The sequence below is a fragment of the Anoplophora glabripennis genome, unplaced genomic scaffold, assembly GCF_000390285.2.
Source record: "Anoplophora glabripennis isolate ALB-LARVAE unplaced genomic scaffold, Agla_2.0 scaffold981, whole genome shotgun sequence".
NCBI classification, from domain to species: Eukaryota; Metazoa; Arthropoda; class Insecta; order Coleoptera; family Cerambycidae; genus Anoplophora; species Anoplophora glabripennis.
The window spans coordinates 23,725-150,820 of NW_019417055.1; the positions used below are offsets into that span (position 1 = coordinate 23,725).

Sequence of the window (127,096 nt, forward strand, 5' to 3'; positions counted from 1 at the left end):
ATCTTCAAATTATGGTCTAATATTTAGAGGAGCGATTCTGCTCATAAAAATAACAAAAACAAGTGCTTATGAGTCTACTATAGCTGAAACGGAGATACCTATCTCTTAGCGAGTATTTTAGAAATTATATACATATAAAATTTGAGTTTTTTTTGTGGGTAGAATAGTCTAAATATCGGAATGAAATTTTACACCCGTATATTATTATTAATCTAATGCCGAAGATTTTTGTGTTTTATTTATAGTTCAACTAGATATATAAACTTAACACAAAAAAACATAATTTTCATAAGGAAATTGTATATTATAATTTACCACAGATATTCGTATAAAAAGTTATGTTCAAAAAAAGAGGGTCCCCAAAACGTGACACCCAGTATATCATTTCTTTGTACATGTACCAGTAATATATTAGACTCAAATAAATAAAGATGTGTCAAGTAACAAGACTCTAACCCAACCATGTTAAATTACATGAAAAAACGTTTGCATATACAGGGTGTTTCAGAAAGACCTCCAGTAAATACAGCGGGTGATAGTACGACAAAAAATAAGAATTTTTTTCTCTTATGAACTATATGTCTATCTCCTCTTGTTTTCGAGATACAGATCGACAAAATAAAAATTTTTAAATATAATTTTTACGATAGTTTCCAAACGGTACGAAATATTTTTATGAAATTTGGTATTCCGGGGTTTTTAAGGACGCCAAATGATTGTTAGTGACTAGTTATTAATGACTAATTACAGTCACTAAAATTTTGATATGAAGTTAATTAGAGTTTAAAATATTACTAAGAATGTATGCGTTGTTTATGATAAATCCATCCATAAATTTCAATAAAGTCACTTATTTTATACACCGTAATATTGTAATAGTTCAATTAAAAGTAATTTTCCTTTTATACAAGTATGTTGTAGGCTTAGTTTAAATTAAAACAAATACTAATAATAACAGATAAATGGCTCGTTTTTCGAATAAAATAAAATACATGTTTTTTTCTTAGAAATGCCAACTAAAATTAATTTCAAAAATATCCATTGGCGTCGAAATTCTAGGGTTTTTAAGAACGGCGTTTCTTAGTTAACACATTTGTATACTAACTCAGCAAATTTTTGTCCATAATTAGTTAAAACTTATTTAAATAATGTATGTAATACATATATTTTTATTTCAGCACCCTGTATATCGAAAACGAAGCATATCCTAAACTTTTTTTTATTAAATTTGTGACGTAAAATTCATCATTAAAGCTATTATTTTATAATATTTTGTACGGATTATTTCATTAACACGATATAGACAAATATAGTAAATTTTAACGCTCTTTAACTAGGAAACTCATCCTCTCAATATACACTCTGTATATTAAGGACAAAAGCTGGTTGACTTTGGGCTAATTTTTTTCAAAAGCGATTTCAGCAATTTTATAGTTAAAATTGCTGAAAGCCCTTTTGTCTAGAATAAATTTCCACTTTGACACATGACATTCGCCATAAAAAACCTAACCTCAAAAAAGTCATAAAATGTCACTTAAAGTGTAGCAACAGCTTGACCTTATTCATCTTGTCTACGAGTTTTAGATGCGCAGTGGCAACGTTCTTTCTCTGTTTGATCGTCGAACAGTGAACATCGGTACAGTTTGATCTATGGACTTTTGTGTTATGTGCACAAAATCGTGAAAAACAAATTTATAACAGAAGAAGCACAAAATGGCACGTATGAATTTCTATAGGAAAAGTGCAAGAAAGAGTTGCCAAGATAGCTGACGTTCTGTATCTCAAAAACAAAAGACGATGGCACTCAGGAGCCCCATGAAAAAATCGCCTCACTTTTCATGTTCTGTCACATTTAATCATCGGTTGTTGGTTTCGATGAATGAGTGAAAGCATTAAAATTTTGGCACTTATTTCTTAGCCAGTCTCTATTTTTGAATCTCACAGAAGGACCAAGGCTACGCTTCCGATGTTCCACCCTGAGCCGTGGCGGTTTTTATCATTTGACTGTGAGAGCGGTGTTGGGTGACCGACGTGACCCGGGACGAATTGCGCCGGGCGCTATCTGCCCCATAAACTTTAAGTACCACGTAAAGCTCTTTGCCCGCTTGTAGAAGACTCGGTGTACACATTCGCGATATCTCAAACCTGAGTTATTATGTTCAATACCTAAATTGTGCGATGGCATTCCTCGCGTTCTCGCCCGGCGAGCTGTGCGCACTGGCTACGACTGGGCTTGCTTTGATCTTATCTGGACACTTCTGTTTTGAAATTAGATGTCGATAGGGGATTTATATTGGCGTGGTGGAAGTGATCGGGACACACAGCTAGTTCCCAAGAAGTGTACGTTGAGCACAGAGCGAGGATTCTTCTCTACCCGATGAATTCAAAGCTTACATTCGTTAGTTAGTTTGAACCAATAAAGTTCTCGCTCAATGATCTTGAAATCCAACTGACCTGAACTTGCATCGAAATAACGAAATGGAACAGAAGTATGTGATATAAGACTCAACAGGTTATACTCTAAGGGAAAGATCAGTTAATCCAAGCCTGAAGAGTTGAAGTGAAAATGCCACGTCATAATAATGTGTTAAATCTTGAATACGGGATATGGGTCTATATTCAAGCACAAGGAAATGATTCCTGTCTAGACAATTCAAGCCCAAACCGTACGGGACTGCCAGAGAATATTTCAGTTGATCAACAGACATTTTAGTGAAAATCCCCAACCAAATAATCGTTTATTAGCCATTGCTAACAACAAAAAATGTTTCAGTATTTAGAATACTTAAAAAAATCTGCGATTTTACATCAGAACGAAACTTATTGATAAGATAACTTTCTGTAGAAGTGAAATTTGCAGTTTGTTAGAGATAGAAAAAATTAAATTATTAATTATAATTAATATTCTCTTTACCGTTGCAGCTACTATTACTGATTGAGGAATTTTCAACTGGAGAAATATTCATTTTACTCTAAATCCACATATAATTAAAGATCAACCAGAGATATTTTCAACATTGAAAATGTTTAAAGAATCGGTAGTGGAACGTTAGATGTTTAGGAAAATATGTTCAAAATGTTCGGTTGGGACCGCTGGGCGCAGGGCTTGTCCGATCGGAGCGATTTTTATGTCGTTGTGTAGATTCAACCATGCTAGGTCAAATACAAGTGATCCGGTTCCTGTTGCTATGTCGATAAGTGTGTGCAGTTGGGCTATGTATAATAGTGTGATCACCAGCCGGTGATCACACTATTATTATTTTACTTAGAAAGTATATTACTGTTCCAAACAAAATTACTGGTCACCTGACTTGTAATCATTTATGAAGGCTCTTGTCTTGTCTTTTAACGAGTAAAATTCGATGATGAATTGTATTCTTATGCATATAATAGTAAATTTTGTAGAAAATTTCCATTGAAAAATTTGTAGTAACTTTGTTGTACATTATAGCAACCAAAAATTTATCGCTAAAATATGGTAATATAGTGATAATGAATATGGCAAAAAGTATAACCCTATCCTAATAAAAACATATTTACCAATTATAAAAAAAATATCCGATATGATAACAAGGTTTGTCCTGAAATGAACCTGTAATATTACAAATTGGAATCGCGATCAGCTGCTTTGTGGTACTTTTTTTGGTGATTGTGTCTTGTGTGTGTATATGGAGTTATAGTCTTTCCGATCTTAACTGAAGACCAAAGAGCTAGGCAATATGTACCAGGTTCGATCGTTATACAGCAACTCGGCATTGAAATATATGAAAAACTTGTTCCCATATTTACTTAGCCATACTCATATACAGGTCTGGTCGAGGTAAACGTGGAGGTGGTAGAAATGTAGACGCCCTGTTGAAGAATGCGCGTGCAGGTGAACGGCGCACAAACACAGGCGCACTGGGTGACCGGCCATAAATTTCAGTTGTTGACAAATTGCCTAGCAGTGCAGTGGAGCAATACGGGATTATTTTATTGTTGATTATTTTTATTTAATAACTTTTCTAACCTAAACTAACAATCTTTCCTCATCCTTTCCTGGCAAGGATATGTTCATACTTTCCCGTTGGTTCTTGACGAGCAGCATTATATTTTAATGAAAATGTAAATGTTTTCTGATATGTCATAACTAAAATATACCATCAATATAATAAAATTGTTTGAGGACTACAATCCTATACTAAAACGTAACAATTTTTGGATTAATCATATTTCATTAAACCAGCTGAAGCTCCGGAGTTTTTTTAAGTTTTTTCAATGCTATAAGAATATTCAGCGCTCGCTACATTGCATTTAAGACTTTTAATGAAAAAATTCCGCGGCGGTCTGCGAATTGGTCGACATAAAATTACTTTCTTATTACTCGGACATTACCGTCCGCATTTTTTATTTGCGTACATAATCACTTATAATTATTGGCGAATGAGGTCAAAAGGGTCCCTCGCTCTGCGGGCGCAGATGTCCCAACATAGAAACAACGTTTTCGCCGCGACTTATATATAAAAATTGAAGATTTTTATTAATTTCCAGAAAATTCTGAAAAAAAAATGATGTACAACAGATTGCGCTGTTTTTTTTTTATTTTCAATAAAATATCCAGTGGCTAAATCTCCATTTGCAAGATAAGTAGTTAATGTCCAAAGTTACAACTAAAATATATAAACAAACCAACAATAAAAGCAATAAAATTACAAAAAAATAACAATATGATGTATAAATAAACATAGGCATTACAATTAAATAAAATGTACCAGTCAAAAAAATAAGCAATAATATTAACAATGATCACAAAATGAGTTTTCATATCTTGTAGACCTCAAGAGATACGTCTAGAGTATGATCCAAACTAAAATAACTAGTAAGCGTTTTATATATAGGTGTCAAATGTCAGATAAAATTCCTTCTTATGACGAAGTAAAGAAAAGATACTTGCAAAGGGTGGCCACCACGATCGTCCGACTTAACGCCCCACGATTATTTTTTGATTCATTGAAATCGAGTTTATTCTTCTCCAGTAACCCAAAAGGAGAAGTCCATTGGATTTAAACCCGAACTAAGAGGTGGCCATGGTTTGCCGCTGCCTTGTCCATACCATCGGTTGGGAAAAACAGTGTTCAGATGATTCCGAACTTCGATAGGATAATGAGGTGGGCTCCATCATCTAAATACCACATGCCAGGACGAATATTTAGTGGTACAAGTTCAGATAATGTTCTGCGTTAGGATTGTCAGAAAGTTCAATCAAATGATCAACTATTCCAAAACAAATGTTCATTTTAAATTTATGCCGAAAATGTCGAATCCAAATTTCATTCGGGTTCTTAACCGATTTGTTATTTGCTTTCTCGTTTTCGTCGTATTTCGATTCTCTACAAATTGTCTCTTTATAGCATTCAGATTGCTTCGTTAATTTAGGTTTTGTAAGCAAAAAACTAAAAAAATGCGTTTGTTTGCATAAAAATGGTTATAAAAAATTAATTAATGGTAAATTGGAGTAGGAAACATATAAGCATATATCTCAGAATGTCTTTTATATGATGACACAGTCAATTTGCTACTAGTATTTTTGTTACAAAATCACTGATTTAAAGCTCTAGTGGCCTATTAACTATTACCTTAAGGTAAGTTGTGCTAGACCGACCCAGGAAACTGCTGTTCCAGTATGGCCCTTTCGTTATACTACATTTTGAATAATATTCATAAAATATTTCTGTTGGAAAAAGTCCCTTGACGATTTCAAACATTATGTCTAATAACACTTGTACGAAAATATGTAATTGTATATTACAATGTAGAATATTCCTACAAAGTATTTTTTCTTTGTGGAGAAAATTCTTGTCCGTTTATCGGACTAAAGCCTAACCCGGAGTCGCATTTCGACCCATTATAGAATAATAAGGCAATTTAAGTAATTTATAACATAATTTTTGCGATTACCCACGGACCATCGTAAACGGTTCCATTATATCGGCATGCATATAAAAGAAGAGATTGCCGACGAAATCGACATCGACGAATGTGCTGAAAAGTCCGCCACAATTTTACTTTATTTTTAAACGCATTGGTATTCAGCAAAGCGGATTTTTTATGGGCGAAATTTTATGTGTGAATGCAGACGTAGCTGTAAAGCCCGACAAATCTTCGGTTTACGAGATTGCCGAGTATATGTAAATAATTAATACTACGCTTCAATAAATTTGTAATTATTTGGTTTTAATTAAAATGCCTAGCAGCCCTAGAACCGGTTGTAAAACTAGCGGGCAATGGTTTAATTATTGCATTTTGAAAGAGATCTAGTCGTATTTAATGTATTAATTTATTTTGAAAATCATTTTCGTTTGATCATCGAAACTATTTTAATTTAATTAAAAAAATGGATTACAGAAAGCTGCGTCATCGTCAGTAATTCTGCTCTGTGTGAGGCAAACCCACATTTGATTCGCTATATTTAATACTACAAGGCGTAAATAAATAAATACGAAAAAATGAAGGAGGTGATTCCTTGTTGAAAATTAAGGAATTCTTCATTTAAAAAAATCTCTTCGACCCTCCCTGCGGTTTTATGGTCCTTCGAAAAGGGAAAGGGAAAAAAATTTAGTTGCCATATTTCCTTTAAATATAGAGAAAGTTGCAAAAATTAAGTTAATGCCGTCATTCCGTCATTTGTAGTCTAAGTAACTTGAAATACATGTACAAAATTTTGGCCAAACACCATTGAATTACATATATGATCGTTTTAACAAGCGTGATCGCAAATTTTTTATTTCTTAAATCTTTTTTTACATGTGGAGAGATCTCTCTCAGATAATTATTGTTGTTGCATTCACGAGGTATATAAATGCAATTCTTTGATTTTGAAAATCTAGGCACGTCCGTAAAGTATTAGTTGTCTGAAAAAAACTGTTCAAATGCTAAATTTGTTACTTTATCCTCCTTAATTTTTACAATAATATAAAATATATGGAAATTACATCCACAATCTGTCCCAAATTTTTTGCTCTTTACTTACAGCCTATACAGGGTGATTTACAGCTTATCCAAAAAAAAATCAAGAACAGATACGTCACGAAAATGGAGTCAATAACGTAAAAAAAATTTTGTAAGATCCTTATAGCTTCCGAGAAAAAAATTATTGAAGTTGTAGTCTTTTCAACCTTTACATCGCTGAACTCCGATTTTAGTATTATCGTTGTTGCGATAGTGTTTACATTAGTTTTTCAAGTGTCAAACATGGCTTATGTGTATAGCAACTCGAAGTTGATGGATATCGTTTTTAATTTGAAGCTAGACAACATTTGTATTAGTTCATAGAAACTGGGTAAGATTGGACCAAATGTGTTTACACATCTGTGGATAAAATTTTGAACAGTTGTTGTAACATCAGATATGTCAAATTATTTTATTAATTAAAGCCACAAATTAATTTTATTATTTAATAATAACGATAGCGACAAAGGCAGTTTAATTTGCTGATATAAAATAGGCGTTATAAAATTTTATTTATTTCTTTCCTTGGGACATAATTTTTTTGTTCTTTTTTATTACACTTTGCCGCCGTGTCGGTCGCCGTACAGTAGTGTATTTTTGAATCATCGAATTGCCCTTTTTGATTTTTTTTAACAAAATTGTATTTGTAAGAGTCCACTGTACAATCAAAAATTTAAATATAAAATAGTGAGTTAACAAATGTGATATTGCATTAAATGCATTCAAAAAATGAATCAGTTTAAGTATTTTTAGTAATTACTTAATAAGATCCAGATGTTTATTTAAAAGAAAAACTGAGATAACATTTATTTTTATTCATTTAAAAGTTCCAAGAACATCAAACATTTTTCCATTATTTCGAGAATAAGTCTCAGATTTTGTGACGCCTAGTCAAACACACCATGTGTATCTCATTAAAGCTAAAGATTGCCTTCAAATTTTGTATTATGTATTCTATATCCTTCACTGGATTAAGTCAAGGTCAAATATCTAACCACAAGGTTTTTTTTGGTCCAAGCCAAAGCCGTATCAATGCAATCGCGATTACAAAATCCCTTAATTTGACATGGTTGTAAACTTCTGCTTGACACACAAGCTTTAAACGTACGTCGATATTAATGGAGAAGAAATTTACAAAACTGGTTTAAGGAAGATCTCGATCTGAGTTCATATTCGTCTTGAGCTTCTGATCTCGTATTAATTTGACGTGTCAAAATATAACAAGTGAACAGATCAAAATTAATCACTATGCTCGTAAATAAATACCGACAGTACAAATTATACGCGTTGTGGTTAATACTAGTTAAAAACTACTATTAAAAAATACTTGACTATTCCAAATTTCGACATTCACCATTTGTTTCGCAACTGAAATAAAAGCTGAACCCCCAGGGCAGAATTTCATACCTTTATTTCCAGATATATCATTTCTAAATGTTACCAGTGTTCAGGCGTCTGTATTTCCGAAAACATACAAATTATGCGAGCAATTTAAATTATAAAAATGCAGAATGTATCATTTACTCAGTACTTCCTTCTTAATCGCATGACCTTAGGCCAAATATTTGTATCAATGCAATTTTATTTTAAGTTAAATATCGTCCAATTTAAGGTTAAAAATATAGTTCCTGAGTTCAGGCTGTAAATTGCGATAGACGCCCCAAGGCTGTGGTTAAAAACGCATAAATTATTTTAATTACGTCATTATAACTACAAGAATTTTTATAAATTAGTATACATTTACAGATGGCACGGCAATGGATATTTAGACCAATCCAAAGGCTAGACTATATTATATCCAGGTAAGGATCAAACGATGATCGGTGATAAATACAAAAAAGAAATAAGAAAAAATGCAATTGAAAACAATGTGCAGAGCAAAGCAAAAAGTTTTATAGTTTAATACACAAGCAAATACTTTTTAGGTTTATTTTATTCCACCAAACATTCCCTCAATGAAACATCATATATATTAAAAAACTGAGTACCAGCTCTTCTATATAATGTCAAATAAAAACTAAGTACCAATTGTTTTGAATGTATGCGTTCGAATGTACTTCTATAAGATTGTATCGAATTCCAGGGTCCGATTAAAGTTCTGTGATAACGATTTCCATCCCATTCAGTTGTTTTAGAACCCGAATAGGGCGCTAATACCGAAACAAGTTTCCCTGAGCCTTGCACGAGTTTACTTAACATAACACAAGCCTGGCAAGCTTTGAATTAATTGAATTATTGGACCGAAAAGAAATTAATCTTGTAATATGTAGGGGGATTGTGTAATAACTCCCTACAGCCGACCTGCTGTCGAACTGAGATGCGGGAGAAAGGGATATGAACCCGAAACTTGTAGGTAATGAACAGCGATTGGCATGTACATTTGTATATAACAGAATTTAAATGTTGATGATAATGAATACGGTGATGATGACAGATACAAAATTAGTTTTAAATAATTGAAGCTTTATTGTAAGCAGTTTTTTTTAACTTGTTGAAATAATTAATACAAGAAAAGCAGTAAATAGCAAAATCAACATTATAGATGTATTAGAACTATGAGCCAGCCATCAAAAATTGACATATTTTCGAAGGCTTTCATAGGTTTCCGGCACGACGAACGACAGCCAGAGACTGCTAGAAACAAATGAAATATCCGCAATTTTAGGATTCTCCATCCAACCCCTGAAGCGTTCGAGACATTGCACAAGACTGAGGTTAAATGAATTCATAGAGCAACATCGGTGACCAGCCACAGACCATGGACTCAAAACGTCAGAAGGACAAAATGTTCACCCATGTTTCGAGTTCAGCTGGTAATATCTAAAAGAGCAAAAGTGAATCGAAATACATTGAAAGAACACAAAAACTCACTTATTTTGACTTTTCAATTAACATTTGCAGGGTCAGACAATTATGATATGTAAATAATACAAATAGGAAAGTTGGTTAAAAGCTGCACCAAAAAGCTTATATGTAAAGCTTATGGGTGGATAGACCAAGTAATCAGGAGAGCATTAACAAGGAAAGTATATGAAGTACAGAAACAGATAAAAAACGGAGACAAACCAGAAAATAAATTGATATTGGAAGTTACTGAAGAAACTAATAGGAAAACGAAGGAAGAGGATGATGAAACACATTTTCTCTGATCTTTACAGAGAAGAAAGTAAAAATTTTACTACTGTTTCGAAGTAAAAACAAAATTGTTGCTAAATTTTCTTGGGGATTTATCAAATTATTCCAACATGTTAATTTCTGCCAAAGTTGCCCCAGTTTTAGATTTATACCTACATACTTGAACTATGAATGACTGACTGTAGTTAACGCACAGGATTCGAAAGATACGTGAAACTTGGCGGGGCGTCGGATAACATCGCCTTCGGCTATTTGGATTGCAGGCGAGTCTGAGCACCCACGCCGATCCTTGCGCTGTTGCTCTTAGGTGCAAGCCCCAGGGCGCTTGCTTAGGCCCTAAGCCCCGTCCCAACGCAAATTCAGTAAATGCGGCGACGCTAGCCGTGTTTTGGGGCATTCCGGTCTTTAAGCGGGTTAGAATCGCGCCGCCCGAGTTACTTATTCAAGGGGTGGGCCACGATTCTGAACATTTGCTTGAATTCATTACAATAGAGGCAGCAATCAGTAATAATAACAGAATAATTCACATAACTTTTATCCCCCTATCTCTACTCTGTCTGTTACTAAAAAAATTGTGAAGATCAAAGTTGCATGAAATTTTTTGCGATATCAAAGAAATATATATAGAAAAACAAGAGTCTGTTACATTTCGAAGAAATAAACCAGTCTTTTGTTTTTTAAATGGGACACTGTGTATATCGACATTGTGAAATTATTACCAACAAACTGTACATTTTCTCAAATTTTCAGACAATATTTTATGAAAGTTCGCTACAATTTGTCCTGTCGCAATATTAGAAACAATGATGAACTTCCATGACAGTGCTCTTGATGAGAACCTTCTGGGGAAACACTGATTTAATATTTACAATTGACTGAAAGAAACTCTCAAAGGCAGCAGTTGTGCTCGGTTAATTCTGATTCAGCGTCTGATTTACTGCCCAACGAATCGGAAAGGACGACTACCAGGCAAGTATCGATGTACCGATCGATGTACCGGCACAGAAAATGGGAACGATAAAGAGATTAAGCGATGGTATCGTCGCTATCGCGGTACCGAGCAAGAGTTCCCCAGGTATGACGCTTATTTATGCGGTGCGCAAGTCGACCACCACACACGATACCACCATTTAACCGGTCCCAGCTCGCACGATCACATGGCGAAAATTCAAACCATTTTGCGCGCATTACAATGACAATAAACAACTGCGGTGCCACTTAAAATTATCTCTTATCGAATCTGCACTGCGACTCGCTAAATAGGCCCCAGATAGCAGGTTTTTAGATTGCGCCAGTGTATAGAGATGTCCAGATGTACCGGTATGGCAATGCAGGTACAAATGGCGGGTACACGGGATGGAAGGAGGGAATCAGAAAACTTTACGCTGGCTTTTTTAAAATAGAAATCCCCAAAACATAATTATACTCCACTGCCAAAAATACTGAGGCAGTAGAGTCATAAATAAATCAATCAACAATTTTTACTATTTCTTAATCTGATGAAATAATTTTGTGTATTCTCTGCATGGAAATTGTAATGTTGTAATGTGTCGTGCCTTATGCGTAGTGTTCCGAACATATCAGCTTGTGTATGCTTAAAACTTTTTATTATTACAAGCGCTTATTTCTATCTTTGTCTATCGTGTATAAAAAGATAGACGATTGGGGCAGCATGGTTTGAGTTCTTGAAATCCCATGTTGTGTCAGTTTCCAGTGGAGGCATGTCGGTGGATGTCATAAACGCATAAGTGGGAAATAAGTGTTACTATTTTCACATTTTAGCAATTATAACAAGTTTTGTTAAAAATGTGGATAAACTGGCTAAAGACAAATTACAGGTTTAAGATGGAAGGATTCGAAAAATAAATGATTTAGAGGAAAAAATCGTAGCTTCCTCTCTCTAACTTTTTTCCAGGATAAGATCTTTCCGATTTATGCTGTAAATCATCTACAGCTATCTCTTTCCACTTCTCTATCGATTCCTATTGCTGTTTCTAGATGCATTACCATATCTACCATATATAATTTCAATTATTGAATTGGAGATTCAGATCAGTATGATCCATCCTCTTTCAATGTAATCCGCATTTTCTGTCTACTTCAATCTTGGTAGGAACATAAGAGAGTACATCGCAACATAAAGTTTTAAGAATAAATATTCCAAGAAGTAAGTAATCTGGAGAAAGAATTATATTCCTAAGGCCTCTTTCTCTTTCTTCCACATCCTATTTTGCTGTTTTGTATGTGTTCCAAATCTTCTATACCTAGCTATTTGCCAATTGTTTATCGATTTCTATTGATTTCTGATAATGTTCGTTGCAATTTTCCACATTATTTTAAGACGCATTGCCCAGTATTTCTTAACTAACTTCAATTGAATTGACTGAAATTCTGATCAATATCATTCTACTAATCTACTAATTCAATTTCTATTTCTTATTTACAAATTCTGTAGATATTCAGTAGAGAAATATATCGCATTTCCTTCCATTTTTTTCAATTCTTCTCATCATTATTTTTCTGTAATTCTTATTAGATCTGCTAGATTTTCCATATGCAATGACAGTACCAGCGCTTTCTGTGGATTCATATGTTCATTTGGATGTTTTTATGTAGACTTTGGACAACTAGTCCATATTCATTTGTGTGAGTATGAGGACTTTTTCGTCGAGCAAATTGGACCTTACAACCTTCACAATAGCTTGTTTTGTTCGAGTAGTGCAAATACTCACGACATTCCCAGAACCAACACCATTACTCAGCCAGTACGCCTATCGGCCGGCTTGTGCTCGTTATGGGAGTTAATCACGGTATCTGATAACCCTAGGCGTCGCGCCATATTCTTAAATCGAATAAATAATGAAGTTAAACAAAGACTGGGTGTCATATTTTTCGAAGCGACTCGCAACTCGGTAGCCGGGATAATTTTAAGTAGCCAGTAGCAACCGTTCCAGTAGACCACTTTATATTGTCCGCCCACCGTGCCAATTTATTTTTCGAGATGCATTCGTTGCCGGACGGCATAAATTGCCAACATTCCGCATCACGGGAGAATATTTATCGGTCTCCTAGCCTTTAACTCTGGATTTATTGTCAAAAAGATATTTCACTGTCATCAAGAGCTGTTTGCTTTTGTTAATCTGCAGAAGCGGTTTTTATTTTCTCAAATACCTACTGATCCCATCAAGAGAAATACCCGGTTTTAGTACGATAGTTCTGACTCAGCGCTGTTTCAAATAGCTACTTAATAGAAGCCGAAGTGGAACACGATCTTACTTCTTTATTATAACCCCAAGGCGTCCATTACCACTTTGGCGATATGTTCATATCATTGCCTCTATATGCTCTTGCATTGCTCTAACTGAACGTTTCATGAGCGATTGAAGTTAATGATTCACTATTGAAAGAAATCCAATCGAATGTAATTGAATCTGATGATGCTGGACAAAAGCATTTTCATGTATTGTGAAGCATTTAGTGATTTTTGGGGTATCTTTAACCTCTTTAAGGCGTACATTTTTGTATATTTTGAAGATCTGGAGAAATAAAAATGCAATCCTTTCCATATTAATATTGCTGCAACATATTAACAGTAACATCAGGAGTTCTGTAAATGGAGACATAAGGCCAGTATCTTCCGAGATATCAACGTGAAACAGCTCAACCTCAACAGGAATCTGCTGCTGGCTCCGGTCACGGGTAACTTTTTCGACAGCCCAGTTCAACACACTCTATTAAGGCCTGGTATCTACACATACGTCGATAAATGCCGGGAATGTTCTTGAAATCCAATTTTCAAATTAATTTACCCAACGTAAGAATAAATAATCGGGTTCCACCTGATGATTAATGTTTTCTTCACGTACCGTGACTGGCTCAATCGCGTACATCAAATGGTCTGTTAACATTAAGCACGGAAATTTTTATATCAGATCATTAGGTTATAATGAATCGCCATATCACAGCACTCGCCGTCGATAAGTACCGGGGGTAGCTCCGGCTGAAAGTGTGCTGGTTTTTTTTTCGATGATAAAAGATGGATTGCCCGATGTACAGGGTGGTTACAAGAAAATACCGCACCAATTAAAATTATGTTAAACTGTAAACAATTTTTTAAATGCGTAGAATACTACCAAGAATAAGACATGAAGTTCATATGAACATAATGTCCAAAAACGCTTCATTCTCGAGATAGAGGGTGTTAAAATAGTGGCCCGCAACATTTAAAGTACGATGGTTTTTCGGGTTATTATGCAGTGGACTATGAAACATTGACCGAGTCACCACTGAATATGTAAACAGTGGCGTATGGCGAACGTTTGGAATTATTGAAAGTGACAAATTACAGAAGCCATCGTGGAACGCCTCAGAGAGTCGCCAACCAACAAGAGTTGAAATGAAGGGCTTAGGGGTTCTGATAAATGGACTGCCCCCACAGAGCCTAACCCGTGAACAACAAAGGCAGATCGAATATTCATAGCTAAGGCATAACAACCAGAAAAAAATGCATTTGATATATCTTTCTAATGGGTTGCAAGCGCAAGCAGAACCATCTGACCAAAATATAGTCAAAAAAAACTCAGAAAAGAAAGGAAAATATCAAGAACTGGCAATAGAAATAGAACTAAAATACTAGAAACTAGAATAGAACTTTCAAGAATCAATTTAGATCAGAATATTTATACTTACAATTGCGCAAAATGTAATGTAACACGATATTTTTTAAACCAAAAATGAACTTTTGATGGACTTGGTTCATCAAGCGGATAAACAAGTGAAAGCTGTTAAAAAATTAAATTGACTTGAAAAAAAATGCTTTTAAATGTTTTCTCCAATGTAAATTCGACAAAATTACCTGTCTACAGGGTGTCCCCAAAAACATCAATTCCCCCCAAACTATTCAGGGTTAAGTCCTATCAAAATAATGTTTCGGATAAAAGTTGCAGGATATCAAGAACCCAATATGCTGGTGACATTGGAATTGCGTTTCAAAGTCACGTCAAGGTCAATTTCAGAATATTAACCCTATTTTTATAACAGCAATCGATAAGCGCCAATTTTACATCCGAAAATGATTTCAGAAAATTTTTCTTGTATGTCCTTACAGGTTATTTGGAAGTTAAATTAATTTTTCTCTATAATAAATCGACAAAAATGTTTCAAGAGATATTTGGAAGATTTTGAATGACAAATTAGATGTTACATTTGGATTTAACCTTCACCATAAGTTACAAGGTCAAACGAAGATCAACATAATATCAAATGGAATACGCTATTTTTATACCAGCAACAGATACAGCGTAAAATTTTAAGTCGGAATCTGGGATCATATAATTTTATTTAGTATGACCTTGCGGGTTATTTGAAGGCCAAACTTATTTTTCTTAGATAAGAATGGCTCTAAAAGTTTAGTAGGCATATCCAACTAAAACTAATATAATGGATTTTGATAACAATTTTGAAATGTAGCACATCGTTAGGTTAATAATTAAAATTTAGCAATAGGGTCATTCTGGCCGCTGACATATAATCAGCTTAGCTTTGGTCAAATTCAAGGTTGCCATTTAATTTATTTTTCAAAATCTTGCTTGAAACAGTAGACCTTTTTAGTAGAGACGTCACGTCACATACGCCAAATAATAGGCAACCCTATAGTCAAGAAGCATTTCTCAATATTTTTACTAGATCTATAATCTAAATCTAAATATTAAACATATTTAAGAGGTTTCAAACCCCAAGTGACAAACTAATAGAATTATAGAATTTATATATTTAAATTTATAGAACAATATTGACTTTTATAGTAACTAAAAAATATTTATGTTACTGAGCATACGCATTAGAGATAATTTTAAGTAAACGAAGTAGCCCTGAAGTTTGGTTATGGTTAAGAGCACTTGAAGGAAAAACACTCGCTAAACACACTGACATAGTACAACATAGAAAAAGCAATAAAAATACTTATTAGAACTAGAAAATAAAGGAAGAGAAACTGACATAATGACAACGATGACTTATCAACAAGATCTTACCTGCGTATGAGACTATTCTTCCAAGCAGTGCATTATGAATAACACGGCTAATATTACATTTTACTTTATTTAAATTTAGGAATACATTTTTATATTGTTTTTTGTATGTTTTAAGCACATTAATGTATCTATTTTACGAAACACGTGTTGGTTGTTTTAAAATACTTCTAAATCCTTGTAAAATAAATTAAGTTGAAGTTGTTCATTTTTATAGTATCTATGTAAATAGTACACAAGGGTTAGATTTGGTCTGTTCAATTTCAGCTATGACAATTTGTTGCGGGTTGCCTAAATATCTGACTTCACACTAAAAGGGTTTGATCTCCAGACGACTTGCAAAAATTGTCTGGCCACATATTCGGTCGTAAAATTTGGGGCTCTATCGATTGCTAGGTAAAAAATAGGTGTACCTTTTAATATTTTTATGTTGACCTGTAATAACATCTAGATGTGTTTCTCTATATCACATTTAAAAAGTTTAGACAGCAATTTACGTACATTAGTCAAAGTACCAATAATTATACACAACAACTGGGATGAACACAAATCAATTCTGCTTGCCGGTATTTTGATGTGCAAACTAGAAAACTCAAACCAATATGGGCGATTTATGATGACATGTCACTTTTGAAGAAAAATACACATTTACATTTCTCATTTACAATTTCCAAGCCCAGTAAATGAGAAATGTACAGAATATGCATATTTTACTTAAAAATTATATTTTAATTTTTTTTAGTGTATTCTCTAAACTATAACTGGTTCAAATATTAAATATTAAAGACATTTTATTGTAGAAAACTCTTTCACGATAATGAAAAACAAGAAAATGGAGAGTATCTTTCAATAAATTCTTAATTGCCTATCTGCGGAGCACCTAATAAACCGAGCAGCATGTGCAACAAGCGGTAATTACACAGCAATTAAACTCGCGGGTCAGACAAAGTGTGAAATACACCCGAGGAGCGAATCGCCTAAAAAACCGTTCGAATTAAGCAGGAAACAAAAGTCGATTATTAAGTCCTTCTCTGGAGCCGCTGGAATGACTTATGAACGCCACCTGTATCATTACCCACAATTTGCAATGACAACATAATGGTTTAATTGATACACATGGACCGGGATCGGACACGGAGGCGTACAGCGGAGTGGAATTGCTGGCCGGATCATCATCTCCTCCTCTCGACTAGAAAACGTACATAAATATTGGGAAGTTGTAGTGCAAACGTGAGTTATATGTAAAGGAGTACCGGTACCGAGGTCTGAATTCACTCGGAATGGTAAATTATCGGTTTTGGTACAAGGAAAGGGACATGAACGTCGTTAGTTCTATTCACGAAGAGTAACGGCTTGTCTATTTGACTGACAATTACAGAACACAAGTAAAATGAACGCATAAGTAATATGAATATAGCCTGCTGGATAAGATACCTTGAAAAATACACTGCGTATAATTAAAAAATGAAATTTTGATCCACCACAATTTAGTAGATCATTGGAAATGATTAATTTGTGAGGTTAGGTTCAGTTCAAGAAATTTACAAGAAATATTCGTTTTCGAATTTTGGAAGAAAGAAAATGCAGTTAAAAAACTTTTAATTTGTGAGACAAGGTTCAATTTTTTTGAGCATATATATGTCTACTACATGCAGGGTGATTTATTTCAATATTGCTTCTCAATTGTTCAAGATGAAACTCTTAGTAAATAGGTTTGAAAGTATATCTATTACGGTAAAGATTTTCGTATACGCGGGAGCATATATTGGCCTCGTTGCTTACGAATTATGTTTATGGTATTGTCGACTTCGCGGTAAAAGCCATTCATAGAACAGAACTCTACTCTTTTACGGTGGTTTTGAGATATTACGACTTGAGCTTGTTACAAGTGTTGATTTTCACCTTGAGGCGCCCAATTTTCAGTGCAAAGTGTCTGGTGTCATACTGCCGTGCCAAAATAGTACTCATAAATAAATCAATTCATAATTTTATATATTTTCTGCATAGAAATTGTAATGTGCCGTTCATTTCGCATAGTGTTCAGATACTATGTTGACCAAACGTGAGCATTTATATCTTTTATCGTGTACAGAAAAAGAAACGACTGATGCTGCATGCCTTGATTTCCTGAAATCCCGCTCTGTCTCGTTTTCAGCTGGGAGGTGTCAGTGTCAGTGCGTGTCATAACCGTACAAGTGGCAAAGCCGTGTTAGTATTTTCAAGTTTTATTTATTACAATAAACATTGTTGTAAGTGTCCTTATCAGCACTAAAAGTTGCGATCTTTTTATGGAAGAACCAACGAAGAGAAAAAGTAAACTTCGACGTATTGAAATTTTGGACATATGTTGATATGAACTTTCTTTCATAAAATAATTTAAAAAACTACTCACTAAACTATTTTAGATTACCTAGGAATAAAGAATATGTTTCAAAACTCTCTTGGCTTCAGGTTTAAGCGCTCTTTGATTTAATCTCGTTGATTTGAGAGATGATCGATTCAGTACATTTCAAGTTTCATTATATTTACGAGATATTTTAAGTCGTGTGCCACAGGGTTCAGTGCTGGGTCCTATTCTAACTGCGCATCTCTATCGCTTTTCCATGCCGCCGACTTGAAGCTCTTCACCTTCTTTGACTTTACCAAATGACCTTGATCTCGTTGATCGCACTTGGAATGGTTGCTACCCTTTGTGTGTATATGCTCAAAAACGGTCCTAAATTAAATTACATAATTGAAGGCCATAACCAAAATTCTGTATAATATAATGTCCTTGGTGTTGTCATTACAATCGTTGTGAAGTGCTCATGTATCCAAAATTGTAACCAATTCATTTATATATTATTCGTAGATCTTTTCAAGATCTTAACACGGTTACTTTTCTCAGGATTTACAATGGGTACATAAATTCGTCCGCATATTGAGTTTGCTGTAACTATATGGTTTCCTCTTCTAAAGCAAGACATTCTTCAATTAGAAGGTAATCAAAGATGCGCTACCAAACTTCTCATTGGATCTAAACGTCTTTCTTGCGAAACAAGTCTTACGGGATTAAATCTGTAGTGTTTGGAAGGTACAAGGACACCTGAGAGTTTCATAATGACATACCTACAGGGTTCTCCACTATAAAACCTACTGTCCAGATGATATCTTCGACCGTAACAAGGATGTGACATTAAGAGGTTATGATAAGGAACATTTTTTTCACATTGGTACAATACAGTGTTTCTCGTGTGTTTGACATAATATGGAAGTCACTACACCAAACTTGGACTCTAGCTACCAATGTAAAAATAGTAATAATACTTAGTATTACCAGTTTGAAAACCAAAATTATTAATTTTTGGTTTTTATGAAACCAATTTTTGCTCCTGTTTGTGCAACCGAGCAGTTTCAGCGAAGTTGTCCAAAGTGAATCGAGGAATGATTAAACAACAATTTGCAGATGGGCAAAAAATGGAATTATTTGAGGTACCGCCGTGAGCGGCGCACTTTTTCCCGCTAGGAAAGTAAACAAAAAGTAAATGAATTTTACGGTATTTTAGTTCTTTGAGCAGTTAACCGAGCGTCCCGCTGCACACTCCGACTAAGCCAAATCTCGGAATCGTGCTTAAAATATTTCTTTTATATTTCCCGTCCATAACACAATTTACTAAATCATCAATACGGTAAATAAGCGAGTGAAAAAGCGGTGGGTTCTCATTTCTGTCGGGATAAAATTATCTTTTTTTGTCGTCCCGAACACAAATCGATTGAACAAAGGAACAAAACGGTCGAGTATTCCAGCCAGTTTAATAAAAGCTGGCGTTCCGGAAAAAAAATTGTATACACTCTTAATTTATTTCATTTATTTAGGTTGGAGATATGTTCATGGTAAACAACGGAATCAATTTGAGGACTTTAAATGAGATTGAGGGTAAAAAAAAGGTACGATATTAATGTCGGGACAAAAACCGATGAGACATTAATCGATCTTTGGCTTCTGGTGGATTATTTACTTAGACCTGAGACGAATCGCCTCCGAATCGTTAATATCGACTAATATTTGTCTTTTTGTTCGTAGCTTATCGCAAGAAACCTAAACAATAGTAAATAGTAATAAATTGATGCTGTAATAAGAAAAACGCGAAGCGGATTTGGTGTTTTCTAAAACCATGGGAATTAGAGAAGGAGCTATTTTGATTGACTGAAACTAAAGATGAATAATAATTCTTTTTATGTAATATTTTTTATCTTGCTTTTTCTCGACATAAACTTAATTATTTGTTTCTTTTTTTTTTGACTTTCCATTCCATTTTATTCATGCATTTCTTCTTATCGACTTTTTTCATTTGTTTCTATTAACGTCTACAATTATTAATTTGCAGAAGCAGACAATTTTAGTTTAAACTTGGTTTATGTATTTTAACATTCCAGCTTTTTCCACTTCGCACATTTTTTTAAATAGTAAACTTTATTATTCTAATAGGAAAAGCCCAATTACAGGAATAATTAATTATAAATAAAACATTAAGTTAATAAGTTTCTTAAAGAAATATTTTACCCAATAAAATGGAGCAGTCGAATCGCTAACAAATTTCATAAAACATTTGTGTTAAACATTTTTTGATCGTGTGAAAGAAAAGAGTGTAAATGGAGATGGAATATTACGTGAGTGACCCCGTACATTGTGTCAATAAATTAACAACAAAATTTGGATATTTTCGACAAAAACGGCAAAATCCCCACGCAGATCAGCGTAACCCAGCACGCGCTAGTAGGTGATTTTTTTAGAATGGTTGTCGGAGGTATTATTTCTTGTTGGCGTTTTTCATGAGCGCAGCATTGTTAAGCCCGGACTAGATCCAGTGTGTAATTTACAATCTTATTGTTGGGATTAATTCGATGTCTCAAACTGGTTGTTTTTTGTGGTTTTATTAACGAGCCGAGGCGATTTAATACGCCATAATAACACGGTGCGATTGATTGGCCAGCTTTCGAAAATAATAATCGCCCGAAATTGATCGGGAATTTCTTTCGGGCATTGTGCTCAAAATTAGTTTCAAATCGGCTGAATTTATTCGGGCTCGGAGCCGTAACACCTTTTTGTATTCGTTGGAATAACAACTGTCTCTCCCAGATACCGTGCGATGTTTCTCTACACGCATATATTTATTTATAAATTTAAATCGTTTGCGATGCCCAAAACAAATATTCATGCTAAAATAATCGTGCTTTATTAGTTGTATAGTGACCCGAACTATTGTACAGGGTGTGTATAAACTTGGAGTGTAAATAAATCCATATACATATGATAACTCAATTGGCAGGAATATATTTTGCAAACAGATTTTTGTCAAGTAAGAACTGAGACCACAATAATTAATTAAATCCAAGGAATACAATGAATATGCGCCGTTTATAAAAAAGGTACTTGGATAAGAGAAATACAGTTGATATTATATGTGCTGATTTTCTTAAAGCGCTAGATCGACTTATTCGCAATTTGTTAACAAAAATTGGAATCATTTGGTCCCTCCCCCGCTCTGTTATCCTTGTCCATGTTTTCTTTCGTCAACATATACTTGTTTGTATAGTACCGTAGCTTCCACTCGGATAAATTTTATAAATCGACAGGGGTTCCCCAAGGGTCAATTTTAGGGCCACTCTTGTTTGTCATTGTTATTAATGATCTAACTGAAGGTCTCGATGTTAATCTTTGGAACTGCTGATTCCATTAATAGCTCGGCTTGCTCTGTTTGTGTTTATACAAATTGCTGTACATAAAGATAATAATGCTGCTATTAGAAAAAAATAACGAAAATTTCCTGAACATCGTTTACCAAGTCATCCAGTATTTGGACTGGCTTTATGTATCTGTGATAAAATAGCACATTTCCGAATTGTTCATTGCTGCAGAACCAATCCTTTAAGAATCCGGAAATCAATAACACATTCAACAATTCCACATAAAAAATGTAGAGATAGCTGCGATTCATTTTGAAAATCTATTGTAACTTTCAATAAATTCTGTTTTTTTTTTCTTTTGGTTTCCGAGTTCTTGTTTTGTGTAGTTTTAACTTCTTAATTATTTTGTTTTAGAGTTTTTTCCTTGTTGTATATACAAATTTGTTTTGTAAATTTAAATACATGCCTATGAGCAAATGTCTAAGTCTCACCGTTTTCACTGTACAGGGCCGTATTGGCCGATTTTTAAAATCATAGTATTTATTAAATTTTTGCTATGCTTATAACTAATTGATTCAAATTTGGTCTGGTCTGGTTTGGATTTACATAATATATGCATATTTTACTGTAAAATTTACAAATTTTTGTAGGTCAGTGACGTAAGAATGGGTAGTAGAGCGGGATTATCTTACCCCAATTTCTACGCCATTGACCTAATAATCATTTAGGATTCATTTTTAGATTCCGTCTCTGAGCGCATTTTTTTGTTGCGTTGCAGTGCAGCGGATAGCATGTTCAATGGCACCTTCTCTAAAATTTCATATGTTCATTGAACGATCCGTTTGTTTTAAACAGATATAATTCAAAATTACACCTACATATTAATTTTAAATCTGTGCTGTGCCTCCATTACAGTATACCATACACAATGATTGCCATGAATAAACAACTAAGCAATAATTGACTTATCTGCCATCAGGAACTGTCATTTTGTTCTTAAGATTTGAAATATTAGTTAGTGTTTGTAAAAAAATGGAAGAAAATACCGATTATCAACAAGTATACTTTTTTATGTAAAATTGTCCACGGAATCTAAAAATTAATCCCAAATGATTATTAGGTCATTGGCGTAGAATTTGGGGTAACAGAAATCCCGCTTTACTACCCATTCCTACGCCACTGACCTACAAAAATATGCAAATTTTACAGTAAATTATGCACATGTGTAAATGATAACACTACACCAAATTTGAATCAATTTGTTATAAGCATAGCAAAGATTACATAAATAATATGATTTTAAAAACTAACCAATACGGCCCTGTACAGTGAAAACGGTGAGACTTAGACCCTTGCTTTAGAATTATTTATTGAGTTCTATTTGTGGTTAAAGTTTGATTCACTCGAACTGAAACACCCTATATAAGGAAAATATTAGCAGTGTGACAAAAATGATAAACACATTGTTTCCTTACCCGTTTGTCTACTTTTAAAATTTTTACTTGCATGGTGAATTTTTTAATATAAACTTTTCTAATTGAATTTTTTAAGCGGTCCTGGAATCTCTGAATGTTTAAGAATGTCAGTTGAATGCCAGACAGCAAAAATTAGAAACTTTGAACATACCGTTCAAATATTGTTTTCGATATAATAATTGTTTGTCTAAGTCTACATATGACCCTGTATATTAATAAAGAAGGGAAGTAGATACTTTTTAGTGATCATTTGATATTCCCCTTGATGAACTCTATATATGGTAGAAATATGTAAAATACCTCGTGTATACTATTATAAACATCGCCTCCAAGACCTTTACAAAGTTTGGTACAATTGCTATAGGTCTATACAGGGTGTATCTAAATAACACCGAAAAAATTCAAGGGGCGATTCTCCGATGAAAATTAATAGGGGTCTTTGGTATAAAATTTTTTGAAAAAACCCTCCCCTGAAAAGTTACGCCCTTCCTAAATTACAAAAAAAAATTGTTTTTCTTTTTTATCTTCCCACGTACATCAAGCTAAAGAAACCAAACTTGGTGAACATTATCTGTCAATAAAACTACACTTTTTGAATTTTTTTCAACCCTGAACTATTTTTGTAAGGGGTTGAAATAATCAACCCCTATGACATTTTTTCTTATAATTTTTTTTTCGATAAAATTTTTTCCTTTTAAAAAATATGTCTAAAAAACCCCATTCATTTACTAACTTTTTGATCTCTTCAAGTTTCTTCGAAAAGTTAAGGATTTATGACAAAAAAAAAAAAATGTATTGTAATGTATTTTTAAAAAGATGAGCTGTTTAACGCGAGTGTATTTTGCCGAAAGATCTAGTGGCCTGTTCTTTACAATGGAATCCGTAGAAACAAATGTCAATGTCATTTATTGTTACTGTTTCTTACTATTTCACAAGTTTCATGATTTTGTGTAGAAAATATTAGTTAATAAACCGAAAATATGGTTAACTATTCGAATTTAGAAATGGCAGATATGCATTTTACATATGGGTATGCTAACGGTAATGCATTGGAAGCGCAAAGACTTTATGCTGAACAGTACCCAGAGCGTAGATTACCCCACCATACTACGTTCACAAATATTCACCAACGCTTGCGGGAACTTGGAAAATTTGAAAAGAGAAGTCATGACTGTGGCCGTAGCCGAGAAGTTAGAACTGAAGCTGTCGATGAAGCCGTACTTAATTTAATTGAGGAATCCCCAGAAACTAGTACCAGGAAAATAGCTCGTGTCCTAAATGTAAGCCATTCGGTAGTTTTTAGAATTTTAAAAGAACAACAGTTATATCCCTATCATCTCCAACGGGTGCAGTCGTTACTGATTCGAGATTTTTTACCACGTGTGGTTTTTTGTCAATGGCTTATTAATATGATCGGCCAAGCGCCGCAGTTCTTAAGAAATATTTTATTTACTGACGAGGCGAATTTCTCAAGAGACTGTATTAGAAATTTTCGTAACAATCATATTTGGGCTGAGGAAAATCCTCATGACTTTTTTGAAGGAAATCATCAGTATCAATTTTCATTAAATGTGTGGCTCGGAATTATCGACGATCATTTAATTGGTCCCTATTTTCTTCCACGACGATTAGATGGTGACTCATATTGTCATCTTCTCGAAGAATTACCTATTATTCTTGAAGAAGTTCCCATTCAAATTAGGCAACGTTTATGGTTTATGCACGACGGTGCACCAGCCCACTTTAGTATACGTGCAAGACGTCACTTGGATGAGGTGTATGCCAATCGATGGATAGGTCGAGGAGGATATGTAAATTGGCCAGCCCGCTCCCCTGACCTTAATCCTTTGGATTTTTGCATATGGGGATATCTGAAATCTTTGATCTACTCAAGGCCAGTTGAAGATATCAATGATTTGCGAAACCGCATTGTAGCAGGGTGTGAAACGATAAAAAATTCACCAGGAATATTTGAACGCATACGCAATTCTATGAGAACAAGAGTAGATGCTTGTATTGAAGCTGAAGGCAATCATTTTCAACATTTTTTGTAGATTGTATTGTCAATATCCGACAGATTTTTATTTTTTGTTACTGTTATAACATTATTCATCATTTGTTCACTTTTAGTCTAAGTTCCAAACTTCTTAGCCTAGTAGAATCATAGGTCAACTATTTGGTTGAGTGTTTTTTAATAAAATGTTATTTAATATGACAATAAATGACATTGACATTTGTTTCTACGGATTCCATTGTAAAGAACAGGCCACTAGATCTTTCGGCAAAATACACTCGCGTTAAACAGCTCATCTTTTTAAAAATACATTACAATACATTTATTTTTTTTTGTCATAAATCCTTAACTTTTCGAAGAAACTTGAAGAGATCAAAAAGTTAGTAAATGAATGGGGTTTTTTAGACATATTTTTTAAAAGGAAAAAATTTCATCAAAAAAAAATTATAAGAAAAAATGTTCAGGGTTGAAAGAAATTCAAAAAGTGTAGTTTTATTGACAGATAATGTTCACCAAGTTTGGTTTCTTTAGCTTGATGTACATGGAAGATAAAAAAGAAAAACTATTTTTTTTTGTAATTTTAGGAGGGGCGTAACTTTTCAGGGAAGGGTTTTTTTCAAAAAATTTTATACCAAAGACCCCTATTAATTTTCATCGGAGAATCGCCCCTTGAATTTTTTCGGTGTTATTTAGATACACCCTGTATAATTGATAATATTAGACTCATATCTATCATTAAAAGTGGAGTTGCAAAAATTGCAGGATAATCTTTCACCAAAATATTAGGAATTTGGTCATAGCCAGATGTCATTTGTTCTTTACCTTATTTATTCATGGTCTCAATAAATTTGGATAATTATTAACTTAAGCATGATTTTGCAGTTTCGACAAATCCTTTCCAAATTTGTAAATACTTCAATCTTCCGAACATGTTTGGAAGATGGCAAAAGGAATCTGCGTAGAGAAAAATATTATCTTGCATCAGAAATATGTACGTTTGACTTTTTTTGTCCCAAATCATCCCTTATTTCTCGCGAGTTTTCAGACTAAAACGCTGTGATTTTCCGTTCTTGCGTCTTTCGCTTGTGTTTCCATTATGCGCCAGTCGAATATATTGTTCTACATGTTCCGAAGGCCCTCGGTTTGGTCCAATAAAATTTTTATAATGATGAAGCCTATTCCCTGACATATTTAAAAACGTATTAAACCCGGACTGCATAATGGGAATTTTAAAAGTGGCAATAAATTACAATTTTAAGTATTAATATCGTAAATTTATGGATGCGCCAATAATACCGGGGACTGTCATCGTATTTTTAAATGCAGCACTGGCATTAAATGAGCAATGTTAATGTCGAATGCGCGGACGGATGCCCGTATAAAGAACAACGCTAATAGCGACATTGGCTGTAAAGTTTTAATGACTGCAGAGGGGCTCGTACTGTATACATTGTGTTGGGTTGTGCCCCGTTGTCGGCGGAAGGTTAGGTTTTGGGTCCGACAGCGCGTATTGCCAGTCTTATCCGTAATTACTCGTTTTACTGCAGACGGAACAAACTTTTATTTTTCAGCAATTAAGCGGATTGGGTGGTGGGCGACTTGGAGGTTTCCCTTGGCGTCTCGAAGAAGAACATACGACATCCAGGGGCATTTAAAACATTACTAATTGGCGATGATAACGTTCAATTAAAATAGTATTGGATTTTTGTAATGCTTTGCGAATTTTAATAAACGCCATAGAAGGAATGCACTTTATATCTGGAAAAGCTTTTGTACACTGAAAAAAAAAGATTAAAAACACTAAAAAAACACCTTTCCTTGGAAAATTTTCAATTTAAATCGATATTTACGTTGATGGTACAATATTAATAAGAGAATTTACATAAATATGTTTATGTACAACGCCCTAGAATTATGCTAGGTTTAATAAAAGACAATAAGAGTAAAGAAACGGAAATAAAATTCGTTTGTCGAGTAAAAGTGATAAAATTTTCAAAATATTTAGTGGTGTAGAATTTTTTGTATTTTTAGTGAAAACTACCGACATGCTGACTCTCATTTATATAATCTTTTCGGTTTACACTCAATCAAAGTTCTTTCTCTTAAAGTTTGTCGATGGTAATTAATTCACACTATGTATATAAAAATGCAATAAATTAGACTATTTTGAAACTGTAAAATTTCTTTTAAAGAAAATAATCACGCGCTTTATAAAATGTAAATTCTGCTATTGGCATGATGATGATATGTCCGACATTCGAAACTCACCCAAAAAATCAGCATCTTTGAAATATGCAAAGCAACCGAGTCGGCCACGCAAAAAAAAACAAATGATACACTATCGCGTCGTGAATTTAAATTCCAAGGCCTACTCTAATTCGACATGAACTATTCGCCTCACGCATGGCCTATTACTAGTTAATAGATCGCACAGAGGAATTCGCTACGCCCCTGTGTCCCGATATCTTATGCATGCAACAATCAGAAACGGCGAAATTATAAGCCACTTATGCAGTCTCGAAGTCAGGTGGTATACCAGAAAACGCTCCTCGCTCCTCGATCTGAATACGGCTAGCGTGGAACGTGAGCTGAGGCTATGCGAATTGTCACAATAATTGCACACACTGAAAGATATGGGCTTATTAAACTGTTTCTCTAGAATTATGTGTATTTTAGAACAAATGTACATTATAGGCTAGAAGCCTGATTCAAAATTCAGTACAAAGAATTTAGGGGCGTATTTTTGAGGTCAAAACAAGACTTTTTCTTCCTATACCAGAAAACGCTCCTCGCTCCTCGATCTGAATACGGCTAGCGTGGAACGTGAGCTGAGGCTATGCGAATTGTCACAATAATTGCACACACAGAAAGATATGGGCTTATTAAACTGTTTCTCTAGAATTATGTGTATTTTAGAACAAATGTACATTATAGGCTAGAAGCCTGATTCAAAATTCAGTACAAAGAATTTAGGGGCGTATTTTTGAGGTCAAAACAAGACTTTTTCTTCCTATGAACGTGGGTCCATAAATGCTTTGTTTTCGATATAGGATGTTAAAGTTTTTTATTTATTTTGATTTTTTAGGAATAATTTCCAAACAGATTTGAATGCTTGAATCCGCTTCGACGGAAAATTACCACGTGATGTAGCATAACCTTAAATATAGCGAAACGCACTACATACTTTTAGGTTAGATATCTCAAAAATCTGATGAAATTGAGCAATTCTGGGATGGATTCGGATTCAGCGGTTAAAGTATAAGTTTCTGGTTTAAAAGGTCAGACACATTCTGTCGGACTATGTTATAGACCGCATAATTTAAGTAAAAATGCATTAAAAATTTATGTTTACGTTTGTTTTTTATAATTCCCTTCTTCATTGATGTTGGATGTTTCAATGTCGTTTGTTTACAATTACAATAATTACAATTGCAAAGTAGTCACAGATGCATATTAAACGCAATTGTTTATAATTGGGACCTACAGACAACCTCCGTTTTTTATAGCTACAAAGTGTAATTTACCTAATAACAAAAACGTATAACGAATACACAGGGTGTTTATAAAAGTAAGGTTTTAGCGTATTAAAATTGTCATTATCAATTTCTATCGCAAAAACGTTAGATCTTATAAAAAACAGGTATTTTTTATTTACAATACCTAATAGTTTTAAATGATTGTTTTTTTGCCATTCCGCAAGGTTAAAAATATCCTGAACAAAGAATCATGATCGGAGTATCCAAATTCCGAACAAGATGTTGGCAATGTTCCTTGCTGGTGAATTGTTTCTGATGCGAGTTCAATTTTTTCACGTAATTCCTGCTCAACCATCTGGTTTGTACACCGAAGATTTCATATGCTCCCACAGGTAGAAATCGTATATTGAATCGATTATTTGAAAATCTATGTTAGAAATTCGACCGGATTCGGTTGGGATTCTTCATGGACCATTTGTTTTCTTGAAAGTTGTTTACTTTATCCTGTGTTGTGTTGCTTCGTCGATTACAATCACACATATAGTGAAATTTTCTCATAAAAACGAACCTTGGAAGGATGATCTTCTGATTGCAATGCTTGTAAACGAGGAGTGTTATATGGATGTACTTGGTATTAGTGTAGAATTTTCTATTTTTTTTTTAAATTAGTCAGACATAATTGTCTGCTCCTAGTCGTTGGTTGTTCCTTGACAGTGTCAATAATTTCTTCCTCAACTTGTGATACGTGATTTGGTCGAGCTCACCATTCATGTCTTCCATCTTGTGGCTGTCCATTATTACGAGCTCGCTGAACGAAGTAAGTAAAACTTTGTGGTCTGGAATGTATCCTATTAGGATACAGTTTCTGACCAATGATGTATAAGATGTATGGTCACACAGAGATTCGTTATTGTACACTCCTATGGGATTGCAACGTTATGGATAATGGGTTTACGGGGCTATGGGGTTAGAGGTAATGAACTTATGGGGTTGTGAGGTTAAGGAGTGAAATGAGACATGAATTTGAATGTATTTCCATTAACTGAGTACAAAGTTTGAAATCTGGAAAACCGCTTTCTAGAAGAGTGTCTTGATCTAAGGTCAAAAACGTACTGAACCGGCAATTCTAATTCAGCTGTTTAAAGTGCTATGGGATGCACTAGTTTGGCTCATGGCCCTGACAACTTTTCTTTGTGGCGCTCTGAAATTATATTAATAATTATAAAACTTTTACTATAGTAAGTTTTTGTTAAAATCATTATTTTGGCATCACCTGTAACAGCTAAAATTAAAATCCTACTTTAGAAAACCTACTGTGCAGTCGTTATATGTTTTTAGTTTTAGATACAATTACAGTTTTTCTGCGTCGATGAAAATGGATGTCCTATGACCTAATGATAAAAAAGATTCTCCTAAAATTAAAATTGCAACAAAAAAAAACAGAAATAATCTTATAGTGTGTGACAAAAATCTGTGTAAAAAATTTGAGAAATAGTGTACTTACCGTGATACTGGAACTTGTAACAGAAATACTAATCCGTTTTATTTAATTAATTTAATGAAATGAGAAATATATACTTTGGCCCATTTAAGTAAAAAAAATACGGTACATTTTAACTTTTAATTTTGTTTTAATTAAATAAAATCTAAATATTGTCATATTAATAGTATGTATTAGTTTTAATATATATTTTTTAATTTTGGTCATTCTATTTTCTTTTTTCAATACTGTTCATCAATCTTTGTCGATTTGTACCTGCCAACTTCTCTCATCGTAAATTGAAAATGTTGTACTATAATTAAAGAGTTTACTGAAGTTATTCATATTAGGCAGGACACATCGTGTTAGAAAAATATAATATTTTCTCGGTAAATTTTCCGGCGTTTCTTACTACGAGCGAGAACGGTGCAATACCGGAAAACTAACTGTCATACTAGAAAGGAAACAAACACAGAAGCAACTGAACTGCATGATCAGCGCTGGAATTAGTATCTGTTAGTTGGCGTGTGATTTGCAAGGGAGAACACTTCAGTCTGACATATAATATAGGAAATAAAAAGTGCCACCTACCTATTTTTTGCTTACTGTCCCCCTAGAAACAGAAAACCGTTTGCCAATCAAACTGAAAAAAGGAAAGGCCCACCCAATTTTCCAAATGAAACACGGGGATGTATACTTAATAATTTCGTTTATTTTCAATTTTGAACTGTTAACATGTACATCACACATAGTCCTTACCTAAATCTATACGTCACGTGAAATGACTTAATTGATTTTTTGGTGCACAGAAAATTTTGATATATCAGGCCGGTGGTCTGTACAATATGCGGGAATATATCAAAATTCTCACAACGTTACTTTATCATATAAATATTGAAGTTAAATTAACTAGTAGCTTTAAATAAACATCTACTCTAGACAACACTTGAAATAATGGCACATACTATTATGCTAAAATCAACCATCTGACAGAATACCAGATTTCCATCACTGAAACATGGATCAGTTCCTTGAGGTGTGCCCCTTCAGAAAAACTTTCTACTTCTTTCATTCTCTCCAGCTTATACGTCACACCAAACAAAATCAATTGTTGCGTCCGAGAACCACCTCGGAACAAACCTGGTTGTTCCGCGAACAATACAGGATTTGTTCCTAGGTTGTTCCTGGGCGGAAAAGACATAAGTGAACGATTCTTCCCCTTTGTGCTATCTATCTAAATAATTTTTGTTTAACAGTGACGTAAAACTAGGAAATAACTAAGAACAAATAAGTCGTAGACGATATTTGATACTGTCGCCTGCCTAACAATTAATTTAAATATTCACCTAGACGGTTAAACGATATATTTACATCTAGAAAAGCTAACTTATGAATTACAGCTAGATATCGATATGTGCACTTTATCGGGTGCTATAATACTTTATACAAATACAACGCGTGTGTCTTACCACAAAGAATTATACAAAAGTCGCTATCTATGTGCCAATTGAACATACTGAACGCACCAACTTTATACAGGAGCTTAGAGATCAAGGGCTCGCACTAAGAAACCGGCCCTTCCACCGCACACGCAGGGAAGATCGACCCGCGCCGCCCACACTAAGCTAGGCTAAAGAATTTACACTCAAGGCGTTTTGGAAACGGTATTTATACAACGGTGGCACCGGTCGACCTTCCCGCGCTGCTCTCGGCGGGATATTTACAAAGTTGGATCACGTGACCAAAGATCCTAACACTTCTGCGTGGCGGCTAGGTACATGTAATATTGGGCTAGCGACAGCAAGTACACCATGTTGCTATTTGTACCTTTTTCGTAGTTGATCTGCCGCTCCTGCTGCCTGGCGTTGTCGGCGGCGACCTTGAGCAGCCCCTGGATGTTCCTCAGAAGCGTCTCCGTGGAGGAGATGCTCGGGTCCTGGCTGGGGCCGTTCGCGGAGGCCACCGCGCTGGCCAGGGTCGAGTAGTTGAGGGCCGCCTGCTGGGAGTCGCTTCCCGGGGCAGCGGGCAGGGGCAGGTCGCCATCGTCCATGTCTGCAAGTAATAGAAAATCGTTAATTGTATCCGCTAGCACCGAAGTTGCATTGTTCAAGTTTCTCCAATGGCCGTTTCATTCGAAAACGACAAAGATACCATTTTTTGGCAGCAGAATGTAGGTATTATTGCTTCTGTACATCAATGAACATTTTTGATACGGTTGTTGTTAATATTGTGTTGGAAATTTTGTAAAATTATGATAACGAGTTATACATATAATTTTCTAAAATAGTCGAGTCACTGAAGCATTTTGGCTACCAATTTTTTCGGATGGAATGGATTGACGTGAAATTTGAATTGTAGCTAGAGAATAGTCCAAGAAACAAAAGTTATATAGTGCCGATGTGTGCTTTTCCCCAAGGGGTGGATGCCACCCCTGCTGGAGGGTGGAACTTTTTTATTAAAAATAACCTCACGATTCGATAGAAGGACGAATTATAAGCAAGAAATGATCTATAATAATTTTTTGTACAATCCATACTTTTTGAGTTATTTGCGCCTAAATATGTTCGTTTTTAGCCCAAAAATGCATGTTTTTGAGCCATTTTTCGCGAATGTCTCAAAAACTACAAGTTTTATAAAAAAATTAATCATAAGCAAAAATGAAGGTAATTAAATATCAAACAGATTGCTTCTTTTATTTTTGTAAGTGGTATAGAACCCGAGTTATGACTGCCAGAAGTTAAAGTCAATTTCGAACATAGCTATAATCGAAAAGTTCAACGTCCTGTAGCGGAAAAATTAAAGGTTTTTCGAGGAAAACTTATAACGAGCGTTCAAATAAAAACGTGGTCAAGTTGGTTCTGAAAATTTGGACGTAGGGCGTAGCGTATAGCAAATGAACTTAAACGTCATCTGTCAAAGCGCTATATCGCCGCTATCAATTTGAATATTTTCGTTTTAAAAAGCGTTTAAAATGGTGTTTTCTCAAGAACAAAAAGAGTTTATCATAGTGTCCTTCTTTAGAAATGGACGCAAGATTGATGGAATATGGAAGTATTCTATTGAGGGATGTTTCATAGAATTTCAAAATCAATTTCCCGGCGTTGTTGAGTACAAAATTTTTCAAAGTGCAGTTCAGCGTTGTGTTAATGTTTTTCGTGAAACGGGCAGTGTAACAAGAAAAGAAGGAAGCGGCCGACCTAAAAAGCGAACTGAAGAATTAAAAGAAAATGTCCAACAAATAATGGAAAAGAACTTCTGTACGTGTTTTATCACAAATGGTGGGAGTATCACTCGGTACCTGCCACACAGTGTTAAAAAAAGATTTGCGTTTGTTCTCCTATCGTTTAACTTGTCAGCAAGAACTTCATGAAGTTGATTTTCCGCGACGGGCTGTATTTTGTGAATGGTTTTTAAACAACTACGGTGAACTTCATAATATCACCTTTTTTTCTGATGAAGCCTGGTTTCATTTAAGTGGTTACGTAAACTCACAGAATATGAGAATGTGGTCTTCTGAAAAACCAGATAACTTTTTTGTCGAGGGCCCTCTACACGCTCAAAAAATTGGAGTTTGTGTGCTCTCAATCGAAGGAGGATTTATGGACCTATTTTTTTAATGGTACTCTTACTGCGCAAAGGTAAGTATAGAGAAGAAATTATCGCTCCTTTTATTAACCAGCTGGAAGAAAACGAAACTACAAACTTTTACATTCAACAAGATGGCGCAAGGGCACATACGGCAGGCGAGACGATGAATATGTTGAGGGAGGTTTTCCAAAATCGACTAATAAGTCTCAATGCTGAACATGAATTTCCACCGAGGTCATGTGATATTACGCCGTGTGATTTCTTTTTGTGGCCTTACCTTAAAAAACACTATTTTTGAACTGCCTATTCCTGATTTAAACCATCTGCAGGCTCGACTTATAGACAAGATTCGTGAAATTAACAATACCCCGAGCATCTTAGAAAATGTCTTTAATTCTTTGAGGAACAGGTGTGAAAAGTGCTTGGAATAAGGAGGGGGACACTTTCAGCAGCTGCTTTAATTTATTGTTATAACAAGCAGGGGGACACTTTTATTGTTATCACGATTATTCTTTAAAATAAAGTTATATAGTCATTAACGTTATTGAAACTGACAGCTGCTATACAGCTCGTTGAGAAATGAGTTGGTCGCTATAAGCTACTCCCTACGTCCAATGTGTCAGAGCCAACTTCGACCACGTTTTTATTTGAACGCTCGTTATATTATTTGCTCAAATTACTCTGTTGTATTGTTACTAAATTAAGCAATTATTTTTATAAACCATTACTTTTCTCGGTGTGTAATATGGATTGGAACAAACCGTAGAACGACAACCAAATAATTCAACCCCCCAAGCATGCGTGAAGGTGTTGCCATGTTAGCAACGGGTGGCAAAGTACCATACCATCTAATTCGTCAGACCGTGAAAAAAATTAAAAGAGGAAATGTTAATGTTACTCAAAGGCCGGCTAGAAGATATACGACCGACTGACATGCTCTTTTGACGTCTCTCTTCACTTTCCGCAGGCCTGGTAACGTTGGAGGAGATGCAGAACCTCCCGGGTAGCCTAATAGTGCAAACATTTCACGTAACGGATATTTATATAGGATCAGTAACCATACTGTTAAGTTAGTACTCCTATAATGGTTATTAATATTATTACAGAGTTGTATGCAGCCTCTAAGTACCACTTTGAACGGGTTATATCCACGAGATGTTCATGATCAGCGTAGGGAATCACTTAGAACCTCGCACCATAAACTTACGAACTATATGTGTTCTATTTATCCATTTTTTTCTTCCTCTTGCACAATCGGAGTGCAAGGAAGATCTTGCTAGCAAACTCACATTTTAAAATCAATTTGATGATCTACTATCGATTAAATATATCGCCGAGGAAATATTATATTATCAAGGTTTGAAATAAAATCCTTGGAAACAAATGAAAGACAATTGTAAAATTGTAACAAGTAGACATAATCAACAGAATCTGATGGAAACATCAATCAAGCAACAGTTTTTGCATACATTTTGATGAAGATTAGTAAAACGATATCTAGAAAATGGCATTTTCATCAAGAAGCTTTCAAGAAATTTGGGTTAATTGAATATCGAACGTTGAGCCTTATACAAAGTAACAACGCAGTAGTAGTTGCATATTAAAAACTAGGTTTTATTGGAAATAGTCTGTTACAACTTACTAATAACCAGTTTCCAACTATTCGAATCGGGATTTTAAGGCCAAAATCGTGCATATTTATTTATGAGATCCTTTGCAAATTCACTGCGATGTAAATCAAATCGTTACAAAACATTGACATCATGAACATTGCTTATGAAAAGAAGGTACCTTGAAACTAGCCAATTATCTTTAGACTTGTTTTGAAACACTTAAACTATCAGTTAAGGTATCGCGAATCAGGGCAAGTATATTTAAATTCTAAGTGTCAGTTTCGTGTTTAGAAAGGCGACCGATTATTGAAATAACTTATTATAGGAGAAAGAGTTCATTTTGTATCCTTCAAAGTGTTTAACCAAACATGGATGATAAAAATATATTACAATTTAGTGACACTAATGAACTGTTTAAAACAGAAAAAAAAAAGTTAAATTACAGGATATTAGGCAGCAGCTGCAAATGTAACAAGAAAAATGTAAATGTAACAAGTAAGACGTAAATGTAACAATTAATGTTAATATATTTATAGAAAACAAAACTAATTCCTCCCCATTACATTACAGAAATAAAGAATCTAGTTGTTCGGTAAAGCTTGTTTTAATTTACATCGTGATATATTCTCGACGAGCAATCAGAAAAATTCTCTGCGTTTTTTTAATTACCAGACTAATGTTCCCCAAAGGTCAGATGGGGCCTACGGATCATTAATAATTGATACCTGACACTTAGGAAGGAGCATCAGCGCTTTAATTTATGACCAGGTTACGGTTGAAAAGGGGAAATGGTCTCGATAAGTCTTCTGCTGTCCCGTGGAATTCGAATTACCACTCGATAAACAACAAAAATTAACGAGGCTACAGTTTTATTCTAATTATACTTTTACATCTTGAAAAACTAAATAAACGATTGAATAAATGAATTGCACTTTTCCAGTTTTCTATCAGTTAATTTTTTAAAAGTAATAGTATGTTCCCAATGATATTACAATGAAAATATTTTTATTATTTTTAACTGCACTTAAACTCTTGTCTACACCATCACTGGGCAATTCTTGAACTTTACCGTAAAAATGGATTCGTTCTGTATGACATTGCGACAGGTTACTTTAAAGTCATCATAATTTTTATGTTAATATGAAAGCATTACTATTTTCTAAAGTATGGTGTTTCGTTTGTGAATTTCAATGACATCTGACATTAATCTAGTATAAGTAAACTACATAATATCAATCCATCTGATGAGATACGACAATGGGGCGCTTTTCAAGCAAAAAACAAACTGCCAACGTTAATTCAGAGAAATGAGAATGACTGAATATGATGTGAAGCTAGTTCTGTATGAAAATATGTTTAATGCCATGCAATCTGCTTTGACTAATAGTTTCGCAGCAGCACGTGCGTGATCGTTGTTTTCAGGATTGAAATACGTCAGCCGGGAACGGAAACAAAAAAACAAACGGCCAACGTTAACTTGTAAAATGTGTTTCAAACCGTCAAAGGCAGCCTTGGATAAAATTAAACCAGATACTCTTTGTGGACAAAGTTAAGTTCTGTTCTTACCCTGATCCTTTTCGTCCTCCTCTTCAGGATCCGATATATTGTCGTCGTCCTCGTCTTCGGCAGCCGAGCGGGGGGACCTGGGGGACGGAGGTACGTCGGGCCCGTCCGCCTCGCTACCAGAATGGTCGCCGTCTCCAAGGGAGCCGGCGCTACCACCTCCGCTTTTGGACAGATTTAACACCGGACTGTGCTCTGTTGGCGAACCTGCAACAAGGAAAAAACAGTTGAGGATCGTCGCTGAAGGTAAACGTTGAAAAGCAGAAAAAATGAGATAAAGAAATGATGTAGGTCTTTCAAATTATTGGATACATTTTATCAATTTAACATAAAACGTGTTTATTCCAAATAAAACACTTTATTTGCTATAAAATGTGTAAAAACAACTTTCGAAGATAAAAATGTTTTTTTTTTAATTTTCAACCAGTTTTCCTTAAAATTATTTATGAGTTTGTTACCTATTCCTGTGGTCAGTATGATAAATGACTAATTGAAATAAATACCTATATTTTTTATATACAGGGGGTCTCAAAAAGGCTCAAACCCCCTGATAACTTTTCAGGAGCAAGTCCCATAAAAAAGTTTCAGATAAATGTTCTAGGAGATCAAGAAACCAATACGCTGGTTATCCTGAATTTGACCTTCACCTTAGTTTCAAGGTCAAATCAAGGTCAGCTTAAAAATTTTAAACGGAAATGCCTACTTTTTATAACAGAAATTGATAGAACGTCAAATTTTACGAACGAATGTGGGATTGGAATTTTTCTAGTATGCTTTTAGAGGTCATTGGGAGGTCAAACCCATTTTTCTCTGAATAACTCGACAAAAATCGGATTCCGACGTAAAATTTGATGCTATAAAAATAGAAATGTTTCAATTAATATTTTCAAGATGACCTTAGTTCGACCTTGAAACTTAAGGACAGGATCGAATCCCCAGCATATTAACTTCTCGTTATACTATAACTGTTATCTGAAAAATTTTTTGATAGGACAATCCTGGAAAGATACCAGGGGATGCAAGTCTTTTGAGAACATTCTACATAAACCAATTAAAAGAAATCTGAGTTTATATTTGTTAATATTGCTACTGTTACAATGTTCCAGCTGGTACTTGAGTTTTTTTATTTTGTAACATAACAAGATGCCATGGTACTATTAATATCTAATGAGAGATATATCTAGATACTACGTTTACTATATAATACAGTGACATCTATATGGAAAGGACTCCGCACAAACCTTATGGAAATCGATCCCCGTTGGATCTCTCTCAAATGTTGGGAATGAACTCTTTAGAACATCCTGATCAAAAGTTCATGGGCACAAAACCCGGAAACCGCTCCCAACACCCCAAAATCACCCCCAAAGGTCAGGGGCTCATTATACCACACCAAAAAAAAGTATCAAACCCACACATGCAATAAATGGTTTCCGGTGTATTTTTGAGCGCTGGATACGAATACGTCATCATTTTTGCTCTAGCACGTATCAGTCTTCAGCAAATCGCTGAAGAAGCTTCAGAAAACTGAAGATAGAACATGTGATTCACAGGCGATATGTGGTTACCGGTGTATTTTTGCACGCTGAGCACGAGGTTAATTACCTTAAGCCTTCAACTAATCGCTGAAGAAGCTTCAGTATACTGAAGAAAGAACACCGTGGTTCTTCAGTGGTGTGTACATATCGCATGTGAATTACATAACACAAAGTTCTTTCTTCAGTTTTTGAAGCTTCTTCAGTTATTAGTTGAAGACTTAAGGTAACTAAAGCACATTTGACATCACATTTGTGTCCAGCGCTCAAAAATACACGGGAAACCATATATTGCATGTGTTGGTCTGATACTTTTTTTGGTGGTGTGGTATAATTATCCCCTGACCTTTGGGGGGTTGGGAACGGTTTCCCGGTTTTGTGCCCATAAGAACTTTTGATCAGGATGCTCTGAAGAGTTCATTCCCAAAATTTGAGAGAGATCCACCGGGGATCCATTTCCATAAGGTTTGTGCGGGGTCATTTGGAACACTAGTAATGTTCCAAATTTCATTTTCTCAGCAGTTATTTGAAAAATAACCTTTTTGGGCCCTTTCTAGCGGCTAGAAACAACATAGTATAGAATCAAGTTTAGTTAAATCTGTTTATTTCGATAGAAGAAAATTTATGATAGTAAAATTTATATAATGTCTGCTTATTTTTCAATATGTAATTACACTGAATATCTCCTATCCCTTAATTGGAGTAAGTCTGGGTAGCGTATTCATCTAAATAAATAAATTAATTAATAATAAGAAAAATATGTCCAAAAGAGTGTGCTAATACCATGTCGAAACTTTCGAAATTGTTTCTCTAGGTACAGTTTTGAAGTTACAAAACATTTCCTACAACTTTGCTCCATATAATTTTTTTTTCCTTTTAAATACGGAAATATAAAATATGAGGGGCGAGGGTAGAATGTTACATAATATTCCGTAGATTGATTTTAATTGTTTTCAGATCTCATTAAGTACAAGACATCAATGAAACCTAAAATGAAGCCTGTTTTTGGGACCAACCGGTGTTCGCGGTTGTAAGCGAAACCGAAACTATGTCGTAAAGATCGCAAAAAAGCCTAATCAAACGAGTGTCGGCCAGTTAACCGAGCATAATAAAAAGGAAATAAAACAAGCGCCGGAATCGTCCCGCGGGGGTGAATTTACAGTAATATAAAAGCGAGTAATTGCCCGCCTGTTTTCGTCCACTTTCCCGCTAATAAATCCGGGAGGGTTCATCCAGATTGATGCGGTCGGGCATTCCGATTTATTTCCGAGACTTAGTCCGGTCTCCGTTTCTGCATATGCCGGTTTAAAAGCGGCGGCCCCCGCCGTCGGTGATTTATCGCCCGATAGATTGGTTCGCGTCGCGTCCGGCTCCGAATCCGCATTTACTGCCATTAATTAAATTCGTCGACACGATAGTTAACTTTTTATTTGGGCCGGAAGGGGGCGCAGCGTCGGTGTAATGAAATCGTCGACGTGGCACGCGGGACAACTATAAACCCGGCGGACGGTGCCATATTGGGCGGTAGTCATTGTTGCAGGTAGAATTCCTGCGATTGCATTCACAAATTGTGGTACCTACTAAATTTGAAAAATGTTGACAAGATCAGTGTAAGGGTTAGAAATACGCATAAGAAAAATATATGGTGGACGAAGATATTTCCATAAGCCCCATTGTTACAGTTGCAACAGATTTTTGGTGTTGAATTCGACAAATGTATTATTTTTCTTTTTACGGAGAGTTTCAAAAAGACCTCCGGTAAATACAGGGGGTGATAGTACGATAAAAAATAAGAATTTTTTGTCCTATGAACTATGTGTCGAAATACAGATACAGAGCGACAAATTAAAAATTTTTAAATAGAATTTTTACGAAAATTTCCAAACAGTGCGATATTTTTATATAATTTGGTATTCCGGGATTTTTCCAAATACATTGGTCTAATTATTTTTTGTATATTTCATAGAGGGCGCTATTTATGCTACATTCGTATTATATCTTAAGTCCTAATTTTTTCAAGGTTGGATTTTTTACCATTCGGGCTCCGATTTCTAATCTACAATTTTATTTTCTAAAAATAATGTACTCTAGATAAAACTTCCTAATGTGGACGGTTTTCGAGAAAAAAAGGCTTTAAGGATGTTCGATACATCTCTTTCGGGGCAGGCGGTGCGGGAGGGAAGCCTATGCTTATACACGGTAGTTTCGTTATAGTACCAACCTTACATAAATTAATTTGAGTGAACTAAATATAATATATACGAATGAAATTTATACAACACATATTAGCTTGCATATATTTTTCGTGTTTAATGCACGGCAACTAACTTTATATTTGAATAAAAGTGTCTATTTATTCATTAAGAGCTTGTAAAATGATGGATGAAATCTGGCAACATTGTTATGGCGTGGTGGTAAAAGTTGGGTCAACTGTCATTACTGTCAACTTTGCGCTTATTCCGTAAACATGAATGAACATCTAAAAAGGAAAAGTAATGACTGAAAAGTAATATAAAATGCGTATGAAACAGAATGTGGGTTGATGAGAAAAAAGTAAAATGTGCAAACCGAGAATCCATATGATAACTATCGAGAAGTTCAGTGAGACGTCGCCTTGTCAAATTGAAGATTATGACAGAACATCTATACTGTTCGTTTTGCAAAGAGATCCTTTCAATTTTTATTTCAAATTGCTATTATATTGCATTAGATCACGAAAAATGTATTTAATATTAATTATTACTACATATGTTTCGACTGGAATAATTTTATAGTCTATAATCGAGCTATTCAAATATAGTGCGTCAGTCAAAGCGTTAAATACAGCGTACAGTGTTGCCATATTTCCTTTCATTGGATCAAATGTTTGTTCAAATTTGTCAAAACGCTATATATTCATTCCCATTATCTCAATAATTACATTGTAAGTGCATATTTTTATTGTTTTAAAATGTTTAGTAATATTTAATTCTGTAATTACAATTTTATTTTCCCCATCCTAACCATTTTTAAGAGCAATATTCACGTTTGATTAAAGCTTTTGCCCCAACTCCCATAAGAGCCTGTGTATAAGAGCATAATTTTTAATATCATTTTTCAAAAAAACTACATTGGCAATCGATCTGATATTTTTACACGAGACAGTTTGCATATTTATTAACAGATTTCAATTGCTTTGAAAACTTTCTTACCATTTTTTTTTTCGGTATCGAACGTCCTTAAATTGAACTCTTACAATATTTCGGTATAAAATAAATGACTTTTCTCAAAGTAGGCTTATGTTAAAACTTATTGATGGATGTCTCATAAACAACGCATAGTGCATTCTTAGTAATATTTTAAACTCTGCTGAACAGTATCTAAGAAGTTACAAAAATTTTGACTGTGAAAGAAAACCGCACTGAAATTGTTCCATGAATTATAAGTACACATATAAGTAACTAGATACCATCTTCTTAACATTTATTTAAGTTGGACAGAAGACACTTCAAATTTCGAGCCCTGGGGATGGTGTAAAATAACACCGAAACGTTGGCAATGATTTAAAATATAGTGTTCTTTTATTTATTGATCTTTATCCCACTAAAACCTTGACTTGGATAACTAATCAAGATCGCAAAACAGTGGAAACGTAATTAAAAAAATTTATTTTGTCTCTCTGTATCTCAAAAACAAGAGGAGATAGACATATAGTTCATAAGACAAAAAATTCTTATTCTTTGTCGTACTATCACCCCCTGTACTTACGGGAGGTCTTCCTGAAACACCCTGTATATTTATGAAATAAACCCTTGCGTCAAAAGAATCAGAATATTCTATGGAAATAGTTTTGCCCAACCAAAAATCTCAGATTGAAAAAGCAAACAAATGCAAAATACAGAATATATCACTATACATCGCGTACTTCAAAAAGTTTTTGACATTTCGAAAATGTTTTCGTTTTCTGAACTTCAAAACTTCAAAAATAATTAAAAACGAAAAATCGTGTTCCCAATTGTATTTATAAATTTTGGTCCTGAAATTGAAACATTTTGAGGCCAGATGGGTTTGTAAGGGTTGGAATAAATTAAACAAAAAATACTTGACAGAAAAAGACATTTCTATTTAGTTACAGTTGAAACTGTATTTACCTATTTTGGTGATGATGATGAAAGTAGTAGTAAGGAGAGTATTAACTCAAAAAAACTTATTTATTTTATTATTCAGTCGAAATTTGCAGATTATATTCAGGAATTATGGTTTTCATTTTGAAAGGTATTTTGACTAAATTACTTTATATGACATAAAAACAAGAATAATTAAAAAAATATACATATCCATTCATTGTAGTCGCAATTGGAATTCTTATACTTGTATTGACATGTATACCAAATTGAAAAATTTTGCCACCGGATCAGTGTAACAGTTAGAAAGAAAAGTAAGCAAAATATTTAAATGAAGAGGATAGCAGTTTCTGCAATAGATGTTGGTATAGAATTTGAAAAATTGTGCTACCGGATAAGTTTGTAGGGATTGAAGAAGAGAATAAGCAAAATATTTGGATGAAACATTTATTATTCAATTGCAATTCCTGCTATTGTTTCCATGGATTATGGTACTAAATTTGAAAACAATTTCGACCAAATGATTTAGTTGTGCTATAGTAATTGATAAATTAAAATAAGTAGATACTAAACAAATCTTAAGAACGAATATGTTTCTGTACCTAAACCCCAAAAAATTAGATTCGCTAAAAGTCAAAAAAAAGTTTTGACAAAAATTAAGGATTTTTTTAGTAATATTGTCAATAAATTTGGCTTTCAGTAAAAAGAATGAGATGAGCGAACTACGACTGATTACAAAAACCACTGCAAATAAATCTTTTTCACGTCATTCCAGCAAACATCCAGTTACTAACCTTTACTAGCGCACCAACTCCACGCATTTTTGAAATTCTTAAATCTCCAATCTGCAAATTAATACAAAATTGCACATTTAGACGTTTTTCTCTAACAGTGGTCCGATATGAAGCGAAAAATCTGAGAAATGCCTACAAACATGCACATATTTTAATTGCCAGCGCTTTAATTTTTCCTTTTAACTTTATCAGAATTTAAGCTGAAATACTGACGCAAATACGCCGCGAGAGAATCAGAAGTGGGATAATTTGAACAGAAGGAAGTAAAATAAAACGTATAAGCATGTTTTCATGTAGTATTCTATAGAATGTTTATCTTACCGTTTCTAGGACTAAGGTCTCTAGGTTTCTGTTCTAAGGGAAGGGGTCTGTCGGGATCACATCTTTCTTCTCGTAACCTGAAACAAAAACAGCATAATTAGTATTGCGGTTGAGATCCAAGTTGTAGTTTAGTAATAAAAGATAAAAAATAACTTGAACTAGGAACACTTTCTATGTATAAATTTTAATTTAGTTATATTGAAATTTTATGGCGCCGCATCTAGACCGCGGAAGAAAATCCAACTAACTGGGGACGCAGGGGGAAAATCGCCAAGTTCATTAATAATTATTTAAGTTTCTTTAGCAAGTCGGCTAATGAAAGTAGGTAATGGAGAGGGAGATTCGGTTCCCAGTCATCAAATATCGCATTAACAGACGCAGAGGTTTAACTCAAGCCAGCAAGGCACCCCTACTGGGCTAAAACCTGGGGTACCACCCTCACGAAATCCGCCGATGCTCTAATTATAACAGATGTATTTTTCTAATTGTGGTCCTTAATGCGATGCAAATATAGTTCCTTTTTCATTTTTCATGGCATATTTGCATACATTTTTATAATAATAGTAATAATAATAAAATATTCTTTTGTCCCTATAAACAATAAGGTTAAAATATTACACAAGAGCAAAAGGTTCAGCGCCTTGACTTAGATAATATTACACATAAAAAATATGGTATAATAAAAACACATAGACAATTTTCATGACAGAAATTTTCATAAAAAAATAGAAAATTTTAATTTATGGCAATGTGACAATAAATGATGGTTTGGACAAGACAACTTTAAACCACATTTCGCTTTTTTGAATTATTTCAGTTTTAAAACTGTTTAAAATTAAGTCTAAACTCCCTTCCTCCTACAAATAGTGCAATTACTACCTATTTTAACTTCAAGTTTTAGTCCTACTTGAGTACGCAACTTTTCAAGTATCAAAACAGATAATTTTGTAGAATCTAAAACCGATGGTACACTTTAGATGAATGTCGGTTTCTACAAATTGAAACCCATCTGATAAATAAATAAGAATAAACGGAATATTATTCTCTAAAAATCCAATCAAATGTAAAATTGACAATAAAACTTCATGATTAATGGTATCGGATGCCCTTGGAAAATCTAATAACATTAAAGCCTTGGTCTCACCTCCATCAGAAACTCTAATTATACCAACTATTGCAAAGCTATAACCAGATCTAAATCCAGGTAGTTTCTCGTTTGAAAATGCATTATTCTTTCAAGCATTTTAGATAATAATGGTATAATTTTATAAGACACAACGTCTTTCTTTTTTTGGCAAAGATGTTACACAAGAAATTTTAAAAATGTTAGGAATTCTAGCAACAAGAGTATATGAATTTATGTTTGTAAAAAAATTGAAAATCCAAATAATGTATATCTATCAAAAGTAGTTTAGAAATGGTAAAAATATGCTTGTTAATAATACACATAATACTAGTGACATTAAAATTAGTTGTTTCTTGACTGCCAGTTTTGCGTGTTTCTTAGTGTTAAAATAGCTAATCGGGTCATACATATGGTGCATAGTGAAGAAAAAACAAGTAAATCTGCTTCATACGCAAAAAATCAGGATCTAATACAACAAAATCATTAAGATTGAAATTTACATGAATCAGTCTCTTTATATATTTTTACGTGAATAAAGGGTGTTAGGCCTTTGGGAGGTTTCCCTTACTCCTTGAAACGATAGAAAAAAAGTAGTTTATATGTCACGGATTTTCCAAAAAAATTGGCGAAAACCACATTTCGATATTAACTGAAGTAATACAAAGCTTTTTTCAATTCTGCTCATTTTCGATGATGCTCTATAACTTTTTTGTCTGTGATAATATGTGGTTTTTGAAATTATGTTTTTTACATAGAATTTTACGTAAAATCCAGCGGCGTACCCAATATTTTTCCATGACTTAAGGAAATTCCAAATTTAAACAGACATTTTTTTAAATTTTTTCCATAATATTTTATCTGTGGGGTTAGATATCTTTTGCATACATAAACATTTGGTACACTATAAAAAAATCGGTGTGAGTGAAAGCAATAAAGGTTCAGAGTGAATCTGTTGAGTGAAATTATTGAGTACATTTTCTGGCCTTGGCCAGCGGCGGCGGGTCTCAGCTAGCGGGTCTCAGCCAGGAAATGAATTAATTTCAAGACTGTATATCCTAATTAATCATGACTGAAACTTTATGAGTGACTTATTTTTCCACTCAATATTTAGTAAATTAAAAACCAAGTCAGAGTAAAAAATGACTCAATAGTTAAATTTAAATCATATTAGAGAAAAAGTCAACTCTAAATTGGTTTTATATACTCCTCAGAATAGAGTCAAAAGTCACTCAATTGATAGTTGGGAGTAACTCGGATTTGAGTAAAACTCACTCATTTCTGATCCAATAGTTTCACTCAGTTGTACTCATACTAATAGAGTGAAAATTTAACTTAATCGCGTGAGGACAGAAATTGATACATTATTGAGTAAAATTGAGTGAAATTTGAGTAAAAATTTTTTATAGTGTATCGAATAATATTGACTACATTTGATAAGATTTTTTGGAAAAAAGTTTTGAAATTAAATATTATTAAAATTGAGTAAAAAAGCTCTGTATATAGCAGAAAAAATACCCAGTTGGGAAAACGCTTGTTCTAACACCAAACTAAACGCGTATATTCGTAATTTGATGTATTTGAAGCGGCCGACGAGGCTCATCTGCTGATATAGCACCGCCGCCGCCGAATTTCCATTTTGGCGGAGATCAAATCGACAGATTGCATGTTTTCGTTCGGATGTAATGCATTTATAATGAAATTATAATGAAAATTGCTGTATCGCTCTCTTTATGAATATAATTGGGGCTGTTTGTTTGTCGAACGTCATTCGCTCTGTCCATCACATTTAGAGTGCGAGTTAATAAGCGACGCGAAGCGGGAGTTGGAGAGGAACTCGCGTGAATATACTCTGCGTTGCACATTTAGGCACCTCCAAGTAAAAGCCGACGTGAAATGCGCTTCAGGATAGTTTATTAAAATTATTTATAAGAAAATATAACGTTTTGGAAAGTACCTATAATGATAGGTACATTAATAAAAAAAATATATATTTGCCTAAGTCGAATAAAGAAAGATGTCAGAATCGATAATATTCCCAGTTTGAAATTAATTTTAGGCTTCAACCTGAAGGTTTTCACTAACACTTAAGGAGGTATATCGGATTTACTCAAAACAAGATGTACTTGAAATTTATATAGCGTATTAGCCCGTGCTTCCTCTGTGCGTCATATTTTTTTGAATTTTTTTTTGAGTCATAGATTTTGAGATATTGTTGTTGAAAGTTGTTCATTTTAACATAGGTTTATATGGCGAAGATGGACGGTGCGGCTCTTTTTTGCCCATAACTGAGAAAAAAATGTAGAAATTGCGAAACAAAGCTTTTCCATATATAGTATACAGTATTATCTTATTTTTAATGTAAAACTAATGTAAGTTTTGAACATAGTACAGCTGTATTAATTAGAAACAGAAACCAATAATTGCATTTCTGTCTGACTTGAGGATTAATGTGGCAACGTCGCAATCAGCTGACAGCAAGGAGGGAATCGGAGGGAATACATTTGAAAGACGATAAAAACGAAATTGATTTCAAACATATACATTTTTCCTAAATCCCATGTACATTGTTATCAACAATAAATTATCCACAACAAAAGATTTTTTGTAATGTTTTTAAAAAACTAGATTAATTAAAAATCCTAGGGTGCTGTGATATATTTATTGGAATAAAAAATACAGTTGATAAATCATTTTAATATATTTAATGGTCTATAAAAACATCGTAATTCGTACCCCTTACATAAAGTTTGCTTTACTTGATTAATATAATTAGTAATACTTGAGATAAAAGCATTTGTACGGAGTAGCAAAGGAACATAAATATTTCACAGCAAACTTTATATCTAAAAAATTAGTTATAGTTGCAAAACTTTTGTAACATTACTCAAATAGAGATTAAAAACACGAACAGTGAGTAATAATGTAATTTCTATCACAGAACCTTCAAAATTGCATCCAACATTTTCTTGGACTTGGACGAGAGATGGGCGCGAGTGTCATTTCATTTCTTTAGAACTAAATTAACATAATTCTCGTTGTTTTACCAGTTCACATGGTTTACGGATTTTAAATAAAGGATACAAATCTTCGCGAGGATAATACGATATATTTGCTATATATAATAATTATATTGTACATAGTTTACATACAATACATTTCTGAACGCGTACGCATCTTTACCCGAATTTGACGCGCAATATCTCCGATGTCCGAGGTCTGTAGGTTCGCAGTGTATACAACTGCAAGTCAATTGTTAGCGCTGTTGCCACATCTACATAGTCTTTATGTGTTTATTAAATATAATTTAAAACTACCTAAATATGATATTTTTATGTTGTTAATTAGTTAATATGTATGCTATGTGCATATGAGTAGATTTCTTTGCTATATAGATAATGTTTATCGCAAATAATTTCAATAGAATTTAATTTTTTCAAATTGGCCGCGGGTTTTGGTCCCATAAGAAAAGCATAGGACACCCCTGCGCTCCTCACTTCCCTCGGACCCCGATATACCTCCTTAAAAGGTAAAACATATTTAATCTTCTCACATAACTCCCATTTTTCGTTTTATTTAACATCGTTACTTATCATTTCACAATACAATCTCCAATCAGTGGCGATAAGTACGAATCCACTTAGATTTCCTTGCCGGAGAGCGGGGCGTACCTTACAAATCCGGATCTCATAAGTTAGAAGAGATATCGGGACTGTGTGGATCCTGGAATAAGCCGGGATCATCGCTAAACTCTGGCCGGTAGCCCGGGGCCATACTCGATCGAGAATGAAGGCTCTCTACATATCTCCCGTCTTGAAATATGAATAGGAAATGAACCAGTTTGCTGTGAATCGTTCTGCATTGATTAAGAGGTCCCTGTTTGATCGTATCGAACAAACTGCTTTTGATACGGAATTGTCTGTCGTTAAAGGTGTTAATCTTAATGTGAACAGGGCTCGACTAGCATAAGTGATGAATTAAAAACATTGATAATATTTCTACCTCATCATTCATATTTAAACTTTGTTCCATAAGTAGCACATCTCCAACTATGTATTATCAGACCTTAAATACTTATACGTCAGTATTTGTTACCAAATTTCCAAAACAAGCATTGGAACAGGAGCTGAGGTAGCAAGATTTAAGTCTAGATAATGACAAAGCTTTAACTTTTTAATTGTTCTGAAAACTGCAAAAAAAAGGTATTTCTAGAATAACTTGAAAAGTATTGAGAATTTCACAAACGTGCAAAAGATTTGTAGAGCATAAAATTCTCAACAAAAGAGGTGTCCATTGATTTTTTCGTACAGTACGTGATTTAGGAGATATTTATGTCCGTATTTATAGTCGGTACTTCGATCAAATTCAAACTTGAACAATACTTCGCCATAAGAAATTACATTGTGAGTCAGTGCTTAAGTTTGAGTGTGATCGAAGTACCGACTATAAATACGGACATTAGGGATTTAAATAAAATGACGATTCTTATGGAATCAGCCAGAAAAACACGTATGTATTTCAAAGCGAGGCTGTACTAAATGTGTGACTATTCTTTCGTTTATTGTGAAAATGTGTGGGCAATTCAATGTCACCCGTCATCAATTTTGACAATAAGACAGAAAATATATTGCGCAACTTATCAATTACTTGATACTGTAATGGATAAAGTTAAAACGTTAGAAGCGCAGAAGTCTGTGGAATAAGATTTAAATTTTAATATCTAGGTACTTATGTTTAATTATTGTTTTTCCATGAAAATGAGAGTGGTGACGGGATTTCGGATACAGAGCATCCTTATAGCCACGAAGAAGAGTTACTATACGTAGATCCCGGTACTTAATACAAAAAAGTCGAGTACAAATAGATGAGGCCAAAATAATATCAGTTCTTCATATAATTTTTTTTATACGGGCCTTCGTTAACAAGTTACGGTCCCTCAGCATGATGCAAATCTGATGATCCCTAACACATGTGTTCACCTTGATTTTGATGTTGTAAGTGAAACTTCATTATGTTTAGAACGCCAGGGGAGGACTATGCCCAATGGTTAACAACCCAGAATTGTTTCATAGATGACGATCGCTATCTGCCTGTATCAAAAATAAGTTAGAAGATAATACCCTCTTGACTCAACTCGGTAAAATTCAGAGTATAGGAAATATTTTATATTACAGTGCACAGCGAGCGACGTGCGCCTTCTCCATTTTTTGTTTTTAATTTTTTATTGAACATAATTACTATGTTAGAACCGTACAGGTTTTTAAAATAAGAGCTTAGAAAATCTTACTGTCTGCTAATGTAATTTACACTAACAAATTTTGACAAACACACTTTACCGTAACACAAAGTACAAAAAAAAACAAAAATAAGTTAAAGTTAAAAAAATTATTTAAAACTAGCAAAATACTTCCTAAGTCTACGAATGTTATTTGCTTGTACACGAAAAAGCATTTCTGGGGTATGTCTAATATGTCACAATGGAAATTAATTCTTTGTAGCAATTCATCCCTTGTCCCCTGTATTGAGGTTGAGTACACTAAAATTTTCTGGTATCCATACAGGAAGAAGTCGATGGGGTTAAAGTCTAGAGAACGTGGTGGCCATGAAATTGGGCCTCCTCTCCCAATTTATTTATTATTAAACACAATGGATGAATAATTTCGTACATCAATATTGAAATGCATGAATCAAATGTTTCTTCGGGTGTCTAATTGAACATCGTCTAATAGTGGCTGCAAATTATTTTGTAAAAACTCCAAATATCGATGTCCATTCAGACGTTCCTCAAAAACGTATGAACCTATTAAATCAATACCCATTATTCCTGTCCATACATTAATAATGGGTAATAATTTAATAGGTCTATACGTTTTTGGGAAACCTCTGAATGGACATCGATATTTGGAGTTGAATACTTACTTTAACTTATTCTTCTTTTATTTTCTTCTGTTTTGTATTATGTGTAAAATGCATTTGTCAAATTTTGTTAGTGAAAATTACATTAGCGGACAGTAAGATTTTCTAGGCTTTTATTTTAAAAATCTGTAGAGTTCTAACAGAGTAATTATGTCCAATAAAAAATTAAAAACAAAAAATGGTGGAGGCGCCGCTGTAACATAAAATCACAAATATTTCCTAAATTGTTAATTTTTCCGAGTTGAACCAAGAGGGTATTATCAAATTCTACATGGAACTTATTTTTGATGCAGGCAGATTGCGATCGTCATTTTAGCAAAAATTCTGGGTTGTTAACCATTGGACATGTGTTATCGATCATCAAATTTGGATCATGCTGAAGTTAATAGTTTAGAGACTGTAAATGAAAATAACTTTTTAATTTTCACCTTTGAGGGCCCGTAACTTGTTAACGAAGGCCCGTATAAAAAAATATATATGAAGAACTGATATTATTTCAACCTCATCTATTCGTATTCGGCTTTTTCGTATCAAGTACCGGGACAACCTGTATTTTGTGAATTATATTACAAAAATTCCAGAAAATAAAGTTGTACATTAGAAATTGGAGCCCGAATGGTAAAAAACCTAACCTTAAAAAAATTAGATCGTAAAATGTAATAGGGATGTAGCATATCTAGCGCCCTCTATGAAATATACAAAAAATAATTAGACCAGCGTATTTGGCATCCTTAAAAACCCCGCAATACCGAATTTCATACAAATATTTCGCACCGTTTGGAAATTTTCGTAAAAATTCTATTTAAAAAAATGTATTTTGCAGCTCTGTATCTCGAAAGCAAGAGGAGATAAACATATATTTCATAAGACAAAAAATTCTTAATTTTTGTCATGCTATCACTCCCTGTATTTACGGGAGGTCTTTCTGAAACACAATCAAACAGGCGTGCCTCAGAATTTGATACTTGCACTGTTTATTGTTATTTCCTTTCATGCATGGTTGTATCGATTGTCAAATTCATACTTTTATTTGTGTTTGTTTGTATTATTGGCCCTATACTGGGATTTCATTCCTGTTGGATGAACTAAAACAAAACAAAATTAAAAATTGAATAAACTAAAATTAAATTAAAGTAAATTAGTTATATCCAGAATTACTGTGAAAGTTTTACACGTCCAAATTCAACTTCTTTGATGAGACTTTGTTAAAAACGAGTGAATTGAGAGAAATATCAGCTGGTAACCCGTTGAGCAAATGTATTAAACGTTAAATAGGTAGTGGGAATTGACTACAGAACTTCAAAACTCTCTGAAGAAACAAGTAGCAGTGTTAAAAAATATTTTCTGCATTCTAGGTTAGTGTGTCGAATAGTTAGTTCCATGATCTTTTCCATTTCCTGTTTCTATTTTTCACCTTGATTTCAACATCTTTGGTTTCTTTATGGTTTAATTAAGATCGTTTTTATCCTTATATGCCCAATATTGATCCGGTCTTCACTACTTTCTGTGACTCCTTTTGTTGTTTTCAGTTGTTTCCACAAAAATGGATCTTGTGTATTATTTCGCTTCTTCGACTTTTTGTTGTGAATTAGTAGCAATATAAAGACTTCTTCATTTTGAAACTTCTTCATATTCGAATATCGATTCTTTTAGCAAGTACCATATGCTCTCATTTTTTAAATTTCAAATCCAACTCCTTAACTTTGCAGTTTACATAAAGCACATTCAATATGCGTATTCATTTTTTTTAAACTATAAAGCAACTATTTTTCCCGGGTCGCTAAAGAGTTTGTAACACCATAACTTAGTTGCGAACCCAACCATCTCGGGGGTTGCAGAATGCGGGAAGATAAAATTAATGTACACTCCAGCTTCTTCTCTAATACCAATTTCCTCTCCATTTAGTGAGGCAGTAAAGTATGCATAAAATAATAATATATAGAAGCCGGCGCTTAATTTTTTAATGGCCAAATGCTTTTAGAGACGTCCTAACTTGCCTTGAATATTTAAAAGTATCGCCGAGACCGGGAGGGCCGCTAAGAGGAGGCAATCGAGAACCTGGAAGGGCGTAAAGACAATGTGCGGCTGTAATTTCGCGGGGAGCACCGGGAATTGGTGGAGGTGGGAACAGGTGCGACTTGCACGGAATTTGATTCGCCCCACAAACGCAAAATAGTGCACGGAAGGGCGTCGGCGGTCGTAAAATTTGTACAGGGTCGGTGGCAGGAGGAAATTGTCGTACACAGAAAAAAAAACAATGAGCCTGATATTATTGACCACCAGTAAATGTAATATCATTAATAAGATATTTCACTAAAATAATGTAATAATGATATATTAGATGTGACGGTTTAATCAGTTTACTTGTTAATACAATAATTGTATGTACAGGGTGATTGTTTTATCATGGGAATGGGGTTTGTGACACAAACGGCTGAAGCAAATTGCGTATGGCTAAAAATTTTTTGTTTGGTCTGACTGGGACTTGAAATTAGGGAATAATTTTAGCATACCATTTTTATTACAGATATTGAAAAAGCTTTTAATTTTTTTGCATCTATCTATACAAAATTACAATCCACTTTTCGTGTAACTGGAATTTTCCACATTAATCTTTAATTTTATATGATCAGATGGGACTCAATAATAAAATTAACAAAGATAGCAAAAATATAAGTCGCATTCACAAATCCATTTTCAGAGTTTGTCGAGATATGCGCCATTGTTATATAAAACTAAATACAAATCTTAAACGTATTTTTTGGGTCTGGCAAATTATGAAACTGAATTATGACAATTTACTGGCTTTTGAAGCTCCTTGCATGAAGCTGTATTTTAAATTAAATAGTCCCTTTCCGTAAATGCGTTTCATGATGATTTTAAAAAATAATTGGAAATATTTTTCAGATTGTCCATCCATCGTAGCAGCTTCGGTTTTGACGTTTTTCTCGAAAGTGTGACTTTGATCTAAAAATGCTTTAAAGTTTCGGTAAAAACTATTACTACTAAAACCTTGGAAAAACAGAAGTTTGTTTATACTAATAGAACTGTCAGATTCGTTATAATTATTTAAATGATTTAAAATATGCAACAGATGAAAATGTAATTAGAGTTTTGTATTTTTTTGAACACACTAATGAAACCTTCTTAAGACAAACCTCAAGAAACATACGAAAAGTTTCTAAAACAAATAAATACCGCTGTTATAAATTCTACAAGCAAAGAACTTTCATCAAGATATTTTGAACAAAGAGAGGATTTTATTTTCCAATTTTTAGTAACTCCTAATTTATTATCTCACATTCTATGGACAGATGAAGTTATTTTATTAGCTACAGAGTACTAAATAAAAGAAAGAAAAATCCAATATTGATCAGTCGCCATCTGGTAAGGTATTTAGATTTCCTTCAGAATGAACTTCATCTGCACATACTTGAAGACTGCACGGATTCTTGAGGTTTCCTCTTAGTAGGCCAGACCTGACTCCATTATATTTTTACCTGGGGGAACTTTAAGGAATATTGTAAATAAAACAAACTTTAGTATCTTCGATCATTTATAACAAAGAATTGTTGAATAAAAAACGTAACATCATCTGAAATAAGACAGCATGACAATTTATGAGTAGATAATAATGGTACATCTATTAAAGCAGATTTATCAATTTTACTTAAGTTTCCTTAATTGAATTATACTGTCACAAGTTACCGCAGTTGTTTTCTTCAAAGACTACTTCATATAAATGAATGGGATTAAAATAAAAATTTTTTGTTGTTTTTGCAATTTCCATCTGATAAAATTAAAAATTGATCTGCCAGAGTAATAGGTAAGAACTCTTTTGTATCTATATTTACCTATTACAACCTACAACATGTGAAATTACAAAAAATATGGTTCACCAGGTATTGATGATAGCGACAACTATAAATAAGAAAAATTTGAAAATTGAAAGAAGCCATAATTCTCAATGGAAACCATAAAATATAATAAATATTGAAAATATCTCCCTCCCTATCATGGTACAAGCAGTAATCTACGTATTCAGTTAAAAATTCCAGGATGATTTGGATTTATCGTTAACCATTAATGTGGTTTCTTAATTCTGAATATCTTGCACATATATCATTTACATTAAAGTTTTTAAATATCCATTTATACAAAAATTTATTATAATTTAAATTAGGTTTTTGAGATGGCCAAATATGAGGTCCGTCATGGTCTATTCAACGAACCAAAACCTCTGACATCTAGAGCTACATCTTGAAAAAGTACCACAAGTACCTACTTCTTCGAGAGAGTGAGTATATGTACTCATCATAGGTGGTAAAAAAAAATTATGGGACAATTAAGTGGTCTTACAGAATGTCATTCCACACATTCAAAGAATACTGTTATTATACATTCTTTCGAAAAGTGGTTTCATTTATAAACAAAATCTTTGACAAAAATTGAAAATGTTGCTCAATTTTTCCATAATCAAATAAGAAATTGCGGAAAATTCTACAGTAAAAGAACCTAGACTAGTTATATGTAAAAGGAATATAAAAGTTGTTCCTTTAATACGACCTTTATCATGTTGTTGATATTTTACTGCAGAGGGATTTTTCTAGTACTGATGTGCCTTTCTTCTACAATCAAACTCAGTGCTGCTTTTTCCAAAGCCTGTGTTCCAAATTCCTGGTGATGTTCTCTTTTCTAGCAAGTTCCAATTTCACTTTGTTGCTGATGAAGGCGTGCATATAAGGTACGATGAGGGAGTAGTACGTTGCGGATAAAGAAGCCACCATCACCAGATCATGAACGAAATTTATACCTAAGTAATATGACTAACTAATAACAAACATGTATAATTTTTGTTCCTTTCTTTTCCATATGTTTTATTTATTAGTATAGCATTGCAATATGTCTCTTGAAAGATTTGAGGTACTCCTATAGGAAGTCCAGTAACGCATCTTTGTTCGTGACCTTGAGAATGATTTAAGTGTTGCATTAACGGGCCAGCCCGGCCCTGGACGGCGTTCCAGCGCGCGGAAGAAAAAATAACGAGGAATTATTACCAGCTATCCTCAAAGCCGTGTGATACACATTTAAGATGATATTTTATTAGATATTTAGACGAGTCCGCAGCTGGGAACTCGCTGTTAAAATTGAAAAAGATTGCGTGAGCAGGCGGAATATATGAAAAGTCATAAACACGGCCCGTTTGGCAGTCGGTGGGCGAGATCCGCGAGGAGGGGGCTGAACCTGGTGAGGATTTTTATTTCGGTAGTGCGGCGTTAAGGTATACGGTTTATGATCTGATAATTTATTACTTGTGTGTCTGTTCGGCTTGTTTTCACTTCTGAGGATCGTTGGGTGTGCGATTTTATTTCTGCGTGCGACATAGGGTTGTTGAATCACAGTAGCAGTTCCTTCAAACATCCTGCCAAATCCTTGCAGTAACATCTGTCACAATCTTTAAAAAGATTTTTATAATTTGCCCATTTTAATAAAGTTTGATGTAGGATGCTTATGGTACATATGCCGGTACTCAGAAATTGGTAATAATGGTCTGATTATTTCTATTATTTCTTCTTATTTCCCACGTCTTTTTGATATTTCTTCATGGGCTTGTTTTTCTTATACTGACCACGCAAATTCAATTTTAAATTTGAACAATTAACCCTTTATAGAAAAGTAGGTTAATGTTCTGAAGATGTATCAACAATAAACGACGAAACAATGACACACTTCAGCGTAGACTAGGTTATTCGGTAAGTAACATTATAAATTTATATCACGTAGGTTGGAAGCATCTAAAACAAGAACTCATTACCCGTGTTTGCACACAATTATAAGCGAATACAATAAATATTACATCCGAACAAATATTGAGGCGTGGAAAGGTGCAACGTTTAGCGGAAGGAAACTCCGTCGAACAAACGAAACTCGTTGTTGACTTAACATTACGGATGCATGAGTAGAACCGTGGGTCAGCCGGCAAATAACTGACATGTAACAGGCTCTTCTATGTAAATAATAATTTCGGTTAACAAACACATTCATACGCAGCCGTTGCGGAAAGTGCCCACTTTCCACTTACAGTTTTTCACGACCGTCGTAAAGCGTTACGGATCCTCGGACCTTTCGGAAAAGAGAAAAATAATTGGGAGCTTTGTGTGTTCTACGCTTCCTAGATCAAATAAGTATAAATGTGTTACACAAGTTTATGATAAAATCAATTTTAAAATTAAAACGGCGAAACTTTATTTCGAACTCTGTTCACTCTGTCATTTTATTCACTCTGTCATTAGATTATAAAGCCTCAAAGCTTCGTTCAGGACGTCACTTTAGTGATGACAGATATGCCAGATATGTTGGTTTAACAACTAACCGATACGTATTTTTATATCAAAAATTTAATTTAAAATGTGTATCTTACAGTAATGAAGTCCATATTGCACTATATTATTATTAATAAATTACAGGTTAAAGATATACGTTTTAAAAAATTTCTCGTTTAAATAGAGATGAAAACTTAAGCAATTGTCATTAATATTTTTCTTATGTAAGATAAAATTTGAAAAGAAAGTCTTCAAATGAAAGTTGTAGGTATTAAAAAAATTTTTTGCAAAAATGAAATTGTAGGTTTTTTTAATACCTACAACTTTCATTTGAAGACTTTTTCTCTATCTTGCCTCTGAAAAATTATATTTGAGAAAAACCTCATTTTGACTACTCTAACCATTCTTTATTCGGAGTGGGGGCAAAATTGGCTGTACTAATTTATGTATTTTTCATTAACTATCCCCTCCTAACAAGAACCCGTCGCCAGATTGCTGCTATCAATTCCCTATTGAAATCGCTCTTTTTCCCGTAGAATGACTGACCTAGTGACACCGACCAACTGCGACATCGTATTGCCGAAGTTTGTAATACGATTCGAGAGGAAGCGGCAATGTCGCAACGAGTGCGAGCGAATTGGATACGTCGCGCTGAAGCTTGTGTGCAAGCAAATGGTGGGTACATCGAACATCTATGAAAATCAGCAGTTCTCAAAAGGTGGCTCCTTGCAATGTTGAGGTAAGTCCGTGTATTTACCTCATTTTGAAAAAACGGCCATGTGGCAAAAATATTTGACATAAGTTCATTAACACCCTGTATATAAAATTATTTTATATACAACCAAATCACAGTTTTTACATAATTTCCCTTGAAAAAAATCGGCTTTTCTAAAAACCTGTGCAATAAAAGGTTATATTACACCTTTTCATTGCACGATTCCATTTAAAAGGTATTTTATTCATTTTTGCAATTAACACAATTTTCAATAAGAAGTCTAGGCAGCTCGCAACATCTCTATGTACCTACTGCATATCTGTAGCAATGACGGTATTGTTTGAGATCGCTTCTTTTAGATGGCTCTCTGCTCAAAATTTGATTTGCTTTGGCAATTTCGTTTTGAACTGATTCTACTACGCAAGGTTCTTCCCATCATTGATGACTTCTAGCCACCATGCCTCTTCAATTTTAAAACATCTCCTGCTGTATCTGCAAGCAAGTCTAAAACATAGACTCAAACTCCTGTGGTAATCCAAAATATCTACCAATTTCGCTTGGTATTTTTTCAAAACCATTAACATCCAGGGACTAAACAGAACCTCTTCCAATATCATCGTGTCACCAATATTTCAAAACACCAACGCTCAGTTTAAGAAACTGCATGCACCGGCATTGCCAAAAATCGCTACAACCTAAAATATCTATAATTAGTCATTACAACAGTTTATTTGACATATAGTTTCCTTAGTACCTATTATAATTTTTTAGCAACAGTGTATTGGTTCAGTCATAGGACTTGGATAATACTAGCAGCCAAAGCGACATTTAAAAAAATTCTGCACATACCTGCATTGAATATTTCTCACGAGACTTTGCACGATTGAAAATAAAATCATGTATTGCTATGAGAACTTGACTAAACCACTAGTAGTGACATCACTAAGCGATGACGTGTTAGGTGGGAGGCTTTGTGTGATGTAGCACTGACTCTAGACAAATCTCTAGCAAAATATCAGTCTGGTAAATAAATTAAAGGATAAAATGCGAAACATTTAGGTGAAATAGAGATGAAACCTGGGATTTACACAAGCGATTTTCTCCCGTTGCATCTCAACACAACATTTTAATTATCATCAACGCTCCCCGAACAGACATAACCCGGGCCTCCCAAGAACAATACCAGCTTCTTTCGCTAATTACCCCGGCATCTCCGAGTGTAGGTACGTCCGGAAATGAGATTTCGATGTATCCCCGAGGAACGCCGCCCCGCCCTTGCCTCCACCTGGATAAGGACCAAACTCCCTCGCCCGTTAACGAGGAATCTGCTAACTGAACACGGCACATCCCGAAATACAATTATAATATTAGATTAGCGGCGCAGATAAGATCGCGATTGCTCTTAGTTTGTATATGGAGAGCTGCTAAGTGAATTCTCGGCTAACTCGATCAAGATATCTTGATATTGTTTAATGCAATGGTGGCAGTCGCTACGATCTGGACTCCGATAGTGTCTGAGTTTACGTTTACGTGTCGGATTACGCCTTAATGAGAAGGGGGGCGGGGGGCGGCGGCGCGGCGAGAGGGGTCTTAAGGCTTTGAATGCATTAACTTCACATATCGTGAACTCTGGCTTCTACGTTTTATACCCTGATCGATATGGAGATATCGGGGAGGAGCAGCGTTATGAAAAGGTGCTTTAGTTGTTAATAAGCGGTAATTAAGATGGTCCGAGGAATGTGCTGGGTGGGCATCGAGGGGAAAACGAATGCTTTGAGATGAATTTGTTTGAGATGATTTTATTGTCTAAGGAAGTCTGGTTTTACACGAGCATACAGGATGAAGTTGTATTCCTCGAACATAGTTAGAATTTATTGTAACTATTGGCTTATCATTGCAAATTAAATTAATCATTTCGTCGAATCAAATAATAAAGATTGTTCTGGTTCTTTCAGCCTTGAACATATACCTGTCATTTATTTCGTAGATCAATAACTACATTCTTAGCAAGTTGTGGCGCTGACATCATTACCTTGAAGCGTTTTGGAGCAAAATTCGTGCATCGACATCAGTTATATACACTTAGAGGACAAAAATATTACTGTTGGCGACGTCAAACAAAGTAGCATTAGATGTAGTAGTAGATGGTAATGGTTCCAACTATTCCCCGCCACTGTAACTCTTCTATTGAACTACCCACCCAATAGTCCTGATTTGGCTCCGTCTGACTTCTTTTTATTCAGAAATTTAACATAAATCGTGTCCTATTTTTTAATTGTCACCACTTATTCATGCGACAGCACAAAACCTACAATTTTTAAGAAACAAAATAAAATAGTAATTAATAATTAGCATGTATAAAAAGTAGTTTCATATAATTCCATAAAAAAATTACTATTTTTATTGCAGTAAAATTTAATAATATTTGTTCTATTCTATAATATACAGGGTGTAAGAAGATTGACTGCCATTACATCAGCATGAGATAAAGTAATCATAAATAAACAAAAATGTTGTATATTACAGGGTCGTACAATTAACAGTTTTCAAATACAGCGAGTATTAATATTAGGGAGTTTCATCACAACGTGACAAGAGCGCTTAACTTAACGCCACACAGCTGATGCATACCACGTGTGCACGCGGCGGACTTGACCTACGGAAAAAATGTAAACAACTATTATTGTCAAACATTTAATAAATTTCAAGACAATTGTTTTCCAGTTTATAAATAAATAAAATGAAATGTATCCATTTTGTAGTACGAAGATAGTGTGCTTAAATTTTAGCTCGAATTTTGGTAATCTTTTAAAACAGGAACTTAAGTTTTAATCAAATTATAAATTTGAAAAATATGTAATTAAAGAACCACAGATACGTATTAAAAATAATTTAGGTACTTACTAAAGGCAAAATTCCGTAATTTTTAAACGCACAGGTACGAAACAAACTACAACATATGCTCAAAATGTCCACCACCATTTGCACGCACGACGCCTTCAAATCCAATTTTCGCGCACTCGCTGGAAAACGCCTCAAGAAAAGGAAATAGTGGTACGCAAAAAACACTCAAAACACGATCCAATTCCAGATACCAACTGAATTGCGTATTGCTGGCTGGATTGCTAGGTTAAATACTGTTTGTGTGACGAACACCCACTCAAAAAAACTAATGTGCGCCAAAGAGCATTGTTCATGCGCTGCGACTAGAGCGCGTCGTTATTTGAGGTTACACTAGCTTGTCCAGCGGCGGGGTACGAAAATTACTTAAAAAAGATAAAAAATAAATGTTTTTCGACGGAATTTGAAAAAATAAACTATTGATACGTGTTTCTAAAGGTCAAGCTTCTATATAAATATAACCCCTACCTAATCTTACACCCTGTATGTAATGATTAATGTAATTATTGTATTAATAAAACGCAAAATTTGTGGAATGTTTTTTTCCGTTCCACAAGGCACATTTCTCGAAAATTTGTTAACATTTCCAACAGTAGTTACAATATTTAGTAATTTTCTTAGAAAATTTATAGAATTTTGAGATTTTATTATTACTTATTTAACTTTCTCTAAACAAAATGGTGGTAAAGTTAAATAGAACATTTAAATTTAATTGAAATTTAAATTTAGTCGTATATTCTATATAAATTATAGTCAAAATGATATACCTATAGTCTGTTTGGAAATGAGAGAGAGAGTAATAAAACCCCGAGATAAGAACCGGCCATGGGCGTGGTAATATTTCGTTTCAGGTAATTATCGGGTAACACTAATGCTAGCAGAAATGATAGGGAATGGAAAATCGACTATCTACAGACTTTTAAAGGAAATAAAAAATGAACAAGATACTGTAAATCCCCCAAAATCATCTACAGGGAGGTCAAAAGTCGTTATAGATGATTTCTTCAAAAATGTCATTCGCAGAAAAGTACACTCATTTTATTTTAAAAAAGAAATACCAACGCTAAACAAAATTTTAAGTGAACTTTCAGAGGACAACGATTTGCCAAAAATCAGTAGAAGCAAATTATGGGCCGTCTTACGAGAGTTGAATTTTTGCTGGGAAAAGCAGAACAGGAAGTCAGTTCTTATCGATAAAGATGAAATTATTTGTTGGCGAAGATCCTACTTAAGATCAATTAGAAAATTCCGTGACGAAGGGAGGAATATTTATTATCTAGACGAAACTTGGGTCAACGAGGGATATACTGTAACAAAAGTATGGCAAGATAAAAATGTAAAAAGTTTTCGACAAGCATTTTTGGATGGACTTTCAACAGGGTTCAAGGCACCTTCAGGTAAAGGGCGAAGATTAATAGTGACACATATAGGTAGTGCCAGTGGTTTTGTAGATGGCGGTTTACTTTTATTTGAATCTAAAAATACAGGTGACTATCACGAAGACATGAACGCAGATGTTTTCGAAGAGTATTTTACACAGATGTTGGATCTTATTCCTCCGGGGTCTGTAATTGTCATGGATAATGCCAGTTACCATTCACGGCAGACCGAGCGGACGCCTACGACTGCTTGGAGGAAAGCCGATATAATTCAATGGTTATCCGGAAAAAACATTTCTTTTGAAACAAATATGGTGAAAAAGGAACTTTTGACACTTGTCAATCTTAATAAAGATCAGAAAAAATATGTTATCGATGAAATGGCAACAAATCGCCAAATAACGGTACTACGGTTACCACCTTATCACTGTGAACTTAACCCAATCGAATTAGTCTGGGCGCAGGTAAAAGGAGATGTAGCGCGAAATAATACGACGTTTAAATTAAGTGACGTGAAAATTTTGTTAAAAAATTCCTTGGAACGAGTAACTGCAGATAACTGGCAAAGATGTATACATCATGTACAAAAAGAAGAGGAGAAAATGTGGGAACTCGATAATTTAATTGACGTTACTGTGGAACCTATCGTTATCAATCTAGGAGACGAAGATAATTCATCAGAATATTCAGAGGATGAATTTTAATATACCTACTTTTTTATTTTCTTTATTGTACATTTATACAACACTACATTTACTCACCATAATTTGAATTTTCAAAATACATATATTTTTGTGTGGAATAAAAGTCTATTCATTAAATTTAAATAAATATTTTGATAATAATATTGAATAATTTTATTTGAATTACTAAAAACCCTCTTAACCCGGTTATGATGCTTAAAGTAGCCTCATGTTTTGAAATGCTGTTTTTATATTGTTTACTTATAAGAGAAATGGACCGAGAAATTGAAGCGGCATTGACAAAGACGGGGATTAATTTTTAGCTGCAACAATTTAGTACAGTCCGATCGCACAAAGTTTTTTTAAAAGTACACCTCATCCTATACCGATAATACATAATATAAAAATATTGAATATAAGCACCAGTACTACATTTATTTACGATTTGCATACATAATAAGCTTTTATTACTCTCTTCCATTTCTAAACAGACAACAATTGCGTAAATTTATAATATATGTATTTTTTTCCGTGTATGAAGAGTAATATTTTTTGTGATTCTGTACAATGGGTCAAGGTGTAAAAAACTTGACACTGAAATTAATTGTCAACAGGACTTATTCAAGACGACATTTCTTCGTAAGGACTTAGGATATCTAGTTGTGTTTACCTTGAAACATCTAGGAGTTTGGGAGTTGAGCTGAGGAAGACCCTATATAATTATTTTATGTGATACTAATTTTTTACTACAAAGTAATCAGAACTGCGTATAAAAACAGGTAAAATTTCGACATCAATCCAATTTTTGGGCGACTCTAAACTGACACATCAAAACTGCAATTTCACCGTGCGTGTTCCGAGCTTCATTATTCCCCTGCAGTATGCAAATTCGAACCCGATCCGACTGATTCCATAATAAAATCCCAAAAGGGCTAATCGCGATTTGTAAATCTCGAATTACCGACGATTCGGTCGACGGCCAAATTGGGCCGATATCTTTGTGAGCCTCCACCGGAAGGCATCTCCCCACGGCTCATTAATCTCAGGCGGGGGGGAACTCTCGTTGCGTCTAATATTGTTTGGAGACGCTCCAAGAGAGGCGCGCAACGTTCGGTTACTTTAAAAAGTTACCAGGCGACTTAATGAGATGTAAGTAATTGGATTTTGTATTTATAAATTTGGGAGATGGGTCGTTTCCGCGATCCGACGTGGCTGGAGCCATGTTTATCTGCGGCAAAATGAGAGACTAAACGTCGAAAAATATTCTGAAAACTGCACTTAATAGTTTACATTACAATTTTTTTATTCACTACAGTATTCAAGAATGCAGAAAACAATATAAGCGAAAAAGATTTTGACATTTGTTAAATTTCCTTTAAGTATAATTAGATACCAACAGTCAGTAATTTACCTTCCATGGGCAAAACGGTTTCACAAATAAACTCTTTATTTTTAACTCCCTTCGCAACAGACGAATTGTTGCTCTTATTAACAGATAAGTTAAAACGTAAGAATTCGTTAGGAGCTGATGACATTCCTATGTTCTTATTAAGAGAGTCACTCGATTTATTATTTCTCCCCTTAAATATTTATCATTTGAAACGGGTGCATTTCCAGACATTCTAAAACTAGGAAAAATTGTTCCAGTTTTCAAAAAGAATGATCCGATGTGTTTGGATAACTATAGACCTATATCCGTACCTCAGGGATTCTCTGAAATATTTGGATATTGCTTTCTTGAGCGACTACTTTATTTTATCAAAATATTCCGTATTCTCACCGACAATCAGCATGGATATCGTATAGGCAAATCTACGACTACAGTTGTACACTCATTATATGAGAAGATTTTAAACTTTTTGTAAAACGGCGAGTGTCATGTTGGGATCTTTTGCGATCTCAGAAGGACATTCGATTGTGTTAATCATGAAATTTTAATATCGAAATTAAATAACTACGGTATTCGAGGATCCGAACTAAACTGGATCATTACTTTTGTTGAAAATAGGAAGCAATTTGTAAGTATAAATTATAATAATCAGAATGTTTGTGGTAAATATAACTCGTAATGCTCTTTGGTAACGTTGAATGTACCACAGGGATCTGTTTTAGGCCCTGTGTTATTTTTACTATACCGGGTGATTCAGTTTGGTATTCGCTGCCCTGTATCTCTTTTATTTTAACAAATAGCTATAACAAACCCTATATATTTTTAAATCGCCGCTCAAACTCTATCAAATGACATTATTAGATCGTCTCCATGGTAACGTATGTCAAAATTGCTATAGTCAACTGTTTTTGTTCAAATGGCTCACTATATATTTTTTTATCAATTCTGGAAGATATTTTTTTTCTGCGTTCAACTATGTAAGGAAGTCTATAGTTTCATTAGNTAGGCAAATCTACGACTACAGTTGTACACTCATTATATGAGAAGATTTTAAACTTTTTGTAAAACGGCGAGTGTCATGTTGGGATCTTTTGCGATCTCAGAAGGACATTCGATTGTGTTAATCATGAAATTTTAATATCGAAATTAAATAACTACGGTATTCGAGGATCCGAACTAAACTGGATCATTACTTTTGTTGAAAATAGGAAGCAATTTGTAAGTATAAATTATAATAATCAGAATGTTTGTGGTAAATATAACTCGTAATGCTCTTTGGTAACGTTGAATGTACCACAGGGATCTGTTTTAGGCCCTGTGTTATTTTTACTATACCGGGTGATTCAGTTTGGTATTCGCTGCCCTGTATCTCTTTTATTTTAACAAATAGCTATAACAAACCCTATATATTTTTAAATCGCCGCTCAAACTCTATCAAATGACATTATTAGATCGTCTCCATGGTAACGTATGTCAAAATTGCTATAGTCAACTGTTTTTGTTCAAATGGCACACTATATAGTTTTTTATCAATCCTGGAAGATATTTTTTTCTGCGTTCAGCTATGTAAGGAAGTCTATAGTTTTATTAGAAAAATTGCTAGAAAAAAAGATGTACCTCACTATTCGTAGGTAGCTTTATTCTGAAAAATGGTAGCTATCTGCTTAAACAAGCTACTATGTTTTTTAAAGTAACATATTTTATTTTTAATACGATAATAATATAACAATTTAAAATAATACTTATTTTCAATGTTCAAAGTGATCTCCATTTGCTTCCAAACACAGAATAGCTCTGTTTATTACTCCCTCTCTACAAACACATTCTAGTGTTTCTTCATTTAATCTCCGACCTTCCACATTCCGTTTAAGGCTAAAGAAAGAAATCTATAAGAGTGAGATCCGGAGAACTAGCAGGCCATTTAACATCTTTATCGAATTTTCTTCATCTCTTGCCCTTTGAATTTAGAAACTCTTCTTTTCTTTTGAAAAGTTTCATCTGCCCTCAAATTCCTGGCTAACTTTCCGAAAATTTTATCAGACGGAAGATGTCTCTGCGGAAAACGATGTTGATATAATTGTCTGGCAGCTTTAGCGTTCTTTCGGCCCTCTTCATAAATTAAAATCATATTTAGTTTTTCTTGGTTACAAAGATTAATATAAAAAAATTCTCAAAACTGGTACTCTACTTGACGAGTAAATCGATTGGGCAGTATCCCAACAAGTTTAATATTATGAAGAAAGGGGAAATCGAAACACTTATAAGACGTTTGTAGGAGAGAAAAACTACTAAATATTACAGTACAAAATATATAAAAGAAACATTATCTTGATATACTTAAAATTCATGATAGCAACACACACTTAGAGGATATTTGTCATTTTAGATGTAGTTCATATTATATTATATCGGAAATATTCTGCAATCGCCCTCAGTTCACTGAAAATTGAATTTTCATTAGATTAGTTAGTTGATATTAATAAAATAAGCAACATCCGAAAGACAGTGGTTTTGGGGAAGATCTTTCTACAGCGGATATCGTCTCCAATGTCGTGAGTTATATGGCTGAGAGTATGGAAAAAGTTGATCTTGTCAGGCTTATTTCATGTGACCTTAGCAAGACCTTTGGTTCCATTTATCACGACCTAGTTGATAAACTTTTTAGATATGGCATTAGATGCCATTAAAACTTTTCAATCTTATCTCACCTCTAGGAAGCAGCGTGTCACTCTAAAAACCGACATATCCGATTTAAACTTGGTGAGTAATAGGGTGACTCAAGGTCCTGTCTTGGGGCCCCTGCTTTTCATAATCTATAAGAATTATCTTATCTTTATTCTTTATGCTGATGATAGTCTTTAATTTGATTTGTAGTTTCTTTGTAATATACTGTTAGAGAAATAGAAAATATAACCGTTTGTGTGTAAATAATAAATTAAATTTTGATAAAACAATTTTATGAATAGTATTCGAAGATTGAACATACTACGATGCATTGGAAGACTGTAAATAAAAACAAAAACTTCGATAATGGAATCAAGTGCCTAATTTCATCACTCGTTCCTATTTCCCTTGTATTCCCGAAGACGTAGCCAGAATAACACGGCCCAAACGTGTAATAAAACCTTTCCCTAGTCGCCTTAAAATTCCGGGGCTCCGGAGTCGTATCAGGCGTTAATTAAAGAGGGTCAAGTGAATCTAAGGCGATAGGAATCTGTTTAGTACAGCCTTAGAACGTTCTAATATACTTCTGGATCCAATTATCTAGTGCAACTCACCACTGTTCCTCTAAATTGGGTGTCGTTTGAAGGCTAATTTACACCAGTCTAAATTAAACTGTCCCTTTTGATGTGTTGCTGGAGCAAGTTACAGCTAGATCTGTATAGGTATTTAATAGTTAATCAGGGATTAGAGAAGGAACGTTTCCTGTATTTATTTGCAGTTAGAACTCAAGGATAAATCATACATTTTTCTGTGCTAGCAAAACAAAATTATACTAAGAGTATTTATCGATTTGAAGGATGTATTTTCAATGGGAGATAGAAATTAATAGACAAAGCATATTGCTAAAAATTTACCTACCTTTTGAACCTCCGAATATTTGGTGCAAGCCTTAGACTCAAAAGATGCGTGAAAGCACATTGACTCTGTACGGGAGAATATCAGAAGTGGATATAAAGGCAAAAAGACCCTTATCTCTCTAGTCTGTGATATTTTAAAAAGTCAAGTTTCTGATCTTCATTTTTACGCGCTTGTAAAACATGATGTCTTTGCCAGAAAATATTCGGCTAGAAGTCGAAGCCATATCTTTGGGATTATTTCTCCAAAATCTAAAGAGATTTACGACGAGGAATATTCGTCATGCAAATGTTGGAAGACAGAAAATGCAGTACAAACAAACTCCGAAGAAGCTTTCTTGATGTATTTTTAAGAAAAAGGTTGGTTTCATGAAAATTTGTATCAATCAAAAATTAGGAGATCTAAAGGGACTGTTTTCTCGGTGTAAACGAAAAGTTATTCCGAACAGCCAAAATCCGACTCCTAGACAAGTATTAGCCAAATATTTATTTCATATATCGAAATTAAGCAGCCCCAGAGACATTCCAGCCAACCCCAACCCCTCAGAATTTTAAGAAATTCCCGATACAAAAGCGAGACAAAGACAGCCCTAGCGAGCCCGGAAAAAGACGGGCATAGTTTCAAATTTCATTTAAGATTTAATTTGCGTAGAGATATGTGTATCCCTCTGTAAGATTACCGTCCGACTCCCAACCAAGGACCGAATAAGGGCGGATTTCGCTTTTTCCCTGGGCAATTAAAGCTCGGCTTCTGTTAAGCTCGCCGGCAAACAATGCGTGCTTTAGATAGGCCTCCTGTGATCCTTGCAGAATGGACAGCGGGACCGCGCGTTTGATTTATAAGTACCTGGATCTCCGTTAATTAAAATTTCGGTTTGTTTTTACGCTTTGCAAGAGTGTCCATCCCTTTGACACACACTGCTCAAGGAGAGGGACGGACAAAGCCCGGACGTCAGTCGAAGCAGTCTTTGAGGAGCGATTTTTTCCAAAATTTATCACAATTAGTAGCAAGCACATTTTTTCAGTTTTTTCTCTCTGCATGTGTCTAAATAGTCGAGGCAATGAAGCACTAAAAAGGCCAAAAGTTCGGAATTTTTTCCATAAAGACGGATCGGAATGCGGTTTTTTGCATTCTCTTCCAAACATTTTTTGTAAAAAATGTGGCTACTTTGCTGCAGCCAAAAATGCATTCAAAAAATGAATTTTGGAAGATTTCAAAACTTTGTAAATAAGAGTCAGAACTGGCCCAAATCGGGTACTTGGGGGTTTTCGAGGTCACTGATCACGATTATCATGTTCAAATTGACCCCCCGAACACCTGGAGCTCAGGAACGCCGATGAACGTCATCTCCGTGCGACTCTCCCACAAATCACGCGGGGAAGGAGAGAAACTCGGCGCCCGGGGGTTTTTTGGGTCGTTGAATTCAAATATGCCATCGTCGAATACCCCCCGGACACCTGGTGCGCCCGAACCTGGACGTGGACGTCATCTCCGAGAATTTTCCTGACAAGATTGACAAAAACAACCCGAAAATCATTGTGGGGGCGTTTTTTGGGGCGCTTAATCCAAATTTCACGTCGAAAACGACCCCCTGTACACCTGGAGCACCGGAATCTGGACGCGGACCTCATTTCCGTTGGTTTTCCTCGCACAATCGAAAAAGACGAACCGAAAATCGATATGGGGGGGTTTTTGGGGCGCTGAATCCTAATTCCACGTCAACAACGACCCGTTGAACACCTGGTGCAGCGTAACCTGGCCCCGAACGTCTTCTCCGTGGGGCTCTCCCAAAATTCAAGCGGAGAAGGGGAGAAACTCAGCGCCCGGGGGTTTCTTGGGTCGCTGAATTCAAATGTGGCATCGGCGAACACCTCCCGGACACCTGGTGCGCCCGAACCTGGACGTGGACGTCATCTCTGAGAATTTTCCTAACAAGATTGCCAAAAATAACTCAAAAATCATCGTAGGGGCGTTTTTTGGGGCGCTTAATCCGAATTCCACGTCGACAACGACCCCTCGAACACCTGGTGCACCGTAACCTGGGACTGAACGTCGTCTCCGAGGGTTCTTCAGACACGATCGCAAACACTAACCAAAAATCGTCTCATAATTTCACACATTCATTCATGGGTAACTCTCGCCTGGGGCCCTCGAAAAAGTTGATCCAGTCTCGTAAAATTCGAGTCCAAATGCCGGGTTTGAATAGAGCGAGGAGAATTACTAGAATAATCTCCGGCTAGATCTCCGAACTTTTCCGAGCGGCCTTTCACTTTTCAATCAACGCTCAAAACTCAATGATCTTGTTAGGAAAATTCTCGGGGATGACGTCCACGTCCAGGTTCGGGCGCACCAGGTGTCCGGGGGGTGTTCGCCGATGGCATATTTGAATTCAGCGACCCAAAAAACCCCGGGCGCCGAGTATCTCTCCTTCCCCGTGTGATTTGTGGGAGAGTCCCACGGAGATGACGTTCATCGGCATTCCTGAGCTCCAAGTGTTGAACATCATAATCGTGATCAGCGACCTCGAAAACCCCCGAATACCCGATTTGGGCCAGTTCTGACTCTTATTTACAAAGTTTTGAAATCTTCCAAAAGGCGTCTCAAAAAATGCAGCTTTTGAATGCATTTTTGGCTGCAGCAATGCAATTTCCGGTTTGTCAGAAACACAAGTAGCCACATTTTTTACAAAACATTTTTGGAAACGATTTCTCCATAGTTTTAACAAATTTGAGTGATAATGATGCAAGCAATTTTTATTTTCGCATAGCAACTGACAAGTAAGTATCACAACTACACAACCTTCAAAACTTAGTTTTGGTTTATAAAAAATAAATAAATTCTGTGCACACTGCCTAAATTGTGGTTTTCTTTGAATCCATTCAATATACACGAGTCTCTCAAATTCTTCAAATTTACAAATAGTATGGCTTCCGAAGTAAACAACATTGCTGTGTGTTTCATTTACTTAAGTATACGCCGCTGATTCCAGCCACGGCGAGGGTCCCCATCCAACTGGAATTCTCGGGAATGTCGATTGCAAGAAATTAATATTAAATCCCTACCCCGGGGTGATTAATATTTCCGTAGGCACCGCTAATTATTATTTAATAACTCCTATCTGCGACTCCCATTGATTGACTACTAATTGCCGGGAGAGGTAATTAAAATTTGATTAGTAAGTTGGGATTCCTCCAAAAGTCCAAAAGAAAGAGAGTAGAAGCTTTATAACAACACTGTTTCGCTGTAATTTTTGAAAAAATGTATGAGATTTCTGTATTTATTTAATTTTAATTGACCAAATGCGATGGAACTTTTATTCGACGAACAAAGAACAAAAATAAATACATAAAAAAAACAAATACCAAATAGTCAAAATAATTAAATGAAACCGCTAGATATGTAGTACGGAATAACAACACATAAAAAATAAATTCTGCTTTCTCCATTCAGCTTTCCGATAATTACACAGACCCACGAAAAAAAGTAACGGATCTGGTATTCAGACCCATATATTTCTATGTATTTTTTCCGCTGAATCCGAATCTGTCTTCAGATTTGGCCCAACGGGTCTGAGTTTTCGGAAACATTAAAAAAACAGATCAAAATTTACAAAAAACGTCATTTACGATCGACGAAAGTTATAAAAAGTCAAATTATTCTACCAGCTTACTAGACGTATGATTTTTCATTCGTTTAATTCCAATTTATCATCATAGAGTCAGACAAGCTGGTCCAACTTCATTCAAAAACAGAAAATAGATCAAAAACGCCATTTTCATGGCATAATTCGTGTTGCAGAGTTCTGGATCCATCTTTTTATCCACCTATCCATTTATAAATCCACCTGTACCACCTATAAAAACCAACCCATCCACCCATCTATCCATCTACTTTTTGTGCTGAGAGATGAGATACCAGCCTAAAAGATTGAGAATGCAATAAAACTTGTAGAATACTCTACTTTTTAAACAAAAGAAAACGATATCTACAAAGCGTTATTATTTTTGTTGCTATAACGTGTTTTCTTTTCTTCAAAGGATCTATGCAAAGGGTTACGCTTTCGTTTAGCCGCTCTATTTTTCGTTTCTCTTTTTAACAACCAACAAATTTTCGCCCTATATATATATAAAGGGCGAAAATTTCCGAATATTTCTGAGGCGAAATTGAAAGAAGGTGTATTTGATGGACCTCAGATTTGGACATTGTTCAAGGATACAACATTCATCACTACAATGAGTAGAGTTGAGAATAGTGCTTGGAGTAGAATCAAAGTTGTAGCGACAAATTTTTTAGGAAACAACAGGAGTCCTAAATACGAAGAAATTGTATCAAAAATGATAAAAGACTTCCAAGACACTTGATGTTTGATGGACTACAAGTTGCAATTCCTTCATTCACATTTGGATTGGTTTCCTGAAAATCTTAGAGATAGTAGCGAAGAACAAGGCGAACGATCTCATCAGGATATGAAGGTTATAGAACAGCGATATCAAGGAATAAGGGATCGTCATCATATTCGGTCGATAGCCGCACGGTTTAAGGCGTCAGTCCTTTAATCGTGTGCAAATTTCTGCCCGGGTTCGATTCCCGCGGGCGGTAGACCGTAGATCAGCTATGCTTGTACGGAGGATTGACACCCTCCGTGCAGGTATGGTAGGAAGAATGTTGGCTTGGGTCAATGTGAGAGGTTGACACCGGTTGGCATTTGACCACCCCCCTAATTAATGAGGTTTTCTAGGTTTCCCTCATTCATGCACTGAATGGTGGTTAGGGCCTACCAACATAAGTCGTTCCTGGGCGCAAATGCGGCCTGCCTAATAATATTATGCCGCCTCCTCTCCCGCACAAGTCTCCGACTTATGGGCTAATTGTCGTAATTAGAATGAGGAGTAGAGATATTATTATTATTATATAACATGATGGCCAATTTTTGTTGGTTGTTAAAAAGAGAAACGAAAAATAGAGGGACTAAACGAAAGCGTAACGCTTTGCATAGATGGTTTGAAGAAAAGAGAACACGTGATAGCAACAAAAATAAGAATGATTTATAGATATCGTTTTCTTTTGTTTAGGAAGTAGAATATTCTACAAGTTTTACTGCATTCTCAATCTTCTAGGCTGTTATCTCAACTCTCAGCACAAAAAGTAAATGGATAGATGGGTGGATGGGTGAGATTTATAGGTGGTACAGGTGGATGGATAGATATGCGTATTCAAGCATGAACGACTGGATAGAAAGATGTATGAACTCATAAAAGGGTGGATGGATAAAAATATGCTGCAACACGAATTATGCCATGAAAATGGCGTTTTTAAGAAGCATTTTGATCTATTTTCTGTTTTTGAATGAAATTGGACCAGCTTGTCTGACTCTATGATAATAAATTGGAATTAAACGAGTGAAAAATCATACGTCTAGTGAGCTGGTAGAATAATCTTATTTTTTATAACTTTCGTCGATAATAAATGACGTTTTTTGTGAATTTTGACCTGTTTTTTAATTTTTCCGAAAACTCAGATCCGTTGGGCCAAATCTGAAGGCAGATTCGGATTCAGCGAAAAAAAAATACATGGAAATACATGAGTCTGAACACCAGATCCGATACTTTTTTTGTGGAGCTGTGATCGAAATCGTTTATAAAATTTGTGCTCCACCTTATTCGTGTGATAGTTTGTTTCTCAGTGATGTGGTGACAGTTTCTCTTACGCGAGGGGAAACTCTATCGAAAAATAATCTTATTTGCGCTCCGAACTACTACATCGGAGTCGAACTGTTTGTTATACGTCGAATCAAAGTCGATTTACAACTCGACGAACATTTATCATAGCCGGTTGCGTCGATACGTATAAGAAACTGCCACCTATCCGCCCCAGAACACGGCGATGCAAGTCAGGAACCGTCTATATTCAATCAATCACATTTTCTATGAAATTGAAAATTTCATACGTGATGAAGCACTCTCCTTTGAATATTTCTCTTTATTGCGTTCGGCCCCATTGTCGGGAAAACGATTCCACGTTGCTTTATCGGAGGCACAATAAGAAAATCGTTTGCAATGTCATTTGCCTAAGCAGTTTCACCCCTGTTTTGAACTCTTGCGGCACCAACATCTCACATTTTTCATAAAACTAACAGTAAGCAACACGTTATCCTGTATCAGTACGCGACAGTATACATCAAACTAAATAAAGAAACTTTACATGACAGGGATCCTGAATCCAATTATTTTCGAGAAGAAAATCCTCCGTTCAACATAACTTTGTGCACAAAATATCATAAAGTGCAACGTTTGGCATATGAATTTATGTTTAGTAGAATAAATAATGTTTAAACAACTTGTTTTGTTAATGAAACAAATTCAATAAAGTTGATACCACACAATATGACAACAACGCAATGGAAAAATCTTAGGTGGATTGTTCGGATGATTGAAATCCACTACTAAGGTCAATAAATCTTGACATTTTTTATGTACCTACAATATTGTACTTTTCTGCGGTGGGTCGTTTGATCACAAGCTAATATTTTCTGAAATACAACATGTTAAGTTCACAACTTTTTGTTCATTTATGCATAAGGCTTAAGCTATCTTATGCTGAAGTAATGGCAGTGTAATTTCCGGCACGCTGTCTACATATCAACATTTCTCCACTCTACAAGCAAGCTATCAAATGCAGGCGTCGATTTTAAATTTTCTTTGTTTCCTTCGAGACCCGTAACTGTTACAACAATGGAAATATAAATGCAAAGCGACTTTGGTCTGTCGATGATGGACGATCCTATGGTGGAATTTACATATTCCGACGAAAATCGTCCTCTCGAAAGCGAGCGGAGGGCAAAGTCAGCGAGTTTTTGAGTGGATTCGGTTTACTTTATAACACATCGATGATGCCCGGGATGGGGAAAGTGAAGAGAATTTGTAATGGGGTAGGGGCGTTAAAAAGGATAATTCTCAGTGTCGTTTTCAGAGTAGGACCTGATTCGCATTCGTAAGCTTTGGGTCGCGGTTGTTCAGAAAACTTGAAGGGACAATGTTCTTCTAAAAGTATTAATTATTGTATTTACAAAGTGTTGACCAAATCCTTTCATAATTAGAACCAAAGGACACAACTTTTTAGGAAACTAAAGCCCTGATAGTCTACATCAAAAAGAAAATTCTATCACAAATCCAAAGAAGCTACAATGTCCTGTGGGTGAAGAAGTGGATGATTTATTTAAAAAAACAATATAATTGTTATTATATTATCATAACCCCTTTTCCTAATAATTTCAAGTTTGATCCGGAATTTCATTAATAATAACACAGACCCACAAAAAAAAAGTTGAAAACACCAGTTTAATATTATTGTATTAGATAGTTCTTGATAATGTATTAAAGAAATAAAAAATACGCGTTATGTTTTATTTTTTTGCATCAAAACGGCGCCCCATACGAAGAAAAGGTAAGATAGATTTTTTGTCACAAATTGAACGACGAATTAAAAAATGAATGAATTTTTAATTTGTAATATCTCAGGGAGTCCATTTTTTTATTTAAAAAAATTTTGATTATTACCCGTACGCGCGCCAATGATGAACATAAAATTCTTAATTGCGTGTCAAAAAATGCGCAATAACTACCTCTTAAAACCCACCAAATTTCATTTGCACATCTCGATCGGTTTCAGAGCAATAAATTAAATCGTCAGTTTTTAAGAAAAACTTTGACACCCCGTATCTCGGAAAACGAATCATTTGCGGACATACGTTTATAAGCAAACTGCCAATCACCCCCTGAAATTTGTCGTACTTATTTACTAACACCCTGTATATTTGGTGAGTGCATCTCTCTCCGTTTCGAAAATTCAATACCCATGTATGATTTCAGCCACGAAAATTGAATAATTTCTAATGCTTTGAATTTTCACCACCAAGGACCCCAGTGACAACATTTTTAATAGTAAGGCGATGTTTCGCAGTGTATTAGCTATGTCCTGTCCAAATTAATATAAGCAAGAAAATAATAAACTGTGCCACCCTGTATTTCAAAAATGTGAAACTTTCTTCTTGCTTTTGAGCACACCTGCAGAATTTTCTGAGAAGAAAATACTAAAAGCAACCCACACTGAACAGAATTTATCCGGAGAGTATAATTTGACACTAAAATACCTCTTATTTGTGCTGTCATGGATTTTTCGCGAACTTCATCCGAATAATACAATTAGCATTCAGCGTTCGGATGCTTGGGGATCAAATGACACGCCGTAGTCGCATCGGAAAGTATCCCAGAGGAGCCGGTGGAATTTGTAACTGTCGAAGCATAATTATCAGTAATTAGAGGAATCATATTTTAGAAACAAAAAGCTGGAGGTCGTTAGTGTCAGACGATTCCCATGGCTCAAACACGATACTTAATGCATCCATCTTGGCGGGGAGTTTTTAACAAATTCATTACCAAAAAGGAAAAAGCACGGCGAATACGAAACCGATGAAATATTATCTGTTAATGGACGCGTTATATTTTATTTTTAATTAATCTGAATAATGGTACACCTAGGAGTAGCGTTGTATCAAAGGCGACTTGCTTACTCCTATTTCAATTAAAGAGTACGAATTTGACGACAGGAATTAATCCAATTTAACCGCCTATTAAAATCGACCAGTGGCGGTACAGGAACTAGACAAAATTAAAAAAAATCAAATGAAAGACATTTTTAGAGAGACAGTTCATCTTTTACTTATCAATATTTAATTAATGTATATTTGCAGGAGGTGGACATTTCCAACATCTGATATAATTTATTTTTTGTGCGTTGAGGGTAATTTTCTTTTACCATTCCAAAATGTATGTAGATTACTGTAATTTCATAATTTCAACGTTTAAAAGTTATTATCTTAAATAAATTATTGTTCAAATAAATCTATTTTTTTCTCGTAAGTGGTCCAATAAGATGCAAATGAATGAATTTTATTTTTTTATGCGAAAACCGTACGCCAAACGAAAAAAATTCAAGACGCCACATTTGCTCAGCAAGAAATGAGGATTTTAAAAATAATTTTTACTTTAAGAAAAAGTAGTGGCGTAACATATTTCTCTCCAAAAATATTCAATAGAAAACCTGTAGAGACGCCACTGGCAAAAATAATAAAATTATTTGTACATCAGAAAATGCATCTCGATGAATAGAAGGCGTGTACCAAATTTGAAAAAATATCTAGGGTAATACCAAAGTTATCATAAAAAAATTTAAGACTTTTAGGACATATGTTCATATGAAGTTTTTTTTCTTAAAATGGACCCAAGAATAACCTCCTTAAATATTAGCACGTTATTAAGAAACACCCTGTATATTATATACTTTGTTTCTAATCAAGTGGAAATACACTTGTTTTCACTCATAAGTTGTACAATATTTTCAAAAGAATATTAAACACAGAGTCATATATAGTCTTTGATAATAAAATAGGGTAAATGTTTTTAATATTCTGGAAGCTAGTAATATTTCAGATTTGAAACTAATGACGAATGACGAAATATGAATTATTACAGACACTGAGTTCAGAATCAGAAAGGACAAAAACGCTTTAAAAAATTCCCGCATTGGTGATATCTAACGAATCATCTAATTCTCATCGCATTTTACCAGGTATTGTATGAAAGATTTTGGACATTACTAACCTAGATAATTTTTAGAGACTTCTTAAATTTAGACTTTTAAATAATCTCTTTAAATTTATCAACAAAAAATTGCTTTATACTGTAATTAAGGAGGTATATCGGGTTTACTCAAATGCACAGATGTACTTGAAATTTATATAGCGTATTACCCAGTGCTCCCTCTATGAGTAATATTTTTTTGAAATTTTTTTAAATCTAGATTTTGAGATATTATTGTTGAAAATTGTTCATTTTAACTTAGGTTTATATGGCGAAGATGGACAGTGCGGCTCTTTTTTTGCCCATAACTGAGAAAAAAATGTAGAAATTGTGAAACAAATTCCATAGATAGTATTATCTTATTTTTGATTTAAAACTAATGTAAGTTTAGAACATAGTACAGCTGTATTAATTAGAAACAGAAACCAATAATTGCATGTCTGTCTGACTTGAGGATTAATGTGGCAACGTCGCAATCAGCTGACAGTAAGGAGGGAATACATTTGAAAGACTTGATAAAAACGAAATTGATTTCAAACATGCACATTTTTCCTAAATCCCATGTACATTGTTATCAACAACAGATTATATTTTGTAATGTTTTTAAAAACTGGATTAATTAAAAAAGACTACGAAGCTGTGATATATTTATTGGAATAAAAATACAGTTGATAAATCCTTTTGATATATTTAATGGTTTATAAAAACATCGTAATCATTACCCAGCAATATTTAAGGCTACATATAAAGTTTTCTTTACTTATATATAATTAGTAATAGTTGAGATAAAAGCATTTGTACGGAATAACAAAGAAACAAACATTTCTCAGCAAACGTTATATCTAAAAAATTAGTTATAATTGTAAAACATTACTAAAATAGAGATCAAAAACACGAAACACGAACAGTGAGTAATAATGTCATTTCTATCACAGAACCTTCAAAATTGCATCCAACATTTTCTTTGACTTGGACGAGAGATGGGCGCGAGTGTAATTTCATTTCTTTAGAACTAAGTTAACATAATTCTCGTTGTTTTACCAGTTCACATGATTTACGGATTTTAAATAAAGGATACAAATCTTCGCGAGGGTAATGCGATATATTTGCTATATATAATAATTATATTGTACATAGTTTATACATTACATCTTTACCCGAACTTGACGCGCAATATCTCCGATGTCCGAGGTCTATAGGTTCGCAGTGTGTACAACTGCTAGTAAACTATTAGCGCTGTTGCCACATCTACATAGTCTTCATGCGTTCATTAAATATAATTTAAAACTACTTAAATATGATATTTTTATGTTGTTAATTAGTCAATATGTATGCTATATGCATATGAGTAGATTTATTTGCTATATAGATCATGTTTATCGCAAACAATTTCAAAAGAATTTAATTTTTTCAAATTGGCAGGGGGCTTTAGTCCTATAAGAAAAGCATAGGACTCCCCCTGCGCTCCTCACTTCCCTCGGACCCCGATATACCTCCTTCACTTGCATTTCTGTACACGTGAAAGAGTAAGTGCAGAAATGTCGCAACTTTTTCAAACTCATGAGAAACTAGCACTTTTCTGCACCATAAACTATTCCTTCGATTCTCGAGGAACGTATATTTCCTACGTTAACTAATCACCCTGTACAGTTCTCGACTATTAGATTTAGTCTTAGCGCTGTCGTACAATCTGAAACAAAAAGCCCATCAGTCCCGACCGCAAACAACACGTTTTTTCGCCGCTGTGCCGGTCGCACGGGAATACGAGCGTATTTACAGAGCGAGATTTTTAATAATCATCTTGATAAAATAATTTAACGCCCATCCATAATGAATTCGAACTTGTTCCAATTTATTACAATCGAGAATTCAATCGCAGCGGCCGCTACCGTTCATATTTTAGATTTCTATCTCTATTACTCCGTTTAAATTATGTCTATGACTAATCAAAATCCGCTGAAAGCCTCTCGAATCGACCAGAGGAGGATTCCGCATGGTTCGCATCTCGGGCGGACGAGAACGCGCGCGGTTCGTTGTTTCTTTCGGCTGTTTAACCCTTCTTTGATATAATCATTACCCCCTTCTTAGACTTGTTTCATTATTATTTAATTATTTTCATTTCTGCTCCAGACATGTTACACTAGGAGGGGGAACAAGATTGATAATTTACAGGTAGCATTTCGGGGTTATTAATATTGGATGTGCCCTCTTTAAGGAATTTTCCACACTCAAAGAACTGATTTATTGAAAATAATTTACAATATACTAAATAAATTATTTAAGATGCATGAGTAAAATTGTTATTAGTAGTATTAGCAAATACTTATGTCACAATATCACTGAGCGTGTGGTTCTACGAACTGAACGTTGTATTTGAGAAAAAGTTCTGCCTAATTGTAGTTATAAAGTTCTCTCTTTAAAAGAGTTTAGAGAGATGGCCATGGAGTCTCTCATTTCTATTGAGTTGGCTAAGGACTCTTAGTTTTGTGTCGGCCTCAGCATTGAAGTTGATGCCTAGTCGACTTGGTAGGACTTTTTATTAACAATAGTTTATTTAACACGCAGTATAACGATAAATAACAAGAACAGACTATATGGCCACCAAGTTCGCAACTTTAAATTTGGATGGTATACGTCACTCTATCCAGGTAATTGCCCCTGATTATGTAACTGCAAGAGACTAAAGTCGACGTTCAATCGCCTATTTAAAGACAATGTTTTGAAACCTAGGCGATCTTCTGAACGAAGTCGGCTCTCGAGAATCCGACGCTGCCCTCATACGTCGCGGTCGGCTGTAAATAGGAATGCTATTCGGAGTTTCTTCGTTTTCAATGGGGTTCATATCTGGGGAGTTAGCTGTCCAATCCAATCGTGTAATATCTTCCAGTACCTTTTGGACCGTTCTTGCGCGATGTGGCCTTGCGTTGTCGTCCATGAAGATGAAATTGTCACCTAATTCGGCGCGTAGGGGATAAATAATGGGCCTGATAACACTTTCAATATAAACTTAACTTGTCATATTCTGATTTATGGGAATTAACGGCGTACGGCGATTGAACATGATTCCTCCCCAAAAAATTACTGTCTCACCATTGTAGGGAACAACCTCACGAGGAAAATTTAATCTCTCTTGACGACCTGACTCTCCTGACGGCCTGACTCTCTCCAGACCCTTTGCCTATTGCCATCACTGACTAGTCCAATTCTGGTTTCATCTGTGAATAAGACCCATCGCCACTGCTGCAAAAGCCAATCACTACGTTCCCGTGTCCACTGATAGCGGGCAACTCGATGTCCCCAATTCTTGATACCTATGCACTATTCGAACAACAGAAGATCTAGGAATGTCTAACATCTCGGATATCTGATGTTTGGAATGTACAGCATCATGCAAAGCAATAATTTTTGCCCTATTAAAAGCAGATATCTCACATCCTGTCATTATAATGAAAGAAAAGTGTCAAAGTCGCTTTGCTAAATATGCAATAAAACGGACGAATATTAAAAAAAAAATTATATAACCAATCAGCAATATTTTATCTCGCAATTTATTCGATCTTGTTTGACAGCTAAATAACTCAATTTTGTTGCCTAGTAACGAAAACAAAATAAACATAGTTCAAATCTGTAATATACGGGGGGTCCAAGACTTTTACTATGATATTTGAAACTAGTGATTATAGTGATGTAGATGAGTTTCACAATACTCCCAAGAAAAAGCTTTACTAATAATAACTGAAGAAGATATCGTTTTTAAATTCCTTACACTAGAAATTATGTAACTGTAATTTTTGACATGATCACCGTTAAATACTATTCGTACCTTGCTAGGTCTATCATAGAATGAAAATTAAATAAAAATGTTGTTGCCACGAGAAGAAAAAGAATGAAGCCGTTCTTAAATGAAGTGAACCAAGGTCTGATTTTAATATTTTTTAAATGTTTAAATTTTTGTTTTATTACCAAGCTACTTTAGTTGTACAATTTGAAAATGTCATCAAACAAATTTCAGCTGTTTTAAATAAAGTACGCATAATGGAAAATGATTTTTTCCACATTTATATTAAGTACCTACCATCATGAAAAATTTATATATTGACAAAAATCAACCAAAATGTTCTTGTGCACCTAAGTGAATCTACAAATTTTATCAATTAAATTAAAGAGTTTTCAAAGTAATTTACTATATCTTCAAAATATTAAGCAATCGTTAATAAAAAACTATAACTATAACTGTAACATATTTACAAAATAAGGAAAAATACAACATTGTAATAATAAATAATACGACACTGCTTATAAAATGTGGAATTTTTCTAATTATTCACATGGCCTTTAAAGCACATACAAAGTTTTTAAATTGACTAAATTGATTTTAAAACTGATATCAAAATATTATTTTACTGACTACCCATCGATATTTGATTTGATGAAATAATTGTACCTTCATTCTGGTACCTACTCTACACTATGTTTACCCGGGCAGGGTGTCGATTTTCCCAAGCAGTCATCATTATTAGGTGATTTCAAACGTCAGTTTTTGACATCTGAAAACTGCATAAGTGAATGTACACAGAGGGGAACACGTAAAACAAACAGGACTAATTCACAGCCCTGGTGTTACATGAAGGCAATTTTTCCGCGCTAGAAACATCAAAAATATACGCTTCCCACATATTCGAATAAGTGTAAGTTAATAATATAATAATAATATATTATAAATTAGCACTTTTCTGCATTTGCAACATAATATTTCTTGGTACAATACGAAATCTGGACCAAATTTGAATTTTCATCTTTTTCTACCTACTTCCGAGAACAGTTACACCATGTATATCCCTACTAAACGGCTATACAAAGCTTTCAGGCACCGCTCCCAGCATCCCAGCTCACCACTGCCGCTACTGCACCAACAACCAAATTATTTAATCGTAAATATCCACCGTTGCCTCAAAATTAATTCCCGAGCGGAGGATTTAATTAAATGCAAATATCGGGGCCCATATTTGCAGGCGGAGGAGGCCCAGAATAGACCCGTATCTTATCGCTTCTGTGTTATTGGTAATTTTTGCGCTCTCCATATTTCACGCCGTCGCAAACGAGAAGGTGATGACACCGACTTGGTGACATCAGGCCGGAGCCCGATGGGGACTGTCAGAGATGTCACCGGCATGATTAATCGCCTCATTTTAATAATAACCCGACTGTAATGCAGTAGCTACAATATCACCTTTATTACGGGGAAGACGGCCGCCGACCGCCTCCCCTTCCCCCACCTCCCGCTCCACCCGTCGCGCTGTTTGCCGAAAGACACGTGGATTAGGGCACAGTTTGTATTATTAATTAACTAGGATTCATCACGGAAAAACAGCGCCTAGGGGGCCTTCCTATAAACTCGTTAAGGAAAACGCTCGCTTTTTTACATCCCGTAAATATCCAGTAGCAGCCTCACTTAACTGAAACAGTCGTAGACTTAAATGTAGTAATAATCTTATCTTATTTTCAGTTTATTTCGCGCGCAACCACGAACAATGAACGGAGCGTGTAGAGAAGAACAGCATCAGCCATTACTGTGCATGCATTGCTCAAGATGTGAATGGGTATTGTTATGGATAAAATGAACAGTTTTTTAACCGAATGACGTTCTAAAATGCCACATTAAAATTATACTCATAATTTGAATTAATTTCGTAATTATTGTAAGTTTCCCACGTAATCCACAGAAAACTTTTATTTTTTTTATTATTAGCATTGAAGCTTTGATAAACCTACTTACAAACACGATTTTATTAGAAAAACGATTATAATTTTTCCTTTCCCTCACTAGTTTACTTGAATATTTCCTTTTTTACTAAATTATATTTTTATCTATTACAGACAATTATTTTTTTTACAGAAATAAATAAAAAAGAAATAAATAAAAATAATTATTTAATAGTGATAATTAAAGTTCCTTTTTCAAATAATGAACTAAAGTAAGTATACCAATTAAATATGCTTTACAAGACATAAATATTTAATTGTACATTGCAAATCTTTTAATTTATTTTAGCTACTTAAGTTATTTATTAGAAATATGTAAATATATTATTAACTTTCTCCTTTTTTTAAATTATATTTTAGAGTTATTGAAATTGTTAAATAATGCAATCATTTAAAGAAACATCCTGTATTCTTGCTGTCCTATTATGACCCTTGACAAAAACATCACATAGAAAACAACTGCTACAAAGAAATCTTCTTTTTCTACATTTTATTTGGGATCGTTTCATCAGGCAGCGTTGCTTCTAGTATACAATTATAAAAATATTTTTTTAGAAATAAAAACAATTATGACATATCTAATTCTGTCTAAGAGCTTTTAACACTATCGTTTCAAAATTCATCCTTTTTTCTCTTCCTGATGACCACAAAGAAATCTTTAAATCGCCAGATACATATTAATGATTTAATTGGCTAAATAAATTTTAGTTCTCCCTATTAAATCCTTTTCTTAGTAAAATATAAAATATCAGAACATATTTGAAAGCCATACATTTCTAAGGAAACAAAATTATATTAAAGTAACTCAATTTAAAAGATTGATTTTCATCCATTCATTTCTGAAATGTTGCCAAAGACATAAATGCAAAACAGACTTTTGCTCTATATCTCATACAGTCATACACTAATGAATACCGACGCTGATATACATATGTATAGAATTTGGGACATATTGTATCTACCTTCGTTAACATTTTTTTTATTCGAGAAGGTAATAACCCATGAATAAACAGATAACAAAATTAATTCTAATAATACTACTAATTAATAATAAATAAAACAACTGTTTATTATTCATAGACGTTTCGCTCTTGATTATGAGCTTTCTCAATATTTTATTTTTTCATATTTAATTTATGGAAATTTTTTAACATCAATGCAAACAACAAAAAATATTTTATATTGAAGATTAATTATTTACCTTTATTTTAGCGTTTAAATTTTAATTCCTTGATTACGATTACCTAATTGGCGTGATTTGCTCTTGTTGCTTAATAACATTATTAGAATTAATTTTGTTATCCGTTTTTGATGTTTATTATGGAATAATTGCCATGCCATGCCATAAATGCCATGGGGCATACTTTGTAATAATAAATGCAAGTAGAAATCGAAGCTTTTACCTATACAAGCAGCATGTTTTTAATGTTATTTTAATAATGGGCATGCATTATCCTTGTAGAAGAGGACTTTTACATATGACAGGTTATGTTGTTATTATTAAAATTCCTGACAGCAAGACATACAAAGAAGATTTTAATTTCAGATGTATTTCCTATTAGATTATATCCAAAACTCTCCGTTTTCCTAAGTGTACTAAAAATTGTAGATATTTTATTAGATATACTAATGGAAGTGTACCAATCAAGTGGCTGCTATTAATAAAATAAGAGAGCCTTCCAAGAGAAATACAGGTATATTTAAAATTGTTATCTTTGAAGGACTATACGGATTACTGTTTCAGACCATTGTGTGATGATTTTAGCTGATTCTGGGGCAGACATTACTTCCATCAAAAGACTTGGTGGTTGGAAATGTACCTACATTGAAGACTTGAGTCACGTTTCAAATTTAATGTCGGGAGTGGTTGAAGTTTATGATTCAGCTGCTCCGTCAGCATTGATATTTGATGATCTAAAATTCTTGCACCACAACTGGAGCTTCAGAACAAAATGTGGTCTTAAGAGATTATTTTGCCTCCATGTCCGGAATAAACTTGATTTGCTATAATTTTAGGAAGTACAATTTTCAAACAAAGAAAATAATGGTAGTTTATTAGTTTGAGTTCCATTAAAATAAATAAGTTTTCAAAAATAAGTTGACATACTTTTGAAGCACTGTAATTTTTCATATAGCGTACGTTTGACACTTAGGACATATAACTAAAATGTCAAAATTTTGGCAGTTTTCGAAGAAAATATTTCTTATTGGTTTGAAATCATAGAAACATTGACTGTACTATGATACGGGAATTGTATTAGCCAGCTAAAGACATACCGAGGAAGCGTCACAGCGAGGGAAGAAAATATTTGCTTATTAAAGACGAAAGCGACACCCGGCCGACTAGATCCAGTGATTGATTCCCCAGCCAACTCCGTGAATGAGAAAATAAAGCGTGCAAGGAAATATTTTACGCGGATGTTGCCGACATCATAAAAAGTCCCCCGCCCTAATCCTGACAGATCCTTTTAACGTAGCGAAAACTAAACTTAGTTAGTCATTTGTCAGGCCGGGGTCCCAGCTGGAAGCTACAAGAGGAGGCATTTTAATTCAGTTATTGAACATATTTTTTGGCTGCAGAAAGACATTTTAAAAATCATCAGCGGCTCCGGGTCCCCCATCGCGGACGCAGAACGACTTGAACCAGAAAACAAATTGCCGTGGGGCGGGGAAGAAACAAATATTACGGCCATAAAAAGGTTTTTATTATTAACCCAGCGAGCGGGAGTATTAGATGAAAGGATGGGGTGACACTTGGTGCACTGAATTTTCGTAAGTACCTGAAAGAATGCTTCAACTAGTGAGTTAAGCAAATATGCAGGCAAGAGTAGTTAGTACAGTTTGACGTCGCGAGAGAAGTTAGTAGCTTGTCACACTATTAGTTAGTCACTAATTGTAAGACATTTAAAAATTGAGTATATTAATGCCCAAATGCATAGGAAATTACAGACACACGCACCTAAACATAAAAAATTTGTTATATAATAAAAGGAAATACCCAGTACGGCAGCTGTAAGAGTCGATTCCTTTTATACATCTCCCTATCGTTATTAAAGTCACCGGTTACTGACAACTAAGAAGTTGCTAAGTCACGGAATAGTAAACGTTGTCTTTCTTATATGAACGTAGATCCGATCGTTTTTGTTTAGAAGTTACAAGTACTCTAAAAAATATNATCGTTATTAAAGTCACCGGTTACTGACAACTAAGAAGTTGCTAAGTCACGGAATAGTAAACGTTGACTTTCTTATATGAATGTAGGTCCCATTCGTTTTTGTTTAGAAGTTACTCTAAAAAATATAATTTCATATTTCAATCAAAGTATCCTGACAAATAAAAATAATGGTCGCTATAACAATAACACAGAACCACAAAAAAAATGAGTGGAGGGTTCCTTGAACCAGACCAAGTGGATTATATGTATTTTGGATCGCTGAAACCGAATCCGAAACCTATTTTGCCCCATCATGTCGGCTTTTTTTTCTAACCTCAAAAAACAGCTTGAAACTGTGAAACCCAACAATATCAACCCTTAAACCGTATAACCCTATAATTTCATAACTCAATAACCTTGAGATCGATAACTTAAAAACTCTAAAACCCATAACCTGAAAATCTATAACCTCAAAACTCATAAATCTCAAATCCCAATAAACTGCAAACACAAAATGAGCAAAAAAAAACAAAAAACTTACACGCAAAACTGAAACCTCAATATCGGAGAGTTTTAACTTTATAATTCTATACATCCATCATTTCATAACCATAAACCCCATAAACCCCATATCTCTGAAGTCCCATAAAACTATAACCCCAACAGCCTATAACCCCAGTAATCCAAAACCTCATAACCCTATAACCCAAAACCCCGTAACCCTACAACCCTCAAATACGACAAAAAATACTTTGAGGTGGATAGTTAAAACTTCACGACACCACATCTCTATAACTCCATCACCTTTAAACTTGTAACCATATAACCTCATGACCCTACAATCCTAAAATACAATAGTAAATGTACTTGCACCTAAGACTTGAGTTCTCAGTGACAGTTTTGCCGTGTGCCGGCATCCACACGGTGACGGTGGGCAACAAAGTTGTTCCGCTATCCGGCAGAGTTGTCACGGTTATGGGGCTATAAGGTTATGAAATTTCTGGGTTATAGGATTATAGAATTTTGGGGTATGTGATTATGGAATTTTGTGATTATGGAGTTTTCAGGTATTAGGTTGTACGGAGGTATGGATCGTGACATGCAATTTTCTTATGTTACACTTCAGGGTTATGGAGTTTATGGATTATGAGGTTATGAAGTGATGGTGGTGGAGAATTATGAAGTTAAAACTCTCCGAGATTGAGGTTTGAGTTCAGTGTTTGCAGTTTATTGGGATTTGAGATTTATGAGTTTTTAAGTTATAGATTTTCTGGTTATGGGTTTTAGGTTATCGATCTCAAAGTTATCAAGTTATGGAAGTATAGGGTTAGGGTTATATGGTTTAAGGGTTGATATTGTTGGGTTTCATAGTTTCAAGCTCTTTGTTGAGGTTAGAAAAAGACGCTGACGTGATGGGGCAAAGCAGGTATCGAATTCAAAAGACATTTAATCCACTTGGTCTGGTTCAAAGAACACTCCACTCTTTTTTTTTGTGGTCCTGTGTTATTATTATTTATGTTTACAGTTTAAACATTCTAACCTTTATTAACCAAATTAACAAATCTTTAGACTATAAAACTTGTTCAAAATATCCACCCTCAAATGCAAGCCTCATATTAGCGAACTAAAGATTCACTGGACGGATGAGATTTGGATCATTTCTTATCTGGTTAGCTGCATCCTGAAATATTTCAAGTAACTGCTGACGGGTACTGATTTCAACAGGATACAAAAGCTGCTCCATATGCCCCCATAAATAAAAGTCCAATGGATTTAGATCTGGGGGACGTGGTGGCCATGCTATTGAACCTTGTTGACCTATCCATTTATTCGGGAAATAATCATTTAACCAAGCAGTTGCTTGTCTCCCTCTATGTGGTGGTGCACCATCGTGCTGATACCATATATTTTGAGAAATATTAAGCCCTACGTCATTGATGAAATCAAAAAGGTTGTTTTCCAAGAAAGTCCTGTACAGATCTGCATTTAAACGATCATTTAAAATATAAGTAGTAAATTATTGTTGAAAATGCTACTCCAAACGTTGACACTGAAACGTTGCTGAAATCGCCTTGATCTAATTTCAAGCGGATTTTGTAATATCCTGATATGTTCATTATGATTATTATTTATACCGTCCCTAGCAAAACACGCTTCATCAGACCACATGCCAAGCGAAAGTAACCAGAGACAAAATTTTAATTGCTGAGAGCGTCTCCATATTTTGGCGATGAAACGGATGTAATATTTCTCTGTTCGATACACTACATGCCATACAAATTTGGTTGGTAAGGAATGAAGATTACTTGCATTTGCCGAACATTAATTGAATAGTTGTCAATGACAGCATGTATGATATCTTCTTAATTTTGTACATTCACTTCAGTAGGACGAATGGCTTTTTTGGAACAGGTTATCTTCTTCTCGAAATCTATGAAATGATGCACTAAAGCCTGTGTGGGTGTCATCGTCGGTATTCTCGGGCTGCTTGTCTGGCATTCCCATTGGAATGAATACCCATACACAAAGACAATATCTGCATACTCTTCAGTTGTAAATAAATGCATTTTTTATTTAGCACTTTAACGCCAAGTGTCAAATGGATAAACAAAATAACACAAATAATAATTATTGTTAAAGCAACAATTATATTTATTTATCATGCTACTTTTAAAGATTATATTATATTTTTAAATACTTGTAGAACACCCTGTATAGTAAGCCAAAAAACACATTTTTAGACCGTTTCACAGTGGGAAATAACAAAATTCTCGCCACTCGCCAATTTTCATCGTCTCGTCGTGATTTTTTTTTAATAATCTCGTGATAATCTGAATTTTCATATTCCGGTGAGGTTTTTTCGAAAAACCCTTTTTTTAATGCTTAGGGAGCGCCCCAACCTCAATGTCGAAACATTGGAAAAAAATTTTTTTTTACATGCCAAAAGTACGAAATAGATTCAATAGAACTCTAAGTAAAATGTTATACCCAAACCATGAATTTGAATCTAAAAAAGCTAACCTCAAAACCAACATTAATTAAGTTTAGACTCACTAAATTAAGGGTTAATAAAAAAAATGAAAAATATCTTTATTGTACAGAGATTTTTTTCTGCAACTGAACATCGAGTATTTAAAAATTTTTTCTTCGACATTGAGGTTGGGGCGCTCCCTAAGCATTAAAAAAAGGGTTTTTCTAAAAAACCTCACCGGAATATGAAAATTCAGATTACCACGAGATTATTAAAAAAAAATCACGACAAGACGATGAAAATTGGCGAGCGGCGAGAATTTTGTCCAATATTTCCCACTGTACGTCTGTGCAAAACGTAGTTAACTTCCCATTTAGACTCACCCCGGCCTTACAAATCCGTCATCTTCTCGAAATGCTTACAAGCCATCAAAAGTTGTCGCACTCTGAGCACCCCGCGATATTAAGAAACCGAAAAGTCATAAGCCGTAGATGACAAATGGCCCTCGCCGCCTCCCGGGGCGCGGGGGGCTGGGGACGATTTGAATAAAAAATAACACTCGCGAAAGTTAATAATGGGAACGTGAACGGAAATCTGATTTCACGCCCGAGCTTTTATTTTAAAGGTGGGCGATTAGTTTTTGACGGCGACGACTCGAAATTGGGTTTTAGTACGGAAACGGAAACGTAATTTGTCCCTCAGATTTGCATCTCTTTTGCGCGCCGAAGGGGAGAGGACTCTTCAGAAAATAATTACGAAGCATCTTCTGCATCATGTAGAGACAGATCTTGTTCGTAAATTAAGGAATATATTCCCATCCACGAGTGAAAAAATATCCTTTTCGAAAACTGTCACGAAATGTTAACATTTTAATCCTCTACGGATAGAAAAAGCTTTTTCCTTCTAGAACAAAAAAAAAATTGCAATTTCCTCAAATAATTGTGTGACAGCTAATAATAGAATATACAGGATGTTCCACCTAAGCCGAATTCTTCTGTAACTCTGCAACTGTAAAATTTATAAAAAATGGTTTTAATAAAAGTTGCATGGAATAATGTGGGCCATGTAAAGAAAATATTTTTAGCTTTTCAGGGTGTTCCATTTTGCGTGGGCGCTACAAATAAATGGAGCACCCTGTATATTATTGCGTTTTGAACTCCTTGGTGAATATTAGGTAGAGTTTATTAAATGTACATGGTGTTTAAAACTTACCGTTTTCGAGATAATCAGTTGTTTTTGAAAAAAATCACAATTTCAGGTCTCTCAATGACGCTAGATAGCGTCTAAACTATAATAGTTAGAAACCTGCAGTTTTCACAGTTCGTTTTGGCATAAATTACTCTATCTTGTCATCTGTGAGTAAAACGTGTACGTTATTCAGACTTGGAAATACTGAGACCTAGATTTAATAATCTTGAACTTTTTTTTTCAAATGGAATGACCCATATTAATTGTCATGGGTGTCCATACTACTTATTTTTAACAGTTTTCCGGAACAATCAGATTCTTTTCTAAAGTTCGAAAAAGTAGCTATGTAACAGCGTCAAGAAGGCCTTGTAAAACCACTTTTCTCTCACATTTTATCAGGCCTGGGACTGACAGTGTCAACATTTACTGGCATGTTTAAAAACTCGAAACACAACAAGGAGAAGAATACTTAGACCGCTGATTTACATCAATTCCTCGAAGTGTCCTGCATTTTGATTAATACACAAACGGTTTTTAAAATTATCTCGAAAATGGCATGTTTTAAACACAATTTACATTTAACAAACTCTACCTAATATTAACCAAGGAATTAAAAAACGTAATAATATACAGGGTGTTCCACTTAAAATAACAAAGTTATGTAGCGCCCACCCTGCAAAGCTAAAAATATTTTCTTTACATAGCCCACATGATTCCAGATAACTTTTATTAAAACAATTTTTTTATATAAATTTTACAGTTACAGAGTTATAGAAGAATCCCTCTTAGGTGGAACACCCTGTATGTATTTATGAAATAATTTTATGAGACTGACACCTTTCCTGAAGTATTTTCCACAAGTTTACTTATAACTTTTGGCGACTTCAGTGTATTATTTTTAAATTACTTTGCTTGGGTAATTAAAAAAATTGACCTAATGTTTCTCACTCTCGCTCAACGAAAATAGACCTGATGGCGGACCAAGAAAACATCCTCTGGCAGCAAGAAAATAAATTAGTCCGAAACGACCGGTTAATGTGTGAAAATAATACATAAAAAAAACAAACTGACGCGGACGTGTTAGATTAATTAGGGGACAAATGAGATGAAAACAGAGAGGAGCGCGCCGTGAAATGAGTCTCTTTCATCATGGCCGAGTGACAGCTACAAGATAGTTCTCTTGTTAAAGCTAATAAGGATTTTTTTGAGGACGCTAGTTATCACTCCGTGTCAATTAAAAAAATCATTCCGTGTGAACGTTTGAGTACGATTACGGTATCTATTCTGAGAGGATCTCGCCTAATTGGATATTAAATAGGTTCGGTTTTGACTCTACGGATCGCTTTCGTCGAACGACACGAGCTTATGCATCGATTTTTCTATACATCCCAAGTTGCACTTAACTCGCACAACTATCAAAGCGACGATAAAATCTTTGCCCATCGTTTGGTAATCCGATAACATTTTTCAAACTGATTTCGCCACTGTTTTTAAAGTAACGGGTTCGTGGCAACTAAGAAGCTAAGGTCCTTTGTTAAGTGGACAACAATATATGTAGTTATTTTTCTAGCACTTAATACGCCATCTAATTAAAGGTCAAACTGATCATGACGATAATATGCCGTCACTTCCACACACAATTATTTCTTCCTCAGATGCCTTTAGAATTCGAAGAAGAAACGTTAATATTCATGTTCTTTCTATTTATTATAATTCGAATTTCGCGTGGCAAACCTTTAACAGCAAGATCGCATACTTTATAATCATGTACCACTGCCGTTTCGACAATTTATAAACCGATATGAAAATACCGAAATCATGCGTGACTACTCCATTGCATTAATTCAATAATACAAACGGACGACCGCGCGTTCCCTTCCCACCCCTCCTCAACCGAATATCGGGGTTATTAATTAAAAGTTATTGCGGATTATTTATAAAACTATGCAAATCTGCCAATTAGTTAATTATTGTTATTGACAATTCGCGTGCACCACTTCCCATAGGCCGGCGTCGTAAATAAACGTGTAAGACAACGGTGGCGAGCCGCGGGTGTCTGTCTGGCCGGGCTCTTGCGTGTTCCCGCCATCGCAAATCACGTGCAGACGAAAAAAACGTCTCGGATTTAAAGCGCAGTCCCTCATATTACGAAATCGTTTATGTGGGGCGGATGCCCTTTTTTGGATGCCACTGGACTTGGTCGGATCGTGATACATTCAAATTGAGACTGTTCAAACGACTGAACCTAAATTACGATACGTTTAAACCGACAGTGCAGAGTTTGACAGCTAGATGTCGGTACTTTCAAATATTTTTTCTGCGGAAAAAGTTAGTCAAAATGAAATTTACTTGTTGAAACGTTTAAATCAACTGAAAATAGATTATGTTAATTTTACACGTTTAAATCTGCAATAAAGTTCAAGTAGTAGATCCTGTGACTTGCACATCGTTTGTCTCTGAGACCGGTTAAAATGTAATAGATTCGTTTAAACGTTTAAATTGACTGAATCTGAATTGCGGTACGTTTAAACCGACAATACTTAACTCAAAATCTCATCACGAAAATTATTGGAACGTTTACATTGACTATATTTCTCGACTTGTAAATGCTTTCTTTTCGTATGGAAAGTCAAAATTGAACTGATTTTTTGAGATGTTTAAATCGATAGATGACCTGTATATACTTTATTTTCATTTATGACTTCAAAATGGAATTAATTAGCTGAAACGTTGTTTAAATAGGCGATACAGAACTCAAAAACCAGATGTCTCCATCTGTAATTGTTTTATTTTCATTTCTGATTAGCCATATTAGAATAATCAGTTCAAACGTTTACGTCAACTGATGTTAGATTATGTCTAATACGTTTAAATCTACAACACAAACGTCAAAAACAAGGTTTCACGACTCACGACGAGATGATTTGTTTAAATCACAACATAGAGCACAAAAACTAAATTTACCACTGCTTTACTTTCAATTGTGACTTAGAAATAGAACTGATTTATTGAAACGTTTAAATCTGCTGATTCTAGAATATGATACGTATAAATTAATAAAATAGAGTTACAAAAACTAAGTTTCGCGGCTTGTAAAAGTTATGATTTCATGTGAGACTAATCAAAATGGAATTATTTTTTTTAAACTTTTACATCGATAGACGATACGTTTAATTCGACAATACACAGCTCAAAAACTAAACCTCGTCATCTGTAAATAATTTATTTCCTTTGTGACTACTCAAAATAAAACTGATTTGTTGAAACGTTTGAACCAAATGAATTTAAACGTTTAACAATTACGATGTGATGTATAATATTTTGTTTGTCAAGTGAAGCTAATAGATTAGAACTATTAGTATATATCTAAAAAGTTGGCCTTAATCCTGCTGGGAATGTAATGTTTTTATTTGATTTTAAATTTATTTAACTAAAATGTCTGGAACTGAGCATGTTTAAATTCAATATTTAATTTAAACGTTCGGATATAATAATGTACACTGATAGTGAATAGTTTTAAAGTTTAGCGTATATTTAGACATTTATATTACTGATACTGATTTAAACAAAGTATTTGAAAAAAAAAACGTTTAAATAAGAGTTATGATAGACGTTCTTTTCCAGAACATTTCACGGTATAAATTCTTTCGACTAAACGTTTGAATTTTCAAGAATATGCTATATATATACGTTTAAATCCGGTATATTATTTAATTGATTTTAGATATAAAACGTTTAGAGAAGTCATGGATAAAAACGTATTGAATAATTCTGAGGAAGAAATTCTTTCCAGTAAAAACGTCTGACCAATAGTTTTAAACATTCATATGTGGAAGCAATTGTTTTTAGGCAAACGTTTTCATAAATCTTGTTACGTTTATTTCTTTAAATATTACCATACGTCTATCTGTCAGAATAAATCTTGGAGACTGCCCACATCTCTCGTCCTCATGTTTCATTAACCGATAACTACAGATTACCACAAAACATTAATTGCAATAACTCAGTAGGGCCCTTAATCCGCGGTATCGATAATTCACTATTGACACCGGGGATAGAAACTTTTCTACCACTTTAATTAACAGATGCGTTATTAGAGATAAGACCTCCGGTTCGGTGGAGAAGTAAAAAGCAAACAGCGAAACATTATTACCAGCGAGAACAATTGGAGAATGTAATATTAAGATTAATTATCGGGGTCTTATCAGCCACGAATCCGGACCGTCCTATTCAAACAATCACCAGTCATCGCTCCAAGACGGCTGTTTGCCGTGTCCCTCCGCCCTCCCCCGCGCCGCGATCGGGCCTAAAGGGGGGACAGGATAGGGGCGAAATTGGCGCGTATCTTACGTTCGCGTTGCCATTAATTATAATGCGAATCTGCAGACGTCATGCGAAATTAAGGATTTTTACCAAACAAACCGGAAGCCAGCTCTGAATGTCGGAGGGGGAGGGGGTTCAATTCATTATTTCTCTGCAATCCATAAATCATCACTTATCTCGCGTGGTGAGGTGGCGCGCGCGAAGAAAAATTCGGGGTGCTGATGCGGATTCGAATAAACGTGCAGTAATCGCTGAAAGAAAAGGGGGGCGCGGGCGAGGGGGGAGGATTCATTTACTTAGGAACACAAGATGAACTAAAAAAATATGTTTATGTTATAACTCAAAAACCGGAAGTTATGGAAAAGTATCGCCCACACCGTTGGATTGTACAGGGTGTGTCATAAACGATAGTATGGTCCTACTGTGAAGATACAAAAAATTCAAATAAAATTTGGAACAAATGGTGTTAAATGGGATGAGGTAAGCTCCATTTTCAATCGAAGGTATTATCTTTGGGATTTGACAGAAACGACTAAAAATGCTCTCTTTTTTCTAATAAACTTTTGTTAGAGAAATGTTTCTGTATTATTTCCCATTTGAAAGTTATAGATAATATCGCCCTAAAGAGTCTCCAAGAGAAATACCACCTAAAAATTACATTAGCGGTGGAATAATCAAGTAGTTGTTGGAAAATAATTGAATGTTAGTTGTTTAAAGTGCATAAATGTCACAAAATACTTATCATTACTCAATACGAACGACAAACGTATAAATTTTGTGCTTACAAAATGTTTTCTTCATTCAGAAAAAGTTGACATGTTGCTAATTTACGACGAGTCACAAACAAAATCAAGAAAAGCTGTCGAGTTATATCGAGAAAGGTATCCAGGGCGCCTCATTCCTGATCATAGAACCTTTACAAGATTGGAGGCGACCTTGCGATGAAATGAAGATGCATTTTCTGTTCGGAAAAATCAAATAATTGACCGAAGGGTAAGAAACTGTGTTAATAGACCAGGCGGTATCTGTTTTGGTTTGGGTGAATCGTATATTCACGGAGATTTTTGGCTTTTTGGCTTTCAAATATCACTAGAAATGAAAATTTTTCTATACGCATAANATCGCTGAAAGAAAAGGGGGGCGCGGGCGAGGGGGCGAGGATTCATTTACTTAGGAACACAAGATGAACTAAAAAAATATGTTTATGTTATAACTCAAAAACCGGAAGTTATGGAAAAGTATCGCCCACACCGTTGGATTGTACAGGGTGTCTCATAAACGATAGTATGAGCCTACTGTGAAGATACAAAAAATTCAAATAAAATTTGGAACAAATGGTGTTAAATGGGATGAGGTAAGCTCCATTTTCAATCGAAGGTATTATTTTTGGGATTTGACAGAAACGACTAAAAATGCTCTCTTTTTTCTAATAAGCTTTTATTAGAGAAATTTTTCTGTATCATTCCCGTTTAAAAGTTATAGACAATATCGGCCTAAAGAGTCTCCAAGAGAAATACCACCTAAAAATCACATTAGCGGTGGAAGAATCAAGTAGTCGTTGGAAAATAATTGAATGTTAGTTGCTTAAAGTGCATAAATGTCACAAAATACTTATCATTACTCAATACGAACGACAAACGTATAACTTTTGTGCTTACAAAATGTTTTCTCATTCAGAAAAAGTTAACATGTTGCTAATTTACGACGAGTCACAAAAAAAATCATAAAACATTAGTCGAATTTTTATACTTATAAACAATTAGAACTTGTGAATATTCAATCAAATCAAATTTTTTAAAGCAGGTTTTAAAAGTTCTTGGAAAGATGCTTCTTTAAAAAAACAGAGATCGATTGATCAATTAGTTACGTAGTTATAGCCGTCATTTACACTAAATGTACTGGGACATCCGTGCTAATTTTTCGAAAAATACCTTTGGTATTCTGAGTAATTACCAGGTCTAAGATTACAATACTTTTCTTCGTTGGCAACCTACTTTAAAACATGTTTAAAAGTTATTTATGCAAGCGAGAAATTCAATAAAATCGTACGGGTGGTGTTGGTGAGGGAAGCAGAGAGCGCGGCCGCTTCGGCCTGCTCGAAATTGAATCGTCTATAACTACGTAACTAATTGATCAATCGATCTGTTTTTTTTTTAAAGAAGCGTCTTTTCAAGAACTTTTAAAACCTGCTTTAAAAAATTTGATTTGATTAAATATTTACAAAGTTCTAATTGTTTATAAGTATAAAAATTCGACCAATGTTTAAACAAGCGCCAGAGCTCTCCTAATTGACGGATTCGAATTTTTAAAAAAAAAATTTAAAAGCCTGAGAGCCCTTCTATATGTGATTACATTTTCAAGTATCTAAGGGCCTTGGTTTTTGCTGAGCAAAATTTTTAAAATTTGCAATTTTTTTTTAATCTGGATTGCAAAATTATGCAAAATTTATCGAACCGATTTTGATGAAATTTGGTGTGATGATTCTACATAACATGGAGTTTTCTTGAACCAAGTATAAAGGTCCTACACCCAATTTAAATACACCAAAAAAATTCCTTAAAAAGTATTGTTTTTAACCCCATTTTTGTGATTTTTTCGATTTTTATCATAATAATCATGATTCATTCGATTTGTAACCAGTCATGTATTGTAAAAAAAATAATTCCAAAAATTTGTTTCCTCTTCCATTTTCGGCTAAAATCAACTCTTAAAAAGATACATAATTAAATAGAAAGAAAAATATGACATTTTTCCAATTTTTTTAACATATTGTGTTGTGTTTTTTATGCGCATAGAAAAATTTTCATTTCTAGTGATATCTGAAAGCCAAAAAGCCAAAAAATCTCCGTGGATATACGATTCACCCAAATATGGTTTTTTGAAACACATACCGTCTGGACTATAATACAGCTAGACTATTACAATGTTTCGAACAAAATCCACGACATTCTATAAGGCAGTCTAACCGGGAACTGAATTTGGATAAATTAGTCGTTCACCGAATTTTATAGATCAACGGGTATCATGACTACAAAATTCACAATTTGGAGTATTTGCCTGAACGTCATATTGAAAACATATTTAATTTCTTAGCTTAAATTGTAGTGAATGTAGAAACTGTTGATCAGAACCTTTTTCAGCACGTTCTTTAGATGGACGAAAGTCAATTTGTCAACAATAACGAACACTACTGGTTCATTGAAAATCCCCACATTGTAAATCCAGTCCAAAACCAAGGCCATTTTAGAGTAAATGTATGGTGCTGCATCATCGGTAGGCATTTAACTGGGCTTTACTTTTATGAACATACATTGAACAGCGTGAGTTACCTAAAGGACCCCTCACAAATCAAACGGAAATTGGCTTTCGGTGAAATCGGCCGAATTTTGCATGATATGTTGTTCCTTTCGGTGTCCAGATCAAAAGTCTCCACGGGCACGAAGCTCGAAAATCTTCTCTGCGAGCAGTACTCAGCTTGGAAGGTTAGAGACTGATAATCCCCGATTTTCGCTGATTTTACTTCTACCCTTGCATTTTCGGGATATATATGAAGATAGATATGATGATCAGAGTTCATAGTTCAAAAGTAATAAAGAATTCCCTGACTTCTCCAGTTTTTTCCTGACTTATAAAAAAAATCCAGGTCACTTGTAGTTCATTTTTACATACGAATTGGTGTTTATGCATAAAAATTTTTCTCGACTGGACTCCATTTTTTATACCCTAACAACCTCTTATAAAGGTTTCAAAACCACAAATAGTTTTCTCTTTCAAGGACCCAGGGCCGGCTTTCACAAAATTTCCAGTTGCAAACATAAAATTCCCTGACTTTCATGAATTTTTAAAATTCCCTGACTATTCCCTGTTTTTTATGAAGAATAACAAATTCCCTGACTTTTCCCGGTATTCCCGGTTTTCTCGGCCGCTGCGAACCCTGTATATCCCGAAAATGCAAGGGTAGAGGTAGAATCAGCAAAAATCGGGGATTACCGGTATCTAACATTCCAAGCTGAGTACTGCTAGCAGGGAAGATTTTCGACTTTCGTGCCCATGGAGACTTTTGATCTGGACACCGAAAGGAACAACATATCCGAAATTCGTATCTTCACAGTAGGCCTATACTGTTGAGTTTGACATACCCAGTACAAATGTACAAATGAGCGATCTTGAGAAAATTTTGGGACACCCAATATGAACCATTCTCTGGAATTTTTGTTTTTTTCAGTGTTTGGTATTCTATCTTCTATCATTTGACTTCCATTTCAACAATTGCACCATAGTTAAACGAATCTTTTTCTACATCACACTTAAGGCAGTTCCAAATGCAAGAATAAAAATTGCATTGTCTCTTAATTGCTCATTGTTCGTAATAAGGCGCTATTATACCCCATGTGAAAGCTGTCCAGTCGTATAATATAACTGTAATTATTGTTTAGCATTTGAAACACTGCACCTTTGCACCGAGCAATGAATGTATTCTAATTGAATTGCCCAGAATTTAACGATTTAATATACCTTTACGCTCCATCGTTAATAGTGTCTGTACAATAAACATGGCATTGTGAGGACTACCGATGTGAATGGAACATTAGTGCTTTAATAGCGTCCGTCAAAGAGATGAATTATCGTAAAATGTTATTGTAGGCAGTCAGAAATATAGGTGCATAGGTTTAATTGATAGTTTCTAAACCGAAAAGCTTGTAGAAAGGATGTGAGCGACCAACGGGTGTCCATTCCATCACGGTAACCTTTGAACCGGAATAGAATTGATTGGTCTTTGTAGGTGGATAGAGAGGCAAAGAAATCAGTGACATCTACTCGTAGTACTTTTTTGGATCTTGAATAAAATAGTACTGCCGAATTATCATCTAAATGGAACTAATAAACGATCTTCACCTTCCAGTAAAAAATTCATCATTCCCCTACTTTAGTATCACTTTAGGAATGGAAATGAAATATGATAAACCAAAATAGTTAAATTTGATTCTAGGCAAAGTTGAAATTGGCAAAAACGGAGTGACATTTAACGTTTATAGTGGAAAAACGTATCGATCAGATTTTAATATATTATAAGTAGAAACGAGACAAATTTATCAATAATCATGTGGTTCTGGTACTCCTATTTGTTACACTTGCCTTGTTGATAAATTGTGTCTAGTCTCCCCATCTGGTATTCTTGAGAATTGTGAAAGGATTAAAATAGATCTCTGTTTGATTCCTGTGTTTGTTTTAAATTCTTTTGAATCCTCATTATTTTTCTGGAACACATTTCTACTTTCTCATACATATTATTTATTATATCTATTATCCCTCTGTTTATTTCTCCTTTTCCATTTACTCTAAATATCGGGCTTCGTTGTGGAGTTATTCGCCTTTAAAGAAAGGAGTTTGAAAACAAATTCCAAATTATAACTTCGTCGTCACCATGATAACAATGCAATTTGGGCAATTAAAGTAACTCATGATAATGTTAATTTCCAAATTTAAACTGATATTCAATATGCCTGGATTATACAGGAGCAGACGAAATTATCCATTTAAATTTATACATATTTAACAGCGTTGTCAAATTTGGCATTTTTCTTTCACAGTTCGATTCCTTTCTCAATTTGCTAAAAAAGGTGCACCATATATCAAACGATATCTTGTACCGTTTTTGAGAAAATCGAATTTTGTTAGCAACATACATGTCATCAAAAAATGCGAAATTAATATTTTTGCAAAAATCTTGGAAATTGAAATGACTGTCAACAAGTAGGTATCAATAATTAGCAGTTAGATATTTGTCATAAATCATTTTGACGCCATTTGTTAATTCAATGTCATGGAGGATTTTTAGCTATGAAGAATTTGCAGATATTCATCTATTGTTCGAACCTGCAGAATGTAATGCTTCTGAAGCTGTTCGGATTTACACCAACCGCTTTCCAAATAGAATAGAATTTGCATATTTGAAGTGACGAAAACCGTGCTATTATTCAGACAGAATACTGACAAAAATTTATCATTAATACATGGATGGGAATAATTTGAAACTACTTAGTGGGACCACAATTAATTGATGACGCTTTAAATGGGGATAAATACCTACATTTATCGCAAGAACACCTTAACCCGTTATTGGAAGACGTCACTTTAAATATTTGAAATGACATGTGGCTTATGCCCGATGGTGCACCACCCTATTTTAGCAGGGCAGTAAAGTCTTATTTAAATACCACATTTTCCGATCGATGAATCGGTCGAAGTAGTTCTTTTCCGTGGCTGCCTCGGTGTCCCGATCTTAAGTCTCTTGATTTTTGTCTTTGGTGCCATCTTAAAAGTCTTGTTTATCAAATTCCTATAAATACATATTGAACATCTTATTTAACAGTTCTCTTTTTTCTTTTAATTCTATAGAAACCAAGACTTACAAAAATTTTAGTACCTATCACATATTTGATGCAATAAATGTATGTTATTAATAAAATTCGATTTTCTCAAAACCGGTACAAAATATCGACTGATGTACGGTATACCTTTTTTTTAACAAAGTGAGAGAGGAATCGAGCTATGAAAGAAAAATGTCAAATTTGGCAACACTGTCAAAGATATATAAATTTAAATGGATAATTTTGTCGGCTCCTGTATAACCCAGCAGGCATATTGAATATCAGTTTAAACTTTAAAATGTTAAGTTACTTTAATTGCCCAAATTTCATTGTTGTCATGGTAACGACTTTGCTAAGGAAGAGTTATAATTGGAATTTGTTTTTCAAACTTCTTTTTTTGAAGGCGAATAACTCCACAACGAAGCCCGATGGGAACAAAATTTTTATGAAGTACTACAACTATTTTGAGCTCCTCTGTACACCTCTTCATTTTTGACATGACCTTTCCGGACACCCTGCATATATCTGTTTTTGTTTAGAAGCATTTCTCTGGCGTATATCTAATACATACCATATCGTTTGTGCTTCTTCCAGTTCTAAAGCCAATTGTGTTTCTTCCATCGTTCTTTCTATTTACTGTCTTATTCTCTTTCCAAGATTGTGGCTAAAATATTTCCTAGCGTTATTCCTTTGCAATTTTCGCATTTCCTCTTATCTCCTATATAACGGTAACATAATTCATGTATTCCATTCTTATGGTATATTTGTACTCTTTATAAATTTCTTTGGACCTATATACTTCATCATTTTGTAGTATTAATCTCTGATTGCATCTATTACTTCCTCTTCTCATATGATTTCTGGCTCTTCTACAACACTGTTTTTTCTTCCTGTTTTTTTTTTCTAGATTTCTTGTGTTTGATTCGTAAATTCTTTAAAATATTGTCTTCATCTTTTGTGGGTACACATGCCGTAAGTGACCCATTTTTAAGCATTACACCACGGACGCACCAGCGTTCCAGGAAGGGTCTACGGCGGACCATAATTTATTTTCCTCAGTTATGACCTTTTCATATGCAAGTCTATTATTCAAAATATTGTTTCTATCTTCCATTATTTTACCTTCCTCGGTTGACTTTTTCATGCCTGGCTTTGATATTCATCATGTTCTTTTCTTTTCCCTTTCTCAACTGTATTAATTCTCCAATCTTTCTCAACATTTTATGATAGTTTTCGAAAATCTAATTATGGTTTTTACTATTTAACCATTTTATGGTTATATGCCATTTTATAAAGAATTGCTCTTATGGAAACGACCGTAATAAGAGGCTTCATATTGCTGGCAAAATCTGTTCGTACAGAAAATATCCGTAATTTATGTCTCTCTTTCTCTCTCTCCGACTCGGGAAGTTTCTTCCCGATAAAGCAATAAATAAGAGGAGTCCAATAAGCAGAACCTCTTGGCAAAAAGGGCACCGGGACAGGTGTAAAATATATAATCCAATCACGCCGCCACAATGGAGACAATGGGGAATCATAAGTTTGCGACAGATTTATACGCGGGGATTTTCTATTAGCGCGACGAGAACTGGCAAACGGGGGCATTAATAGGGACACGAAAAGTCTGATTTTATAGGCCTCTGGCACGCAGCGCAAAAAGTGAGCAGCGCTCAAGTAGAGGGCTTAATTCTGTTTGGAAAGCTCGCTGCAGATATTTCAAAAGTGTTGTTCATTCATTAATTCAACTTTTTAAATAAAACATTTGATGTAGTGCAAGATGCGGAAAACAATTAAATTATAGAATTTAATATATCAAATTCTTATAATAGCCCTGGTGTGACTGGTCTTTGCTAAAAAATTGTTTATTAAAACTTATTCTTATTGTCTTTACTGCTAACAAATCGTGATATGTATCTGAAAAAAATGAGTAAGATAATTATTCAATTATTACCGGCAAGTCATTTGTAAACAACCTACTCATCAGAGCTATACTATGTAACTTTGTTGCATATTCCCACATAAATTATACTCCGATCGTACATTATCATCTCCTACGTCGACTTGATGATGTCTGCTTATGAAGATTACTAAATAGTTGCGCAACATAATTTGCGAAATCAGAAATTAGAAAAAAAATTCTGTCTAGAAAGAGACAATGTAGAATAAGAAAACTGATAACTATAATAATTTTATGTCATATCCATTAATAACTTTATTGAAGAAATGCTTTGTAAATTGTAATTGTATTAATTTATGTTTAAAAATTATTATTTTTGCAGTTTTATAGAATGTCCATTATAAAAACTAATCTGATAGATTCCAATAACTTTTTAAAATGATTAAAATAAGCTTTTAATAAAAAGTTTCTGTTACTATTTTTCTAAAGCACTGTGTTTAGTTTGTGAATCACCACATCAATAACTTCTGACATTGACCTAGGTTAGATAAACTATACTACGACACTTTACATACACCAATGAAGTAAACAATTGCAGGCAATTTCATAAAAGTAGACAGGGATGCATTTAGCAAAGTTATAACAGGTTCTATTAAAAATCTATACAGGGTGATTCAGTCATAATGTAATTAATTTTAAGAGAAGATATGGAAAAATGAATAGAATACGAATAAAAAAAAATTAAAATGCATATATACTCTGAAAAAAATATTTTCAGATCATTATTCAAACCCCTTTTTGGACCGCTCTTGACCGCTGACCTACAAGGTTTATCGAAAGTGAATTTTGACCTACTATAGCATTCGGTCATTAACCTAGCTTTTAACCTAACTTTTAATACGTTTTTAATCTGTAGGAGCTACAATGAATAAATACAGCTTTTTAGCCAAACATAATATGAATAAATAAGATATTTTTTACATTTTAAATATTAACAAGTATGTATTATTTGTTTTTTAATAAAAACTAATGTAAGTATAAGGAATGTTAGGTTATACAACTTTGTATTTTTAATATTGTTAAAGTTTTCACTACGTTTTGTAACTGAATATAAGTTTTTAGTATTATGTTCAACTAACTATTCAGTTTATAGTACGTATAATTACCTTATTATATGAATTATTGCTTTTCAAAGCGCTGTGTGGTGCCTACTTATTTAATATGCCAGTATGGTTAAAACAACACATCCGTCCATAGAACTTTGTTGAAATGATGATCCACTGCACTTTGATTTCGACACCAATTGTAAAATTTAAGACGACTGGCGAAATCAGCTGTTTCGGTTCAACTTTCGAATGCTTTGTCCGGGCAGCGCGTTCCCTATTGTGAAGTATTGGCGTCAAGTTAACGGAAGTTAAGGGGTAATTTGCTTATTTTTTAAAAGGATGAGTATATTTTTTTTACGTTTTTCTGTCTTCATTATGCGTTTCGGATACTTGGTTAAAATTAATGACATTATGACTGAATCGTCCTGTATACTTCTAAACAAAATAAAGAATGTTTACTTAAATTAATACAAAACAATAGAAAACAGCAATAAAATTAAACCACGAATGATACGCACGAAATAAAAACTATAGAAGATGTGAAGTCCGATTCTGCATTAAAGTGTGTCTGGTGAAGTATTTTTTTACTGTATTTGTATACATACATATGTTCTGTTTTATTGAGTTTGATTTTATAGTAAAATTTGAAGGGGTGTTTAGTGAAGCGACGGTTTCTGATTGCTGAAAATGATGAAAACAAGTTAAAATAATTCTGATTTCTCGACGAAATTTGAGTGTTTCTAAAGGTCAAAGGTAGCATCCGTATCAATTTGGCCTTCATTAAAAGTTACCCCCTGTATATAAAATAACGAACTATACCCATTTCTATTTGTTTCTACAACCATCGATCTAATTTTTTTCATTCACCGATACACGAACCCTACCAGTCCAGGTGGGACAATGACTGTCCGGTTATAGCGCGTCTTATTTGAATAATCACGATCTCATCTGAATTAATCCTTGCATGTTTATTAAAATAAGTCAATAATAAATGTATTCCTGGGTAATTGCCAGCGATAAATTATCGAGCCCGGTCGACGATTCACAAGCTTAATTGCTTCGCTTCGGAAAAATATTGCCGCCAAAAATGATTATTAATATAATTTTCGCATACTAATTGGCCGGACGAGGATCTCGTTTTGATCTCTTCATTCATTATTTGGTCCATTAAAGTGGTAATGGGAGGTGTGCGAGGTTTAAACGCACTTAAATGCCCCTGCTGGTGCAGTAGCATCTGCATCAAGTGGATGTTTTCGCTAAATGTCTCATTATTTAACGTGGTTTTCCGATACCTAAATTGTAAGTGCTTCTTAAAGTAGCCTAAAGGATAATAATTACAGACTAAGTATTCAGAAATAAAATCCGATAGCACTGAACTGAAATAAATCGCCTAAAAGTCGGTGAGCATTCGTTCTTTAGCAAAATATGGTTTTCCGAACATTATAAAATAGAAAAGTGAACGCTTGCATCTCGACATTCTTGGTTTACCAGTATCTAGTTTACTTTCGAAGATACAGAAATTAATTGGAAACAATCATATTTTTTTTTAGTTTTCTCGAGACTTTTATGAAATCTACAGACCATCTTAATACTCGAGAGTTGAATGACCTCCAACTGTGAGTGGGCAGAGGCGTGCGTAATGTTTTTTCCCGTTATAAATCTCGTATAAGTAAACATTGTGAATACATGCAAACATTGTGAAGGTCATTGATGAATTATAAAAACAATGGTCCTAAGTTGAAACCCTGAGGCACCCCAGAGTTGTCAAATTGATATTATGTATGAAGATTTACACTGACGAGAATAATCGTGCACAACCTTCAGCTGTTTCAGTTTCAGCAATATTTTTATTGTTTAAAAAATACGTTTAGACATTAGCTTTTCTATTACTAATATTTATGAGTTGAATAATGTATATTTTTAAATTATTTAAAATGAATTACAATGCCATTCTATAGTGTTTATAAGATCATTGGGTTTCTTAAAAATCACCCTGATAAGTTGATAAGTAGAATTATAAAAAGATTAAAGGGAAAAAGTGAAGGTATTCTGTGTATTTATATAGAATGCTCGAAAGTTATGGATAACCAAAAAATATATATATGGATAACCAAAATATTGATATGCTCCGGAAATTGAAACGGTAATTGTTTTTTTAACGATAACTTCCTTAATTTTAAAACTATTAAGACGATTCAAAAACGATTTTACGGAAAATTTCGACAGCTAAAAAGTACTGCAAATTTGAATATTTTTTAACGCGTTATTTTTGAGATTTTTTTTTAAAAACATGACGTGCGCCCTCAACTGAAAAATTCTAGCAGCGACATCTCTGTTAATTTTTATCCTACACAAATAAAAAAACCCAAAATGTTCTGTTAAAAAAATCTAAACTTTTGTACCCTTGATTATTTTTCGTATCTTTTTTATTTTTAGTTATTTTCAAAAATATGCTATTTTTTGGAATTAAAAAAAAATGTTCAATCAAAACGTGTTATTTTAAAAACATACATTCTAAACCGCTTAAACTTGTATTACACTTAATATATTGTTAGCACATAAAAAATGTAAATTGTACAAGGATTAGCATTAATTTTAAACCTCGTGAAAAATACATCAGTTTTTGTACGGATTTTTTTCCGAAACACGAATGTCAAGTTCATTTTAAAGATTTTTTAAAGTAGTTAAAAAATGTTCTGTGCATTTTTCTTGAAAAATAGATTTTTTTTAGTTATTTTACGTTAAATGCTTCCAATTTAGTTTCTGGCGGACATGAAATTATCTTCAACCAGCCGTATCTCAGCACCTATTGCACCTACATAAATGAAAAAAACACAATCTTTTTCTTTTTCTATAAGCTTCATTTTCTTCGTGATGTTTTTTTTTTCATAGAATCTCTATTTTCCGAGTTATTCGAGAAAAACTACTGAAAAACTTTTTTTTTTAATAAAAAATGTAGATTTTCAATCATCAATAACTCAGAAAATATTGACTTATCGAAAAATGTTTATAAGAAACTTTTTGCTCAAAATTGATTGCTTTATCGATTCCTTTATCGAAATAATCGATAAAGATAAAAAAATCTCAGTTAGTAAAAATACTTTTAACCACATTTCAATTACTATAAAGCAATAAGGTGAATGAGGTTATGTTCATGTTAGACGTTACGTTAGATTATCAAAAGGATGCTTGGTCGATGAGAGGTTTGTCTGCGATTTTGACTACATAAAACAAAGCAAAAGGTCACTCGGTCACTCCTAATCGCTCTAGGAGCAGTTGAGTCGCAAACGGTATTAGTACTGTTTGTTGCCATACCCTAATTTCGCCACGCTACCTCTCCGTCTGACATAAGACACCACCGAAGTCTTCGATGGCTATCATTCACGACTCCCGGCATTAATTACGTGCGGCAACTAGCGCCGAACCGAAACCGCGTGCATTAACGTGCGGTTGATGTGCTCCCGACTCGCTGCGAAATAGACACGGCATAGGTACATCAGCATTTGTCAAATGTCACGCGATTAGCCGGCTTCCCGGGACCCCGGGCCTCTAGAGCCGGGCTTAGAGTTGACGCTCGCAATGATTTGTTGGAGTTTGGGAGCGCCGCGCCACCGCGAGCCCTGAATAATCGGCGGTGTCACTGCGAATCGTCCCTGCCGGATCGTGCACATGCATTTTTACCGATGCAAATCGACCCCCGCCGAACGGCTCAAGGGCTTAGTGGGGTCGGAGAGCGGGGCAATTTGTCAAGCGGGAGTCTCGAGGTGTCAGCGGGACTACGAGAGGTTACCGTGAAACAGTACAGTACAAAATATACCAATTGTTGACAAAAATGTGTCATTAAATGTAAAATAGGAAGGTGTTAAAAAAGTTGAAAAAATGCAAAGAATATTGTAAAAAAATAAGGAATTAGAACATACGGTCGGAGATGAAATTTTCACTCAACTTTCTAAGCGGAATCAAGAAGCCGTCTTTAAACGCTCTACTAGTGATTAGGCTTGCCAGGTTTCCGGGTTTGACCCGGAGTCTTCGGGTTTTGAAACATCAGTTTCTCCGGGTCTGTCATGAAATAGATCTGGCAACCCTACTAGTGATCGAGGCAGAGCAGCCGCTGACGGCAAAAATGTGCTACAAACAAAATTTCATCTCAGTTTCGAATTTTGGAAAATAAAATCTCTCCGAAAAATGCGAAATTCGAACTGGAGAATCGCAATACAAAATCACAGTATCACGTTCGACTATTAAGTCCATCCCGTTCTAGACGTCAACAATCCAAAGATGGTAAAAATCCAGAGAGGCCAATTGTCCAGAACGAAGGCGGGCTTTGCTACTGGACCTCTGCGAACTTATCGAGGAAATTGATCGAACATCGACCCGTATCTTACAGTTCACTAAACAGTCAACATACACATAATAATTTATTGTTATTAGCAGAATTTCAATAAATCCTTTTTTAATAATTCAGAACATTGTTAAAAATTTTTACGTGCGCATTGCTCCCAATCTAGACCTCAGTTCTAGAGCCCTATCCACCCAAGCATTGTATAATTCTGCGGTGAAGATCCCAAGGAGTACAGAACAGAAGGCTCCTATAGTAGCTTCCTAAATTCATAGGTCTACAAAAGCTCCAAGAAGCTTCCAAATTTCGAGGTACTCACAGGAGACTTCAAAAACAGTGGCGATGTAGATGCAAGAGTAATTCGAAGCGCCCAAAAAAACATATTCAGTGCATTTAGGTTCAGTTAAAAGCCCCCAGAAATAGGCCAGTGGAACGTCCACACCACTAAGCATACAACATCCCAAGTAAAACGCGAGGAGTTCTGTAAAAATGTTCGTTCTCCCCATATTAGAGGAATGGAAGTTAAAAAATAGGGCTTATGAAAATATAAATCGACTAATCTCCCGGAGGATTTTGATAAATTCAAAGGAATAAGAAAATATCTTAATACAAACAAGAATAATGCCTATGACATTTCCATTGGTGGTGTTGAAATTTCGCAGGGTTGGAAGTTGATTAACCATATTATGGGACAAGTAGATCAAATGTGTTATGAAGCAGGAGGACTCTGTCAAAAAATAAGGCACTTTGTGACAGTGTTATTGAAGAGTCCATTTAATAACCTTCACACGTATCAAATAGTAAAGCTTCCTCCACATCATTTAAACATCCATCTTCCCCTGTGATTGTTCCTCGCGAATGACATTCGACTGTTTTAATGAAGCCCCGACCCCACCGGTGCAGTTATCACTGATATTTGGAGGCACTATTAATATTCATAAAGGAGGTTGCAGATGTCTGTTTGGAAGAAGTTCTAACTCCACGGTGTCAGACTAATTGCCCCGGTCCGTGTTGTGACGAGGATTAATTAATTTTCGGGGCCTTAATTCGAATTTAAATCGGCCAGTGTTTTGTTAATTCCGCTTTGTTAATTGTGCGGACAGCCCGACGTAATACCGGCCGGACTCCGACCGGCCGAATTTGCATTTGACCATTTATTTACGTTGTTAATTTAATTTCGAACCATTTTTCGTTTGTGGGTCTCTGAGCGCGGCTGGCAGCTCAACAGCTTTCCCGGCAGTAACAAATCCTCCGGTATTTGTTTTCTGCTGGATCGATTCGGTGTTTATAGGGCAGGATTTCTCGCCTTTCACGGCAAGGACGAAAATTACCGATAATTCCGATCAGCAACGGAAAGATGTGAAATATGTATTTCACGTGAAGGAAAACAAGCGTTATATTTGATACTAATCTTTCAAAACTTGAATTAAAATTGATTTAATTTATGTTACTGAAATGCTATCAAGGTTTTCAGATTCATTCTAAACACAAACTGTCTGCTTTTGATTTTACCAGATAGAAATACCTTTCAATGATCGACCAATCAGATGTCTCAATAATATTGTAGGTTATTGATAAAGTTTCAAACTATCTTTAGAACTTTATATCTTTCTACAAAGTTTCAATATACTCCGAATCTGTTTGAAACATTTCTATTAAAAAGTATAGAGAAACATACCTTTCGAGGTGTTTCACAATGTCTTCGTAAGCTGCTCTGCAGTTTTCCCATATGCCAGATCTGGAAAAAGAAAGAAAAGTCAGTGTTAACAGTTTCTCTATTGTCAAAAGAATGCGAAATATGGTAAATGTATACGATGTAAATAAACCTATGTGCAAAAAATGAAGGAAGTTGTTGAAAATGAAGGAAGGTGTATCTTGTAAAAAAATATCTCCGTCCGGATTTATGATCGATCAAACAGAGACCCTCTACAAAATTATAATACAAATCATTATAATACAGTGTATCGTAACATAATTTATTGTTTGCTCAATAGAACAAATCAAATCCCTGTCTTTACTTTGAATTAAGAAGTACTATTTCAAATAATATTGGAGATAATCTATTTTTGTGGAGAAGGTAAAATCCAATTGCAACATAAAGTGTTCTTAACCACCTCTATGCAAGAGTTGATTCGAACCCTGTTTAATTAAGTCCCAAAAACCCTCCATGTTCTCTAAATAATTAAAAAATGTTTACATTTCAACTCTTTTAAGGAAAAATTACAATGTTCTAAATCTGATCAAATGCCAAATCAACGATCATCTTAACTGCAATTGCCATTTAACGACATTGGAACCTCTATTGTCGCCACTGTCCATATACAGCCACTGTAGTTCCGTATAACTAACTTCTTAATAACATCGATGCAATAGAAGAGAGCCGGAATTACTTTCCTCAAGTCTCGTGCACGATCCGCATGATTTTCAAAGACGCGGTGCATTAATCAATACAATCATCGCCAACTAATGGGAATGGGAGACGCATAAACCATGCAATATAAATAGCCGGGCAAATTAATATTTGTATTCAATTTATTTACGTGTCGAACATTGAGACAAATGCGAGGCGAGCTAGCTAGACGGTCTACCTGTGGAATTAATCATGGCGCTTCTCCGTGACGTGTACACGCATCCAAAGGCCGGATTTGCATTTTAATTGCGAGCGAGCGTTGAAATGATAATGACGACTCGAACAACCGTGTAAACAAGTAGACTCCTTGCAGACTGTATGCAATACCAATCGCCCGGCACGGTGGAAAAAGTGGATCGCGATTTGAAATGGGTGGGATAGCAATCACGGGTTAATAGGCATACCACTTTTACTAGTTTCTGATCGTGGAACACAATTTTTCCGACATAAAATATAGTCAATGTATTTAAGATCCATAGCTGTATAGTGAAGAGAAGATATAGGCGAGCGGTTCACCCCTAAAAAAAGGCATGACCCGACTAAATTTTTAAAACAAAAACCTACAGCATGAATTTTTTTTTATTTTATAAAGTATATTTTTCTGATAATTTAGGTACATATTTTTTATATTTTTCGCCGTGGTCAGTCAAAAGTTGTAAAAAAAATACTGGCCGAATAACTTTGAAAACAGTTTTATATTGTGTGGGTACACATGTTCGCAAGTGACCCATTTTTAAACACAACGTCAAGAACGCCGCCGGACGCACCATGGGATTCCCAGAAGACGACCCCTGCAGAGTGGCGCCAAGGAGCAGGGACTTCTACCAGCAACTACCAATATACCTACGACCGACTCGAGACACAAGAGGACTTTCCAACGAACACTCACACCGTCAACACGTTTCTTCCACACAAGTTTTCTATACATTAGTTTTCAATAAAATTCTTTGAGAGAGCGTTTATTTCTTGCTGTACAGCGAAAGCAACCCTTAATTGTAAAATAAACACTATTGTTCTTTAACAAAAATCCGAAAAATGCTTCGTTTCCGAGATATTTACAATTTAATGTGAAAAACAGTATATGACAGTTACAATTTTTCATAGAATATTTTCCATTACATGAACAAAAATATTTTTGAAGCATATCTAACGCAGTTTTTCTCCTTCGAAATAATTAAAATCCAAACAATTAATATCTTATATATAAAATTCTCGTGTCACAATGTTCGTTCCCGTACTCCTCCGAAACGGCTTGACCGATTCTCATGAAATTTTGTGAGCATATTGAGTAGGTCTGAGAATCGGCCAACATCTATTTTTCATACCCCTAAATGTTAAGGGTGGTCCACCCCAAAATTTTTTTTTATTTTTTGGACAAAATTTTCTGTTTTTATTTTTTCATGATTCAGCATTGAAAAATACATACAGTTCTAAATTTTCACCCTTATACGATTTTTATATTTTTTTGTTCCATCCACAATTCCACAAGATGGCAAGACAACGTTTGCCGGGTCAGCTACTACTTTTATTGCCCTTAATATTTTTGTAAAATAAAAATAAAATAATTATCCTATACGATAAATTATCCAATAACTTTTTAATTTTTTGAGACCGCTAAGTCAATTTATTATTATTAGCGTAATCGAATATTTAAATTTTACTAATTACTTGCAAAAAGCTTACTTCGGCTACAAAACCAAACAAAATGATCTTTTGAACATTTGTACTGTTAACATATATCGATATTAAAAAATCATAATAAAAATTTAATTTGAACTGTTATCATAATTTTCTTTAAAAGACTTTTAACTCGCTTTAGACCTTCAATAAAATGATGGACCCATACCAAAAAAATATATCTTAAAGTAGAAAATCTGCCGATTATTATGCTTTTTTATAATTAAAATCTGTTCAGTAGTTTTTGAGAAAAAAATTCCGAAAGTTTGTCGATTTCGCCACTTTTCGAATTTTTGTCAAAGAACAAAAAGTGTTTATTTTGGTCCATTTTACAATATAAAACTTTCAAAGCGATTCGGCGAGTAATTTTTTTTACAACTTTTTTGTTTATAATTGATTGACCACGCCGAAAAATATAAAAAAAATATGTATTAAATTATTAGAAAAATACACTTTATAAAATAAAAAAAGTTTCATGCTGTAGGTTTTTGTTTTAAAAATTTAGTCGGTTACCTTCATTTAGAAACATCTTTTTAGGGGTGAACCGCTCGCCTAATATGTTCTATAAGAGATTGTTTTTTTAATTAATGGACCTTTCCTCTTTATACTGATGTCTAACCGTGGCGCAACATTTTTCCAGCATTACACAATAGTTGCTAGGTTGCAGATCCAGCAGATCCAAAAGTCGACCAAAACACACACTTAATAAATGGTTTTGGGCGTATAAAAATTCGACCGATATGGCGGCCCAATGTGACGCCTGCAAGTGTAAGAAAATTTAGGATACATCCAATAAACTACCTCCAGTACTACTAATAAATCCGTCTCCAAACAATCTTAATGGGGACTTCGAGATCGCTGTTCATAAATCTAAGTTATTTTCAAGGTGGCAGTTTTTATACCTATAACTGCTTAGCAAGCCATGAACCACAAAACTCTTATTCAAACATAGTTCAATGGTCGATTTCACAGACAAAACAAGTCAGACTAGTCATTTCCTATGTTTTCGAAGTCGCCGAATCATAAATTACAGTCTCTTGGATAGTATCGTATCACTTTCCAATCCTAACCTCAGAAGATATTTGAAAAATTACGACATTTTAGTCATATCGCGAATTAAATCGTTAGGGACTAGTTGTTTCTAATGTTTTTGGGGTCGCTAACTCGTAATTTAAAGTCAGTTCGATAGTATTATGTTACGTTCTGATCCTAACCTCAAAAAAATTTTTAATAATCGTAATGCTCCACATTTTCAACCTCAACTCCAAAAAGACTTGAAAGTAACTTTTTAACATTATTTGTACGCCACTTAAAGTGTTTCAAAATGAATATATTTTTTTACATTGCGGTTTATTCTAAAGCAAAATGGTCTCTTACTATTTTTAAATGAAATGCTTGGTTTTGAAAAAAATAGCTTCTTATGGATTCATCACATGTGAAAAGGTTAAGTTAACCATAGTAAGAGACCTTTTTGCTGTAGAATAAACCGCAATGTAAAAAAATATATTAATTTTGAAAAAATTCCAGTGACGTACAAGGTCCTAATCATAAAAAGTGAATCACCCTGCATATGTAAAATCTGTCCATGGTGCAAAAAAGTACAAGTTACAACGTCTAAGCATCAAAGATGAAAAATTCGTCTTTTGCTAATGGAATTATTTTAATGAACAGATATCCGTCTTTTCTAACATCTGACCACAGCACAACATGATATATTATATTATTTCGTAATATTAACATATCTTGGACACATAGGTATCTTAAAAATAACTCTTTATGTTTGGTTCAAAGAATCGATTACCTGAACAAAACAAAAAGTAGTTAAACTCTGTTATACTTTTCTGAGGAACTGACGAATACTAATGGAACAGTTTTGTTCCTCTTCGACTAAGCTAACAATAAGACGAGAAATAGGTGTGTTAATATCTGTCTATCCAATTAATAGATATCTCTATTAATATCTCAACATGGTGCAAAATTTATCCCACAAAAAAACTAGTCAGTAGGTCGAAGATCCATAACTATGCAGCTAAGTATAAGTTCCATCGTCCAGACATCAAAAATGAAAAATTAGTCTTTTGCTAATACTCAACATAAAGAACAACTCTTTGTGTTTCGTCCAACAAATCGATTGTCTAATCAAAACAAAAAAGTTGTCAAAATATTTCTGAGGAACCAACGAATACTAATGGAGCAGTTTTGTTCTCATCTGATCTTCAGGTGTTACATTGTTAAGTCAGGAATATAATAACCCCGGCAAAAACCAGATCGAGTCTGCTATTTGAAATGGGTGGTACGCAATCAGGATTAAAAAAAAATAATAGACATTTGCATATACGCACCTTTTTTCCGAGACAATCCCGTCTTGCTTCTACGCTAATAACTACGCCATGGCGTAATAAGCGGGTTACGGAGGTTTGGGTTTAATTATTTATCAACTTGGAGGTATTTGGTTCTTTTTTTGTGGTTAACCACAGAGCCACCAGTATAAAAAAAACCAACTACTTAAACAGAAGTTACTAATTGTGTGAGGCGATTATTTATAAGATATGTCTTCTGGTTTCGGTTTATATTTGTTCATTTTAAATTATTTTTATCATAATCTCACGTAGCAAAATCGTTTGTGCACTACGGTATATTTTATGTTTTTTCTCAAAGACTATGTATTACATTTACGAAAAATAGAGATATCTTTGTTCCAAATAAATCTTACAAAAGAGAAATCCTCACGCTGGCGCTGTTTACTCGCACAAAAAAATGAACGTTCTCTTTCCTCTGCAGTGTTAATCCCTTGTAAGTGAAAATTGGATAATTTAAGTGTAAGTTAGAGGCCAAAAAAGTCAAGTAATCTCCTTAAGGCGGCAGGAAGACTTACGACACGGGTCCACCGCCCTCTGGCTTAACCCCTGCACTCCCGCCCCTCGTATTTTTCTGTTATTTACCTCGCGATTTCCAAAGAGATCGGCTTACGGCCGCCCGAAACCCGAACAGAGAGGAACACGGATAGTAATTTTAGTTGGAAGTTCCTATGTAATCCCTCTGTTTGTCGTATTAAATATTGCATAACTTGAACTACTTTAAGATTTCAGTCGCGATCTTTGAACTTAAATCCCTGAGCTGAGGGGTTAAGACACGGAAGGGTTATGGGATTAGGTCCGAGAGAGCTGGACTAGCAAGTTATCGGGTCTGAGTGGATGCTGCAGGATTACGATGAATATTTTACCCAGTCTGGTAAAATTCGAAACATCGGAACAAGTTTGAGCTGCGATCTCGACATATCTTATTACAAAGGACTTAAAAGAACCCCTACTTTAGCTTGCAATTCCTAAAAAGTGGTAGAATCATTAAATTAATCACTAAATATCTTAAACAGAAAAATGTAATGAACATGATATTATCAACCACTGTTAATTAAAGGTAATACCGTTAATATGGTGCCTGGTTTAATCAGTCACGTGGTTTGTAAACATTTATAAAGGCTATGTGTTATGCTGCTGATAATCCAGGTATTCATTACAGTTATCTGTACAATGTATGTATGATAGTGATTATACTAGTGATTAAAATTATGGTAACTAATAAAATGTTTTCAATTCCATAAATTTCAATGATTTTGTGTGATAAAATCAACAACCACGATAGATTGATATAGGTAATGTACTATATAACAAGTACTCAAGAGTTGGTATATTATGACAGCATCAGTTCATAATTACAGTCGCATCTCAAAATAATGGCAGTGATTTCATTTTTAATCCGGCTCACCATTTTTAGCAGTCAACACGAAGAGAAGTACGAACCGTTTGTAAATTCTTCGTATAAAATTGTGTGTGCCGCTTTCTCCCAAAGCAGTCGATACTGCACAGTTTTTAGGAATTCTTCTGCTGCAGCAAATTCTAGACTTTCATTGCTGTTTGGTGCGTGACGTCAATCGGGTTGCGTTTATTCGGTTCCGGGCAATTCTGTCGGTAGGATATCTTTCCGTTAATTAATTGTGATTGTAATTCATTTATTAGTGATTTTGGGTTTGTGTTCTTAACAATGGAGAGTAATTCAAGCTGGATGGTATTTTAAAAATGAGCTTCCAACAATAAAATAATTTAGGCTGCTTTCTCACAAGATCAGAATTTGCCTAGAATATCTAGAAGGGTGCTTTTGCGAACTATACGTGACATAAATTTCCGTTCTATAAAGCGAAATCGAAAGAGTATGCTGATAGAAAAAGAGGAAATACTTATATGGCGAAGAAACTATTTAAGACAATTATTAGAAGATCGAAAACTAAATCGTAGATATCGCATATTACACGGACGAAACATGGATAAATGAAGGTCATACGGTGACAAAAGTGTGACATGGACTGCATTTCTGGAAGGATTTTCTCTGGATTAAAGTCACCTTCTGGAAAAGGGCGACGCCTATTAATAACGCAATAAAACGTAAAAACAAGCCCAAATATCTCCTAAACGGCTGCTACTATTAAATTAATATTACATTCAATAAAAGGTCTAATTAGGTGAACACCCTGTATCTCGAATACCGAGTCCCGCTGGAAAACAGTTTATAGAGCAAACTCTACTTATTTTTTAGTAATGAATCTATTCCTGCAGTTTCTGTATTTAAACTGAAATTACCCTGTATGTATAGTATCATTATAAATGATAAAGTGTGATATTCGCGGCATGTGCATCAGGTAGGTGTAAGTGAGTGCTGATGGGCCATCGCCGTCCGACAAGACGGCACTCGACAATTGTGGAGAGAATGATAGGTGAGTCTATAAGCTGTTTAAAGTAAATATCCGCCGTGAATAAATTTTTTATTATTTTCTGTTCTTTGACCCCTTCTCAAGTAACACGCCTATGGAATCTTATCCCCTGCACCCCTCACCTCCCTTACTCGTCTAAGTGCTGGATATGAATCATTGCCCATTATTATGGAACACGGGTATAGTGGCCAGATTTGCGTCACTTTCTCCTACTGTATACGCTTCAGACTTGATATACAGGGTGTTACGAAATTCGCGGACACGGACTCTGGGATCATATTAAGCTAGATAAGGTCATAAAAAATGTCTCTATCATTTTTCAATTAGACCGATAGTTTTCAAGATACGGCAGTTTTAATTATCCAAAAATAAAAAAAATCAATTTTTAATCATTTGATAAACAAATGACAAATTAAAAAGTTGGGAAATTTTAATGAACCGCCTAAGTCAACCAATACAGCAAATAACACCAGAGGTAATACGCAACTTCATTAGAGCAGTAGCACAATGTACTGCTGTAGTATGTTTAACAGCAGACGGTGGAAATTTTGAACAATTGTTGTAACTCATCTGTCGTAATTGTTTATCTAATGATTGAAAATTGAAATTTTTAAACATATATTTTTATTATTTTTGGCTATTTGATACTGCTATATCTCGAAAAATACTGGTCTGATGGAAAAATCATAAATACACTTTTTTTTCACCTTATCTAGCTTAATATAATTCCACAGACCGTGTCCGCGAATTTTGTTACACCCTGTATGTGTAGAAGTTGATAGGAACTTGCATATTCAAACAGCTCATCACCATTTAAACATACAGGTTTAATTCAGCAGTCAATTAGTAAATAAATTGTATCAAACTCGGTACCAGGAAAGTAGCTTTTAGCACTTATATATTAACTTTAATAAAGCATTGTTCTTTTGCCTTTGTTACTACTAATTCCTAAAAAGTGGTAGAATCATTAAATTAATCACTAAATATCTTAAACAGAAAAATGTAATGAACCTGATATTATCAACCACTGTTAATTAAAGGTAATACCGTTAATATGGTGCCTGGTTTAATCAGTCACGTGGTTTGTAAACATTTATAAAGGCGTATTATGCTGCTGATAATCCAGTTATTCATTACATACTTATATGGCGAAGAAACTATTTAAGACAATTATTAGAAGATCGAAAACTAAATCGTAGATATCGTATATTACACAAAAGTGTGACATGGACGGCATTTCTGGAAGGATTTTCTCTGGATTAAAGTCACCCTCTGGATAAGGACGGCGCCTATTAATAACGCAATAAAACGTAAAAACAAGCCCAAATATCTCCTAAACGGCTGCTACTATAAAAAAACACCCTGAAACATTTTTCATTCATTTAATGTAACAGCACCTGAATGTAACATTATTTCTACAAAAAATCGACAGTAGCGTATTTTTTTCTTAGGAAAATGGAGCGGCACCTCCAGCAGCAGGCTACTGGTTAAAGCCACAAAGTTAATATTACATTCAATAAAAGGTCTAATTAGGTGAATACGCTGCTGTAAATTTCATTCAACTTCGTCAGCGCATTATGAAGATATAGCAGAAAATATTTTTTTTTGTAAACACCCTGTATCTCTAATACCGAGTCCCGCAGGAAAACAGTTTATAGAGCAAACTCTACTTATTTTTTAGTAATGAATCTACTCCTGCAGTTTCTGTATTTAAACTGAAATTACCCTGTATGTATAGTATCATTATAAATGATAAAGTGTGATATTCACGGCGTGTGCATCAGGTAGATGTGAGTGCTGATGGGCCATCGCCGTCCGTAAGGACGGCACTCGACAATTGTGGAGAGAATGATAGGTGAGTCTATAAGCTGTTTAAAGTAAATATCCGCCGTGAATAAATTTTTTATTATTTTCTGTTCTTTGACCCCTTCTCAAGTAACACGCCTATGGAATCTTATCCCCTGCACCCCTCACCTCCCTTACTCGTCTAAGTGCTGGATATGAATCATTGCCCATTATTATGGAACACGGGTATAGTGGCCAGATTTGCGTCACTTTCTCCTACTGTATACGCTTCAGACTTGATATACAGGGTGTTACGAAATTCGCGGACACGGACTCTGGGATCATATTAAGCTAGATAAGGTCATAAAAAATGTCTCTATCATTTTTCAATTAGACCGATAGTTTTCAAGATACGGCAGTTTTAATTATCCAAAAATAAAAAAAATCAATTTTTAATCATTTGATAAACAAATGACAAATTAAAAAGTTGGGAAATTTTAATGAACCGCCTAAGTCAACCAATACAGCAAATAACACCAGAGGTAATACGCAACTTCATTAGAGCAGTAGCACAATGTACTGCTGTAGTATGTTTAACAGCAGACGGTGGAAATTTTGAACAATTGTTGTAACTCATCTGTCGTAATTGTTTATCTAATGATTGAAAATTGAAATTTTTAAACATATATTTTTATTATTTTTGGCTATTTGATACTGCTATATCTCGAAAAATACTGGTCTGATGGAAAAATCATAAATACACTTTTTTTTCACCTTATCTAGCTTAATATAATTCCACAGACCGTGTCCGCGAATTTTGTTACACCCTGTATGTGTAGAAGTTGATAGCAACTTGCATATTCAAACATCTCATCAACATTTAAACATACAGGTTTAATTCAGCAGTCAATTAGTAAATAAATTGTATCAAACTCGGTACAAAAAAAGCAGCTTTTAGCACTTATATATTAACTTTAATAAAGCATTGTTCTTTTGCCTTTGTTACTACTATCCCATTGTTGCAGATTAATATCTATATATGAACTAACATCTTAATAAAAAACAATAAATTAATGTCAGACTACAATTGTGGAGAAAATTTTCATACAGAATTTATTTTTACCGTTACCGTTTTAATGTTAAAATTCATATTACCGAAGATTATTTGCATTTTTACTTACAATTGGTATAATTGCAAAAGGTCATTTTTTAAATCTATGAGTTGCCTTCAGTGGCTTTCTCTTACCTTGCGATGGCCTCCATCGTGGGCATCCCCTGGTTCTTGATGACGGAACCGTCGTGTCTCGCCAGATTGTGCGGCATGGCGGGGGAAAGAAGGGCAGAATGTGCAGCTGCGGGGTGGGGAAGCTGCATGAACTGCATGTGACTGAGGTGTGGGGGGTGATTGTAACCGTTTGCTAGTAGCGGTGATTTTTCCATTCTGGAAATATCTGCAACAAAGAGATGTTTGGATTTAATAAAAAATTTAACTATAGACGACAAATGTATTTTTAGCACGCACAGGACGTCGTACACTTCATTTTACGAAATGGTGATTTTTTGATAGTTTTTTCATTAGATATCCTCTAAGATGATTGAAATTCATTTATTTGACTTGACACACTGTAACATTGGGAACATTAACTTGTAATTTTCAAACTTAGAAAGTAATGGTAGTTTATTAGTTTCAATTGTTAAATATGTTCATTTGAAATAAATAAATTTTCAAAAATAAGTAAGTACTCATATTATCGAAGAAATTTATTCAATTAAATTAATAAGTAACAGCTGTACGAAAATAACTTTTTATTATAGAACAAATGTCTTTTTCATTTCAGTTAATAAACGTATCTTTTTGACATCTAAACAAAAGTAAAGTATCAATTTTTTAACAGTTTTTGAAAAAATAACAGCTTGCCTAGGGAATCTGATGATGTCCACAGAAAGGCAAGTTTTGCATTCCTTGTTTAATTTAATCAACAAAGAAACGACCAGATATGAAACAATATTTTTATTAACAGTATCTTTATTTTCCAGGACGTTACAGTTTCCGAGATTATTGCGCAATGTGGTACAGTTTTAATAAAATAATTACACCTCAACTGCCTTAGAAATGAAACAGGAAAACACAATAAATAATCATAATCTTCTTTGTACAGACGAGAAATCTGATAATTTCATTTTATTTATGTTCTATTGTGTGAAATTCTTACCATTCCTTACTATTTGCGAGGCACTGTTTAAATAGGAACTGTTTCTTTTATTAGCGTTATCAAGATTTCCGCGCAATAATTATCTAAGTACAGGGCGTTCACGTATAGTTGACCCACAGTCTAAACTTTTATTTTTAGATTAGAAATCAATATTTAACAAATCTGTCGTATTAGGCTTAGATTCCAATGCACCATCAGGAACATTTTATTTAGACGAAGAAATTGTTGAAACCAAAAATCAATTAACTCTGATATGTAGTATTTTTTTAATACGAATTTTAAAAGATATATATGCTAAATGATCCCATTGTGATCTAGTGATTTTTTTTTGTTTTCTTTTTCAATTAAGTTATCAAGGGCACCCTCTGGTGGAGGTCGGCTATTTACTAATGAATACGCAAATATTTTGGCACAAAGAAGGTCCGTCGCAATAAAGGGTCGCCATATAAAACAATCTGCGGTGAAATGCTGTCGTGGGTCCCGCGATATTAATCCCAAAAACGCGCGCGGCCACAGAATTCCACAGTATCGGCGCCTTAATTACCGATTGTCGGACAACAAAAGCTTTAATAACTCACATACCTTGTCCAAACATTTGCGCCAATCGTACGTAATGGCGAGAGGAGAAAAATGGCAATTAAAATACTTGGGATCATTTCGGCAGAGGCGCAAAATGTTATCGAACGCGGTTTATATCCCACACACTTGTTGGGAAACAAAACAATGGCACCCTCCCTGAAAATATACTTCTGAAGTTCAGTTATGGTAACTACAATAATCTACATTGTAAAAGAAATGGGTGTGAGTAAAAGCAATAGAGTGAATCTATTGAGTGAAATTATTGAGTACATTTTCATTCACTATCGAGCATTTTAATAATTTTACTCATTTGTAATAATATTTCAACTAAAACTGAGTACTTTCACTCAAATATAGGTACCAGTTAAATCAATTCTACAGAAAGACTCGTATTTGGTACACTTGCAGCTAAATCGGAGTAAATGTCCTCATTATTGAGTGACCCCAGCCCATTCTATGGTTGTCGTGAGTTGTCTTTGTTATTCCCATCGTCCCTATTAGGTCATCTCGTGGCGTGGTGTATGGCGTATGGTGCTGGACAAGTGTCCGTTAATCTGGTTATTTTGGTGAAAATTATGTTTACGTAAGTGGTTTGGTTACAATAATTAAAAACAATATATCGCGTCTCGATTAATATTTGGTTAAATAGACGGATATTTAAATTGTTACCTATACTTACGTAAGTATCTATTACGTACAATATAGGTTATGGCAATCTATTCGTCCGATGAGTTAACCAATTCCTTTAAGAGAGGCCTAAAATATTGTCATTGTCAACATATCTGTGTAGAAACCATTGTGGCAACTTAGTACTTTATAACTTTAATACTCAGAATATAGTCTAAACTTTCTCACTTGATAGCAGAAACTCGGATATCACTAAAATTTACTTACTCCTGTTGCAATAGTTTCACTCATAAAATGTTAGTTGAACTCATACTAATGGAGTGAAAATTTCACTCAATCGGGTGCGGACAGAAATTGATACATTATTGAGTAAAATTGAGTAAATTTGAGTGATTTTTTTTTATAGTATATGGGTAATGGATGGATAGATTCTATTTGGAATATTATAACTGAAATACAGTTCCAAACTCTATATTTACTGAATTCCAAATTCAATTTTGAGCGGAATTTTATATTATTCCAATAAACGTTGGACCGTAATCCAACTGTATTCTATTTTGATTGTTCTTAGATTTTAGTGAGAAGAAAAATCTAATCCAGGTAAATTTAATTTCTAATTGAACCATTCCAATAGGAATGCAAGTAGAAACTCTGTGTCTATAGGATTCCAATTTAACTTTAATAGAAAGTTTGTGTTATTCTAATAAAAAGTGGACCGTAATTTATATGTATTCCATTGGATGGGTCTTATATTTTAATCATAATTGAAATCAAAGAACCCCGCACAAAATCAAAAATCAATGGAAATTTGATCCCAGTCGATTTTGCTGATTACAGTATATTATAGTTTTTGACTTTCTGATCAAAAGTTGTAATGGGCCCAAAGTGATCCTATGAATAGTCTCAGAGATAAAGAGGGGGGGGAAGTATGTGATTTTGGCTGTAGGCCCGAGTAAGCTTTACGAAGTTTCAAGTTAATGTATTCAAAAACTGAGGCATGTAATGAATTCTGGCCAGTAGGTACAATGCTTTTGGGATCGCTGAACTTGAATTCGAGGATAGCTTATCTATCTAAGGTCCCCTGGAAGTCAGGTAAAGGTCGTTTCAAGGTCAAACTGAAGAAAAGACTTATAGGTATTGAATTTTGACCAGTGAGTGTATCGGTTTTTGGGCTCGCAGAATTTGAATCTGGAGATAGCGTAACCTTAAGGTCACCTTCAAGTCAATTCAAAGTTATTTCAATATCAAAGTAAAGAAAAGGCTTGTATTGAATTTCAACCAGTGCGTTGATAAGTTTTTTTTAGGGGGCGGGACTGAATTCGGGGATAGCTTAGCCCTACAAGGTCACATTTCGGTCAAGTCAAGATCATTTCAATGTGACAGTAAAGAAAAGGCCTTCCACGAATGTTAACCTGTACGTATGTATGCTTTTGAGGTCGCTGAACCTTAATTCGGGAATAGCTTAGCCCTATAAGGTCACCTGCGAGGCTTGAATTGAGATGAAGTCAAATGAAATGACCTTGACTTGATTTCCAGGTGACCTTATAGGGCTAAGCTATCCCCGAATTCAGTCCCCCCCCCCAAAAAAAAACTTATATACGCACTGGTTGAAATTCAATACAAACCGTTTCTTTAGTTTGATCTTGAAATGACCTTCAATTGACCTGAAGGGGACCTTTAGGGTTACGTTATCTCCAGAGTCAGATTCTGCGAGCCCAAAAATCTATACACTCACTGGCCAAAATTCAATACAAGTCTTTTCTTCAGTTTGACCTTGAAACGACCTTTACCTGACCTCCAGGTGACCTTAAATTGCTAAGCTATCCCCGAATTCAAGTTCAGCAATCCCAAAAGCATTGCAGGTACTGGTCAAAATTCATTACATGCCTCAGTTTTTTAATCCATCAACTTGAAACTTCGTGAGGCTTACTCAGTCCTACAGCCAAAATCAAATACTTCCCCCTCTTTATCTCTGAAACTATTCATAGGATCACTTTGGGCCCATGACAACTTTTGATCAGAAACAATAACATACTGCAATTTTAGCAAAATCGACTGGGCCCCTTTTTTCCAATGATTTTGTGCGAGGTTCTTTGTTTTTGGGTATTAAATTTGCTTAGACCATATATACCAATCTGGAAAAACTGTGATTTCATAGGTTTGGAAGTGTCAAGGAATTGCTATAATTTTCAGAAAATTTTTTCTAATTCCAACTGATTTGTTTTACAAATTGCTACCACTGATTGTGAATATCACATCGCTGATAAGTAAATTCGCTACTAGTATTAATGTTATGACAGTTACCACCTGTATGTTTGTTGGCTGACTGTCATTAAGAATTAGAACCTTTCTTTAAGTATCCTGTAATTTGTTTGGTGTTACAATCACAATTATCTAACAGGAATTTAATTGAAACCAAATAATATTCCAATTGAATCCGACTGGGACTGAAGTTTGATTCTGTGCAATTAGAATTCGAAAAAAAACTCAAGTACCTCAAAATCTCGCATTTCATTCCTCCTGCTCCGTCGAGGCACGTCTCAAAGGGAATTCGCCGAGACAAATACCGCCAGGCGAAGAATGAGGAGCGCAATATTTGGACAGGGGTTTTAATTTAAGGCAGAGGTGTGGTTGGTTCATTAAAAAAGTAACCAAAGCATAATTTATGTGGGGTCGCGCGCACGAAACCCAATCGGTTATTATTCATTTGTTTATTATCTCGTCTGTGAACCGATTTGAATGGGAAAAAAGACGAGGCCGGAGCTAAATCAGTTGTGATTGGGCTTGATACTCGGCACGATTTACATACGGCGAGTTATCGCCCTCATCTTAATGATAATGGGTCGGATAGCGTGTATGTGTGTCCGGTCTGGATGAACGTGGAGCGCGTCTTCGGACGGTCCCGTGTGACATGGGTGATGATTGATGAGGATGCCCGGCTAATCTCTCTCTATATGTTGTGTGGCCCATCAGAAATCGAATAAAATGGATACTGACTAATTAAGAGCGGTTCAACGTACCTGCGATTCGACCAAGGACCAACACCAGTCGTTTTTTATTCACACAACGGATGAATTCTACCTACTGTCAAACAGTTTGGAGAAGGTCCAGTAGTTTAAATCTTGACAAAATTAGTAGATCTGATTTCAAAAACATAATAATGGAGTAATTGAGATTGAATTCTTCTTCTTTGTGGATAACTCTGGCATTGCGACGACAATCATGATGATCAGTTTGTGTCACATATTACAAGAAATGAATGACCTTCATTTTCATTGATACCGCTTATGAGCAAAAATGTACATAGAAACAGTTATTTGTTTAAATAACTAACACAATTAAAACAGATTCGTTTTTCATCAACGAGCTGTTTGTGAAGCATCAGCTATTCTGGGTACCGATGAACTATTGCATGTGGTTTACAAAGCTACAGGCTATGTTGAAAAATAAAAGACAAACAATTCCTGTAAACGCTCTTATAACATTACCAAATAATTCCTTACTTAACTAATTTTTCTTTGTAAGTCTTAACCACTATAATATGTACCAGAACCTTTGCTAAAGCATGAAGCGTAAAGTCATTAAAGAAAACAGAATTATTTTTCAAATTAATTCAAAATATAATCTAGTCAATTCATATTAAATGCATTAAATGAAAGTTGAAGATGATTCGAGTTAAATCACAATCTGTAGTAAATAAACTCAACTTTTCAGTACACTGTTAATACAAACGAAACTACTGAAATAGCTGACTGACTAATTTTGTTTATTTTGTATGGCAAAATACGTTAGTTAGCGTGAAATATACATCATCAAGAAATGGAACGTATTTCAAGCCAATTCAAATTTGTATAAATTATCATTCAATATTTAATCAACATTTAGTTTGGAAAAAAATCACCGAACTCTACCTAGATACCGAGTGATTTTATCTGTGTTCATCCACCCGACATCCTGCCTTTCTACCTGCCTTTCTGTCGGTAATTTTGTCAATATTCCTGTCTGACTAAATGACTAAATGTTTCTATCTGTCTGTTTTTCTGCCACCCTCTGTCTAAATGTCCACTGACAGACTGTCTGCTTCCTTGTCAGTTTATCTTCTTACCTTTCTGTATACAATCTCTCTCTCGGTTTGCTTGATTATACAAAAACTAGATTGAAAAAAAAACTTTTGAAAGCCTTCAACAAGTTTATTCGCTTCTCTCAGCATAAGTATATTAATCGAAATTCGGGCGAGAACGCTTACGTTGTTCCTGGAATGATTTTCGAATCGCTTTCCCTTTATGTGCTTTATTTGTCTCTCTTTAGATTCCAGAAATGGACTGCTAACATATTCTTCCACCAAACACCTTGATATCTTTGTCTTCACTAAAAGCTCCCAGATTTCCTGGGAAGCAATCAAGATGAGAATGAAGAAAATAAAGTTTCAGATTCATATGACATTTAGACAGAGGATGGCAGAAAAACAGACAGAAACATTTAGTCATTTAGTCAGACAGGA

The 127,096-nt window shown here is 34.5% G+C and overlaps 1 protein-coding gene across 1 annotated transcript; it reads right to left on the minus strand.

Moving 5' to 3' along the window:
* Nucleotides 1-30,976: 30,976 nt before the first annotated feature.
* Nucleotides 30,977-120,616, minus strand: LOC108915350 (dachshund homolog 1-like). Its single transcript, XM_018721364.1, has 5 exons — nucleotides 120,423-120,616; nucleotides 110,218-110,277; nucleotides 43,781-43,857; nucleotides 37,031-37,234; nucleotides 30,977-32,315 (listed from the first exon to the last, which is right to left on the minus strand). The coding sequence occupies exons 1-5, from the start codon at nucleotides 120,614-120,616 to the stop codon at nucleotides 32,014-32,016; spliced, it is 837 nt and encodes a 278-aa protein (XP_018576880.1). The 3' UTR covers nucleotides 30,977-32,013.
* Nucleotides 120,617-127,096: the final 6,480 nt, after the last annotated feature.

Bases quoted from the DNA above. Each gene is read 5' to 3' on its own strand.
- LOC108915350 (XM_018721364.1), bottom strand. From the start codon at position 120,616: ATGGAAAAATCACCGCTACTAGCAAACGGTTACAATCACCCCCCACAC. The intron at 110,278-120,422 runs GTAAGAGAAAGC...TTCTTTTTCCAG, and splicing joins ACGATGGAGGCCATCGCAAG to ATCTGGCATATGGGAAAACT. The intron at 37,235-43,780 runs GTAAGATAAACA...TCCTTGTTGCAG, and splicing joins AGACCTTAGTCCTAGAAACG to GTTCGCCAACAGAGCACAGT.